Here is a 144,179-nt window from a genome sequence, read left to right as displayed (position 1 = left end):
TTCTGCCGTCTACCTTTCCTGTAAATCGAGCAGCCAACAGTCTGCTGCGGCCTTGACCTGATAAGAGCCAGAACGTCCAGGATGCTTTCTTTGTACAGCTGCTTGGAGCTGAAGAAGCTAATGAAGAAATTCTCGAGGTTCTTCACAAACCGGAAGAGGGAGCCAGATAGGTAGAGCAGACCACCATTGTCTCGCAGTTTGGTGAATGCTGCAATGGGAACATTTCCAGTGCACTCTCTTCGCATGAGCAGCATTTGCTTACAGTCATCACAACCTGTCTTGAGCACTGACTTCCGAGCCACGTAGCCAGCGATGTAGTAAATTAACCTGCTGTCACTTCTTGCAGATGTGTACAACCTGCGCTCTGTAGATGCCGGTACAATAAGCTGCAAAGCACGGTCTGCATTGTCCAGGCCACCACCGGAGATGAGATTGTCAATCAGGAGTTGTTTGTAACTGCAGCATTGACGGTTGTTGGGTGTCTGGCTCAACGAGTGGATTAAGCACTCCTTGTTCTGAATTCCCGTTAGATTTTGACCTAGCGAGATTATAAAACCTCAGGCAGTTGACAGTAACGAGGAACTGGTGGGGTGTTGGGTGATTGTTGCATCCGGATGACTGGCGGGCGATGCCGAAGAAGTGTTCCACTGGGTCCTGGCTCAACCTTGATGTTATAAGGTAGCCAAAGCCCACATGAGTGTTCAAATATTTCAAGAGTGAGAGCACGCTGGCAATGGTGACCCTGAGGCCGGTAGCAGTTGTTGAAAGAAAGCCGCCCTGTACACCGGCGTGCAGCTCCCATTCGGCCAGGTAAGCAAGGAATGGAACGAGCGTATCTTCAGCGTCTGACCCTGACCAAAGCGCTTCACCTTTAAACAGCGACGTCATGATCTCGATCAGGTCGTGTATCATCCTGAAATGTATAAAAAGTATAAATATGCCAAGTTTAAGTATATCTATGACAGGTAGGTTCATCAAACGCGAACAATAATTTTGCATCGCCTAAAATGCATAACCTGTAATGGCATATTAAACATGTCCATATCACTAATTGCCTACTGACTACCGCGTCAAGTGGCGGCATAAGTAATATCGGTGCCATAATGACAAGCGAAAGCCCAGTGACTAAACCGTATCACGATTTACCATCCTGTGTTTAGTTTTGCTTAATGTCAATTTTACTGTACTAAGTTCTAGGGATAATATTTTAAGCTCTCCCAAAAAAAAAAAAAAAAGATCAGCACAGGCTCGAAATTTCCGTAGCGAGCTTCAACCTCACTTCTTTACAACCGCAGTCCGTTCAGGACTGAGCTGTGAAATAGCTGGAAGGCGTATGTTACTCGCATCTTCTCGAAGTTGTTTGGCTGCAGACGACAGTTTGTGATGCCGGGCATTGCTTGAAGCTCCACGTTGCAGCCATCGGCTTTCAGGGACTCCCGCACGACGCGAAGGGAAACCTAGAATCTAACAGTAATCCTTATGTAGCGGTTAACATGCTTGTATTTTGTCATATTTTAACATAGTTGTCTTGTGACAGGGCGATGGGGCAATCTGGATAACCTTCCTCTTCTATGGCTGTTCTGAGCAGCAAATAAGAGCCTCACAACACGCAGGAGGGTTATTTAAGAGTTGCGCTTAATCTCTAGCTGGGGTGCTGTAGCTTCAGGTGAGTAGTCCATTTCGAAGACACTTCAAGAAATGCGGAAAGTCGGAGACGAAGTGCAAGAAGCGTTGGGGATTGACAGGATGTTGGACTTTGCATCTTGTGCTTGTTGCAGTTGCATGGACACCCATCAAGCTCCACATCTTTCGATTCCACGTAGCTCCATCGGAGGTAATGACATCAACGAACAAGCCAGCTTTCTCCGCAAGAGTGACAGCCTCCACCACTACCTTACACAGCAAGTCTTCCTTCAGGTTTGCTCGAGAGCCAAGGGCAGCAAGAAGTTGAGTCCATTTTCCCATGAAGGGCACAAACATTATGACCATACCATGGTCACACAGGAGGTCTTGATCTGCCACAGAATAAGATGGTCCTAGGTCCACAAATCCTTCGATGTGGCCCGAAGATGTTGCGTAGAGGTTTTCCAAGAGCTTCATTTCATCTACAAGCAGTCCGCCGTGCCTTTTCTTAGGGTCCATGGTGGATGTCTTCTGCTTGAGCACATTTAACACTTTAGTGTTAAAGCCAAAGCCGGTTCTGTAACACTGTAAGTATGTTTGCAAAGTCACTTTGCTAGGCAAAACAAAAGAACTTCTTGCTCTCGCATATGCTCATAGAGCTTTGGCCCTTTCATCTTCATAATTAGGCATTCAAGCAGCCATTCTTTCGAGTAAGCCATCCCTCGAGTACTCCTCCGTTTTGCGGCATTAGAAATGTGCTGTGCTGCTCCCCTTTGCTTGGGTGGAAGGCATTCTAGGCGGCGCATGAACTCTTCGTCTTCCATCTTTGCATTCTGTTTCTCCATCGAATCAATTTTTTTTTTCCAGGGTGTAAAGACGAGAATACAAGCGCTTCTGTTTTTGCCACGAAGCCTTCAAGCGCTGAGCATGACACATTCTTGTTGGCCTCTTTGTCTTTAATCGTGATTTTCTCGACAGCAGGGACTTCATCAGATAACTACAGGTGATGCACCTGGTTTCTACAAGAAAAAAAACATGAAGCCAGATTTTTCTAAATAATCATAAAACACATTTCATAGGGGTAACGATAGTGAAAGGGAAGTATACGAACTCGTAAAAATTGCCACACAGGATATTAAGAGAAGTATTTTTTGTACATTTAATGTTGTGTAAATGCAAAGTATGCTGTTCTTGTGTACCTTCTGGACACATTAGCATTCTTTAAATTAAAGAATAAAATATTAAGAATACCACTTACGTTCAGCTGTCATCATCCCCGTACATTTCGCGCTGAATGCGGTGCCTTGAACTTTTCTGAGGGACTTCTCTATCCGGACAGTAAGCTTATGAGAGAGTTCTTTGAACTCCTGGCCACACATAGCTCCATGGCACAAAACTGCACTGTCAGCCTCTTGGAGCACACCTTCTGCTTCTTCCGCTGTGCGCACTTCAGTCTTGCTTGTTTTTCGTCCATGAAAGAAGCACTGAGCAGCAATTAACCCACTGTGGGTTGGTGTAAAGCTCACGATCTCTTCGTCCGAGATCACCGCACTCTCCCTCTTCTAAATACGTGATGTTGCGTAGATGACGTAGAGTAGTTTGGTACGTAAATCCGTGACCACAACTGTGTGCGTAGCTTCAAGTGCTCTACAAATGCAGTGTGTTGAGCACCTATGAAGATCGACTTGTCGGGTCTATCAGGCGAAGAAATTGACCGTTCATGGATGTCTCGGCGCGACTGGCTGGCTATTTCACTGGCTGGGTCACTACTATTGCTGTCCGCTTCCTTGTTGTCCTTTCACGGGGCATCGCATTTGAGTGGACGCCGGGAAATCAGGCAGCAAAGTGGGCACGGCATCTTCCGCGAGCACCGGCCTAGTCTGGGGCATCCTAATCTCTTACCCATTGACGATGTTCACATAGTCCCGAAGGATAAGGTGCGGTTCAAAATGTTTCTGGCACACCACTGATGTCTCGCAGAGGTGTTTATCTTATCGTTGAAGATTTTTTTCCCACTGTAGTCTGCGCGATTCCTCTGTTGGCGGGCGAAACAGCAACGGCTTACGATCGCTGGTACTCAGGGTGTCCTTGTTGTTCGGGTAGCCCGACTTGCATCCCGGCGCGAAGCAGTGTGTGCCCGTCTTTTTTCTTAAGGTCTGTTCACACGATGCATCTTTTAGGCGCGCAACAGTTTCGCGACACTCAAGTTTCGCGAAATGTGCTCATTCACACGTACCGCTTCACGTGCAACAACGATGACGTTTAGACTTGCGAAAATAGTTTGGGTGTTGACCATAAAGTGGCAATTCAGTTGAAAACCAAAATCATCATCACCATTAGCCATCCAGCGTCGTGTTCTCCATCTCCCGACACATTCTGAAAGTCAAAACAAAGGCGAGCTGGTGAACAATCATAATTAAAAAATAAAAAATTAAGACAAGGAAACAAAAAGGGACATACACACCACCGTCTCAAAACCAGCACAGCATACAGCTGTCATTTACTTCCATTTACTTAATTTACTCTTAAATTGTCTTTTACTAATTGTTGAATTGTCATTTACTGCAATTTACTTTATTTACTGTTGAATATGTATAATTTGGATGGAGGTTGACAAAGAAGAAGACTGTTGTGGAAGTAAATGAGAGCTGTATGCTGTGCTAGTTTTGAGACGGTACTGTGTACGTCCCTTTTTGTTTCCTTGTCTCAAGGTTTTATTTCTTAATTATGATTAAATATAAACGTGAATTATCATCATCACCAATTACGTCTTCGTCCATCGCTGGATTTTTTTCCGATATGTTACTCACTTTTCCTTCAGTGGTGCTTGACGTGCTTGCGGAAGCGCCGGCAGTATTCATCGTTTGTGGTTTCGGTTTTTTTCGGATTTGGCTCGGCTACAACACCGGCAGTGAAGTGGTCTTCTCAAACAGCTCGCTCCCCCCTCAAAGGCCACGTGAGATCGTTTCTGAGCGGCCATTGGCGGCGCCCTCAGAGTGATTGACAGGACTCGGCAAAGTTTTCAGCAAAAGCTCGCTCCAGAAACGAGATGTGCGCGCAACTTTTTTTATATGCGCGCGTCCTTTTCGGACTCGTTCAGACGGCACAACCATTTGGCGAAACTACGTTTCGCGACACTAGATGCGCGAGAAAAATGCATCGTGTGAACGGGCCTTCACATTCATAACTGAGACGGCAAAGGAATGGTTAAAACTCTTCACCACTACACCACAAAAAAGTTCTACGGTGCTACATTTTAGAGAAGCGTACCGCGTCACCCTCGTTGTCTTCGTTCATCGCAAACGTGCCATTAATTCTCCTAGGGCACAGAACCAATACCACCTAGAACACAAGGCCTGCGCGTTTCCTCCTCTAAACGTCATCACTAGTAGATCCCCTCAGCGCCCCCTAGCTAGCCCGGATGAGCAACATCGTCTGCTACATCGTCTGCAACATCGTCTGCTTCATTGACTGCTTCAGTGGTTTGTGTAGCAGATAATGAAACAGATGCTCATGTCGAGTGTCTTTTGCTATAGCATACGATGAAGTTAGACTTTCACGTGGAGCGTCAAATGCATGAGTGAAAGTGCCTTACTGCTGTGCGAAGGGCCGCAAAGCCCTCCGCTGGGCGCTGGACGCTGGCACTGAACGCCATTTTTGAGGGCGCTGTTCATACTCCGTTCATTCCTAAGCAGAGAACGCAGCCAATGCCAGAAGCACAAGAGCTCGAGGTGGCTGCTTTGAAGCGTTCTTCGGCAGAACGAGCGTGCGCTCGAGAAATGCTCGTCCCAAAGCCAGGAGCGCGTGCTAGCCGGCGCTTCTGGCCGAGGGATTGTTCGCATGCACGGTACAAATGACCTGCAAGCTCGCTATCAGCTCGCTCTCAGCAGACGCGCACGCAGCTGTGGCCGCAAGTGAATGCGACGTAGTTGGCCGTGTTCCAAAATTTACTCGATCTTACCCCAGGATAAGGTGTTTATACTTCGGCGTTCTAAAACCTACCCGCGTCCAGCGCTTTTCAATATCTGCCTTGTCACGTGACACGACCCGTCGGAGTAACTCGGATCCGTTTGGGTAAGATTTGGAACGCAGCCGTAGTTCTGAAGTGGCCCATATATACTCTCGTCAAGCATCGGGGTGTTTGCCGCTTGGGTCGGGTCGGGGATCTACTAACGAAACGTCATGCGCAGGCCTTGTCTTCTAGATGTTATTGACAGAACTCCAGCGGCACTCGCGGTATCTACGTCGACCGTCTTCACGCGCTTTGTTGTAAGCGGGCGCCGCTCTTGCCACTACACCCTGTAGAACACTGGAGCGGTGGAGCACTCGCTCGTGGCATGTGTCTTGCGTGTTTCCACAACAATGATGGCGGTACTTGTCAAAACTGCCTTTATCAAGGGGCTTTAAAGTGAGGAAAAGAGAAGCGCCCATCGCGAGTTTCTCACCGCGAATAGCACCTGTCCGCGCTTAGCAATAATGGATCACATCTGGACGGATAATGCTTGCACCAGCTAAGATGTTTTTCAGATGATTAGATTTAGTTCGGTACTCAACGTAAGCTCGTTTTAGCTTAATTAAGTTGATTGCTGTAGATACGTGTGGTTTCTGCATTATACTACAGAAATACTCTTCATATTTTGCTGGCGGTTATTCCTTCACTTTTTCTTGCCCAGAGGGACAAATGCCATGGTGCGATATATGTGCTGATGAAGGTACGCGTACAGCAGCAAGTCCGTAAAAAAAGTACATGTGCACGTTCTGTTTGCTCGTGATCCATGGAGCGTGGGCTGATTTGCCGATTACAAATATACGAGCATATCGCCCCAGGCAGAACACAGTATTCCGCCAATATTGGCGTCAGTTCGTAGAAATCGGGCCTAATCATTCTGATATTGCCGATATTGGCGCTGTATCATAAAGACCGGGCCGGTATTACCATGATGTAGCCGATGTCGGCCGAACATCACTTGGGTCGGCGACCGCGACGCTGACATACCAGTATCCAGTGCCGTTTTCGGGTAATTTGTCGGGTCTGAACCGGCTATATCGGCCGGTATTAGGAATTCTTAACCGATTCTGAAACGATACTGAATCGCGGTCAATCGCGCCGGCCAATCGCGGTGGCCGCCGCTGTTGCCACGGGCCGCGCCGGGCAATCAGCTGTTGGAACTGGGTTTTTCCGTACCAACAAACGGAAAAAAAAACTTTTTTGTAGTAACTTTTAATGGAGATTAGTACAAAACGGGGGGGGGGGGGGGGGGATGGTGTGATGTTTCCTAAAATTTTTAGTTTACAAGGTTTGCGGCACAATTAATATTGTCTTTATACAACCATGTCTCAAAGGTTATTTCAGGTAGCACGTCCAGACCTATACTTCGTCTCACCCTAGCATGAACTAATCGCGAAGGCTGTGCTAGCGCGAGCGGCCAGCCTTGACTGCCTCGACTAGAGCACTTGCTGCACGAGCGCTCGTGCAGCCGCCGCTGCTTCATCTAAAGCGACTAGCTCGCGCTTTTAGCACGCGCGGCTAACAATAGTCCATACTAAGGTGAGACGAAGTATTAGCGGTGAGAGGTTTTGGTGGCGCCCTCCTATGGTTCCCCCTTGTTACGTCATTACCTTGCAAACAACAAGTTGGATGGTGTTTGTAAATAGCATGGTGGAAGCTTCAAATCATTGAGCTCTTAAAGCAACACTGCCAACACCGTCAAAATTAAAGTTCTTTCATTCCTCTTATTTCCGTCGATGATAAATCCCCTTTCCTACGTCATAGTCAGCTTTCGGCCAATCGTGGAAGGCCGACCGCAGCGACGCTTTCGGTCGTGCACGGGGCTAATAGGAGCATCCTAACTTTGGCAGTAATTCACGGCGCGTCTGCTCGGGAGTGGGGGGTGGCACCCTTGAAGCCCCTTCCACCGTATCTGCTTCGGAGCCAAAATGGCCGATTCAAGCCAAAATAGAAGTCACGTGCAGTTCCTCCAGTGGCCGGTGCGGGGAGAGAATTGGCGGCGTTGCGATGGCTATTAGCTTGGTTCTCGAGTACGGATCGGTGCCACTTTCTCAGAGCAGGCTCTATGGCAGTTTCCCAACTGATCGGTTAATTCTATAGTAACGTTGGCTTGGCCCAAGTCCACTGACACCGCAGCGGCCGCGGCCGTGTTAACCGATATTCGCCCATCTCTGCCCAGAACTCGAACGATATAGCCGATTCTGGCCCATCTTTAGAACGATCATTAACCGATATTGGCCCAATACTGGGCCGCTGTGCAAACCATGGAACTGAGCCAATATTGTGAGCAATATTCCCCCGACGGTGGCCCAGTGTCGGCGTGCTGCCAGGGACGTTTTGCAGCGGCTGCGTATGGGCGCGGATGCCTTCTAAGCTAAGTTAGAGGAAAGCGTAGCCAACCTTTTCACCGCAACGCGCAATATCTTATACCTGTGACCGCACCACATGGACGCATTCTATCCCGGTCATTACTGGGTCAGTTGCTCCCCGAGACCGTGTGGACGCGAACTTTCACATTTCCGCAAAGTTCATTCACAAAAAAACGTTGTCTAAGTCCCTTGATGGGCGAATACAACACCACCTAGATTTATCAAAGCCCGTGCACTAGAATTTCGACGTCATCACAGTGAGATTGAGAAGACACTGACTGTATACGAGTGCTACGTCAGCCCTCGGCTGGGCCTCGTGTCCAATGAACGCGTCAAAGGACACTCGGCATTTAGCTCAGGATTTATTGCTCAGTCGGCGCCATCCGACTGTGATAAAGTTCCACGAAGGCAGAGGAGGATTCTGACATTACATTGGTTATTCTAGGTGTCGTAGGTGAAACGAAAACTTAATGAACGGGCTTTAGTTAGTGGTACACCTGGTTTGGCCTGTTGTGAGTATTCTTTGTGAACAACTTTCACGGTCCAGTCTCTTGATTCTACAGGAGTTTCTTTCAGCTCGGACCCTTATTGTCACTCCAGAGGCACGTGGTTGGTATCGTTACTAAAACCCTGCGGAGAATAAATGCTTGGTATCAACCCGTTTTAAACGAAACCATTATCAGATTACCTGTTCTGACCCACAGTGGAAGAAGGGAGAGGTCTTTGAACAAAGGTCATCTTCGGGTGGAAATTTAACTTGGGGTTCCCGGATACCCCGGCACGGACACTGACGGGTTTGTGGCTTTCAAATTGAAGCAGTCGCTCTCCCACCCGACTCACATGTGCAGCGTGTGGAGCATTGTAGAGCTATCAACGACTAAGGACGGTACCGTTAAAATAGACCAAATGGCTTTTGCCACTGCGGCTATATATACAGGGTGTCACAAAAGAAAATTTACACTGTCTTTTTTACCGCAAAAATAAACTAGGCATCGCCGAACGCTCATTCTCCGCCCAAAGGTAGAGCTAGAGGTCACAACCAGATGCCAAAGTTTCAGCCCGATCCGATAACTTAATCAAAAGTTATAAATGATTTTCTGAACATTTCAATGGGAAAATGGTGGCCAACGGAGTTCTCGAACACATGGGGCTCTATAGCACCAGAAACCGAAAACGGGCAAAAATGGGCTCCATTTTCCCAGTGAAATTTTCAGAAAATCCGTTATAACTTTTGATTAAGTAATCAGATCGGGCTGAAACTTTGGCATCTGGTTGTGACCTCTAGCTCTACCTTTGGGCGGAGAATGAGCGTTCGGCGAGGCCTAGTTTATTTTTGCGGTAAAAAAGACCGGGTAAATTTTCATTTGTGACACCCTGTATAAACTTATTTTAGAGCCACGTGCATCTCAATCTGTGTCGCAATGTGGTGAACCTTGTTTTTATTAAGTTCCTTAAATTAAGTCGTTTTCAGAAACTGTAAAAACCACTGGTTCAGTCGCGCCTAATTATCGCACATGGGTGCAACATTGGTCCGGAAGGTAGATACCACATTTGAGGACAGAACTTTCCTAATAAATTCTAGCTCTGTATTAGAATTTGACATTGTATTTGGAAGAAACGTCGAACATAGCCTTTCTGGCTAACGGTGGCTGAGATTTTCAACGAGGCTTGGTTGTGTTTCCCGTAGTCCAGTGTTTTCTAAACTGAAGGTCGCGACCTTGACAGATTCAGCAGGGGTCGCGAAAGTGCTTCTTATCTTGAATAAATACGAACTTGTCTCCTCTTCGGTGGCGCCGATGACAAAAAGGAACAGGTCACAGCTCGGCATCGAGCCGAAACTTAGAGATGAGGTGTCCAACCTCTGCTCTTATTTTGTGAAGTTGTTCTCGAACAAAAAAGCCAACTTTAGTCATTACGAACGACGATTCCTACTGGCAAACGTGTTTTATTTTTCAATAGTTCCTAGTCAAGCTGACTCTGTTTGACTATATTAACGGCGAAAGAAAATTTCATCGTCGATTTTGTGTACTGTTGATAATGCGCTAATTTTTTTAATATTTAAATTTCAAATTCTCTAAATAAGGCGTATTACATGAGGCTAGTACCAAGCATAAAAAAAAATAAGTTCTTCGATGAATGCCTTGAAATGGGCGGGGCTCGAATGGAGCACGGCGTCGGTGGGCAGATCGTTAAAATCCTTTGCTGTCTGGGGGAAAAATGAAAAAAAGATGCGGGCAGGGGGGGGGGGGGGGGGGGGGTAGGCAGCTTCTTGATGATTGATGCGGCATGAAACTCGGTGAGCTGGTTCGATAACAGAGCTGCCAAGTGATGAGTGATAAAACTTGTGAAAAAGGCGGAGCCTGGAAATTTTGCGCCGTCATTCGGGGTTAAGGAGATTAGCTTAAATATTTAAGTGTGGTGACACTGCTATGATCAGAGTAGTCTAAGTAGATTAACCTTGCTGCGTGATTTTTCACAGTTTCGAGCGTTTTAGTAAGATAAGCTTGTGGCATCACGGAAAGCCAAAGGGGGTCTTGACGTGTTATCTTTGTATTTTGGGTAGGTTGCGGGGTAGTGGGCTAAGAATCATTTAACATAAACTGTTGATGACAAGTGCAGTGTTGTTTTTATACTTTTTCAAATGCTGTTTGTTTTATCACACGTTCACGCAACCGTTGCCTGAAGAAAATGTTTTGTATTTCAGAATTGTGCGTGATCGGTGAACACACTATGACTGGCTATTTCTTGAAGCCATTAGACTTCCTTCATTTTTATATAAGCACTTCTTACCTCGCCCATTTTGAGTCAATGATATCCCCAAAAGTTTTGTCTGCAGGCATGACAGTAACCGGTTTTTAAACAAGCTTGCCAATAAAAAAAAATCTTTTGTAAATGAGCCATGATTGGTTTGTTGTTGATCATCGGTCTTCTTTACCAGTTGCGTTTATCCAGTCATCATCAAATACTGACGTTGACTGTTCGAAAGAACTACGAGTATCAGCACAGTGTTCACTACTACTACAAAGTACGGCATTTTTATTTCCCGCTGTTGCCGAAAGCGGCCTTTCTGCGGCTCGATCTCTGGTTTTCGGAATTTGCGGTAGATGCGAGAGACAATTAGCAAACTTGGTTAGGCGTTCTTCGCCAAGGATTTGCGTCGTGCAGTGATGTCCAGTACGTTACATTTGTATTCGCCCGTCTTGGTTTCTGATACAAGGTCAGCTTAAAATTATATCTCACAGACGTTGTCCGTCGCCTGAGGTTGGCGATCCTTTGATTGTATTAGGCATCGTCAGATGTTAAGTTTTTTTTGTTTTTTTTTTAGAAACAGAAATTCTCGAGGGCTTCTAGCGGCAGCTATTTGGTCCCTCATGCACAAGGGAATAAAATACTTTCTGCCTCTCGAAACATTCTTTTGTAGCATGTCAAATTGCTCACCAAACAATGCAAAACGTAGAAACGAGTGGGCTTTTAGTGACTCACATTTACCCTCTACGAGCGTATGAAGATATTATTGGGGTGCAACGTTCTAAATCCGGAGTTCATTAAATAGACACGCCCAGAAAATTTAAAGAAAGGAAGTCCCAGACGTGGAGTACGTCGCATCACTGATTCGCCACGCCCCGAGCCCACCGTGCTAGAGCCTCCGTTGTGAGCACAGAGGGCAAGTAACGAAATCTTACGGCGCTTGCCAGAACTGCGACTCAATCTTCGCCACAAAAATAAGAGTTGTGGCGCAGGCTAACTGGTGAACATTCATACTTGAAAAAAACAAAAAAAACAGAAAACGATACAAAGGGAAAGGAAGGGACAAACAAAACGAAGTCTCAAAACGCAGCTGCAAAATTTACTCACAGGACTAGCCTCTTATATAAACTATTATATGGTGGGTGCGAGTTCTGTCTATATAAGCGGCTCTTCCTGTGAATAAATTTTGCAGTTGCTTTTTGGGACTTCGTTGTGTTTGTCCGTTCCCTTTCCCTCGTCTCGGGATTTTTTAAGTATCTTCGCCACAGTTGCGTCACGGCATGGCGGGGCCGTTCAGACACCTCTCTGTTCTTTCGCCGTGTTGTGAGTGGACAGTAGGCTGCAATGAAGTAGAACCAGCGGAAGCCATATCCAGAGCCCTAGTGTTTTAATCTTCGTTGTTTTCTATTCAGGGACACCCGCATCGGGAATGCGATGGTACTATACAGGCTCGTTATGTATAAGCCATCGAAACAATCGTATCTCGAATATCGCGTGACAGGCAATGTCTTTGAAGTGGTAGCCACGCTAAATATGAACAAGTGATAACCGGGTGACTTGTACGTAAGCTATTGTAACGTAACGGAAGTAACATAATGTAGGAAAACGAAGCTGTGTACACCTGCCTTACTACTTAGCGCGCCAGTCTTTCAGCGAGTTGGTGTTGTTACTGACGCCAGGCATTGATGCATCTGACCTCGTGACAGTAAAACAAATAACTCACGCCCTGAATAGAGCTTTGGCCGCTCCCCAGAAGTCGTAGGCCAGACACCGCCGGAATGAGCACAGCAACAGGATCAACAGCCATGTAGTGTCCCAACTGGCGATCATTGGTTCTCTTCTTCATCCACTAGATTGAATTGGATTGGATTGTGTTGGCCATTCCCTTTGTACCGGGTGAACAGACAGAGATAGTAATATATTATTATTATTATTAAGGAACTTGATTTTTCATTTTGATATATAAATGGAGGAAAAAAGGGAAAAAAGCTGTGACAACAGCTTGACGGAGTTCCTTGCTCCCTTCTAATGGCATATGCAGAAGTCAAACAAAACAACCGCGAACAACACTAAAAAAAAGAACGACATAACAAAATAAAACACCAAAAAATCAAACAGGTCTCATAAATCGATTCATTCGCTTTCGCCTCACATTAGTTCAGGTCATAATTCCTGAATTTCAATAGAAAGAATATCAATGTTATTTTTTATTAATGTGTTCAATATAGTAGGAAGTGTGTATTTGAGTGATTGCATTGAATAGTTGTTATGACGCAGTAGCACAGTCCAATGTTCCGTCTACCGAGATGGGTAAGAAGTTGTATGTTCTTTTAGCTCCGCAACGTTTACTAAGCTATCTCCATTTCTTTTATTTTCTAACTTGAAACTGATCGCGAGTCTATACTTGTACATGTTGTAAACAGGAAGTATACTATTTTTTATGAACAGTCAGTCCCTGGGTGCTAGAATCGTAATAAGCATTCTCCGTGAGAATGCTTCTGGTAATAGTAGCAGTGGATTTTAGTTGAAGAGGGCCGCAGCGTCGCAGAACGGCAAAAAAGAAAAAAAAGAAAAAGAGGATGCCAGTTGGGGGGCGTAAAAAGTGTTTTTTGCACCGTCTGAAAAGTAAAAATAAAATTGGGGTGTGTGTACGTTTATACAGCCTAGAACTTAGTTTTCCTCAATAGGCGACTTGCCTCCCAGCTTTAAATGAGCAATTTAGCCAGTGCAGTATAGCCGCTAGCTTGGTGTCTTTAACGTGCACCACGCAGTAGTGATACACGACTGCACGCCGGTACGATGCTCATCCAGATTGAAACGGGCAGGGGTGTGGTTGGAACAACATCGTCAGAGAGCCAACCAGCCCAGTGGCACCCATCATGTCTTCGATCGATAGAGTGCTAAAGCTGCTCGGTTACAAGCTCGACTGCAAGATGGGAGACATCAAGGCCCGCTTTCGCGTAGACAACCGCCTGGACAATACCGGTGCCAACCCTCGGAGCTCCACCACGGGGGTGCTGGACTCTCTGCGTCACCGGATATTCGGCCGGATCGTCTGCATGCTGGGCACTCAAGGAGCACTCGCTAGGCGCTCGAGTCTGTCAAGCTAGATGTCAGCAGCACATGGTGGCCCCACCATGATGGCGGCTAGGTCTGACGCTCTTCTTCACCCTCTTCATTGTCTCGTCCTCATCGTCATCATTCACACGATGCATGAGTACTGTTCCATCTCAAAATCGGATCGGTGGCCGAGTGGACTAGCGCACACCAGCTCGGAGCACGTGGAGCGAAAACTCGCGCTGCAGCGTGCGGCCGTGCATCACTACTGCGTGATGCACGTTAAAGACTCTAGGCTAGCGGTTGTACCGCACTGGCTAGATTTCTTATCTACAGCTGGGAGACTCGACGCGCGTTGAGTCCTAGGCTATGCTGCATAAACATAAACATAACCCAATATTTTTGTACCATCTCATTATCTATAAAAGCGTTGTTGCAAGCCTTCAAGGTATGAGAAATTTGCCTTTCTGCGGCGCTTCGGCTGTCCTGTACTCAAATAAGTAGATCATACAATATATAATATCAATTGGTGTGGATATGTTAATACAGCTGGAAATTAGTCTGCCTTAGCGCGCGCCTGGATTCTCAGCTGTAGTGTGCATTATGTGAAATTAACAGCTCAAATACGGGAGATACGCAAATACAACTATTCCACCAGATGATCGTGATGTAGATGTGCAATTAAGATAGTGCGGTACATCCACTAGCCTGATGTCTTTAACGTGCACCACGCAGTAGCGATGTGCGACGTCACTACTGTATGATGCTCATCCATATTGAAACGGGGATGAGTGGGAATCGAGCATAGGATTCCTGGGTACTGCAGGGCGTGTTTTTCCTCCACTTGCTCCGAGTTGGTGTGCGCAAGCCCCCTCGGCCACCTATCCTCCTCAAGTCCACAGTATCATTACGGTGTACAAGAATATGCGTTAGTATTTGGATCGGCGCGGCTCGGCAATGGGATCTTGTGAGTCGACAGGGCAGCAGAAAGTCGCTGCAGCCCGCACCTGCAGCCGCGCGTGCTCGTGTATCCGGAGCATGGACACAACCCCGACCATACTGACCTTTCGGCCGAGCTTGCTGCCGACGCGCCAATGTCGACACCTATTACAATCTACACCCCACGCCACAAGCCTCAGACGGTCCCAACACTATACTTCTCCTATATTTCTCGCCCAAAGTTGCTGAAGATTGCTTCAGTGACGTTGGTACCAGCGTCCAAGCAAAGAGCTACTAGACGCACTCCCCTATTCCCTTTACCTTTTATCATATTTAATAAAGCGCTTACATCATTATCAACACTATACTTCGTTTCAGCTGAAGTCCAGACGCAGCCGTCACTACAAGCGTAGACATGTAGCCCTGAACAGTGCTTGCACAGCACGAGCGCGCGTGCATGGCTGGAACGCTGAAAGCCCGGAGCTCGCGCTTGTAGCATCGGCTGCGTCTGGACCGTAGCTGAAATCAAGTATACCCCTTAATCTAGTATACAGAAGTAGTATTATTATGGTGCCTGGATCGCGTCTTCGACTGGTGTGTTTAGCGTCCTATCCCGCCCATACATCAAAAGTGGTCCCAATGTGGCAACAAATGACGTCACAGAAGCCGGAATGTCATGGTGTTGCCTGTCGCGATCCTTGCGGTTGGCCATAAAAATGCTGGCGGAAAGCACGAGCGAACGCGATTGTCGCTGTCGTCACGGCGTCCCAACTTCCGGCGACACTAGCTTCCGTGAACTTGTAGTTATATCAGCTTGAACTTTAGAAATATCTAGAACACAAAGACAGAAAGGACAGGATATGACACACAGCTGACTACCAACGATTTTTTAGTTTAAACTTCTTCTTTGCGCGTTTGCTCCTTCCTTTTGAGTCCCAAGTGGAGCACAATAACCTATTATACAAATTACCCTATTCCACTAATAAAGATCACTCCCGATATTTACACTTATACAAAAATATGTACAAATCATTTGCACAGTATTCCCCGCAAATTATTGTTTTTGAACTAACCCGCCACAAGCTCGTGCTGTTGTTGTTTGGGGCGTGACATTCTTTAGGTACTGTCTTTCTTTTTTGTGGACGGTGATTGATGGCGTGCTGACACAGTCCTCCGCGTGCTCCTCGATGGCGAGCGCCTCGAGCATTTCGCGTGCATGAGGATTGTTGTTTCTTCCAAGAATGGTGGTGCTGTTCAAAGCTACACTGCACTGGCATGTCCTCCAATGAGCTGCCAGATGTCCTGCCGCTGTTCCCTTTAGAGACGCTGCATGCTCACGGGCTCTGTCGTTGATACATCGGCCTGTTTGGCCGATGTAGCATTTGCCGCAAGACAGGGGAATGTGGTAAACCACTCCTGTTGAGCATGGGAGATATTGCGTTCTGTGGGCCGTGTTGCAGAATTTTTTCTTTCTTTTTTGGTTCACTTCACTGCACATATAGTATGCTTTGTTGGGCGCGGAGCATACTACTTGTACGTCATTTCTTGCTGCAATCTTTTTCAATTTGTGGGTGATCCCATGGATGTACGGTAGCACCACGATCTTCCTTCGAGTTTTGTCTGCGTCTTCGTTTTCCTGACTTTTATGCTTCAATTTTTTGCAGATGTTTTCACAGACTGGCACCATTAGACTAGTTGGATATCCCGATTCTCGTAGGCGGCACATCTGTTTTTCAAAACTTTGCCCTATTTGGTGCTCACACGATTTGTGTAGGGCAGAGATTAGAGCCGTGCTCGCGACACTCCTCTTTATGGTTCTTGAATGTCGTTTTGTATAAGTGTAAATATCGGGAGTGATCTTTATTAGTGGAATAGGGTAATTTGTATAATAGGTTATTGTGCTCCACTTGGGACTCAAAAGGAAGGAGCAAACGCGCAAAGAAGAAGTTTAAACTAAAAAATCGTTGGTAGTCAGCTGTGTGTCATATCCTGTCCTTTCTGTCTTTGTGTTCTAGATATTTCTAAAGTTCAAGCTGATATAACTACAAGTATGTACCAACAAGCTCAACTCTTAACCGTTACTCAGTTCCTTTCTAGTTATTTGAGCCCTTCCTTCCTATCTATTCATTTACTGGACCCACAAACGCTTAGTTTGTACATTGCCGCCACTACATGCCAGGGAAGACTACTAGCGCGCAGCATCAACAAGAAAATCATCCTGGAAGATGTCAGGCAAATTTTCGGACTTATAACACCGTCACAAGGGCACGCTATGAGAGTGAGCAAGATTCTCAGGTCCGAGACATGGAGGCAACAACGACTCCTCACAGATTTTCTACGAGCCAAATGTCCTCACTATAACTTTTTTATGAATTACCTGACATTGGCAAGATACACAACAGAAACCATGTGGACCAAATATTACCTTCCATATTTGAAACAGCACCTCGCAAGGAAAGCCAAAGAACACCCAGAACGGCGAGCCCTGCAGGTCATTGGAGACGTCACCATCTCAGTTAAGACAAGAAAAGTACTTGAACAAGGACCAAAGTTTGCTTTGCCACCTCGGCTGCAACCCATCGACAAGGTGGCCCTTGTCAGAAATATCGCATCCAAGGCTGATGTTGAAAACGCGGCACAGGTAATCAACGAGGGAATAGAATGCATCGCGAGCCTAAGAAGCTCAGTAACACCAGGTATGAGCTTTCGTCCCACAATACAAGAACTAATTAGCAAAGATCTTAATTTATGCGTTTCCGACAAGGAAGGCGGATTCGTCGTCCTAGATTCAGCCACATACAAAGAGAAAGCCTCTGCCGCCATGGCAAAGAACTTCATTGATGTGGACGCAAAAACACACAAAAAAGCAAAACAAGCGGTTCTGAAGCTCCTTGATAACAACAACATGAACAGTTTATGCACAAAAATAAGACAAACGAAGAAAGGACAGCTGGAAGTTTTTTTCTCAGCGAAAACCCACAAAGAGGGCACACCGTTTAGGGCCATTGTGTCGGAAAAAGACACCTGGCAAATCCATCTCTCGACGTTCCTATCCCTTCGCCTAGCCATGATACAATCGGATGATCCATACAAAATCAAGAATTCGGAACAATTAATTGCATACCTTCAAGAAAAAGGAACTGGTGTCACATCTGGATTTTCAATAGATATTCAAGACATGTATTATTCGATTCCGCACACAAACCTTATGGCGATTCTCCGCTCTACCATTGAGAAGCAAGGCACCACAGCTTTTCAGAACGCCGCAGGAATAAATGTAGACACCTTTTTAGAACTATTATGTGCATATCTAAACGCGACTGTGGTGGTATATCAAGACCAACCAATGGTGCAAAAAAGCGGAGTATGCATTGGATCTCGAGTGGCGCCACAGCTATGTGATATGTACCTGGCGGCATGCAGCAAGATCATCGAAGACAACTTGAAACATACAAGCGTCCAGGCGATTTTCCGTTACGTGGACGATTTCTTAATACTAAGTGCCACGGAAGTCGACGACCAGACAAACGGAACCAGAGACACAGTTCTTAGATGCTTCAAAGAAAGTTGCCCCGACTTGGTTTTCACCTATGAAGCACCTGTCGACAAAAATATAAAATTTCTAGATCTCAATCTGACTTTCAATCAAGGACACGTGTGCTGGAGGTACGAACCCCGGTCAGCGAAAGGATTTCTGCCGTTCACATCCGGACATTCAAGAACCATAAAGAGGAGTGTCGCGAGCACGGCTCTAATCTCTGCCCTACACAAATCGTGTGAGCACCAAATAGGGCAAAGTTTTGAAAAACAGATGTGCCGCCTACGAGAATCGGGATATCCAACTAGTCTAATGGTGCCAGTCTGTGAAAACATCTGCAAAAAATTGAAGCATAAAAGTCAGGAAAACGAAGACGCAGACAAAACTCGAAGGAAGATCGTGGTGCTACCGTACATCCATGGGATCACCCACAAATTGAAAAAGATTGCAGCAAGAAATGACGTACAAGTAGTATGCTCCGCGCCCAACAAAGCATACTATATGTGCAGTGAAGTGAACCAAAAAAGAAAGAAAAAATTCTGCAACACGGCCCACAGAACGCAATATCTCCCATGCTCAACAGGAGTGGTTTACCACATTCCCCTGTCTTGCGGCAAATGCTACATCGGCCAAACAGGCCGATGTATCAACGACAGAGCCCGTGAGCATGCAGCGTCTCTAAAGGGAACAGCGGCAGGACATCTGGCAGCTCATTGGAGGACATGCCAGTGCAGTGTAGCTTTGAACAGCACCACCATTCTTGGAAGAAACAACAATCCTCATGCACGCGAAATGCTCGAGGCGCTCGCCATCGAGGAGCACGCGGAGGACTGTGTCAGCACGCCATCAATCACCGTCCACAAAAAAGAAAGACAGTACCTAAAGAATGTCACGCCCCAAACAACAACAGCACGAGCTTGTGGCGGGTTAGTTCAAAAACAATAATTTGCGGGGAATACTGTGCAAATGATTTGTACATATTTTTGTATAAGTGTAAATATCGGGAGTGATCTTTATTAGTGGAATAGGGTAATTTGTATAATAGGTTATTGTGCTCCACTTGGGACTCAAAAGGAAGGAGCAAACGCGCAAAGAAGAAGTTTAAACTAAAAAATCGTTGGTAGTCAGCTGTGTGTCATATCCTGTCCTTTCTGTCTTTGTGTTCTAGATATTTCTAAAGTTCAAGCTGATATAACTACAAGTATGTACCAACAAGCTCAACTCTTAACCGTTATTCCGTGAACTGTCACAGTGGAGAGCGACCTGCAGCACAACAGGCGTCTGCCATTTATACTACAACTGTTGAGACGCCGCCAGGGTCGCGACCGGCGACAGCATAACACTTTTATTACGTCCTTAGGCGGAAATCGAGCGACCACCTTTTTGGCCGCGGTAAAGACACCAGTCGGAGACGCGTTCCAGGCACCATAGTATTATGAAGGCGCGCGCCGTTGCGTCTAATGATGGTGATTCCAATCGTTATTTTTTTTTCTAAATGCACAATTTGACAAAAGTGCTCTAAATCACGGTAATATTTGATGTCGGTTTACCCAAATTATAAATAACAAAAAAAAAAAACTGATTTCACCTCCATATTCTGCAATATGAATTTTTTTAAAGTAAATGTAATATTGTAGCATGTTTTGTATTTACTCGTTATTGCATGAAAGACGGCTTTAGTTCGATTTTCTGATTTTAATTTCTTTTTTTTTGTTAGGGGTGTTCGAAACAAATATTTTAATAAGTGTGAAGGGCCAAAAACAAAATTGAATTTTGTGTTTTCGCTTTGAGAATTAGTGAAAGACGATCAACTCAGGGGAGAAGATGAGGACAAGGCATCATGGAGCCAAGACCGCAGCCAGTTGCTGATCGTCGTCGCCCTGCCCTGGCCGCCCAGGCGAGACCTCCTTCACTACCCGCACTGAGGTCTCAGTTGAGTGTTTCGGCGAATAAGCGCAACTCAAAACGCACAGTGGAACATCCCCAGTTGTTCGTACTTTTAAATCCTTTGACAGGCCAGACGTGACGACGACGTCACAAGCCAGACGGTGACGTGTTTAAATATAATGCTGGAGAAATTTATTTCGTAGAAAACTTCTTTCTTCGAGTGATACATTTCTAGGATCATTCTTATATGCCAAGGAAAAGAGCTGCGACTCAAGGTACTTGGTATGCACTATCACCGCTCATGTACTACAGAGAACAAGAATGCCCAGTCAGTAGCAAAAGTTACTGGAGCGTTCCGCCACGTGTATTTTTCCGACGCGCTAGCCTAGCGGCAATCGGTACAACTGATTGGGCATGCGACGGCGGGTAGCTTTTCAGATAAGATTCTGCGGAAACATTGGTTTGTTATGTTTAGCCTGTTTTATGCTGCGCTGGGCAGTAAAACTAAAAAGAAAACGCTGAGAAAAAAAGTAAGGCGCCATTTGTTTTTTGTGCGCGTGTTCTTTGACATGTTATCGAACCTCAGAAATTATTGCGCTCGCCCCGCGCACCATTTCGGCCGTCGTCACATGACAAGCGGTAGCGTCAACTCCCGCCAGGCTAGCGCCCTGCCGACAAAAAATGCACAGCAGCGCGCTCCTGTTAATTTTGATTCTCACTCTACACTGATTTTTCGAACCCACGTCAGATGGTCCGCAAGAATCGGTTTCTCAGCGTATCACTGCCTGATTTAATACAGCGGTGCGGCTAGATAAGTGATAAGTGATATTGGCACAAAGCAAATGCGCACACGGCAGCGTGCCAGGAAAAGCAGATAGGTAAAACCTCTTACGCTAGATCACTTGCTGGCCTGCGGCCATGTATGCTATGAATCGGAATAAACCCACACTAAACCAAAAACTGATGTGATGAAGATGGTTATGATTGGGAGAGAGGGAAGGTGAGAGTTAGGATTATGACAACACGCCCGAGGACCCTTAAATTGCAAGTACCCTACAATGTTCCCAGGAATTTTCGTGCAAATTCGGTTGAGGGCCAACGGTAAGGGCTGGAAGCCTCTCGTTGCAGCCGGCAGAAGAGCTTTGCTGGGTCGAGCAGTGCTGCCTCGGAGAAGCTCAGGCTGTCCCGATCTTTTTCTGAGGTGTACAACGGTAGACAGTCGAGTCCCCGGAATATCCGTCAATCAGTTGGCACAGCACACGGATTCGCGCGATTCTTCGCATCTGCTCTATGGACCAAGAGTTTCAACCATTTGAAGTACGATATGGTGTAAATTTAATGGGAAATATCAACGATTGAGCTTTCCTTGTGAAAATAAGAAAAAACTAAAGCCTGTTTTGGGCAATTCCAAAACGTGATCCCTCCATTTCCGCCTGATGATTTCTTACAAGCTTAATATTATCGCCGGCCACATTCTTGGCAGCATCACACTAGCAGTTGTGGGTGTTGCAGACGCCTGCTTTGCTGCTGGTCGCTCTTCAGCTTCATAGTCGACGGAAGCTTAGGCAGCCAGAGAGTTGGGACTACGGGATGACAGTGACACTTGTATTTGCTCGTGCTTGTTTGCGGGACTTGTAGCCTCAAGCAAGGATCGCGACATCCGACAACTTGACACTCCGGCATCCGTGACGCCATTTGTTGCACCCTACACTCTAAAAGAAGCCCGTGCGTCTACTTTCGTGCACAACAGTCGGAGAGCCAATCACCGAATCTTATGGAGGCAGCTCAGCAAATGACGATGCCGTATCATATGTTTAGTTCAAAAGACGCAGTCTGAGTTGTGACATAAATGCAAAACGTCAGGCTTGCATTGCTTAATGCCAGAATTCACACTTCGTTTTTTGTTCTAAACGTACGTTTCGGCTTCGTCATTCGCTGAGCTGCCTTCGTAAGATTCGGTGATTGGCTCTCCGAGTGTTGTGCAGGAAAGTAGATGCACGGGTGTTTTTTAGAGTGTACGCAATCAGCTCCTTCAAATGGCAAATGACAGCTTTGAGAAAATAAATGTCTGACTGCTTTACAACTCTTTACTAAATAATAATAATAAAACAAAGACTACATTTTTGATCAAAGAATGTAATGTGTTAGAACATTTCTGTGCTCCCCCTCGGAGGATGCAATATTGATTTTGTCCATAGTGCAGTGATGTGATTGTCCTAAGCCGTTTCGGAGAACCTTTTCGAGCTGCTTAAACAGTGTTTTGGAGCCGAAAAAGTCTCCTTTGAAGCAGCCGAAACAGTGTTCTGGAGCAGTAAACGTGGCTATTGGAGCAGTCAAAACAGTGTTTCGAAGCAGCAGAAGTGGCTTTTAGAACAGATATTCTTAGAAAATGAAAAATATTCGTTTTAATTGCAGGGAAATGAAGGGCACTTTGCTCGCCGCAATAAACAAATTATGGTCAAGTTGACCAACTTGGAGTTTTTCAACATGTAACTGAAATGCCAATGACATGACACATTTTGCAACGCTTCAGTTAAGTTATTCATACATATGTACCCGCTATAGATAAATAAGAACCAAACTGCACACAATACATTTTTTTTGAAAGTGAGCAGCTTTGTTGTAAATATCACAGCAATAGGTTGCCTAGTTATATAATATAGTAATTACTGAAGCAGGCCTCCGACTAATGAAACACGTAACTACTGCAATGCAATGCGAAATTGTACAAACACACACATACACAAAATGTACATTACAACTAGCGGGTGACTTTTTATTTGCTTTTGGAAACTTACTGCAAGGCTGCTGCAAGCCTCGCTTTGCCTTCGGCAAGTAATGAATGTCCACTTTCAATATCTCCGAAGAGACACTGAGACATACTACGAGTGTACAGTGTCGTAGGCGTTGCCGAGCAATTCCGAAAAACCACTTGCCACCATTTTACTGGTTCGCGACGAGCCAGATTTTCGTCAAAAGTAAGGAAACGTAATTTTTGCAAGCGCCCCGGCTTGTGCCTCTGTAGTGCAATCACGCTCGCGGTCACGTCAGGACAACTTCGGAAGCTTGCATTTTCACGTGGCTCGTCGCACGAGCGGAGACGGCTGTTCGATCGAAAAGGAAACCATGCCACTCGCCCCGTCCAGCATACGACCGAAAAATAAAAAACGTGCGGCGCGTGCTTGCCAGGCTGGCACCTGAGGTTCAAGCTAAACACAAACACACACAAAAAAGAACCTGAGCGCATCGATGCAAGACATCGCGAGTTAGGGTCAAAAAGTTCTTGGAGCGCTTTGTGCAACGACTGAACTCGAGACAAATAAGCGCGGTGTGCGGGTTCAGCGTGCAGAGATTGCCTTCTTTGTTTTAGGTCACTTCCCTTCACCAACTTTCTTTCACGGCAGATTTTTCACGTACCGGGTTCCCTCTCGAAAGAAAGCCCACCGAAAAAAAACCTAGGTAATCAATACTTCGACACAGCAGTCTTTGAGTTAAAAAGGAATTTTTGCAGAAGCGTATGATCTAAACAAGAACAGGAATGTTGATGACCTTGAGGTGGTCCTTACGTTTCAGCTTAAAGCGCCATATCTGCAGCGACGTGAGAACGGCAACACCCGACGTCATGCAACCACGGTGACTGGTATGCAGGGAACAAATATAGTTTTCCCACGTCCGGTGCTTTCAGGAGCGAGTGTTTCAGCTCCCGAAGTAACTCCGCCATGCAAAAACGTGCTTTCGTTTCACAGCATGACGGCATTCCTGGTACCCGGCACGCTATCGTCGGAGCGTCAGCACCCGCTTGCATCTATCGTCGCAAAAATTTTGAAAAGACGCGAGACCAGACCTACGAGAAGACGAGAGCGCGAATCAAGAGACGGCGGGAACTTTGTGTCGTGCGGCCGTAGCTCACGCATGATCAGCTACGGTACTCAGTTTAGTTTCGGTTTTGAAAGGCGACAGAAATTGGTCCTACGGCGCTGTCTTGGCGCAGATTACTCATATTTTGGCAAAATGTAGCAGGGTATACCAATATCACGGTTAGCCCCTTGGCGCAGTTTGGCGCAATTGGCGCAGCAATCACATTACTGCATAGTGTGAAGGTGCTTGTTGTATAGCTAGGAAACCTTCGCAGACTGTAAGGATCATTGATAAATGTCGTCATGTATCACAATGTTAAGTGATAGCCTTTCTGTACAACGTTGTTTTACTCATGCTACAATTACTGCTTTCTTGTTTGGGGAAACAAAACAGCAACAAATTTACAATCCCTACATAAACTTCAGATGCAAGTTAATCGTGTTGTGTAGTGTTGAAGGCTATACTCACATATAATCATTATTCAAAACGTTTACAATAGTAGCAATTACAGAACACTACTCTTATAAACTTCATACATACCAAATGTCTGTTAAATAAAATCAACTTGTTATTTTATCTATTTCTGATATGGAACCGAAGGTCTTTACCTACCTAAGCCGTTGTGTTGACATCTGGCCAACGTCACGCTCAAGGACAATTTATAGCTTTGAAATGATGAATTTTTCTCTTACAAATATTTTGAACAGCATGAAAAGATGTGACATGGATGTCATGAGCACATCAAGAAAGCAAATAACAGGAGGACACTTCAGACTGCTTACTTGTACGAATGCGAAATCATTCTTACACGCAGCACATTCCTACGAGCAGCGCGTCCCGCTTTTCTTCTGCAGAGGCCGGTCGGGCGGCTCGACATGGCTGAAAGCACAGCGTAGAACACGTGATACAGTAGTGCACAGCGAGGGGGAGGGAGAATTCCCTCCCCAGGCACGCCTGACATGTAACCCGAGAAAGGAGAGAGAGCGGCGGCTGGCGCGGGCGCCAGCCTTTTCCTTTTCTTTTTTTGGCTCGCGGGCCGGAGCGCAAGAAAGAGGACTTCTCTGTGGAGTTGCGTTCCTTGGAATATAACGCGTCGCAGCCAGTGGAAATTTCGCTGCCGTTTTTCGCTGCTACAGACGGAATTTCAGTGCCGTTTTTCGCAGTCACAGGCAACGCCGGCTTCGCTCCATCAGTCAGTTAATGATTTCGCCCGAAAAAAAAAAAATTCGGTTTCTGGTTTTCTAGTTCCTAAGTTAAGTTTGCTCAAGATGGTCCTCAATGCAAGTGATACTTTGTGTGCCCTGTGTCGGTTTGTTTATATTATGTTCGCCAGACTGCTACCTTGGCGAGAGCTCTGTGTCGGGATTAATTTGTCATGTCAGGCAGTGCGCTTCCGATTGTTGAGTTTTCTTTGAATTTCCAGTACTCTGTATAATATTTTTCCTGTGGCGGGTGGGAAGAAGAAACTTAGTCAAGCGATAGCAATCTGATTTTTTTTCTTCCTCCTCCTCTCCCCTGGAGTGAGAAAATAAAGGTGAGGTTAAAGTCTTGAGGTTTGGGTGGGACAGGACGCTAATCAAAGCGGTCGAAGACGCGTTCCAGGCACCCTACAAAAGCCCATGCCGTGTTCATTGTCAAATCAATAGTTTCTAGATCGAAACGTTCACGCAATCGGATTAGGTTATTTAAAGTTTCCTCGTGGATTGCAGTGAGTGGCTCTCGAAGTGTACTGCGGAAGATAGAGGCACGGGAGCTTCTAATGCGTACCACCAACGCAATACTGAAAATGTATTTGCGGGTCTCATTCGAGGCTTCTCCCGGCGCCTGCGGGTGGTGGAATGAGACAAGCCGACGTGGTCCTCCGAGTCCAGCCAAGAGCTGATCGACCATCCTCCAACGAATCTGGCTTCGGCATCACTTGGGTGCTGTCTTGCCTGGCCGGGGCCTTCGTCACCGTTTCGATTCTTGTGGGTGTCGTTGGTTTCTTCGTCGTCAACTCAGGTGGGGTTCGAGTCCGCAGAGTTGCCATTATATTACAATACTTGAATCTTTAGCCCAATGTGTTGGCCAAAGAGATAACGTTATGAATACATGTCGGAGAAGCTCATCTACTGAAGGAGGGGTCAGTTAATAAAATTGAGATCAGCGAGTGTACAACGTGAAGTCAGGGTGTTTGCTTTGGAGTAAACACTTACGCTACTCATATGGCGAAACACTGCGGCAGCTGAGGTGTGGCGTCGAAGCCGCTAAGGTGTCCTCTCGGAGCAGATGGACTGAATGGACGGTAAAGGTGCGAGCGCGCACCACAGAGTGCGGAGAGGTGTTTCCTGTTAAACCGAGTAACACACCGAACAAAAATACCATTGCCTTTTCATCATCATCATCATTTATTTTCCTTGACGGCCCGTGAAGCATTATACAAGGGGGTGGCTATAGAACAAAAACAAATAAAACAGTAAACACAGTTATAACACTGTAAGCTAGCTAGGTAGGTTAGATAAAGAGAGGATAATGGCTTCAACAAATATAGTAGTATCATTAATAGAAACGATGTTATGAGGTAGTGAATTTCAATCCTCGATGGCCAATGGTAGTGTGGAAGTCTGGTGAGAAACAGTTGATGGTCGAATTGGACGTAATTTACATAAGTGATCTAGACGCGGGAAAATACGATGGGGAGGTGATAGCAGTGATTCTTTGAGGTGGCTATTCTGATAAAAAATTCGATGGAGGAGAGAAAGGCGTGATACTCGGCGGCGAAGGAAAAGTGAATGAAGGTTAGCTGATTGGCGTAATTCTGATATGCTGGTATATGGTGAGTAGTTGTTATAAATAAAACGAAGGACTCTGTTTTGGACGGATTCTAGATTATTTGCAAGGTAGGACTGCCATGGGGACGATATAGATGAGGAGTATTCTAATTTCGATCTTATAAGAGAAGTATACGGTAGTCGTTTTATGGAGTGTGTAACAAGTTTAAGGTTACGGCGCAAATATCCGAGAGAACGGTTAGTATCAGAAATAACAGAAGTTATGTGAGTAGTCCATGATAGGTTAGAGGTGAGATGAACACCCAGGTACTTATAAGATGAGCATGCTATTACTTGAGTGTTAGAGAGGTAATACGAAAATGGTGTGGCACGCGAACTGCGGGAAATTGATAGGGATCTACATTTATTGAAGTTTAATGTCATCTGCCATTTTTCACACCAATGGATTACAGGCTCTAGGTCTTCCTGGAGAGCATGATGATCATGGTATGAAAGAATGGGTCGGTAAATGACACAATCGTCGGCGAACAGGCGCACAGAAGAAGCGATATTAAGGTGGAGATCATTAACATAGATTAGGAACAGAAGGGGGCCCAGTACGGTTCCTTGGGGGACACCTGACGTTACGGTAGAGGTGGGACATTTTACGTTGTTAACGGAGGAATATTGCTTACGGTTAATTAGGAATTCAGAAATCGACTTAACAACAGAGGAATGAATATTAATATCGTTATAAGCTTTGTTAAACGACATTGGTGGGGTACTTTATCGAATGCTTTGGAGAAGTCAATGAAAATGGCGTCGGTCTGAATATTCGAACCAAAGCTTGAGTAAATATCAGTAAAGAAGGTGGTTAGCTGGGTTTCACAAGAGTAAGGTATACGAAATACGTGCTGATGTTCAAAAAGAAGGTTATGAGAGTCAAGAAAGTTTATTATATTTGAGTAAAGTATATGCTCCATGAGCTTAGATGGAACACTGGTGAGAGAGATGGGACGGTAATTACTTATTAGTTGGCGATCACCAGTTTTGTGAACAGGTATTACGTTAGCTATTTTCCAGTCACGTCGAACTATGGAAAGCGTGAGCGATTGTGAGAATATGTCACAGTGGAAAACAGAGGAAATGTGTTTAGTGTTTATTAATACCTTCGAATTAATTTGGTCGTCTCCAGAGCTCGAGGAAACCTTTAGGTTTTCTTTTGCTTTCAATACACCTGCGCGGTCAATTATGATAGGATTCTTCTGGGGGTGAGTTAATGGGCATGAGTCGGGAACGTTTAGTAAGTCTTCTGTAGTAAAGATTGATGTGAAGGAATTCTTAAGGTAAAGAGCGCTATCTTCGTCTGAAAGTGGGATGCCGTTGTCGTTTATGAACTTCAATGGAAGAGACAGAGCTGGGTTGACCACTTTACAGAACTTTTTGGGTTTATTTGTTAAAATGTTGAAGAGGTCGTGAGTATAAAACTTAATTTTAGCATCAGCAATGGCGGTTTTGTATGTTCTCAGCACACGCATGATATGCATCCTACGAGGCTGAATTGTTGACAGATTTCGCTCGTTTATAAAGTCGCTTTTTCTTCTTAGCATGACTATGCACCGTTTTGTTATACCATGGGTGACAGTTATCTGATATGATGCGGGTCAATGGAATGAAGCACTCAACTAAGTGGGATAGCTTATTTTTATAGAGCGTCCAATTTTCATCGACGGTTCTTTCCTCGAGATTAACAGAGAGTGATTGGTAAAAGTCTTCGAGGCATGAATTGATAGACACATAGTCGGCCCTCGCGTAGTCTCGAATGTATTTGCAATAATGTGATTTCCGAGGAACACTGAGAGAGAGTGTTATGTCGATGACAAGATGGTCGCTGATTCCTGTTAAGTAGGTAACGTTGCTAAAAAGAGAAGCCTCCTGACTTAAGCCCAAGTCGAGTATATTGCTGCAGCAGTCGGTAATTCTAGTAGACTGTGTGATAATATTTGTTAGGTTATAATCTAGGCAAAAATGTATAAATTCTTGAGAGGAAGTGCAAGTGGATGTGAAGGTAGACCAATTAATATTCGGGTAATTAAAATCCCCAAGAAGTACAACAGAAGCGTTAGGATATTGAGTAGCGAGTTCAGAAAGATTATTATTAAGCTCAAAGGTAAATTCCTTATTACTATCAGGTCGCCTATAACATACGCCCAGTACAACAGAGGGCGCCGTAGGGAGATAAACCCATACGGCTTCTAGTGCGGTAGAAAGTGGAATGAGCCGAGACGTGATTTGATTATTAATAGCCAAAAGTACGCCTCCCCCCTTTCTAGTAATTCTGTCGCACCTGTACACACGAAAGTTTGGATAAGAAGGAATGAGGGTATATTAAGGGTATATTGGAACCAATGAGGGTATATTAAGTATAAGCGTTTTGTGAATCTGGTAAACAGTTTTATTGGACACAAACTAGGAGTGCCTTATGGTAATTGAGGAACACTTGAAAACTCGCGCGGCCAACGTTCAAATCCGTGGAACGACAAAATTGCATGTGTATGCATGAACAGTTCCCTGCCGTTGGTGTAGCTGCCCCAATGTACTATGCAATGTTATTGATCATAAACTAACACCCCCTTGTGGTCATTGAAGAACACTTCCAAGATCACGCACTCATGTTTCAAGTTTGTAGCTCGACCTAATTTCACGCCCGTGGTTTCGCCGGCTTAACACACACCTAGCTTCATTCGTTTCATCGCCCGGAAGCATTTCTGGCGCAGTTAGTAAAAACGCTTTCTTTTTATTTTTTCATTAAAGCAGTCTCATATTTATGGTTCTCGTCATGGTGTCACGCGACAAAATATTGTCACGTGGTGCCAATAAAGCACGTGACTCACGGCGTCACCTGACGTCAATTAGATCGCTTGGCTTCACTGTGCAACGTGATTTGACATGAGGCTGTCATGTCATGGTGTCTGCTGACGCAAGGTAGCAGGTGGGGTGATGCGCGTCGTGACGCCAGAGTCGTGTCGAACGGCGTGACGTCATTGTGGAAACTCTCGGTGGAGTGCCGAAAATGGCCCGCGTCGATATGCAGCGCGGTCGACGGCGCAAAATCCGCAAAGTGTCCCATTAACTGCTCGCAACAAAATAACGGAGAAAGGGCACGGCAACAACGTCAAGCGCACAGCTGACATGCTCCTTCTTTTTGTCATCAATCAGGTGTTGCTGTGTAGCGCACTGGCAGCCGCCTCGTCACGTTTGCCGACCGACATCGCAGTGACCAGAAGATTGCTGCACGTGCCACATCAGCTGGAACTACCTCACTTACCTGGAACGGATGCGACGTCACAACGCATGGCGCCACCACTCTCGAACGCCTACAAAAGGGACGCGGCCACTACCGGTTCCTTCAGAGGGTACGGCAACATCGTCAAGCGCACAGCTGACACGCCCCTTCCTTTTGTCATCAATCAGGTGTTGGTGTTGCTGTGTAGCGCACTGGCAGCCGCCTTGTCATGCTCGCCGACCGATATCGCAATGACCTCAAGATTGCTGCACGTGCCGCATCGGCTGGAACTACCTTACTTGCCTGGAACGGATACGACGTCCCAACGCATGGCGCAACCACTCTCGAAAGCCTACAAAAGGGACGCGGCCACTACCGGTTCCTTCAGAGGGCACGGAAACATCGTCAAGCACACAGCTGACATGCCCCTTCTTTTTGTTATCAATCAGGTGTTGCTGTGTAGCGCACTGGCAGCCGCCTCGTCGTGCTCGCCGACCGACATCGCAGTGACCACAAGATAGCTGCACGTGCCGCATCAGCTGGAACTACCTTACTTGCCTGAAACGGATGCCACGTCACAACGCATGGCACCACCGCTCTCGAACGCCTACGAAAGGGACCCGGCCACTACCGGTTCCTTCAGAGGGCACGGCAACATTGTCAAGCGCACAGCTGACATGCCCCTTCTTTTTGTCATCAATCAGGTTGCTGTGTATTGCTGTGACCGTAGCCTAAAAACAAGCTGAATATATTTATTGTTGTTGTGTCGTGCCCTCAAGTTGTTTGCCGTGAGATGTCAGAATGTTCTAAGATCCTCCTATTGCTGCTTTCGGGAGATGTAGAGCAAAACCCCGGACCAACGACTGTTGAAGAATCACTTGAAAAATTGTTGCGAGGACAAGCTGTAATAACTAGAGAGATTAAGGACGTTAAAGAAAATCAGGCTCGACTCGAGGATAAGTTTGAAAAACTTTCTGAAAGAAAACGGTTGAAAGATGACTTCCAGGCTGTGAAAGTCTGCGACGAAGTTGTTTATAGCTTACAAAACACCGTGAAGGAAATTCAAGGAAAGTTAGTTGATCTGGAAGATAGGGGCCGCAAGAATAATCTTCTTGTATTCGGTATCCCTTAAACGATAAACGAGACAGAAAGAAACATAAAAGATAAGGTTATCAAGAACCTGTTTTTCGAACGATTAGGGGTAAGAGTGCAGTCAATTGAACGAATTCATAGGCTGGGGGCTAAACGTGGAAACAACACTAGGCCGGTTATCATGAAACTATATAATTATAACGAAACAATGGAGATCTTACGACACTGTTCCAAGCTCCAAGTTCCAAACATCTCTTTATCGAACGACTATTCGAAAGAAACGCTAGGAATACGAAAACTTCTATGGGCAAGCGCGAAGGCAGATAAAGACAGCGGTTCGAAAGTCAGGCTACTCAATGATAAGATACAAATCGATGATGCATTGTGCCACTGGGATGCTGAAAACAACTGTCGCTTCCAGGTTTTAAGAACGCGAGACAAACGACCTGCATGACAGCCTAGTCGATCTGCCAATCGTGACTTGTTGTGATAAACTTAAACGCTTGTAGTTTAGTAAATAAAGTTGACAATCTTGAACATGTTCTGTTATCATATAGCCCTGATGCTGCTGTCATCACCGAGACTTGGCTACATGATGATATTTATAATAATGAGATCTCTCCATTGAATTATAGGGTACACCGAAAAGACCGAGGATCACGTGGCGGTGGCGTGGCGATCCTAGTCAAGTCTCATGTTGAGTGTAGCCCTCTGCTCAATCAAATTCCAGACCACGAAAGTCTGTTTTGTCAAATTAAATGGCCCAGTTACCTGATCACTTCCGCTGCTGTATATCGTCCACCAGGTGCACATATATCATTCATGGAAAAGTTGTATGTTTACGTGGGAGCTAATATTAAACATAAATCACATGTTGTAATAGCAAGCGACTTCAACCTGCGGGGCATCTGGTGAGAAAAACATGCGCCAGGTACTAGCGATACCAAACATTCTGAAATATTTTATCGACCTCGCTTTTAATTTTGATTTTACACAAGTTGTCAATCAGAGTACCAGGGACGGCAGATCTACTGACACAACTCTGGATTTGGAATTTTTGAGTAGCGACCTGACCTCTCAGATTATGACGTCTCAGTGTACGAAGGGCTATCTGATCATGATTTAGTTTGCGTGACTTGTTATTTCAATTCAGATAGACCATCCAGAGAGCGTACTGGAAGGTTTGTAAGGGACTTTGAGGTGGCAAGTGACGTTGACATTTTAGACTACCTTGAGATGGCTTTGTATGAGTTCGAGCGCCCCAGGCCGGTAGATGAAATGTGGGAGGACTTTAAACGAATAGTTAACTATTGTATTAAACGTTATATTCCCCTAAGGATAATTGAAAAAAAGCAAAACTCATGGATCACCAGGTAAATTTTGCATCTAAAAGGGCAGATAAAGCGAAAGCGTAAAAAGAAGTTAGTTATTAAGCAAGCAATTCCGTGTTTATCTGATAAATTAAAGGATAGCCTGCGTGCATCAAACAAAATATTTTACTGTCACTATGCAAAATTTTAAGAAATCGGACCTCAAGCAATTTTGGCGTTATCTTTCTCCCACAAAAAAGCCCATATCATATCTTGAAGTTGACGGTAAGGTCGCTAATAATCCAGAGTTTATAGCCAATGCATTCAACACTTTCTTTCAGTCCGTGTTCTGAAGTAACGTGTCTAAATTTCCGGGTCACGATGTGAGAGGCGGTGTTGGATACAACGGACCTATAATGACAGATATTTCTATTTCAGAAGAAGGCATTCTTTCTCTTTTGTTGCAACTTAAAGTGCATAAGTCTGGGGGACCCGATAACATTCCAAACGCATTCTTAAAACGGCACGCTGAGTGGGTTTAAAAATATCTAACGCTTATCTTTAAAGCTTCGTTATCGCAAAGTTCCGTTCCCTCCAACTGGCGATGCGCTAAAGTCGTGCCTGTTTTTAAAGCTGGCAACAAATTATCCCCAACCAATTATAGGCCAATATCACTGACGAGTACCAGCTGTAAAATAATGGAACACATTGTCTCAAAGTCATTATACGACCACTTAGAAAACAATAACCTTCTCTATAAAAACCAACACGGCTTTAGACGAAAACTTTCAATGGTTACCCAGTTAAGTGAATGCATTCACGACTTTTTCAAATCTATTGATGCCGGGGGACAAACTGACGCAATATTTCTAGATATGTCGAAAGCTTTAGATCGAGTCCCGCATAAAAACTTGATAAAAAACTTCAATCAATTGGAGTCAGCTCGTAATTGATTAATTAGATAAGTGCATACCTCAAGGTAGGAAGGCAATTTGTTGAAATAAATAGCACGGCATCTAGCGTTTCACCAGTATGATCAGGAGTCCGACAGGGCTCCGTTTTGGGTTCGGTTTTATTTTAAACACATATTATGACATTGCGCAAGCCATTGACGATTCTATTACGGTACGATTATTTGCCGATGACCGTTTTCTTTACACAGATATCAAAACTAGCGAGGATCAAACTAATCTGGACAGCGCTCTACAGAAAAGTGTGTCACGGTGCCGAGAATGGGGGATGGTAATTAATATTCACAAAAGTGTACTTCAAAGGATATCAAATAAGAAAAATATTCTACCTTATGTATACACGGTTAACGGGTCTCCTTTAAGAGAAGTGAATAGCTATAAATATTTGGCTGTAACATTTGAAAATAACTTAAAATGGGGGAGCCACGTTAACAACATCTGCTGTCCTGTTAAGCAAACATTGGGATACTTAAAAAGGAATTTTAGATATGTGACTATGAGTGCCAAGTTGGTGGTCTACGAAACAGTCATACGACCAGTATTAGAGTACGCAAATCTAATATGAGACCCCTATTAGAAAATTTATATTCAGAAATTAGAGAACGTACAAAGACTTTCAGCTCTGTATGTACTCTCCAGATATGGACGAACCGACTCTGTCACTGGCATGTTAAAACAGCTTGACCTCATACCTCTTTCTGAGCGGCGCAGGAATGCTAGACTAAAGTATATCTTTATGATGTATCACGGTTTTTTCAACATTGACTACACCCTGTATTTGAAACCCCGTGTAACTCGCATTTTAAGAAATAGCCATTCTAAAAGGATCCAGCCTTTTTAAAGTAGAGTTAATGTATTTCACTGTTCTCTCTTTCCTAAAACAATACATGAATGGAACCTTCTACCGCAGGAAATTGTAAACTCAAGTATCCCTACAGAGTTTTTAAATAATTTGAAGCGCTTGTAGAACTCGTTTGTTCATTTTTACTATTGAGTGGTGCATGCCGTTTGCTAGTTTAATAATGATGTCGTTGTAATATGATTGCAAATTATACTTGTTGGTGCGGTGTTTCTCGTTTTCCTGCTGCTGTTTATTTCTGTACCTTTTTTAAACTCTCCTGTAATGTACACCGTGTTCTTGTTCTGCTGCTGTTGTTCATTACACACTTTTTTTTCCTCTCCTGTAATGACCTCAAGAGGGGTTAACAGCATCTTGAAATAATAAATAAATAAATAACAAAGTCACTGGCAAAGTAGGAAATGCAGTGGATGATAAAATAAAAAAAGCGCGCAAAAAACAAGGAAGAAACAGAGAGGACACGTATGGCAGACAAGCGCGTTTGTGTTTTTTTTTTTTCGTCGTTATTTCGTGCGCGCTCTCTTTTTTATTATGAGCTGCTGCCAATTAGCCTAACTTTCAGCCCTGGTGCAGTGCATGATTGCTTACGTTCTAGCTTCTTGCCCCGTGATTCGTTCTTGAACTTTCTTATTAGCTAATGTTGCACCCTCATTGTCTGTCTAGCAATAATAAGATGCTCGGAACTAGCCACTTTCTTCGTTTCTCAAATTGTCAGTGACTATAGTATGCGTGTAAGTATTTAACATTTTTTGCTCAAAATAGGACAAAACCATGGCAGAGCTTTCAACCAGCTGCACACCGCGACTTTTGGTGCGACCTCAGACATCAGACAGTAGCCTTCCACGCCGGATAACATAGAGCCAATCACTCAAAATAGCAGGGTGGTCACGTGAGTCCTTCTGTGAACGTACAGTCTGTTATTATTTTGGGTCGCTACTTCGGCGAAGGTGACCAGAAGACGTAAACTTCCTCGCGCAACAAGCGTTCTGTTGTGACACGCTTTTTTATTCACTATCATCACCGGAGAGCCTCAGGAAGCAAAGATGAACATTTCATGTTAGTCCGCCATTATATACTCTTTGTTTCATCAAGACTTAGCAAAGAGCTCCGATTGGTTCCTCAGGCTTGTGGCGTGCGGACTGCATAAATATTTAATACATACATATATGCATCTGAAACGCTTTAAGCGGCCAAGTGGCAAAGCTGGGACGAACTTGGTTTTTAAGCCGTCTTGTGGTGCCTGTTTACTTTCTCTTCTCACACCGGCTGATCACTATAATATCCCCCCCCCCCCCCCTAGCTTGGAGGCGCAGTGGCCAAGCGAATTTTAGAGCGCAGCTCTTAGGGGCCCGTTTCCGGCTTGAGTGGCGTCGCCGTCGCCGTCGGCGTCGCCGTCGCCGTCGGCGTAACCGCGCGGTGCATCATGGGAAATGTCCCATAATGCACCGCGCGAGCCCCCCGCCGGGGTCACGTGACCTCGTGGGGGGCACGTGACCCCCCCGAGCTCACGTGACCCCGGTGCATCATGGGAAATGTCCCATAATGCACCGCGCGAGCCCCCCACCGGGGTCACGTGACCTCGTGGGGGGCACGTGACCCCCCCGAGGTCACGTGACCCCCCGAAGTCACGTGACTCCCCTGAGGTCACGTGACCCCCGTCGATGTCGCGTGACCCCCAATGACGTCATCGTCACTGATGACGTCACCGGCATCCACATCATCGTCATCATCACTGATGACGTCATCATCACTGATGACGTCACCGGCATCCACATCGTCATCGTCATCATCACTGATGACGTCACCGGCATCCACATCGTCATCGTCATCATCACTGATGACGTCACCGGCATCCGCATCGTCATCGTCATCATCACTGATGACGTCACCGGCATCCGCATCGTCATCGTCATCATCACTGATGACGTTACCGACATCCGCATCGTCATCGTCATCATCACTGATGACGTCATCAGTGACGTCACTAATGACGTCATCGGTACCCGCATCGTGATCGTCAATGATGACGTCATCAGTGACCTCAGTGATGACATCATCGGCATTGGGGGTCACGTGACCCCCAAGGTCACGTGACCCCCCAAGGTCACGTGACCACCCCCTGGTTAGTTTAACCCCCCCCCCCCCAGTGCCCTTCCCTCCTCCTCCTCAAGAGCTGCGCTCTAATTCGGCGTTACGGGGAGTTGTAAGCAGCTTTCACTTTTTTAGAGCGCAGCTCTTAGGGGCCCGTTCCCGGCTTGAGCGGCGTCGGCGTCGCCGTTGGCGTCGCCGTCGCCGTCGGCGTAACCAAGGTCATCCCAAGGTCACGTGGCCCCCCAAGGTCATCCCAAGGTCACCCCAAGGTCACGTGACCCCCCTGAAGTCACGTGACCCCCCCCCCCCCGGTCACGTGACACCCCCAGGTCACGTGACCACCCCCAGGGTCACGTGACCCCCGCCGAGGTCACGTGACCTCGCCGATGACGTCATCGTCACTGATGACGTCACCGGCATCCGCATCGTCATCGTCATCAGTGATGATGACGATGACGATGCGGATGGCGGTGAGGTCATCAGTGACGTCACTGATGACGTCATCAGTGATGATGACGATGACGATGCGGATGCCGGTGACATCATCAGTGACGTCACTGGTGACGTCAGCAGTGATGATGACGACGATGCGGATGCCGGTGAGGTCATCAGTGACGTCACTGATGACGTCATCAGTGATGATGACGATGACGATGCAGATGCCGGTGACGTCATCAGTGACGTCACTGGTGACGTCAGCAGTGATGATGACGATGACGATGCGGATGCTGGTGAGGTCATCAGTGACGTCACTGATGACCTCATCAGTGATGATGACGATGACGATGCGGATGCCGGTGACGTCATCAGTGACGATGACGTCATTGGAGAGGTCACGTGACCTCGGCGGGGGTCACGTGACCCTGGGGTTGGTCACGTGACCTGGGGGTGTCACATGACTTCGGGGGTCATCCGCATCGTCATCGTCATCATCCCAGATGACGTCATCAGTGACGTCACTGATGACGTCACCGACATCCGCATCGTCATCGTCATCATCGCTGATGACGTCATCGGAGTCCACATCGTCATCGTCACTGATGACGTCGGCATCGTCACGTGACCCCCCAAGGTCACGTGACCCCCCCCCCCAGGTCACTTCACCCCCCCAGTACTCTTCCCTCCTCCTCCTCAAGAGCTGCGCTCCAATTCGGTGTTAGAGGGAGTTGTAAACGGCTTTCACTTTTTTCTTAACGCTAAGAACAACAGTGTCACGCATAGTTTTCTTGGGGTCCCCTCGTCGAGGTCGGGTAAGAAGGAGGTGGGAAAGGCGGCGTTGCGGTTGAGTCTAGGTGAGCGGGCTTGACTTGGTTGATAGGTACCACTTGTTCTTTGTTCTTAACAAGGATCGTGAACGTCTTTGTATTTCTCTGCATAACGGGGAACGGACCTTCACATGGAGGTTGGAGTGGCGTCTTGACGCCATCGTTTTGAAGAAAAACGTGTTTGCACTTAGCGAGATCAGTACTGTTGAAAGTGCTCCGTGTGGAAGGAACTCGTGAAGGTACAGGCCGTAAGTCGTGCATCAGGAGCCGCACCCGATGAACATATTCTTCCGCGCTGGCAATTGGGGGATTGCCGGCTTTGTGAAATAACTCTCCTGGTATGCGTAGGGACGTCCCATGTACCAAATCCGCTGCTCTACAGTTCAGATCGCTCTTGAACGCTTCCGGATGCTGAGTATAACCAAGGGAAGGGTCTCTGGTACGCTTTCAATTGTCGGTGGAAACGTTGGACCATACTGTTGGACATCGGATGGTAGGAGGTAGTTAGTCTGTGATGTGTACCTAAGAGCTGAGATAGATTGTGGAGCAGTAGCGATTCAAATTGTCGTCCGCTATCTGTGGTAATGGTCTCGGGTACGCCAAACCGGCTTATCCACATTTCGACGAGCGTGCGGGCGGCTGTCTGTGCTGTTATGTCTTTCATTGGGGCCTCTTCTGGCCGTCTAGTAAACCTGTCAACGCAGGTCAACAGGTAACGGCAGTCGTGCGATGGGGGAAGCAGACCGACAATATCGACATAAATGTGGATGAATCGCGCGTCAGGTGGGTTGAAGGCAGTCAACGGGATCACAGTATGACGTTAAACCTTGCTGCGTTGACATTGGATGCATGTTCTTGTCCACTCTCGCACATCTTTGTTCATGCGTGGCCAAACGAACCTAGATCCCACGAGTCGTTGTGTAGCACGAACTCCGGGATGAAACAGTGAGTGGACAGCATCAAAAACATTGCGACGGAATGCTAGGTGTACAAACAGGCGGGGACGGTCAGTGGACATCTCGCAGGTTACAGTGACAGAAGAACTATGCATCTGGATGACCTCGGAGGTGAGCGTTTTAGATGACGTTAGTACGTGTTGAAGTTCCGTGTCTTCTCGCTGGGCTGCCGTAAGTTCCGTGTAGGATATCTCGGTACAGTCGGAGATGTAGGGGTTGACAACCTAGCTGGAAAGTGCATCGGCTGCGGTTTTGTCAGAACCTTTCACCAATTGAATATCAGTAGTAAATTCTGATATGTAGAGAAGGTGTCGTACTTCCCGAGGCGTATGCGCCGCGCTATTCGACGTTAGTGCGTACGTGAGGGGTTTATGATCCGTGAAAACATAAAACTGGCGGCCTTCGATGAAGTGTCGGAAATGTCGTATGGCGAAGTAAATGCCAAGGAGCTCTCGACCAAATGTGCTGTAGCGGGCTTCAGTGGCACTTAAAACCTTCGAACAAAATGTGGGAGAATACCAGGTGTCCCCAACCAGTTGTTGGAGGACAGCCCCGAAAGAGCGCTTGAGGCGTCGACGATGAGAGATGGGCACGCCACTTCTGGGGTGCATCAACATGGTGACATTTGCGATGGCCTCTCTCACTGCCCTAAACGCGTCCTTCGCTTTCTGTGTTCATTGCAGCGATGTTGCCTTCATTTTTGGGTTTTTCAGAAGGTCGTATAGCGGTTGGGACATATGGGCGCAGTAGGGAATAAACTGACGATAAAAGTTGACAAGTCCAAGAAACTCTCGAAGTGTTGTCGCTGTTGTTGGTCGGGGGAAACTGCGAACTACTCCCATCTTGCCAGGAAGCGGTTGGATTCCCCGAGAATCTACGTGATGTCCAAGAAAATTGAGCTCCTTGACATTGAACTCACACTTCGTCGCATCTACAACCAGGCCATACGTTGTTAGTCGTGTGAACAGTTGGCTAAGGTGACCGGCATGCTCTTCGGGCGTGGTGCTGAAAATCAGGATGTCGTCCAGATATGCGAAGAAGAAGGCCTTCCCACGCAGCACCTGGTGTTTGAACCGCTGGACGGTTTGAGCTGCATTGCGAAGGCCGAAAGCCATTCGCACGAACTCGTACAATCCAAACGGAGTTGTGACTGCAGTCTTCAGAATGTTTCGGGTTCGATGGGAATCTGGTGGTATGCTTTACCGAGGTTTACTTTACTAAAGATCGTACCACCCTGAAGTAATCCGCCAAAATATTGAAGATGGGGTATAGGGTGGCGGTCGGGAACCGTAGCTTGGTTGACGGCCCGATAATCCCCACATGGTCACCAGTCGGCCCCCCCCCCCCCTTTTCGACACCATGTGTAGACCTGAGGACCAGGGACTCAAAGATGGACTCACATACCCGAGTTCAAGCACATGCTCAAACTAGTGTTTGGCAATCTGAAGTCCTTCTGGTGGTAGGCGATGCGGGCGTGCAAAGAAAGGGGGGGCCTCTGGTCTTAATGTGGTGAGTAATATTGTGTTGAACCGACTGTTGAACCGTGTTTGGCTCAAACACAGAGGGAAACTCGTCCACGTCACTTTTCCACTTTGAGTCGGTCTCCGCACGTGAAAGAAAAGGACTCAGAGGTGGAGTCTTGGATGCCAACACTTGGACGCGAAGTTGCGTCTCGGTATCAATGAGTTGGTACTGGCGTAAATCGACGGTGAGACTGAATGAACAATTTACTGAGGAATTCGTCCCGATGATGGCCTGGCTCACGTAAGCGATCATGAAGATCCAACGAAATGTTCGCTGGAGACCGATGTTTAAGGTCGGAGACTTTTCTCCGTAGGCTTTTGTAGTGCATCCATTCACCGCTTGCAGCGGGGGAGTTTCTTGTCACTATCGGCGATCCTCTGATGTAGGAGGGACTACACTGACTTCGGCGCCAGTTTCTACTAACTAACGAAATTTGGATGAACTATCGGTCACCTAAAAGAGGCGGCTTGATGACGTAAGGCTGTCGACGTTTGCCGCTTTCAATGAGTGCCCATTCCGTTTTCCGAAAAGGTGCATGGCTGTGGGCACCGGCGAGCAGCGTTCCCATAGCGGAGGTGATACCAGCACTGCTGTTGCTGAGTAGAGGCACTCGACGAGGTGGTGGTTAGGTTATCGACATGTACTCGACGGTTGGCAGTAGTGACTTCGGTACAGCGCGATGATCTTGAGGGTTGTTGTTGATTGTTTGGGAACTGTCTGCTGAGGTCCTGAATCTTCTGTTCCATGCGCAAATAGGATGCCAGGAGATCCGAGGCTTGTGGCTGGGCGTTCTGATCTGACACAGATAGGCGTGACGTCTGGTTGATCGTCAGTGGATTTACGGATGATATTCCAGGTGAGTAGACGTCCATCATTTGGTCTGCCATGCTAGCCAGTGTCGTGACGGACTCCGTGGTGATAGTGGTCAGGACGAGCCTTATTTGCTGCGACAGACGTTGGAGAAAAAGTTCGCACAAGATTGACGTGTCCATAGTCCCTGCCTTAACAGCGAGAAGTTGGTCCATTCGTCGGAGAAGTTCTGTGAGTTTTTTGTCTCCTAACTCTTCGGATGTAAGCAGCTGCTGCATCCGTCCAGGCCCAGAGTCCGTCGTACGCCGCACGAGTTCCGTACGTAACATCTCGCAGGGGTGTTATTCAGGCGGAGAGTGTAAGATGTCACGGATGACACGGACAAAGACTGCGGTCGACTGGGAAAAAGCGGCAACCCCATAGTCAAACTTGGTAAGGGAGTATGTGATGCGATATTTGCGAAATATCGACTCGTCAGTAAGAAACCATAGTTCTGAATCCGAAGACCAAAACACTGGGAACTTGATAGGGGCTGCAGTCGCCTGTACCTCGGTGGGCGTTTCAGAAGAAGCCGCGCCGTTGCGAAACGTCCATTGTGGAAAGTCAATGTGTTGAGTTGCTCACCGAGAACACAGCTGAGACTACGCAGCTTGCAGCAGGTTGATGTCGTTTAGATCGGGTCACTAATATACAGCGTGCGGACTACATAAATATTTTATACATTCATATATATACATTTGAAAAGCTTTAACCAGCAAAGTGGCAAAGCTGGGACGAACGTCGTTTCCAAGCCGTCTCGTGCTGCCAGTTTTCTTCCTCCTCTTCTCGCGCCGGCTGATCGGTACAGGCTAATTTGAGCGACGGAGGCGTAGCACATGACAGCTCATTCCAAAGGTGCCCGGGAGAGAGCGTAACCCAAGTAGTTCGAAAAAATGGGGAGGAATAAATTTAACCTTTCCACTTTGGTGAAGAAGGAGGAGCACCGGAGATGTATTAAATGCCGCCATCTATGGGCGGCGGCGGCAACCGGAGAACTGGCAAGCCGGTTGTCTGGTTGCCACCGTCGCTCATTGATGTCCACAGCGTTGTGTCGAGATATTTGTCCACGGACACAAAACTAGGTAGCCCTTAACATCTCGGCTGTAAAACCCCTTCCTTATCCGACTCTCTTCTGCGCCTCTTAGTCTTTTTTTTTTTTTTTTGTCCTGAAGGAGGATTCTCCCGCGATTTGTTTGTAGCCCTCTCCTCATAGATGGAGCTCATCTTTCCCGGAACAAACGAGTGGCTCCCATTTGCGCATGCAGTTTGGGTGGGTGCTCGAGTTGACTAGGCCAAGGGCGTTCTTGTCGATCTAGGAAAGCTAGGCGTTGTTCGCCCGACCTCCGCAGTTTCGGGCAATTTCTTATTTATTTACTACTTTTTTTACTGGCTTTCAAGTTTGAATTCCGTTCAAACCATTCAAACGCATTTTATGAACACCATCTTTGCTGATGATGTTGTGCGTCGCTAGTGCACTCTAGTTTTCAGCGTTTGTAGAGGCGTCATATGAGTGTTGATGGAGCTCCTTACGTAACTGACGCCTTGACATCATGTACCGGCTGCGCCGGCGTTCATCGCTGGATCGTCGCATAAAGTTCGGTAACAACAAATACTCGGCGGCGTGTTGTAATAGATATTTTCTAAGCCAATTTCGCTGTTTTAACTCAAATCCACTAAATAGACCTATTGCTAAATTACCCAAGCTTCAAGGAGAATGAATGAATTGACGTTCCACGCGCCGCAAGTGCTGGCCTCAGTAGTAGTAACCTTTCTAAAGCAAATGCTTAAAACAAATTGCATCTTGTACGCAAGTTTGTCAACGCGTTATTTTGATTATTTACTTTAATTTTTTTTATACGGGGAAGGCGTGCGCGTGAGGGGCGCGTGGAACACCAGTTCCTGCATTATCCTTGATGCTTGGGTAATTTAGCAATAGCTTTATTCAGCCTTTAAGCCTGGTTCAGACAGTTGCGTTTCACTGCGTTTGACTGCGTTGCGGCAGCGAGAAACCAGGGCATCCCTGCTGCTTATACCGCGTGCCATGATGATTCCTTGAATTGGAGTCCATGCTTCATACGAAGCACAGATGTGCCGGTGACTAGCTTTCCGCACTCGACGCAACGCAGTCAAACGCACTCAAACGCAAGTGTCTGAACCGGCCTTTAGACGCAAGTCTGTATGAGTAGAGTTGGATCATTCACGAGCACGGTGTGTGAATGAAAGTCACGGTTGTAAGTAGAAAAGGGCTTCAGGGCCCGTTCGCTCAAGCCGGTTAACTTTTACCACGGTTAAAAGTTAACCGCCTTTTCCTACTAGGTACCTAGAAGTACCTAGCCAAGTTTGACGAGGGCTGGATGAGCGATAGCTCCGTGTTTTATTATGGGGTGGTAGCTGGTGTCACCTACTGACTGTAGCGAATATAAGTGGCTTCCGTGGGAAGGTTCCCGAAATGGTGGGACCCAAAAAATGCGCGCTGCCTTGTTTTCGCGATGCAGTGCGGTATACATTTGAGCTTAAGAAACAATTTTTATTGCACGTGGTAAAAATAATCGGCAAGGTAAAACTAAATTAACCCTTGTTTGGTAAATTTCTAAATATTTGGCTTTCTGAAGTGAAGAAAAACCTCGTTGAAATTTCCTTCCGAGTTCGAAAGGGGACGACGAAGTTGAGTCCTAGAAACAATGAGAAAGAAGTGAGCAGTGAAAGGCGGGCGGTACACCTGCAGCATGGTTGGCCAGCATGTAAGAGCTGTATGTAACACAATCATGAATTGAAAAAACTGTAACTCGGGTCCACTGACAAATTGACCTATTAGTAAATTACCCGAACATCGAGAAGAACGCTGGAAGTGTAGTTCTACGATCCGCGCGCGCTGGCCTTCCACTTATAAAAGATTTCAAGTAGGTAATCATAATAAATCTTTGACGAACGCGCGTGCACGGCAAAATTTGTTTTAGGCTTTTTGCTTCAGAACAGTTATTACTGCAGACGCCAGCAGGTGCAGCGCGTGTAACTACACTCGTAGTATGCACCTCGGTGCTTTTGAAATTTAGCAAAAGGTCTATGGGAACGCTCTCTGCTTTTGCGTGCTATCAATACCCGGCCGATTGAGTCAAGGCAATCCACTTTCCAAAGACGTTGCCATGCCGACAACTATCGCGTTCATTTAGGCTTAGGAATGGCCAGAGTCGAAAGTGTATCTAAAAAATGCGGCGAGGTCATTGCTCATGCTTTGCGTTTTAAGTGAGGTAAGGCAACGCGAAAACCTCCGGCACCATTCATTGCTGACTAACGCGCCCGCTACTGCAGATACTACGACGTATTAGTTCCAAAGCGAGCGGCGCTCACTCACCGGGGCACCGCCATGTTTCCCAGCCGTCCTTACTCTGCCGGTCACGTGACCCAAAATTCCCCCTCGTAGGGAAATCCGGTTAACCGCGGTTAGTTAACCAGCTTCGAGCAAACAAGCCCTGACCGCGGTGCTATTGGCTCTGCGGCATGGTTTGCTCCAATTCGAAATCAAAGAACGTGCGCGTGATCCGCCGCAAAAATGGCATGCTAAGCTGTGCCACGTTAACACCCCAGTATTTTGTAAACTAAAAGGTTCTGGCCGGTGCAATCTTCACTGTTTGTGTGTATGGCATGTGCTTTGCTCGCTTTCCGAAGCGACGAACAACCCTGTGCTTGCATCTAAAGATAACGCGCTGGATTGTGATTTTGTAAAAATCGAGACGGGTGCATAAATTCTAAGATTATGTGAGCATCTGCGCACCAACGCTTACAAAACATTAAAAAAAAAGAAAACCGTTCTGCTTTTTAATAAAACACTAACATTGATTTCATTTTGGCTTTTACGTATTCGTGTTTTCTTTTACACAGTTATTTTTTGTTTTGAACATGCAGTGCTGAAACTCAAAGCATTTCTGAATTGAAGAGTGCGTGTGTACATCGCTTCAAACGGCGCTCAAGCTGCGCGAGCGTACAGGCGCCGGTAGCTTTGGCTTCATAGCCATGTAAAGCTGTGCCAAGGAAAGGGCTTGCGACACGCGCCACTTCCTTGATATTGGGCGCGGCCGAAATAAGCTGAGTTGTGTGTATGTTCATACAGCCGCAAGTTAGCTTAAGTTGGCGTCTCGTGTCTCAGCTGTAGATATCAAATTTAGCCAGCGCAGTACAACCGCTAGTCTGGTTTCTTTAGCGTGCACCAAGAAGTAGTAATACACGACCGCAAGCCGGTACGACACTCATTTAGATCGAAACTGGCTGTTATGTGGATTTAACTCAGGATAATACTTATCTGCAGCGCGAGCTCTCGCTCCCCGCCCTCCGAGCTGCCGGTGCGCTAACACACTCAACCACCGATTCCCCCCGCGGCCGAGGTCGGTTTCCCGGAGAATTGCAAGTTTTTCTTGGCGTCTAATGAGTGGATTGGGACAACTCCACCTAGAATATTCAAAGCCGGTACATCAAACGTTTGATGCCATCTCATTGATATCGAATGCAGACATAAATTGGACATGAGCGTAGAGTCATCGTTCGGCTGGAAATCGTGTCTAGCGCTAAGCGTTTCGACACGACACGACGCAATAATTGGGCTAGAGCCAGAAGCTCAGCGTCTGGCTTTAGCACAATTACTGAGTTGACGCCATTTGTATGTGATGTACTGTTGGAGAAGAGAACGTTCGTCACAGGATCGTTTAAAATTAAGCATCTAGGACGTAGTAATGCCGTGACAACACGCAAGGCTTCTAGGCCGCACGCCTCTCTTTTCAACCTCAAACACGATGCAATGAGCAACTGCTACGAGCTATCCCAGCAAAATGACCAAACCAATCCAGCATGCTTTCTATAGCATTTTAGAAAAAGTAAAGAGCGCGCGTATGCAGCTTTGAGCGGCGCTCAAGGTACACAGTGCACGAACATCAATAGCTTTGGCCATAGACTCATTTATAGAGAACTATGCTTTGGCTTCATAGCTACGGAAGGTGGTGTCAGGAAAACAACACGCGGCATCCGCCATTTGCTTAACACCAAACCCAGCCGAGACCGATTTTGGCGGAAGGGTCCCTTGTGAGGCCATATATGGCCTCACTAAGGGACCCTTTTTCTTGACTCTTAGAAGTGAAACGATGGTGCGCGCAAGCAAGGTTTTGCGTGTTGTTATAACAACACGCAATACCTTGCTTGCGCGCGCCATCGTTTCACTTCTAGGAGTAGCCTTAACGCGGCCGATGCTACAAGCTATCCCAAAGTAACTGCAGGGTGTTCCCGAGCACTGCCCCAGAGTAAAATAAACCGCATAAGTCAGCCACTAACGTGAGCCCAACGAAAGGCTTCACAAACGTGTCTTTAGGTCGTGCATTTATCATACAAAATATCGGGAATATAAGTGTTTGGAAACAAAAGCGAGAAAGCAAAAATGATCTATCTCTTTGCACGCGTGGTAAGACAACGTTAAAAAACAGTCTGCTTGATGCTGCAACACAGTGGTGGCGCCACCGTCGGCGCGGAACTTTCCGAAGCGCACGTGATCTACCCGTACACTGGTTGGGATCTGCTTTCGGGTGTTAAATACAAAGAAATTTCGAGTTTCCGTTTAAGATAGTAGATCATGATTTAAAATTCACATGTGGCAAGTTCAAGAAGTGACACTGAGACTGAATATTAAGAAAAGGGTTCATTCAGCAACATTCAAAGCAGATGTCGCCGCCGAAAACGGCCTTGTTTTCGCCTGCTTTTTCACTACGGCTCGAATGTTGTGCTCGCCCCCTACTCCTAAAACTTCGTGTTTTCTAAAGTCGCGTTCGTCGGAGCCCTACTTTTGCGATTTTTTAAAGCGCAGCTCTTTGGCGCCCGTATCGAGGCTGAGCGGAGTCGCCGACGCCGTCGGCGTCGGCCTAGGCGTGGCCGCACTTTGCATTATGGGACATTTCCCCGCTTAAATTAGCGGGGACGTTTTCCCGGTAAATGTAGCGGGAAAATTTTTCAGCCTGAAAATTTCCCTGCTAAATCTATAGTCGAATGCAACCTGAGAACAATCTTTTAGCTCCACCCACAAGCGCATTGCGCCCATCTGAAGTGCCTCCGCCGTCGAGAAAGTAGTTCGCTAGCAACGTTGCTTTTTCTTCCTCGAGGGAACGTGTCTTAAACTACTACAATATTTATTTAATTCATTCAGGACATTTAAATAAGTTAGAATACGTTTTTGTCAACGAAATAGATGTTTAGTAAAGAAAGAAAGCCGTGTCCAATGTACCGTCTTCCCAATTCCTTTTCTGTCCAGATTCTGTCTAACATACCGTTTAACATACCTCTCAGCAGTGCTGAGCCTCGCGCCCGCTTCGAAATTTTCGTTGGCGATAGCGTCGCTGGATTCTCCCGTTGTCGCGCAAAAACTGCTGCAAACGCAAGCCGATACCATTAAGATTTCGTGGCGTAACCTCGGGCACGTGAAACACGGTGCAAAAAAGGCAGAATAATTGTCACGAGAAACTAGCGTCGCGTTGCTAAGGAAAGCAGCCATGTTGAGTTTTTTTTTTTTTTTCTTTCAAAAGGATCGCGATTGGTCCACGGAATCGTGACGTCATGAAAACGATTGGCTGGCGTTTCTCGGCGTAGGATTACATTTTCCTCTGATAGGCATTTCCGGTTTTTTCTTGGCTTGCAACCGACTATAGTGGAAAAATTTCCCCTCTAGATTTAGCGGAGAAATTAACGTGACGTGACTTGAACCCCAATTCAATTTCCCCGCTACATTTACGGTGGAAAGAGGCGTCATGACTATTTGTCACGTCACCCATAATCAAATTCAGCGGCCGGAGGAGATGAAGAAAGGAGGAGGACGACGAGCGGAGGATGAGGGGAAAGATGAGGAGGAGGAGGGGAACAGAGGAGACGAGGTGAAGGAGGGTGGAAATAGGAGGAGGAGGGGGATTATACACTCCCCTCTGTACCTTCGCTCGACTTTCTCAAGAGTCTCGCTCTAATTTCGCATTACAGAGTTTTGGAATCGTCTGTTATTTTTGTTTGCGGCTTTATCCAAGCGACAGTGTACACGGGCAGGACAGCATCCATCAAAGAGCTGAAAGCTCGCATTGAAGCCGCCTCCGACACTTTTACAGTCAGTGAACTAAACTAGAAACAGATGCTCGATCAGGCGAACGTCTCCGTTTAAAAAAACTATATATATCAACGTGCCTGCGGCGGCAACGCAACACCGAGAGATCGCGAGGCCGTAGAGGCCCATAGGTCGCCGTTGTATGTGTGTGTGGGCCAGCGTGTAAGATAGACAGGTGGGGAAACGAGAGCCAAATGAGCGACCGCATTGTGTCCCCCTCGGTTTTTCTCTTTTTCTGTGGCGCCATCTATGTGGAGCACCGCGAACTCTCACTCCGGGTGGGCGACCGATGGCGAACGGCTAAACTGACGGAGATGGTTTCTCGTGGATTTCCAATGGAAGACTGTCGTGCTCTCGGCTTATTTTGCGCACTCTTCCATAAAGTTCCACGCAAATCCGAGTCCGATTTTTTTTCCTCTCGCCGCAACGCCATCTGTCGTAAGTCGGGGGTACCCGCAAGCAGACGAGTACACAATCCGGTCACGGCGCTGTGGTAGGCTTCTATGGGCCGTTTCCCCACCTGTCTATCTTATACCGTGGTGTGGGCGTGCGCGTGTGTCTGTTGTGGCGGGATTGGGCTGGGGGGGGGGGGGGGGCCGGCCAGTAAAGATAGAAAGAGCAAATAAGGAGTAAAGATGGCAAGAGATATTCTGTAAAGTTTGTCAAAGACAGCCGAGCTTTGCATGTGTGGCAATATGCGAGCAGATTTTGTACGCGTGCCGACGAGTGTATATATGCGTACCGGTATATGCGCGAGTGCGTGTGTGCGTTCGTGCGTGTGCGTGTCATCGCGTGCTTATGCGTGTGTGTGTGTGTAAAGCGCGAAACACATGTACGACGAAACCGTCCGATCCGACGTCCGATCAGGCAATACGACGGTCGGAGGCGAGGGTTTTCAACGCTCTCCGGTGCTACGAAAACACTCGCCCCCGAAGGTCATTCCGGCGGTTCGCACGTCGGATCGAACGGTTTCGTCGTACATGTGTTTCGCGCTTAAGTGTGTGTGCGTGTACGTAAGTACGCGTGTGCAAACCTGTTTGCTCGTGTGTGTGTGTGCGTGTCTGTGCGTAAAATAGATCGACGCGGGCACCTAAAATTTCAATATTTGGGGGTTTTAGAAAATCATTTTGCAATTTCAGTACGATTAAGCCGAGGTACGGTATAATTGACGAGGGACGGAATAAAACCGTTTCAACGTGAGTCGCTTCAATCACGGCATTTCGAGAGTAATTTCTAGAGTAGAAGTAGAACCTATAGTTACTCTAGGGATTTCGATTCCCCTTGCAGAATAACGACGAAGACGCTGGAACCTATATTGAAATTATTCGCGCCTGAACACATTATGGTTTGTACATGGCTACCGCCGCTGATAAAAGTTATGGAGGTTTTGCTCAGTACAAAATAAAAGACTTGAGTGGGAATCAGCGTATTTTCGTGCAGGCGGCAGGTGCGCGCTCCACTGAATGATAACACGATAATTAAATCAAGTTATAAATTAATTATTGTGTTAGACGACACCCAAGCTGGAAGGCTCGAACCATCCATATTTAGTGTAATGATTTTTTGTTTCTTTTTTATGACATTTCTTAAATAGAATTTTCTAATTTGGAGCTTAGTACGTCATGAAACAAATATTCGATTGATTTTGTGTTTCACTCACTCACCGTGTGATTGCAGCCCTAGAAATACAAGGCAGGCAAGGAAATACTGTTTTTTTTTTTTTTAAATTGGAAAAGCAAAGCGAACTAAAAAAAAAAAAAAAATCTGAGGCAGGAAAACCGCTATTCGCGCGTTTGCCAATATTTTGTTCGATGGACAGTTTTACATAAGATGTAGACTGTGCTTCGTGAAGCAAGGTGTGTAACAGGCACAGGTCAAGAATATTAAAAACGAAACTTGTTAAGCTTGCCATTAGCGACTTGGCGGCCACTATGAAAATTATGCTCGTGCAATCAGGCGTTCGGTTAACATATCGTTTCGTTAACGTTTTGATTAGTAAAATAGGCATATAATTGTTTCAATTAGAAATTTGTTCTGCATAATCACAAACAACGAATTCAGTCAAACTTCTAAATACCTGGAGCGCTAGCATCGCAAAAGTACGCCCGCATACGATGTTTCTCCCGATCGTTATCATCTGCACTTTCGCTCCGCCTGCCTCCAGCTTGTATCACAAGTGGTCATTTCTGCCTATCACAACACATCACATGTGATTCAGATCATTCTACAATTGACTGATTTAATTGCCTTCTGTAATGCTCAGTAATTTTCAAATTGGGACAATATGCTAATTTCACTAATTAATAAGTTAGTTAAAACATGTGTCTTGATTCAACCTGTAATCGCACAATTAATACTGAATTTTAATAGTTTACCTTGCGTCCGAGCCGAGTAAACTCGCGGCAATATCAAAAGTGTCCTAACGCGGTGGCTGAAACCTTTAAACGGCTGGCCAGCATCACGTTCTCAAATATGCAAACACTCCAATTTTTTTACAGCCATTTTATTGAGAGGCTTAAATATCTAAATGAGGCAGCCACAAGAAAGTTAGCGATTATGTTTATTCTTAATTTATGCTCGGCTGACTAACTGCCGAATTTAATTTTACACTCGTTTCCCGACATCCACTGCGGTCGATGACGTTATTCCGAGGGAGTGACGTCATGTTCTAACGCCCGCGCCGAGCGGCGAGCCCGAGCAAAAAGCAAGAAATAAAGGTACCGGCGCATACGCGTCCATCTTGGAGTAAGAAATCGCAAGAAAGAAAATGAAAAGCCACTGGGAACCATAGAGAAGCCATAGCGAACACGTTTGTATCTCAAAATCAAGTGAACGTGAGATGAAACACCAAAACAGCCTCAAGCGCGCTGAAACCGAAGCCAACCGAATTGAAGCCACACAATAGTTGCGAGTACGCCAGCGCCCCCTGTCCGCCGGTCCGGTAACTCATGAGATGAAAAGGACTATTCAAAGTTGTCGACAGGACGCGACTGGGTAGGAAGTTGAAGGAGCGGTTAAAATGGGTATAGAATTTCTATAAACAGCCTTTCCCTTTTTATTTTTTTGTAAGTGTCAGTGATGCCTTTGAGAAGGAACCGTTCGGGTGGAAATGACTCGCTAAAACTCTGTAGTGACGTTTGAAAGAACGACAACGACTTTTCCTGCAACATTACCTGCCAGTTGGGTTGTTTTAGTTTGCTTGTTCGTTACAAGGTATGGAATCCTTTTTACTTTACCCCCTATCAAAAAATCTGCACGTCCATGCGTCCGTCCGTCCGTCCTCTCTCTGCTCACTGTAGCGGGGTAATGGACAATGTCCGAAACTGGAGCACACCTAGTGGCTGAAGTCCTTCTCCAAAAACAACTGTTAAAGGAGAGCTTAGTTTCGGCTTCTTTCATCGTACCGCGGTCAGCCGTGGACACCGCGAAGCACTATTCAATGTTGGCGGTAACACGTTCTAAGTGAGGCGCTAGCAGTAACGCGTCACTTTTTTGGTAACGTACTTACGTACTCGTTATATTAAAAGAAATAACCGGCAGCGTACTTAGGTTACTTATTTTGAAGTAGCGAGTAACGTAGTTATGTTCCTTTTTACATCTTCCCAAGATTTGAAAAACGTACACTTAAATTTGCTTGTCTTTCTATACTTCGTTGCACCTTAAAGGGATACTACAACGAAATTTCGGCGCTCATTTTTTGGTCTATATGTGTTCAAAAGAGCAGTTTCACATGGAACATACCAATATCTTGTTAAAAAAGTCTCGAAAAGGAATTTTAAAACGAATTAAACGATTAGCAAAGAGCACCTGGTGGATGTCGCTAACGCCTCGTTTGTAATGCTCGTCTAGGAACCTTGACAGCTAGTGGCGGAGGTTGTCTCGTCTCCGGCCACGACGAGAGAAGGGGGGAAGGAGGAACTCCCTTCTTCCCGAGAATTCCTTTTGTGTGTCGCAGAAGTCGCTATTGTCCCCCTAGAAGATTATAGAAGATTAACCCGTCACTCAAAATTCGTACAAAAGCAGCCGCTTCGGTGGCTGGAACGACTAGGCCATCTTCTCGACGTCAGCCTCGCCGTAGCTTTGCTCGTCTTGAGACGACCTACGTCACGATTGTGTTGGATGTCACGTGCTCTAAGCTGGGCCTTCTCCGAGCGCTGGCCAGAGTGAGCCGTTTATAACGAAAAATACAGCCACCAGGCTCAAAATAGAAACGTGCGATTTTCTTTTACGGATATTGTGGATCATATTCAACCTATTTTTGAGCACGACGGGAATATTTCAAATTTCGTTGAAGTATCCCTTTAAAGGGATACTTCAAAGAAATTTGAAATATTCCCCTCGTGTTCAAAAAAAGGTTTAATATGATCCACAATATCCGTAAAAGACAATCGCACCTTTGTATTTTGAGCCTGGTGGCTGTATGTTTCGTTATAAACGGCCCACTCTGGCAAGCGCTCGGAGAAGGCCCAGCGGAGACCACTTGACATTCATCGCAATCGTGACGTAGGTCGTCTCAAGACGAGCAAAGCTACGGCGAGGCTGACGTCGAGGGGATGGCCTAGTCGTACCAGCCACCGAAGCGGCTGCTTTTGTACCAATTTTGAGTGACGGTTTAATCTTCTGTAATATTGTAGGGGGACAATAGGCGACTTCTGCGACACACAAAAGGCATTCTCGGGAAGATGGGAGTTCCTCCTGCCCCTCTTCTCTCGTCGTGGCCGGAGGCGAGACAACTTCCGTCACTAGCTGTCAAGGTTCCTAGACGGGCCTTACAAACGAGGCGTTAGCGACATCCACCAGGTGCTCTTTGCTAATCGTTTAATTCGTTTTAAAATTCCTTTTCGATACTTTTTTAACAAGATATTGGTATGTTCGATGTGATACTGCTCCTTTGAACACATATAGACCAAAAAATGAGCGCCGAAATTTCGTTGTAGTATCCCTTTAAGTCCAGTCGCAGCCGACGCTACGAGCGTAGGTGACCAAGTGGGTAGCGTCAAAAGGGCACCATCATGGTGGTCGTCATGTTTCTGTACTTACAGGCTCTATCATTGCTGAATCAATCATGACCAAAGAGGGCCACTGACTTGCGCCTTTCACGCTGCTTGATTGGTCTCGATAGCTCGTAGCGTCGGCTGCACCAAGTCATTTATTATTGCACTCAGTCCACTTACCTTCATAATTTTGCCTGTCGTTTCCCCACGCAAAAAGTTTAACCTAAAAAGATAAACCGACGCCCATGCTCCGTGTCCTAGTGCCCAAAATGGTTGTCTCCAAAGGAACGCTGGTACCGTCAATTTATGAAAAAAGTAAGGCAAAAGTAAAGTGCGTTACTTTTAGGCAATCACAGAAACGGTGACGCGTTTGTCTTATTTTGAGGTAAACGCAGGTTAGTAACGCGTTCATTTGTTTGCAAGTAAAGACTAACGTATTTCGTTACTTTTTTTGCGTTTAACGTCTAAATGACTGCCTGTCACTCGTACCTTGTACCTTGTACAGCGTACCTTGTAGTAGTCTTCGTGGTTTGATTCATCTGTGCTCTGGATTCAGTAAGTACATACTTTATATCCGTGACTTTATGACACTGTGAGAAATTTGATGAGGAAGAAAAGCCCTTCGCGTTAATAGAAATGAAAAGAGATGACTTAAAAAGAAAAAAATATAGAATGCGCACAGTGAATCTTACTCTTTAGACGAGCCAGAACAATCGGCTCCTGCATATAAAAAACTCAAACTTGCGCCCAATGTGCATTGATGTGGTCTGTATTACCTTCTCAAATTTTAAGGCGACGTATTTTTTTTTTTTTTCTGAAAATCAGATTAACAATTTTGGCAAGGTCCACGTGTTTGCAGAGTACCGAATTAGTTATCCATGGCTCTTCCCGATAAGCGAAGCTAACAGAAAACAGTGTGTGTCTTCTGCTCGCTGCTCTTCTCATGAGATCGCGCCTCAAGCTACATTAATCACTAATATGATTGTCTGCGAACCTGTCTGGCTTAGTTTTTGACAAGTTTGTTGGTCTAATTCTTTAGAGGAAAAGAACTAGGCCTTGATATTCACACGGTACAATGCACCACCTCAACACGGATTTTTTAATTTTTTTTATTTATTGCATGTACCCTCAGGGCCTTCTGCAATGAAGAGAGGGGTGGTTACAAAACTAAATATTAATAAAATAAAAGAAAGCAGCTACTAAAAGTACAAACAATAGCGTCTAATTATACAATATTGGATAAGGCGTTCTTGAACAGTTGGAGGTCTTCTGTCGAACCTGTTGCTACGGAAAGGCAATTCTCTGCGCATGCGCCGATTTTTGTGTCTCTTTTAACAGCGTAACATCCAATGAGAGCATCCTGTAGAACGAAAGGATGTAGTGAAAACTTGAGCTAATCTTGATGCTATGCAAAGTCAATTCGAGAAGTAAACAAACACACGCCACGACTTGGTGAGGACTACAAGTTCTCCAATCGACGTTGAGTTTAGTTCCGATATTGAGATACGGTTGGCTTTTGCTTTGAATCACTTAACACCTGATAAACTAACGAGAAGAAAAGTATACTTACTGGGTGACACGCACAGGTGGATCAACTTACGAAGAGTCAATTGGGTACCAGGTCGTAAGGTCACGTGACATGACGTTATGTTACACAAGATCACGTGAGGTCAGGTGTCTGCCAATGGGATGAGATATGTCGCCGTCATGACGTCAAAAAATTTCTCTCCTCCCATGTTCAAAACAAAACTTCGATAGAACCTTGAAAACGTTCACGTTTCGCTTAGTTTTCTCAAGCGGACGGTGTGCTGGAAGCCTATCGCCAGTTTCCCACAGGGTGAGACCGCAAGGACTTAATATTTGCCGCGCCTTGCAGAATTCGAATTCCAAATGTGCATTCCTAAAACTGGGGCACACGAACGTAGCTCGAAATAAGTTCTGCCTATTTTTTTTTTCAGAGCTCTTGTTAGAAATGTTAAAATTTGAAAATAGTGCGAAAATGGCGGCCTCGCATTTTCTATGCCCTATACTGGATGATCGTCATCTGCACACCATTTTGTCAGCTTGCGCCCAGGTGTTTATTGTTCATATATTTCGTTTAAAGTTACAATTATCGCGATTATTTCGCTCATCGCCAGCCTCTGTTATTGGTTTTTAGCGGTTTTGTGTTCAGCAAACTAAACGGAAGCGAGCTGATAAACAAGTATGCATAAGGCAAAAAGGCTAGTATAGGACATAGAAAATAGACGCCATTTGATTTTGATTTATTTTTAATTATTCGCTCCCTCGGGATCAAACTCTATAAAAATAAACAACATTTCTGGCTCAAACTCGTTCGGGCACCCAATTTCAGGAATGTTTGCTTGAAATTTTAAATTTTACACGTAGTAGCAAATGTGTTAGTCCTTACGGCCGCACCCTGTACTTTATATTTCCACGTGTAAATGTTTATTTGGTTGCTTTATTGTGGACGCAAGCATTGGATAAATGAGTTGCAGTACAAAAGTCAGCTGTAATTATTTTTGTCTAATTGTGATGCCTCTTTTCCGTTTTTCGGACAGCCGTCGTTGATCCGCTAGAAACAGCAAGTAAGGAGGTCATATATGTTTGAATGCTAATCACATCCAATGTACAAATCAGCCTCCTATGCTTATTTATCTCTCTAATTCATTTGCAGGTACCGTGCCAACTCCACCAGATGGTGAGTCCATCAAGAGAGTAAAGCGCGAGTCGTGAATCAGGTGATTTTTTTAAAGGTGAAAATTTCAAAAACCAGATCTGTAAACGTAAATATCAATTAGTTTTTAGACTTTTGATGAACTAGTGGCTATTTGTCTAGCTGATACATCAGCGATTGATCTGGGAACAAAAGAAGCGAGCCCCAAAACTGGAGCAAGTCCAAATACGTTGAAATCAACCCGACCAAGGATGATATAAATAAAACAAATAATTACTAACTCAAAATGCGTTTAAATGGAACCCTAACCTGTAATTTGAAGACAGGAAAGCAGAAATTGTTTCTATACATAGTAACCAAAATACTTATTTTTGTTGTGGTGATTTGCTTCTCCAATCTTGCCTGCTATTGGAGGACCATAGTGTGAGTGTTCTTTTTTTTTTTTACCTCTATTTTTTTCATATTCTATTTTCTTAAACTTCTTGCAATAAGTTATATCATTGTTTCCAAAGTTTAAAAAGATGGCTCCATAAATAAAAAAAAAAGTTTAAAAGTATTAAAATCAAATACCATCTATAAAGTAAAAACAAAACAAAAACAGGTTAACACAAAAAAGACTGTTCTAGAAAATGACAGTGCAGAAAGCAGCAACACAGCTTGCGATAGAAATGCAGCGCGATGGCAGCACTCGGCAGAGCAGCCATGACATTAGAAACGCCCATACTCCCTTTCACTTCAAAGGGGCGATGCAACGCTTTTTTTTTTATTTTGCGCAAACACCGCTTTGAAGGAATCCCCGACGTAAATGACTTATGTGACGCTCATTCGTTTTTCACTACATGCAATAAAATTCGCGGGGAAAAACTTAAAAGAACGCGAGTAGCGTTCACCCCCTCCACTCGCAGCCTGAACAAGCGCCCGCGAGATGTGGAGCGCATTATATGCCGCCACTATTGATCGTAGCCACGCGCCGGCGTCGGCAAAGCACAGGACATGCGCTGAGTTCCAGACATTGTAATGTTTTGGCTATTCTCATCACTGCAGCAATTGGACACGTGCCACTACCCAAATACTTGTCGAGCTATTGATTTTCACGAGCCCAAGTATAGTGCTCACGCAGTCCTCGGGTCCAATCTATGAGCAGCATTCAAATTTCGTCACTGAAGGATACTTCCCTCCCCCAGGTACGTCATCAAATTTTGAGAAAGAGAGATTGAAAGAAAACGCTCGCTTTTGTCCTTGAAATTACACCGAGCCAAAGGAGTTCCTTGGTTAGTGGCGTTGCGTGCCAGTATACTTATTAGGTCCAACTAGTGCCAGTAAGCTCGTGTAAAGTCAGAAACATTCCAAGTGAATATTGCTGTTCGGCCCCTTTAAGTGTGAGCGTAGCAGAAGCTACAAGACCGAGCTCCCGGGCTTCCAACATCCCTACCTATTAGCGGCGAGATGTTTTCGTGGCGCCCTCCTATAATTCCCTCTCGTGACGTCATTACATTGCGAATAACAAGTTCGATGGTGTTTGTAATTAGCATGGTGGAAGCTTGAAACCATTGCGCTCTCAAAACAACACTGCCAACACCGTCAAAATTCGAGTTCTTACATTCCTCTTATTTCCGTCGATAAGAAATCCTTTGCTGACGTCGTACTCAGCGTTCGGCCAATCGTGAAAGGCCGACCACAGCGACGCTTTCGATCGCGCACACCGCCAATAAACGCTTCCATTGTTTACAAAAAATCACAGTCCACAGGTGCTAGATCACAGTTCAGCCAGCGCTCGCGCGCAATTGCGGCCAGTCAGAAGGTGCGCGTGCATAACACACAAACACAGCAATGAACGCGCCGTCAAACGTTTTTATGGGAAGTTGCATGCACCGTTCACCCTTAAGTTGAGACTAGATGCTCCGCCTCCAGCGCGACCGTTCTGCCCTCGCTAACAGAAGTGTGAACGCGCAGGCACGCGCAACCAAAGCACCGCGGAAGCCAGCGAGCTCGCACTGAAGGCGGAGGTTATTGTCTTAGGTTAAGGGTGAACAGCAGATAGAGTGCCTTCATGTGCGCTTTGCTTGGGGTGACGACATTTACCGTTTTAATTTAGCGCTTTTTATTTTTTTTTTTTTTCTCAAGTGCGTGAAAAAGGCTGTTTTTGCACGCGCTCTTGGTGCCGACTCTGCTACGGCGACATTTTCCTTTTGATGATTTCTTTGTACTTTTTTTGTGAGCCCGTACTGTCACCATCGGGTAGTACAATGGTTGGCACGACCCTAAACAGAAGGCCATTGAGGCACCCTATTGCTGCCAAGCACGCGCGCTCGTGCAGAGCACGCACTGCTCAGGGCCACATGCTCGCGCTTGTAGGATCGGCTGCATATGAACTTAAGTTGAAACAAGAACTAGACCGATCTCACCAAGCGTTTAGCGCATCCGTGACGCCGCCATAACTTTAGTTCGCAGGAGGCACACAGCAGTGCAGAAGACGGCTCGTGCAGCCTCATGCTCTACACGCGCAGAGCTCCAGCGAGGTTGTTGCACGTGCAGAAAGACTAAAGGCCGGTTCAGACACTTGCGTTTGAGTGCGTTGCGTCGAGTGCGGAAAGCTAGTCACCGGCACATCTGTGCTTCGTATGAAGCGTGGATCCAATCCAAGGAATCATCTTGGCATGCGATATAAGCAGCAAGGATGTCCTGGTTTCTCGCTGCCGCAACGCAGTCAAACGCAGTCAAACGCAACTGTCTGAACCAGGCTTAAGGCTCCCTCGATGCATTTCGGCAGCGGTGGCGTAGTGAAACTGGCTGGTGACATCGGTATATTGCAACAAGGCGGCCGACGACCACAGGGCAGAGTGTCTGGCCTTGCTGTTTTGTCCTGTGACGTTCGGTCTGGGTGCAATCATATACTACTCACTTTAGGAAAAAAAAAAAGAAAAGAAAAAACGAAACTGGAGGTGAGCTGCTGAAATTTCGACATTGTGGAAACTTTTGAACAAAGTATGTGTTATGTAGCTGGCCCCTAACCTTATTCGACTTGCTGCCAGCAACGTAAGTTGGCAGGCCGGTGACGTCCCGAACGCCCGACGCAGCGCTCGTTTCCCCACTGGTAGGACACCGGTGCCACAAAAACACTCCCTCGAGTACCTCCATGTTACTCCCGGCGGCGGCAAAACATCATGCGTTCAGACATATAGCCCCGCTTTGCTCCATGAAACAAGTTTGCTCCGGGCTTCCGTAAAGAAAGAGCGCAAAGAAGTGTGACAGAAAAGCTGAGAAAAGGAAAAATAAAAAATAAACCGCTTTGCCCCAACAGTTTGAGGAAGATCCGAGCAACGTTCCTAGATCTATGAGTTAAACATAAAATAGCGCAAAAAGGAATAACGACAAGGAGTATACATGACAAGCGCTAACTTTCAACTAGTTTTACTCAGAAAGAGCAGGCATATATAGACACGACAGGCAAAGCAGCACCACATAAAAGTTGATAATTTATTTTTATATATTTTATCAGTTACGAAAAAAGATTAATTTAGTACCCGATCCTTCAAAAACTGAAATTTATTACCGTGAAGGACAATAGAAATGTCGCTGACACATGTCGTCCCACATTGTTTTTATAAAGAATGCCTCAAATAGCTCACGAGCGACCGTCTCACGGCTTCTCCCAGTAATCCTTATCTGCTGAAATCGCGGAACACAGCCACACGTCTTGCAATGTATAGGCAAATGAGAGCCATATATACTTTTTACTGATAATGCGTGCTCTCGTGCTCGGCCATTGATGCACCGCCCCGTCTGGCCGATGTATACATTACCCCAACTCAGTGGGATCTCGTAGACAACACCCACTGTGCAGACCACGTAAAGGGTGACGTGGTTCTCATCACATGCCATTTTTGCCTTCTAATCAAAAATATGGGAGCGCAACCCTGCCAACCTCTTGGGGGTAGAGAACACAGCGGGAACATCGTACTTGCTTGCCACTTTCTTCAGATTGTGGGCAACCTTGTGGATGTATGGAATAACGTCTGGTCTTCTGGTTCCAACGAGGCACTAAAACAACGTAAAACCATTAAAAAAGTGCGTGTAGCGTGCTTGAAGAAGAAAGAAGTTCAAGCAGTTTCTTCTGCTAAACAATAGCTGTCTAGCGTTTACAGTGAGAAAACCCCCGGCGATTGTTGTCAGCACTGTGCAGGGTGGTTCAACGCGTTCTGCGAAGAACTCAAGGTATCCACTTCCCATCAGGAGCGTAAGCGATTGTGCACACTTGTGCCACAAAGTATCTCCAAGAAAGAAATACTGCGTCTGGTGCCGGAAGCGACTTTCTACGTGATAGCTTAACAAGGAAACTGAAGCGGAAAGGAGAAATATGGGCCACCACCGATCTCTACATAGGGAAAAAGGCAAATGTCAAAGACGTGAGTTTTGTACTTGAGTACTACACGCCTTGACGACCTCGCATGATCTGTCCGGAGCCCAATAAAAAAATAATGTTATAGCCGTCATCAATGAGAAGACCAAAGTCACGAAAAGGTTTGTGACCCGCTCAATAAAAGAAGCATTCCCGCTTATCAGGAAGGACAATACTCACTGGGAACTTAGCATCTCAAAATGTTATCCCTGACAACCGAAATGGCCCAAAAAGAGTCCTGAGCACAAGGAGTGTGCATGCATTTATTACGTGAATTTTCAGTTGCTTCCAACGGCAATCTCAAATGCCTCAAGGAAGGCATTTATTGAAGACGACCTCAACCGCCTCTGCCTCTCAAGTGTCCTCAAGCCGACTGCTTACTACGCGATTGCGAAACGCACACAAGATGCAGACCACCTTTTTGGAGTCGCTTCATCCTGACGGAAACGATAAGGTTTCTTTCGCATTGGGGAAAACCGGGCAGTGCATTAAGAAGTGATGAACGCTCCCGCCTTTTTGCGGGAATTTAAATTATAGGGCGAGAAGTCTTTCACGCGTTTTTACATTGGTGACGTTCAACAAGGACTGATTCTTGACTTAAGAGCCTCTCTACCACCAAAGGCAGTGAAGTTCCACTTTTATTTCGCCGAAATTAGGACTGTCATTTCTCCAGCCGAAGTGCAAAGTTTTTATTGGAAAAAAAAAAACACTTGTGTCTATCTTCACATGCAAGACACGCATAGCTTTGCCGTTATCAGCGATGACAGAACGTATGACATAGCACATGCAATTTTGGCCACAGAGGCAAGACAGCATTATGTTGACGATCACTAGCCCATTGTTTCTTGATATACTTTTGGTCTCAGACTAAGCTTCGGCATATTTTAAGAATCGCTTCCAATTGCATGAGTTGTCTCGGAAGCCACACTCTTCGGCAAGATGAATCTTTTCGGCCACTGGACGTAAAAAAAGCGACTGTTATGAAGTAGGTGAGGTAACTAAACATCATGCAACGCTGACTAACCTAAGATCTTCGCCCGGAACAGAGATTAATTGTCACTGATAAAGATTTCGCGGAAGTGCTCCGTGAAAAATGCGCAAATGTCTGCATGATCCACATGTGTGGGAATTAGGTTAGGGAGTTGTGTGCAGCAAAGCAAGCAGAATGGACGACGGTGCATCCTGTGAAAGGCATCCAGGAGTTTCATTTATGGAATTCGTCATGTGCTAAGAGGCCGCAATTGTATATGGCAACTTGCAGGATACAAACATTGAAGATAGCTTATGCCTAGAGCATTCTTAGTATGGAACGGTTTTGGTCTAGTGAACCTTAAACAAAATAATAGCTTTTCACCTGAATGTAACTTCTCACGTCAGTTAAACTTGCCGGTTCCCGAAATTTTCTTATTATATTTTAAGATAAATGTTCTAGGTAACGCTCAGAACCTTTTTTGGTGTGCTGCAGAAAGTATAGAGGAGGCTATGGCTCCAGTCAAGGCATTCAAGGCTAGCCGCTCGCGCTTGGTGAGATTTCGCAGTTACTCCGTGCCAAACTGAGGCGAAGTTTTTTCATAGCAGGGTTGCGTTGTACGGACCATTTTCGCATAGCCTCATACCAGCGCACAGCGGACGTACGCCCGACCATTCGGTTTTCGGAAAGCCGCATGACACAGTGTATGCAACAGCCAAGGGTAATGGCGATAAGGTTTAAACGGACGTCGTGCGTGAGTTTGATCCGAGCGCTTCGTTTTACCGTGTTACAATTTTCGAAAATCTTCGGTTGTTAGGCTATCACTGCGTCGTTGTCGGCTGCACAAATAATTTTAATCAGCATAGAACACTCGTAGAAAGTGTGCGATAACACAAGAAGCTGCAGCGCCAGTATGGCTGTTATGTTATTGAGCTTCGCATGCTCCCCAAGGACCATTATTTGTGTTGAACATATATATTCATTGATTAATAAACACTTTCTTAGCTTCGTCAAACACTCGGACAGCCAATCACCAAATCTTACGAAGGCAGCTCAGCGAATGACGATGCAAAAAGATACATTTAGACCAAAGAACGTAGTCTGAGTTATGGCATTAAGCACTGCAAGCGTCACTTTTTGCATTGCTTAATATCACAACTCAGGCTGCGTTTTTTGGTCTAAACATATGTTTCGGCATTGTTATTCGCTGAGCTGCCTCCATAAGATTCGGTTACTGGCTCTCCGAGTATTGTGCGGGAAAGTAGACGCACGGGATTTTTTTAGAGTTTATATACTCCCACGTGCATAAAACAAATTTACATATAAATATAGTTGTTTCAAGATTTTTATTTGAAATGACGCAAAAGTACCGGAGGTTATGAAGTCGGTATACAGTATATAAAATTTACAAAACCAGAAACGTTCTAAAAGTATTTATTTATGATATTACTAAAACTCCTTTCCACGCTTTCTCTTCAACACTAATGTACTCAATTTTAAACTCACACGCTTGCTTTAGTTTGGTAAAGATATCAATTTGAAGAAAATAACCTTGAATCATCTTGATAGACTCCAATTAATCTGGAATCTCATTCTTATGTTCAATGAATTGCCTTTGTAAAAAAAAACAGAAAAAACGTTATATGCAACTGAGTCCATTGGTAATATTTGATGGTTTAATTATTTTTCGTTGTTTAGTTTAAAATATAACATTACTATAATATGTTTCTCTTTCAGACAACAACTTCTACAGCCGCAAGTAGACTTTCTAAGTATTTTCGACGACCGGTATCGCTATTAGACAGCCTGCGAGGAATTATTTCTGACAACCCTTCCTCTGACTGGTTGTTTTTCTCCTGCAGACTCAGGCGGGAGTCAGGAGTCAGAGATAACCAATATCAAGTCCGTGGTGGTATGCTACTGGAACGCGTCGAGCGTGCTGCGCCGTCCACCGAGGGACTACGACCTGAACAAATTGTGCGTGCACTGTTGCACGCATCTCGTCTACCTCGGAGCGTCCATTGACCCTCGCACTCTGGCACCCGTCTTCCAGGAGGACGACAGCGGTGCGTCGGCCGTTCTGATCGTCGAAGAGCAAAGAAATCTGAGCTTTACTGAAGACGCTGGAGGAATCCATTCTTTTCATGTCAGCGAGAACAATAGGCTACCGTCTGTATGTATCTCTTCTATAGTTAGAGAACAGAAGAACGCAAAGTGTTCAAAAGAAAAGAGAGCCGTTTTCTCAGGTCCGCGTAAATAAACTACGCACCACAAAAAATACGGAAACTCTGTGATAATGCGACGCTTGCTGGGGTGATAGAACGCGAACTTGTAAGGACGCGATGTTTCCTGAATCATAAGATGATAGAAAAAAACGGAATTTCTCAATGAGTCAACATCCACATGTGCCTACTTTTTCCAAAGCGATAAATGACACTGCAGGAACCAGTAGCTTTTATTTCAATGAAAAAATGCAAATATTTTGCTGTGAAGGTTTTTTTACTTGTATAAATGTACATGTTTCCACGACGTCATTTTATTCTACTGACTTATCAGGCTGAGGTAGACGTTGATCATAGATAGTTTGGTTTTGCCCTTTACCTTCTAATTCAGCTATGATCACGTTCTCAAACTTTCGCATTTGATCGCCACCTCGGGCGCCATATTTTTACTGAGTTGCAATTTTCTGTGAAGAGTAGTTTATTTAGTTTTCTAGGTTTTTTGAACACAAAGGGACAGCAACAGTCTAACGCATTTTCTGTTTGGTCATTGTTGCCAATTATTCTTCAAGAAACCCAACAAACACACAATGATGCTTCTCATGAAGACCCCAAACGTTAAGGCAGAAAATACACAATATTTTTATAGAATCAAAAAACATCTAATCTCATCTCATAATGCATGTAGCACGACTTCTAAAGCTAGCAATAATAATACAAAAAAGGCACTTGAAGTGAAAACGTGATTCGTTCGGGGTACTAGTGCGGCGTGTTAATTAGCTCCAAGACTATTGGATTTTCTGAAGGTGAGATGTATTCGCCGGGTAAAGTATTTGCGTAGTTTGTCATAATGGGTTTTTTCAGTATCTAGTTGGTGTTAGTTTGAACAGCACCAAATAAACCAAGAACGCCCATGCACTAAAATTCTGACGTCTTCACAGTACGACCATACATTAGCAAATATAACACAAGTGCTGCCACAGCGTTTGGGTAGAGCTCACGTAAAATCAGAGCTTCAGTCAACACTTGACGTCTGACAAACACCACTTAGATGTCAGTATTTAGGCGGTGCTGGGTGTAATCGCACCAAATCGCTGAATCCATCTCGTCGGATTGTGATGAAATCTGAAGAACAATTAGTTGGAAGAGAATCGGTTAATAGTAGCGTAGTTAATGCAGACTTCGAACCCCTCCGGATGGCCTTCCGACATTATACTCAATGGCAGCTTAAACGGATGCGCAACGATTTTCGGATTTCAGCCCAACACATGTGGTGGTGAGATTTTGTCATTTCTAGAGTGAAGAAAAAAATGTCTTTCGTGTGCTGGTGAAGAAGAAAAAAAATAGATTGGACTGTGAAAAAATGTGAATGCATCACTAACATTTTGTTATGCACTCATAATTTAACTGAACGAAAATCTGCATTAATAATATTCAGAAATGCTGTCCAACCGCTTAAAGAAACAACATTTCAAGTTGATAATAAATAATTGAGGAACACAAGAATTCATAACTTACGCAGGCATAGAAGAAATAACACAGTATTATGCATCATGAATATTGAATCAAACAATTTAGTCAAAGAATTCCATCAACCGGATTAAAATACCGGCTGCCGGACAGGAAATCGCCCTTTCTCTGTTTCGCGATGACGCGGTGGAATCGCAATATTCCGTGGTAGAGCGGTTTTTCTTTTTGAGATGATCAAAATAAAAGTTTCATGCTGCAGGTAATTTTAACATAGACCATCGTTGCACTATCTTTTTAACAAAAGCAGGGTAATGAGCTTAATATGTCACCGCTTAGGAATTTGTTCAAAGGGGTCCTCACCAGCCAATTTCTCAATCCCATTGGCTGTGACGTAATATAAATGTGCACTGGAATGGCCACGCCTTGAGTTCCTTAAGCTGGCAGTGACTACATCCGGCCAGTATGTGTACCAAAACAAGTATTCGGCGCATCGGAACACGAGGAGGGGCACGCCCTTTGAAAATTGAGGCAGCCAAGGGAAATGCCGTCAATGGTCAATTTCGTCGGAAACAAAACCACATGGGATCATTTGGTTGGTAAACAAACACACGAGGTGCGCAAAGAGCAGACAAACTTGCACTCCGCATAGGCAGGATAAGTCTGGTGCTATGCGAGACGGCATTGGAGACCGGTGTTCCCAACTTCTCCGCGCTTACGCCCAACACCTTACGGAACGCAGAGATAATTGCCATGTGTCGCCACAGGTCTCAAGTCTGTGCGAGACATGGACGCGCTGAAGACGAGCCACCCGCTGCTGAAACTGGTTTTGTCGCTGCGGCTGAGTGGGTCTCCTGCCGAGCTGAGCAAGATGGTTGACGGAGCCGAAGCAGTCCTTGCGAGAGCTGCACTCGCCAAGAACGTAGCTCGCTGGCTGCCGGAGCACAACTTTGACGGAGTCGAAGTCGACTGGGACAGGCTGCCAGAGGAACTCAAGTCTGTCTATGTGGACCTGGTCAAGGTAAAGTGTCTTGGTAAAACTCGTGCTTCAGTTTTTTGTTTTCTTTGCAACTATTGGCGTTCATTGTCTGTGAAGACTTAAGGCTCTTTTATAGGGAGCTCTGGAGCAACAACATTAAACGTTTTATATCCAAGGGAGTCAGTTTGGTGCTGAGCCGGACAATTTTTTCTATGATCTAGCAAGGTCACATGCCTCGTTTTTTGAGCTGTTGGGGAACGCATCGAGGAACTTTAGGTGAAGGTGCAAGTATAATTTTTATTTTTAGAATGCATTACCCAAATGTTGAGTACAGTAAAAAAATGGATTAAATAGAGAGCATTTAATGCACGCTGAGGCACGAACGCACTTCGTACGCGTGATTTTAAGTACCCCTAATTCTCCTTGAACCCACCCATGGTTAAGCCGGCTTTCTTTTTCGTTAGAAAGGAGGCTTGCTTTTTCAATTTTCTGTTTTTATAAAGAATATTAAGTCATAATTATCGGTAGTTTTGTGTCCCACACCAAACGTCACCCTTCTGGGTGATTTTAACTATCCAAATATTGTGTGGTCGGCGGAAACAGCTTACTCAAGTCCTTTTTCGTCTGACAGTGACAAATTCCTCAATTTATGTTCGGACTACAATTTCTCTCAGCTAGTGTCTCGCCCCACCAGAATTACGCCCTCCTGTGCCTCAGTGCTAGATCTTGTATTGTCAACCTTCGCCGACCTTGTTTCTCCTATTACCTATCTGCCTGGTTTTAGTGATCATTTATTGCTGCATTTCACCTTAAATATAACCACAAGTCATTCCCCGAAAATAGTTAAAACGATTCGTGATTACGGAAAAGCCAATTTTACGGCTATAAATATTGAATTGTGTGAATTTCTGAGTTATTTTGTGGAAAATTTTTTTGAACGGTCTGTAGATGAAAATTGGTGTCTGTTCCGAAACAAAGTGAACTATCTAATAAGCACATATATTCCTGTTCGCACATTATCATCCAAAAGTAATTCCCCTTGGTACAACACCAGACTTAAACGACTTTCAAATAAAAAGAAACGCCTCTTTCGTGTAGCCAAACTTTCAAAACAAGAGAGTCATTTTAACGCCTATCATTACGCCGAGCAGGAATATAAACGTGCAGTATTAGAAGTAAAACGCAATTTTTTTACTAACACGTTGCCCACAATTTTATCTACAAATGTTCGCCACTTTTGGAACTTAATCAAACCTAATGATAACCACGGTGACCTGAAGCTTACAAACACAGATGGGGAACCAGTAGGCCATGATGAGTGTGCATCATTGCTAAACGATATATTTATTCAATCTTTTTCTTGCACCGATGTTTCTGTGTACCCCAACTTTAATTGCCCTGACTTTTTTCCAATGAATCCAATATTAATATCATACGACGGTATAGCTGCAATAATTAATAACCTGAAGCTCTCCTCTTCATCCGGTATTGACAATATTAACTCTAAATTCTTAAAGAACACGAAATCGTATTCATCAGCTATACTATCAATGATCTTTAAGCAATCATTGGAGGAAGGCTGCCTTCCCGAAGACTGGAAAGTTGGAAAGGTGACTCCAATTCATAAAAGTGGCAACCACTCCTCACCGAATAACTTCCGGCCAATTTCTCTAACATCCATTCCTTGTAAGATACTCGAACATATCATATATTCTAACCTCGCATGTTTCCTAGAATCGAATTCTTTTTTTCACCCTACTCAACACGGCTTCCGCAAATCATTTTCCTGCGAAACACAGCTTCTACTTTTCACTAATAAGCTTCATTCTGTCCTTGACCGTGGCTCCCAGATAGACTGCGTTTTCCTTGATTTCTCTAAGGCCTTCGATAAAGTTTCTCACCGGCTACTCCTATTAAAACTTAGCAACCTCAATATTGATCCGAACGTGCTACGCTGGATAGAATCGTTTTTAACCAACCGTTCTCAATTTGTGCATGCCAATGGTACTAACTCTTCACTGACTCCCGTAGGATCTGGAGTTCCCCAGGGTTCTGTTTTAGGACCGCTACTTTTCCTCATCTACATTAATGATCTCTCTGAATGTGTCTCCTCTAATATTAGTTTATTTGCTGACGATTGTGTACTATATAGAGAAATAACAAATAACTCTGACACCTCTGTTCTCCAATCTGATCTTAACTCTGTATCTGACTGGTGCGACAAGTGGTTGATGCAACTCAATCTTAATAAATGTAAATCCATGAGAGTTTCCCGTCATACTAACATATGCTCGAATTACTACATTGACGACACTCCGCTACAGTCTGTGTCCTCTTACAAATACTTAGGTGTTTACATAACTTCTGATCTTTCCTGGGTAACTCACACTAACTACGTAACTAACAACGCCAATCGCATGCTTGGATATCTCAAACGAAATTTTTCACAGTCACCAGTGTCACTAAAACTCCTTTTATATACTACTTTAGTACGTACTAAACTTGAATATGCATGTTCTATCTGGGACCCCGGTCATAATACTATCATTGAAACATTGGAATCGGTTCAAAATCGTGCAGCACGTTTCATACTCTGTAATTACCATCGTACATCCAGTGTTACTTCAATGAAAAATACCCTTGGTTTACCCACACTAATGAACCGTAGACGCATTTTTCGCCTCACTTTATTTCACAAGATTTACCATAATAACCCTTTCATGCGCCATGAACTTCTAACGCCACCTACTTATGTTTCATCCCGCGTAGATCACCAGTACAAAGTCGGTATCCCCAATTACAAAACTAACACTTATTATAACTCCTTCGTTCCTCGTACTAGCTCCGATTGGAATCGCCTTTCCGCTGACATAGCCTCCATAACCAATATTATTGATTTTAAAAATGCCTTGTTTGTTAGTTTTCATTAACCATTTTCTAGTTGTTATTACTGTTATAACATTGTGTAAATATTTTTGAAGTGTCTAAGCAAGCGTGCATTAATTACTGTATCATATTTCATGTATCAACAACTGTACCCTGTCACCTAATCCCCCCCCCCCCACTCCCCTCTGTAATGCCCTTCGGGGCCTTGAGGGTAAATAAATAAATAAATAAATAAATAAATATATCATTTGTTTGCGGCAGATGTCAGGCCCGCACATATGCGACTTGTCACGTGAACAACATTTGATAATACCCTCTAAGAATACAGGGAATGTACGGACCGAGTGCTCGCTCATAAACCGGAAACTCCTGTACTGGAATGTCAGTCGTCGAGAAAGTATGTTTGTCTGTCTGTGAGACCTTGCAAATGTATCTCTTGCAGCTGACTTGTTATTTTATTATTATTATTATTATTGTTGTTGTTTTGAGTATTAATAATACTATGTTATTAATATTATTAATTTTCTTAACTTCACTTTTTTTAGATCTCAGAGAGCACAATAACATTCTAAATGATCAAGGTAGTGCTTTAAATTTATCCTTTTTAAACATGGACGGTTTACGGGTGGCTCGAAGTGAATATTTTATGGTTTCTCAGGATAGATATCTTCCAGCTCTTGATGTAATTCTTTCTGTTTCTGATTCGCCGTTCCTCAGTCCCTCTAGCGGTCTTTCCCCACACACATCGGATAAGTATTCACCGGGGGACTATCCTGAAATGTATCACAACCTGTCGGGTGTTAACTGGGCTTTTATCTCGTTGTCGTCTGATGTCAACGACTAAGTATATCAACTCAGAAGAGTTCTTCAGAAAGTCATGGACATTTATATGGTTGTAAAAACATATAATAAATCTCGCTTTCCTAACCGATTCTCTCGGGAACTAAAAAAGCTTTAAAAGCGGAAAGAATTTTTGCGCAGGATGTTTAAGAAAAGTGGTAGTTCAAAGTGGAAAGTTGAACTTAAATTTTGCAGAAAACAATGTAAGAGACTTTAGGAACAGAACCGTGATCTTAGAGAATAAGGAAGAGAACCGTGATAGCCAAGCGTTCTGTGCCTTGGTAGAATCAGATCTCGTTAAAAATCCCAAGAAATTCTGAAAGCACGCTAAATAGCGCTTGGGGAAGACTATTGAATCCGAAATCGTCTTGAATCAGCATAGCGACCGTGCGAATGGCATGTCTAAGTTGTTGGCGAATCACGTTGCGCCAGTCTACAAAAATAATAACTGATCCTCAACTGCATTTCCTCACTGGGAAGGGTTTGGTGACCCATTTCGTTCTGTAGTTGTCAATGAGGAATGTATTAAGCTCTGTATTAGGAAAATGAGACCCACATTGTCGGCAGGTCATGACGGGATACCCGTTGCAATTGTTAAGGTTTATCATGAATTATATACGCCAATACTGTGCACACTTTTCGATAACTACTTGACGCCAGGAATATTTCCGGACGATTAGAAAGTGGCAGTGGTGTTTGCGTCCTGAAATTTGGAAATAGTGGGGACGTTCTTAATTACAGACCAATTTATTTTCTATCTCCTTTTTCGAAATTCTTTGAAATAGTCATTCATTCATTTTATTCTTCCAAGTTTCGTGCTATAGTCCTTCCTAATCAGCATGGTTTCATGTCCGGATGATCGACATCTACCAATGTCGTATATTTTATGTCTGCATCATCTGAAATATTTTGTAATAGAGATCAGCTTGACGTTTTTTGTTTTTTTTTTCTTTTTGACCCGAGTAAGGCCGTTGACGTAGTCCACCACAACGTCCTCTTATGCAAGCTTTTTTCTTAAGAAGTTCGTTGTTCGGCATATAATTTGTTAAAGATCTATTTGTCCAATAGGCAAGCGTACGCCCGTGTCAACAATACTACCTCGTCTTTGTACAAGCGAAGCTCTGGAGTGCCTCAGGGATCTGTCTTTGGCCCTCTCTTTTTCAATATATATATTTTTTTTTTTAAATTTGTAAATGATGTTGCCCAGGTTATATCAAATTCTTCGTTCCTGCAGTACGCCGATGACATAAAACTTTACAAAAAATATCGACCTTAGGAGATTGTATCAAGCTTCGGAATGACGCATATTTCTTTGGTCATTATTGTTTATACAATAACCTCCGTTTGAATCATTCTAAAACAATACAAAAACAAATCACACATTGTCGCGAGACCCACGAGATATTTTTTCCATATAATTAGCATGGTGAACTGCTGTCACGTGTAAGTGAACTGAGGGACCTTGGTGTCGTTTTTGATTCAACTCTGAGATCTGACACTCACGTTACCAGAGCGGTTCAGTCGGCCCTACACACGTTAAGTGCCGCGTCTCGCAGAATCAAGGAATTCAAAAGCCCGTCCGCTTTTTCACGCTGTACTCTTTCTTAGTTACACCCCAGCTAGAGTACGCTTTGGCCGTTTGGAAAAACTAACAGTTCATCTCACATGGTTGAAAAAAAAACCGAGACTGCGGGTAAACGACACAACCCTAAAAAAACTCTAGAAATAGAGACTTTTTAGTGTTCTGTCGTTTACCCGCAGTCTCGGGGTTTTTTCAACCATGTGCAATGTACACCAGCTCGTTTGCGCCCTTACATTTTGTTCAGTTCATCTGTCGAGCGAGTACGAAACAAGTTTATTTTTATCTTTAATTATAGTTACATTGAGAAAGGTGATCCTGGTCTAAACGTTATGTGTAACTTACAATTTGTTAACTTGTTGAGCCTGCAGCAGCGTCAGGTAAGGCAGATCTGTTGTTTTTGTTTAGGACCCTGCGTGGCGTGATTAACTCTCCCAGCCTTCTGTCCTAAGTGATGCTTGAAGTTCCACGTGAGCCTACACAGCTTCAATCATCTTTTTATATAGCTCTAAAGTTTAGCCACTTGAACCGGATCTAAAGATCGGCTGCGTGTTATAACCATTACCTGATAGAATTGTTATTTTTAACTCATGCGGGATCAAGTTCGGTAGCGCTGTTCAAAACTTCCTCTAGCATGAAAAGGGCTGATCAGTTGAGAGTTGAAGTCTTGTAGGGGTCGCTATTTGTCCAGCTAGTGGCGCCCTCTTAGTGTAGAAGGGCGTGCGTGTTTTTAGAAGGAGTAAAGGGGAGTTCTTCACGAGCAGCCGTCGGTGTCGGATGTCTTTTACTGAGCTCCGTCTCACAGGGTTTGAGAGGTAGGCTCTGAATCCTACATGGTGTCAGAAGTGGTGGGATATGGCAAGCTCTGATAGCACAACCGATTCCACACCCTGGAGGGGCATCGCTTTACGTCAGCCTGACAGCTTCGACTTTTCGAACGCGGAACTGTGGCCCTCCTGGCTATCGCAGTATGAAGACTACGCCTTTGCATCGGGTCTTTCCTCGGCACCTCAAGATGTTCAGGTACGTCTGCTACTCTACTGCATGGGATCGGAGGCCCGACGCTTGCTGCAGCCCTTTTCGCTGTCCGCCGAGGCGCCATACAACGCCGTTGTACGGTGTTTCACCGAGCACTTCGTCCACCCCGTCAACGAAGTATAGGAATCGTCGCGTTTCCATCGGCGGGTCCAACAAGCGGAGGAAACCGTGGATGCGTTCTACGCGGAGCTGATGCGTCTAGTAAAGCGCTGTAACTATGGCACCCCGGAGGTCGAGGAACGTCTTGTCAGGGATCGTTTTGTCGTCGGTCTTCGGGACTCTCAGCTGTCTGACCGTCTTGGCCGTAACCTAAAGCTCACGCTCAAAGACGCGTGGGTACAAGCGCGCCAAGCCGAAGACGCCGACAAAGAAAAGGCAACCAAGGCAAGCACGGGTCAATCTGAAACTCCAGGAGGTCAAGGTGTCAATCTTGACGCGACCAAGCTCGCAGGTCGTCTCAAGCGGCGCGGCACTAAGCCTAACGCCACCAACGCTGCTCACGACCAGTCGTCTCGCGTCTCTACGGGCAGGCCTGGTTCTTGTTTATTCTGCGGACGTTCACCTCATCCTCGTGAGGACTGTCCCGCACGCAAATCGAAGTGTAACTTTAGCCGTAAGCAAGGCCACTTCGCAGAGGTCTGTCTCTCCCGCATAAAAAAGCAAGCCAAAGTAGGCATTCTACAGCTTTCTGTAGTCGACGCCGAAGAGAAGGCTAAGTACAATGACGTCACCGTGAACAACTATACAGCGTCCTTCAAAGTGGACTCGGGAGCCGAGGCGACGGCTATTCCAGATGATTTCCCTCGGATTCCCAAGCGTTTGTCAAAGGTGGAAAACCCCATTCATGGACCGGGCAACCACCCGCTTAAAGTGCTGGGTTCTTTCTCATCGAAGCTGTGGTGGAACGGCAGATCTTCCAAGCAGCAGGTGTATGTCATCCAGTCTCTCGGTACTCCTTTGCTGGGCTTCTCTGCCATACAGGACCTTCAGGTCACCAAGTTCCTCGATTCTGCAGCCAAGCCTGCCGTCAACCCAGGCTTCACTGAGCTCTTCACAGGTCTGGGTACGCTACCCGACGAGTACACGATCCGGCTAGAATCCAAAGCCACTCCTTTCTCTTTGAGTGTACCTCGTCGTATACCCATTCCCTTACGAGAGGTCGTGAGGACGGAACTGGAGAAGCTCGAGCGACAGGGCGTCATTCGTCGGGTTGAAGGCCCCACCCCATGGTGTGCAGGAATAGTCGTCGTTACAAAGGCTTCTGGTGGTCACCGTCTCTGCGTTGACCTTACGAAGCTCAACAAGGTCGTCCTTCGAGAACGGCACATGCTCCCTACGGTGGACCAAGTTCTTGGACTTCTGGGAGAAGCGACTGTTTACTCCAAGTTGGACGCAAATTCCGGATTTCACCAGGTGAAACTTGCCAAGGAAAGTCAGGAGTACACCACTTTCATTACTTCCTTTGGCCGCTTCTGCTTCTGTCGTCTGCCTTTTGGACTTACGTCGGCACCAGAGTACTTTCAGAAGCAGATGGAGCGCATACTGGAAGGACAGGCCGGGTGCGTCAACATGATTGACGACATTCTAGTCTTTGGACGGACGCGCGAAGAACATGACGCGCGGCTCAACCAGGTACTTTCCCGACTATCGAAGGCTGGCATCACTCTCAACAAAGACAAGTGCGTGTTCGGAGTGTCCGAAGTCAGCTTCCTTGGAGTCGTCGTATCAGCAGAAGGTGTGAAGCCGGATCCTAGCAAGATTCAGGCTGTCCAGGCGATGGAAAGGCCTGAGGATGTTGCAGGGGTCCGAAGGCTACTTGGCATGGTAAACCATGTTGCGCGTTTCGTGCCGCACATCTCCGAAGTCACCGCTCCTCTCCGAGCACTTTTGTCGAAGAGCAACGTATGGGCCTGGGGTCCTGAGCAGGCGGCTGCATTCCTCCTGGTGAAGAACCTCTTGAGTTCAGACTGCTATCTCGCCAAGTACAACCCAGTGTACCCCACAACAGTTTCGGCAGATGCCAGCTCCTTTGGTATCGGTGCCGTACTCCTTCAAGACCAACCTTCGGGAGAAAGGAGGGCGGTGGTTTTCGCATCTAGGGCCATGACGCCGACGGAGATGCGCTATAGCCAAACAGAGAAGGAGGCTCTGGCAACGGTGTGGGCTGTACGACGTTTTGACGAGTTCGTACGTGGTTTGCAGCTCAGTGTGGAGACCGACCATATGCCCCTAGTATCTCTCTTCGGCAAGATGGAGTTAGACATGTTGCCTCCTCCCATCCAACGCCTTCGTTTAAAGCTGATGCAGTACCAATTTCGCATGCTGTATGTGCCGGGAAAACTACTGGCAACAGCGGACACACTCTCCAGAGCTCCCCAGAGAATGGGGTCTGAAGACAAGGGCAAGGACTCCCTTGACACATTTGCAATTGCAGCACTGGAAGACACGTCTGTTGACCTTCCACTCCTCCCCGAGGAAGCCCAAGCTGCGCAACAGTCTGACGGAGAGTGCTGTGCACTCAAACGCTATTGCGAGGTTGGATGGCCGACGAAGCACAAGCTGCCCGTCAATTTGTCCAAGTATTGGTCTGTCCGAGGCGAGCTGTCGCTGTGCAAATGAATTCTCCTCAAGGGCCCGAGGCTCCTCATACCGGCCGACTTAAGACAGGCAATACTGAGGCTCATACATGAAGGTCACCAAGGAGTTGTCAAGTGCAAGGCTCGTGCTCGTGACTCTGTCTGGTGGCCAGGCATCAATGCACAGATCACTTCCCTGGTGAGCGGCTGTGAGCAATGTGGCAAGACAAGAGTGCAGCCGGCAGAACCTTTCATATCGTCCAGCTTTCCTACTCGGCCATGGGACGTCGTCGGTGCCGACCTGTTTCATTAGAAGAAGCAGGACTTCATCGTTATTGTGGACTATCACTCGAGGTACCCGGAAGTCTTGACGTTAAGCAGCACTTCGAGTGGAACTACGATCGCGGCAATGAAGTCAGCCTTCGCTCGGCATGGTATCCCGCGATCTGTAAGAACGGATAACGGCCCGCAGTTTGCATCGGGGGATTTTGCGAAGTTTGCAAAAGATTACGGCTTCCAGCACCAAACAAGTAGCCCCAGATTCCCCCAATCTAACGGTGAAGCGGAGCGAGCTGTCCGCACCATCAAGGAACTTTTAACCAAAGCTGAGGATCCATACTTGGCACTGTTGAGCTACCGAGACACCTCCGGTGTTTCTGAAGACAGCCCCGCACAACTTCTGTTCGGGCGTCGGTTGAGGACACGGCTTCCTAGGACTCAAGATGAAAGTCTTCCGCGGCCACCATCGCCCGCTCGCGTGGCAAGGAGGAATGAGTTGTATAAATGGAAACAAGCTCAGGCCTTCAACCAGCGGCATGCTGCCCGCGAGCTGCCTCCTCTTCGTCCTGGAGAAAGAGTGTGGGTACAGTCGGAACAATGTCCGGCCACGGTGCTCAGCCCAGGACAGCGTCCCCGAAACTATCTGGTGGAAGCTGACCACAGCGGAGCGGTCCTTCAGCGCAACCGCAGGGACTGGTTCCTTTTGCAACCCCAAGGCCGCCGGTTGAACCACCCGCAGCTGACGGTGTGCCGCCAAGCCCAATAGCGGCTCAGCAGAACATTAGTAGTGACCAAAGAGGGCCACCTGTGTCGACAAGTCCCTATCGGATTCGCAGCGGACGAGCCGTGACCCGCCCCAGGCGTTTAGACTTGTAACGGCGGACAGTTTGAAAACGTCGCAGTTGATGGGGTTATTGTGAACAATAAGTGGGTGCGTTTCGCCGCAAGAACTATTTAGCGAAAACGCAGCCTCTAAGAAGGGGAGATGTAGTGGTCACTATTTGTCCAGCTAGTGGCGCCTTCTTAGTGTAGAGGGGCGTGCGTGTTCTTTAGAAGAAGTAAAGGGGAGTTCTTCACGAGCAGCCGTCGGTGTCGGATGTCTTTTACTGAGCTCCGCCTCACAGGGTTTGAGAGGTAGGCTCTGAATCCTACAGTCTTGGTGTTCATCAGTACGATATTCAAGTATCTGCGTTTTGCTATCACACCTGGTGATGTGTCTCTTTCGTGCTTTTGATTTCCCTTGTTGATTTAGGTGCCTTTCGTACTTGCTAATATGTTTGGTCTCAGTCTGGTGAACTACGTCCTAGGCAGCACAGACACGTTGAAAAGACGTTGTCATGTCGGTTGTGATTCAGAGGTGTTAAGTAATCACGCGGAGACAATTTGGATGCGTTATATAAGCTTTCACTGGGCAACAAAAGGAGATTGAATCAAGAAAATATCTACAATGCTAATTACGTTAGGGTTATTAGTGCACAAACGTTTTACTTAACGCGCACGTCGTTGATTGGTTGAGGGAGCAGGCAGTCGGGCAGTCAGCAAAGTGGTCGGGTGGTCAGAGTGTCGGAGGGCAGTCGGTCAGTCGTTCGGGTGGAGCAGTCAGTCACTTGGGTAGCCGGGTGGTCAGCGAGTCGCACGGAGTCCGGGGCTTGAAGGTTCCGTTTGTTGTCTCCGGTTGCTTTCCGCGCAGCTGAGTCGACCTCGTACGGGCCGGCGCCTCGAGAGCTTGGAAGCAGCGCAATCGTATCTCTCGGGGTCTGGGCGTCCCGACGGAGGTCGTTGCTGTGTGCTCGAGTCTCGGCCGATGTTTCGCCTCTCGGAGCCTGGGAACCCCGACGGATGTCGATGGTGCTCGTCCTGGATAATCTGCGATTCGACTTCGACTGTCCCGAGCCCTGCGTGCCGCTCTCTCTCACGAGCCCCTCATCCTCTTTTTTCTTCCCTTCCGTCCTCTTTTTCCTCTTCACTCTCTGTCCGGCAACGACCACGGCAACGTCGAAAGAACCTGATGACGTCAGGAACCACATGTTGAAATAACGTCGAAAGTCTGAACGTCAGGTCCCTTCGACGTAATAATGTCACAAATTAAGGCGACGAGAAGGCGAACAGTGAACTGAAAATAAAGGTTGAATGGGCGAACTTGTGCCAACCAAAAATAGGTAACGAAAGAGCGTCGAGGAAGCAGGAAAACAGACGGCGATTCGGCGGTGAAACAGAGAGCGCGAGCGAGACTAACTGGACAAGGTCGCGGGCAGCTGCTTATCTACCGTGCGTCACTATCTCGAAAGTGCCAGTTCAACCTCGCGCGCTCGGGGCGAGGTTGAACTGGCACTTTCGAGAACAAGAAAGCAGGAGGAAAGTTACGTCTGGTGCGAGAATGAACGCGACGCAAATCCTATGCGGAGGGCAAATTCGTCTGCTTCTTGCGCAGGGGGTAGCGGTGACGTCAAGATGCCGAGCCCTGATTGGCTGATCGCGACCCTATCTGGGTGTCGTCTGCTCCTTTGCAACGTCGTCTGCTCGCAACGTCGTCTGCGTCTGTCTACCAGAGGCCAGATTCACGAAACGAACTTACGCCAAAAACGTGCGCAAGAGAAAACTTAAGAACAAATTCGTATTCACGAAACGAAATTTTCGTAAGTTTTGCGCAGGTTACGACGAAATCCTACGGCAACTCCGAAGCCCTCTTACGCACTTCTTACGATCAAATCAGCATGGCCGACGGCGTCGCGGTCGCGACGACCCACGGACATTTATTTTTTTACCTGCGCTTCTGACGCGTCCCGAATCTGACGCGTCCCGTATACGCCTCGCAAGTGGGCTCATTTTCGTCTTCTGCGCACGAGAAAGAAAGTGGCGGTGACGTCAGAACGCCAAGCCCTGATTGGCTGATCGCGACCCCCTATCTGAGCGTCGTCTGCTCCTTTTCAACGTCGTCTGCTCGCAACGTCGTCTGCATCTTTCTTACCTTTCGTGCGACTTCGCCTTTCAGAGAGGGCAGACGAAATAACTCGAGCGGTACGTTGTTTTTGTCTAAAAACTAGCAGACGCGCATCAAGGAGGGAAGTCAAAGGAGTCACTGGCGAGGTGTCCCGAGGCGCCGAGGTTTGTTTGATAAGAACCGAGAGTGCGTGTTAGTGTCCGCAAGTCCCCCCCCCCCCCCCCCCCCCCCCAAATACTTTTTCCCTCCTTTCGTGTGCGGCGAGACCCCTCATTCTTTAACGGCGTCGGCGGGTTGGCGCAGTTAACGTCGTCTGCTTTACGTCTGCTAGTCAAAGCGATGGCTGCTTTACCTTTCCTGCGTCTGTCGGAGATTCACCGCTTTTTCACCGGCGAGAGTCACCGTTGCCTCGGGAAACAAGGAGATAACAAGAGAAAGAAATTGACCTCTTAATCTAAAACTGAGGTCAGCGATCAAAGTATAATACGGGAAGGGCTTACAAGGGTCGCGCGGGCATATTCCATTCAGCACACCAGCCGATCGTGGGCAGACGATCGCTGAGTCGCGGAGTGCCTGCTAGGCCTAACTGCCGTGCTCGCTTGGTCGCGTTCGGTGGAATCGTGGCCGATGGAGCTTTCCCCGGGTGTTCGTATATCCAGCGTTCTTGTTCGTCGTGGTCTGTTTCAAGTACTTTTTACTTTTTTTTCTTGCTGCTTGAAGTCTTGACGCGTGAGAAGCGCACGTAGAAAAATAAACGTCCGTGGGTCGTCGCGACCGCGACGCTGTCGGCCATGCTGATTTGATCGTAAGAAGTGCGTAAGACAGCTTCGGAGCTGTCGTAGGATTTCGTCGTAACCTGCGCAAAACTTACGAAAATTTCGTTTCGTGAATACGAATTTGTTATTAAGTTATGTCTTACGCACATTTTTGGCGTAAGATCGTTTCGTGAATCTGTCCTCTGCACTTCCGAAAGTCACAGGAAAGGCAAGACCGACGCAGACGACGTTGCGAGCAGACGACGATGCAAAGGAGCAGACGACGCTCAGATAGGGGGTCGCGATCAGCCAATCAGGGCTCGGCGTTCTGACGTCACCGGGACCCCCTGCGCAAGAAGCAGACGAACTTGCCCTCCGCGTAGACGTCCGTGACCAAGCGTTTCTTTATCAACCCTGCGGGTGGCAATATGAAAAGGCTAAGTTCCGGAAAAAAAGGTGGAAGTTACGTCGACATAACGTCCCACTTAGCGACCTTAGAACGTCGAGTGCACGTCTGAGTTGGACGGGAAGGGAAGTGGTAAGTCTATATCAACGTCTTCACAATGTCCCATTTAACGACTATAAACGCCAAGTATACGTCTAACCTGAACGGGATGTCAATTGAGAACGTCATATTAATGAAAACCTAATGTTCCATTTAGTGCCAGAAAATCCCGAGCGCACGTATGTGGTAACGTTTGTCAATGTTGAATGAACGCCCATTTAACGATCATAAAACGTCGAGCATACGTCTGCACTTAACGGGATGTCAGTTGATAATGGTCTCGACCTGAGTTGCCGTGGAAAAATGGAGTCAACCGGATCTGGCTTCGTTGCTAGAAGGTATGTTCGCGAAAGCATGTACATCGGGACGGAATAGACCATTTGCTAAATCCCCCAAGCGACCCGGCCCGCAAACCAGGAATCATGGGAACGGTGTTCCTTCAGCTTACTAGCGATCAGTAATTTCGACTACTTCCATGGTTACACACTTTTGGGTGTAATTGGGAGTCTCCCTAAACAAGCGTCCTATAGTGCCCAAGGACCTGTCATATCACCTTTCAAATTTCTCGTCAGTGAGAGCGTTTTCGATATTGTGCATGCTGTCCACCCTTGAACCTGGCTCAGCTGCAGAAATCTCTTACACTATTATCATTCTCTTACAGCTTCAAAGACGCTTATATTAAGTTTGAAACGCTACAAATGCTATAAAGAGCCCCGCTGACTCCGAGATAGATCCTGGTTTTTGTTGTTGTGAATTCTCGGCTTTTTAAGCAATTCCTGGTAAAACAACTTTCACGAGAGTGATAATGTTGTAAGGGGTTTCTGCAGCTCAGTCAGGTTGAAAGGTGGATTGCATGCATAGTATCAAAATGCTGACATTGAAGAACAATTTTAAGGGATTTCACAGCACCTTCGGGGGGGGGGGGGGGGGGGGGGGGGCTCTTCGAGGCGCTTGTTTAGGGTAATCAAGGTGTTCGCTCAGGCATTGTTGTGACGTCTCGCGCTCAACGTTCAAAAAACTTCCCGGAGAAAACGTAGAACTGACGTCTACTTATGCCAATGACATCAAGGTGTTGATCAGACATTGTTGGGACGTCTCGCGCTCAGCGTTCGAAGAACCTCCCCCCAAGAAAAAGGTAGAAATGTCGAATAATCTCGATGACGTCAAAGTGTTGCTCAGGACATTGTTAGAACGTCTCGTCCTCGACGTTCAAATAACTGCCGAGGAAAACGTAGAACTGATGTCGATTAGTGTCGAAGACGTCAAGGTGTTACTCAGGACATCGTTGTGACGTCTCGTGCTCGACGTTTAAAGAACTTCTCATACAAGACTTCGAGCAGACGTCGATTACTGTTGAAGACGTCGAGGTGAAGCTTATGACGTTGTCACTACGTCGCGTGTTTGACGTTGTTGGAACCTCTCGTGTGGACGTACCAGTGACTTCGATAAAAAGTTTGTTAGGACCTCGACGTCGCCGAACGTCTAGGATTTTATTTCGAAGTCATCTCGACGTCTTGTGCTCCTTGGGGTTGCCCATTTCTGCTCGTATATATGTGTGCTTGTATGTGTGTGTTTTTGGTTGTAGTTTTAAGTGGTGCTCGCACTAAGAGCGATTGGTTGTTTCCGGACACTATAATAAACACTGATTGATTGACTATTTCACTCATTCATTGCTTATTATTATTATTATTATTATTATTATTAATATTGTTATTATTATATGAAATAACCTTTATGTCCAGGCTGTGCGTACGGTTACCAAGAAGATGCGGCTGCAGACTGTCGTGAGCGTGCATCCCAAATGGGGCCCCTCATATGATGTGGAAGCGCTGCACGGGTGAGGTTTAAAAATAAATAAAGTGCATCTCCTAAAGGCCGCCCTTTCCAGTTTGAGCGACCTGCTCATCCTGCATCCCTACTCAAAAGAGGACAGCCCCAAGATGGCCCAGCCGCCAGTGCTCTTCAAGGAAGACTTGGTAAGTTAAAATTAGGACGTTCTTGGTGGTGATACGTATGACACAACGAGCGAGGTTACTTTCGTCAATGTGATTGGTAAGTTACTGCTGCAAGTTTTTCGCAAATTGTAATCAGCTTAAAGTTAAGAGGATCAGGTATTCTTCTGGTGCTTTCTTTGAAATATACGATGGATTTTTTTTAAGCCTGTGAGGTATTGTGTTTTCTAAAGTTCTATAAAGATATTTTTTGCTTCAGTTTGTTTACAACTGTATTAACTTTGAGCAACGTCATTCGCTGAATCGTATGCCAGAGAACAATGTAATATTGAGACACAAATAATCACATCCCGCTCCCCCCCCCCTGCAGCATAAAATTTCATTAAAGTGATTTTTGTTTTCCAACACTTGCGTCTGGATGTGTTATGCTACCAATGTTTCAAAGAAGGAACTGAAAATGTATAAAAGAGTGTGCCCAGTATTGCGATGTTCGTCACCATCATCGCAATAGCGCGCGGGTTTAGCATAAAAACTCGCTCACTCCTTTAGATGTGGAAAAACAGTTGTGTAGGCTACATCTGGCATACGATGCTTCCCGCTTATATCAACTATAGATTCGAGCGAGAAAGCACGAGCAAGGAGGGACAGGAAAACCGCCATAATAGGTTGAAACTCTCAACTCTGTGTTCTTTCAAGAACACGCCTGCTTCCGCTAAAACCTCCACGTTATATGCAGAATTGAATTCTACGAGAAGCCCTGCAGACGCTATCTCGAATCGCGACCTTCCAGGCACGCGATGCCGTCTCAAAGTCACCGAATTTTTTTTTTTGTACGGTGTCTGTTTTTTAGAGCGCAGCTCTTTGGCGCCCGTTTCCGGCTTGAGCGGTGTCGTCGTCGGCGTAACCGTAAGCCCCCCCTCCCCCCCCAAGGGCCTCGGGAGGACCTCGGGAAGACCTCGGGTTACTTCGAAAGGACCTTGGGTGGACCTTAGGTTTCTTCGGCAGGAACTCGCGTTCCTTCGGATGGACCTCGGGTACCTTCGGTGACCTCAAGGAGGAGGGTCATGTGACCCCCCCCCGAGGTCACGTGACCCCTTTCCCCCCGAGGTCACATGAGCCCCCCTCAGTACCCTTCCCGCCTCCTCCTGAAGAGCTGCGCTCTAATTCGGCGTTTCAGGCAGTTGTACACGGCTTTCACTTTTTTCTTGTTGTTTCAGAAGATTTAGCAATTAGCAAAGTTTTCTCAGAGCGTCCTGAAGCCCTCCCTCCTTAAAACGACACTGCCATTAAAGAAAAAGTCTTTACCACGAATCCGCGAGAAAAAAAGAAAAAAAGCAAGTCGCGGAATATTTATGCTGTTAGACGCAATTGAAGTGGCGGTAGCGGCCCACTTTAAGCCCTGCCCACAAACCAGTTGCTCCAACTATTACGACTTGCTTGACTGCCTGGCCGAACACCCTAAAAATCCTGGTGTCTCCCTTTCGCGACATTCGGCGCGTCTCTAATCTTGCCTCTGACAACGCCTGCAAGTTGCGCAAGAAGACGGGCGGCAGCCTTTGGCATCCTCTGTCATTTCACCACGCTCTATTGTCGCCTGCACTCTAAGAAAAAAGGTGGCAAAAGGGGAGGATATTTCGAAGTTCCTCCTTTTGATCAGCTAGTATCTCCTTTTCATCGAGTTTACGTGGTGCGCCTTCTATCGGTCATTGGAGAGGGAGGAAATTCTCTCCATAGAGCTCCATCCTGTCAAAGACTCTCCTCCAGCTGTCGCTCGAGCTCCTTGTTCTGGCTCGGTTGGCGGCCACCTTGTTGCTCTGGATCGTCTCCAGCAGGTGGCTGCTCTCCACGTGGTCCTCCTTGATCCGAGCCAGCTGCTGCTCCGTCCTGTAGAAGGTGGCCGCTTTGCATTCTTCCCTGGGCCTCCCCTGACGAACCGTCGTTCTTGGTGGCCGGTCCACCACGAGCCCGGCCGCCATGTCGTTCGGATGGTGGGGGTAATGTCGGTGTTGTCCTCGAGCCATCTTTGTAGAGAAACAAGGAAGCAGACGACATGGGGGCTTAGTTGAGGGTTGAGCCTGACATTATTTTCGGACTCCTTCGAAAAAGTTTGAAATAACGGATGTGAGGTGGGCACACAATCTTCTACACCCTCTCTTGAAAAGGGAGTAGATCCGTGGAAGTAGAAAACTACCCCCAAAATGCGAGAGAGGCGAAGCCGAGGAGACAAAAAAAAAAAAAAGAGGGTTCCTCTCTCTTTGGTGTCACCGACGTCGCAGGTTATACCGCCGTCTTGGTGGAGACAAGGGGGTTTTTGGAACGGGACTGCCCTTAGTGTTGTTCAGGTCCTGGGCGGAATCGTCATCTTCTTCTTGAAAATATTGTTTAAGGTCAGTGACATGAACGGGTCCGGTTTCTTCACTCGACTCGAAGTGAACTAGTTTGTAAGTGAGTGGTGAGCACTTTTCATGCACGCAAAACAGACCTTCCCACCTGGTTGCGAGGGAGGCTACGAAGCTTCGAGCGGCGTCACTCAGTGGTTGAGTGCGCCGGAGTACGAAATCACCCACCTCGAACTGCAGGTCATGTCGCCGCTGGTTTTACTGTTCCGAGTGCTGCACTCGGGCGACGTCGAGATTTTCTCAGGCCTTTCGAAGGTTGTTGGAGAAGCGCTTTCGCAGGTCGTCTACAAACTTTACTTAGGGACGAAGCCTTCCCCCAGCCTCTGTAGAAAGGAGACTGTTAAAAAGCGGAAATGCGAGCTCCTTGTCGAAATTCAGTTGGGCAGGAGGGAGACGCGTTGACCAATTTGCGGTCGTACGGGTTGCTAAAGCCAGCTCCGGCAGTTTCGCGTCCCAGTCCTTGTGGCGCTCGGTGTAAGCCACTTACATTATCTTAAGGTTTTGATTTATCCTTTCCGTAATATTTGCTTGTGGGTTGTATGGGAAAGTTCTTCTGTATCTAGTTTCCAGCACCGCGCATGCGTCCACGAGCACCTTGCTCGTTAGGTAGGAGACATTGTCGCTTACAAGCAGCGCTGGAAAGCTGACCGTAGCGAATGTTTCAAGCAAGTGTTCCTAGATCTTTTTGCGAATCTAGCTTTCGCAAAGGAAATAACTCAACCCACTTCGTAAAGTAGTCGGTTACCACGAACAAGGAACTGATTGCGGCAGGGGGTACGTGGGAAGGGGCCCATGACGTCACAGTAACAAATCTGCCAAGGGCTCTGGCTCACAATTTGTTGCATGAGACGGTGGGGGCTTACCACCACGTGGTTTTGCCTTCTGGCACCACACCGAGCAGCTACGAGCGTATCAAAACATATCCTGCCTCATGCCTGGCCAGGTAGCAATTTCGGATAACTTTTTATAAGTTTTTCTCCCACTGCTGTGTCCTGCCAAGGCAGAGTCTTGCATGTACCACAACCTATACCTGACACGAGATCAAGCAAGTAACATTGAAAGGAACACGGGGCAGCAGGCAAGGAGACCTACATGGCGCAAGCTACAGTCGACAGCGTCTGGAGAGTGATGTGAGGTGTTCGCAATGCTGCAAATGTCGAAGTCGCTCTTTGTTGGTTAGGATGCCTCTAATTCTTTGCTGTGGTATATGCTCAGGGTGAAAATTACTTATACAACCCAGTGCCAAGTCACGCTTAAACCGCATGTTTCATGAGAAATAAAATATTCTTCGTACAATTTTGTTTTCACCATTATTGCGAACCGAAATTTTGGCAAAGACGGACAACACCATACCTTCGGCACCCACGTGATATACAAGGGGCCACAGGATTTGCCACACCGGACACGTGCTGCACAAACATTGTCACGCCGTCTGCACAACACATGTCATTGCTGTATCCGACGGCTTCCGTTGGAAACAGAAGTATACAAACAGGTGTTTTCCCAAAGGCTACTTAGTAGGAATGCATACAAGGTGAAGTGTAGTAAAGTGCATGCAAGTAAGCTGCGAAACTGGTATAGTGAGCAGCAAGTGACACAACACCGAGGATTTTTGCCTTTGGGCATTTTTCCAGGCATCACACCTAAATAGGAACCGAAACACTGGGCTTAGCGCAACAGAGCCTTCCCCCAGCTCACGGTGTTTAAACCAAGCGCAAGGCGCCGCAAACCTTAATGATAGGGAGCATGGTGACGTCCGGCATTAGCTTCGTTCTGCACCGCTCATCTTTTGGCTTCTACGCCTTGTGTATAAACGTATCAAACAGCACGACCAGCCTCCCGATAAGCTAAATTTCACACAGTAGCTACTATTTCGTTGTACGCCGACGACGAAAAGCGCACCGCGTGGTAGTGGAACCAGAGAAGCGCAAAGAGTCTCAATATCGTTTTCTCCGTCGTCTGTGCGGAGAAAATACGGTAGTGATATCAACAGGGGGTCACTTGTTCGACATTCTCTTTCGTGCCCGATGTCCAACAATCCTGCAAATTCCTTGAATAATAGCACTCCATCGATGACAACAACAATGTTTCCGCAATGTGAAAGCTTCCGTCGAAACAACCTCGAAACGTTGCAGTTTCGCCTTGTTTCGGCATGTACTTAGCATGCACGACTTAATCTTTCAGGCAAGCATATGACTACTGGCAGCATCAACTAGGTATTCTTTTTGTGGTCCTCCTTAACAGAAGAAGCCAACGCGCGGACTACTCTGTGCAATGTCATGCCGCTTGAATCATTACAAGCCCAAGGCAATGCTGTCATTGAGACTAACGATGCTTGGATTTGAACTAATTGGTTTGACATTATGACGCATATTGCGCTGCGAAGTTACATCTTAACACATAAACAGGCAATCTCTGAAACAATATGGAAGACTGCGCTTTCAGAAGTATGTCGTGTTCTTATCCGTCTTCCATATCGTCTCATAGATTGCGTGTTTATTTGTTAAAAGGACACTGCCAGGGTATTTATATATGCTCGCTGAGGTTTTTAGTTGTATGTGACATATGAGAGCCCAACTACCGAGAACAGAATTTTCGGTTCGAAATTCGATTTCTTTCCGCCTGAAAACCGCCGATCGAGAATTGGCCGGTTTGAGTCGCGCTCACTCTCTTTCGTGTGGTCACGTTCCATTTTCTAATGTTTCGACGCGACCACCAAATGTAATCATAGTCGTGGGTCATTGAAGGCAAACAGTCAATATTAAAAATAGAAAAAAAAACATGAAACCCATTTTTTTGTGGCTTCCAAAAAGCTGCAAATGCGTTGATTGAAAAAACATAGCACAGAAAACCGGAAGCATTATGTGCATTCAGTGCACAATTCTCAACATGGCGTCGTTTCGCGTGTCGTGGGACTAGCGGATGGCAGCGAACGACGGGCGTTGGACCTCTACTTCGGAACTGTGGTTCACGGTACCGGCCAAGTCTGTCTTCCATCGAAAGAGAAATTTTGGACCGATCAAAATAACTGATATTCATCCCGTACGACACACGCGACCAGCAAGCCGATTACACGAAGACATCGCCGAGCCGTCGTCCCTTCTCGTGGCTGAAGATGTCGCTCGCTCAAACGTCAAGCACGAAGTGCGTACTTTGAGTTGAGTATGAACGCGTACGGTTTCTTTACGAGGTGCGAATGTGGCCTATGCGCGGTGCTGCCCGACTTCAAGCCGGGAGTGCATGTATCGAAGGGAAATCGGCAGTAAACTTCCGACGTACACTCTACCGCCTCCATTACTACGCTTGAAATAGTTTTTCAGTACCTCAGGGAAAAGACGTCCGCTTCACACGCAGCAGGCAGGGTTTGAACCCTGGTGTGGGTGTACCATTTTTTTTTGTGAGCCTTTTGCGATGTTTACATTTCTTTTTTAACAATTATTACGGAAAAAACAATTGTGGACGATGCGTCGCTGAACTAAATGGTATGGGATTACATTTTTGACACCTGCGAGCTCAATGTAGACACTTTCCACAAAAAAACAAGGAGCATATCAATTGGGCAGCGTCTGCTTTCCGAGCTTCGCGTAACTGTTTTACAGGAATCGCAGCCAGCCATTGATGCCGGCCCGTTGATCTTTAGGAAACTTGTGCACTCTGCCGCACAATGCCACTTTCTGATGCAGGACATGTGAGGCAGCTCTTCACGCAACATCTTGGAAGTATTCTTTTCGGAGCCGATCACGGGAATTCACCACGGGTACTCGCTACTAAGTGCCAACACTTAAATGTACAAAACAATTCATCCTGAAGTACAGAACAGCGAGCGGAACAAACATAGCTGCAAAGGAATCGCACGGCGAACAAATCCCGGAACAAATTTCGTCTGCTACGTGCAGAGAAAAAACAAAAAACAAAAACGCGCGGTTGGGTGTAGCCACGTGACTTCCGCCAATTACTCTATCATCTCCACTTCCCCGTGCAGTGCGCGAGTTTCGGTTTCGGTTTCAAGCAGTAGCATTTTTTGGTTTTATTAAAAAAATGCGTGACTCTGTAGCAAAATATTAATTGGGTAGTATTCCGACAACCACAATAAATCGCCTAACAAAAAAAAAAAAAAGAAATTTCCTTAATCCTTACCTTTTCTCCCGCGACCGTTTTTTCCTTCGCGCTCAGCAGCTCGCTGGCGGGGCAAATTGCCCAGTGTGCACATTCCTAGCACTTCTATGACGATTCCTAGCACTTCTAGCAACACAAAAGTTTTCGTTTTTATTTTTATTAACCCTTTAAAGTACCTTAAAGGGTTAAAAAATCTGCGTGCATTTTTAGGATACATTCAATATAAAAAATGAAAGCCGTTTACAGCTCCCTGTAACACCGAATTGGAGCGCAGCTCTTGAGGAGAAGGAGGGAAGGGAATAAAAGAAAAATTTTTTTCCGCTGGATTTAACGGGGAAATTTTTCCGCTAGGTTTAGCGGGTTAATTTTTCCGCTAGATTTAGCGGGGCATTTTTCCCGCTAGATTTAGCTGAAAAACTTTTCCGCTAAATTTAGCGGAGAAATTTTTCAGCTAGATTTAGCGGAGAAATTTTTCCGCTAGATTTAGCGGGAAAATTTTTCCGCTAGATTTAGCGGGGAATTTTTTCCGCTAAATCTAGCGGGGAAAATTTTTCCGCTAGATTTAGCGAGGAAAATTTTCCGCTAAATCTAGCGGGAAATGTTTCCGCTAGATTTAGCGAGGAAATTTTTTCGCTATAGCGGGGAATATTTTCCGCTAGATTTAGCGGGGAAATTTTTCCGCTAGATTAAGCGGGGAATTTTTCCCGCTAGATTTTTCTGCTAGATTTAGCGGAGAAATTTTTCCGCTAGATTTAGCGGGGAAACTTTTCCGCTAGATTTGGCGGGGAATTTTTCCGCTAAATCTAGCGGGGAAAACTTTTTTGCTAGATTTAGCGGGGAATATTTTCCGCTAGATTTAGCGGGGAAATTTTTCCGCTAGATTTAGCGGGGAATTTTTTCCGCTAGATTTTTCCGCTTGATTCTGCGGGGAAATTTTCCCGCTACACTTAGCGGGGAATTTTTCCCGCTAGATTTAGCGGGGAAATTTTTCCGCGAGATTTAGCAGGGAATTTTTCCGCTAAATTTAGCGGGGAAAATTTTTACGCTAGATTTAGCGGAGAATTTTTTCCGATAAATCTAGTGGGAAAAATTTTCCGCTAGATTTAGCGGGGAAATTTACGCGCGACGGCGACGCCGACGCCGCTCAAGCCGGAAACGGGCCCCTAAGAGCTGCGCTCTAAAAGCAAAAAGGAAAAAAAAATTGGGGGTGTCAGTGTCTCTTTAAGTGTAACTTGGCAGCGCAGTATACCTCGTAATGACATCGGGATCAACAACAGCTGCACTACGCAGGATCGCTCCACCCCTCGCAACTCTCCGACCTGCAGGGCTGCAGGCAAAGTCTCTAGGCTGGGGAACTCCCTGTTAGGGTGCAGCCACCGAACGACGACGTTCACCGGCATTACGAGCATGGCGGCTCAAGATAAAAATTAACTAAGCTTTTCACCTCCGCTCGGATTCGGTTGCGCCACCTTTCTCGTCCCATAACATCCTTTGCTTTGCTCACTGACACTTTATTTATGCATTAATTGCCTCATTTCGCTTGTTTCTGCTTCCGTTTCGTTCCCAGCGGCGTGTGTTGTGGCAGCGTTGGGGTCCTTTCTTCTAATGATATGGCCCTTCAGCGTTCTCACTTTCAATATACACGTCACTGCCTGATTCACTCTGTTTTATTAATTTAAGAATGTTGGAACGAGCAGAACGGACAGACAAATGTTAAAGCCATTGGAAGAGAAGGAAATTCGCACAAGTTCTGCGGAAACGTCTGCTGCTCAGCGCTCGAACTACTGTCCTATGTAAACTTCTGCTAAAGTCGGGTGTAAGCACAAGTTGGTCGAACAGATCTGTTTAATTAGAAGATATGCTAATGTCGCGTGTAAACAGCTTTCAGCATTCTAAATCTTGAAAGCATCGATAGAGTTATGCATCGTTTAACTCTAGCTTTTATTGTATGGCGCACAAGTTGAGCGCATGTGCACGGGACATAAATGGCTTTGGTAATAAATGTTTTTGTTGGCTTGCCCACTTGATACACGACTTTTTCTGTCAGTGACGGCTGATATTTCTGCATGGTGGTGGTGCTTCACACATGTAAATTACCGTAGTTGCACGGGTTTGTTTTAAGAATTAAATTGTTTTTCCTGAGACATCTTATATAATAACCACGCAGTTCACTTTAAGAATTAAAAAAGAAGTCTCTTCTCCGCCTCTTGATACTAACAGCTAACACTGAGTGTGCATGTAAAACATATATTTCTAAGAATAATATTAAAAAATAAAAACGAAACCAGTCACTATATACCTTTTTTTGTGTGTGTTTCGAAATATTTGACCAACTTCACTTTCGACCATTTGCTTTTTGTCATCATTGGGCATAAAAAGTACGCCGCGGGTGATTTTGACTACTTTGTAAAACTGCCCTCCATCGCGCGAAGGGACCGCGGCGCCTGTCAATCAATTAATGAATCAATCCATCTTTATTTGCACAAGAAAGCGGAACACAGGAGGAGTGCGCGGCTGGGTGAAGGGTCATGAATCCCGTACGCTGAAGCGCCTGTAAGCTCCCCATGAGCAACTTATTAAGAGGCATGCACAAAGCAACATTTCACCGCAACGCCCAGCGACCTTGCAAGGCAGAGGCATCGTATTCGACCTGCCACACGAAAACAGCCGATCAAAGCTACGTGCGTGCGCACTCTTCTACATCGCCACAGGAAGTTATCTCGGCTTAAAAAAAGCCTTCTCTCCTAACAAATACATGCGGCCCTTTTTTTTCGGTTGTGAATAGTAGAAAAGAAATGTAAAAACCGCCAAACGCCTCGACAAATCAAAATAATCTAGAAAAAAAGAAGAAAAAAAAAAAAGTAAGCCCCATGGGGAACCGAACCCGCGACCGCCGCGTACGAGCCAGACATCTTACCACTGGGTGATTCCACGTCAGTTCATGCAATGATGGTCCGGGTCATAATTTAGATATTTTTGTTAAAAATATATATGAAAGCCATGTTCTTGGGAGGAACATTCAGCTATATATGAACGCCGCAACAATGTTTTTTGCTGAGATATAAAATAGAGAAGCTCGAGGCGTGGAAATTGAGAAGATTTCACAATGCTACTTTGCACAGTCGTCATTTCCTTATCGAACCTTTCACGGCACCATAACGTTTTTAATAGGTTTTAGAAAAGTTATACAGCGCATACACAAACAATTAAAATATCCATAAAATATGTCAATGCAAACAAAAATATCAAACATGGCACAAAAACGCGTTTTAGAGACATATTCACAATTTTCTTGTAAATAAACCACCTTTCATAATAGTTCACAAAACATATCATAATGCGCGTATTTAAATATTCGTTACGAATATATAAAGATTATATGCCCACCCTTAAATATGTTTTTGTTATCAACGCGGAAATGCGGCTGATTTCTCAAAATGTAGCAAGATCGGGCGTCGATATTTAAGAAACTCCATCTTTTATTTTCTTTAAACTCCCCTTGGCACTTTACAGTGACTTGAACTAACCTGTGATGGCAAAAGATTGAGTAACATATGACCTCCAAGCGGGAAAAGCTACGACAAACCTTCACTCGGAGCGAGCCGACGTCTTCGTCATAGCGGCCTTGCCGCACAGCACCAAACGTTTTGAGCGTTAGTTATGGTATGTATTTTATATTATTAAAATTCTTTTTTTTTTTATTAGCGGTGAGTATTAGTGACGTGAAAATGAACTTTGAGCTGGAATACCATTAATTAGCTTACAATTCACAGGAATAAAACGGCCCCACCCTGCAAATTCGCTACCTATGCATCATACATAAGCTTAAAACTCTCAGTTGCGCGAATGGCCATGTATACATCTGGCCTCTCGGCATATGATGACTTTCACAGATGAGTTGCCTGGATTCCTTTGACAGGTTTTACGGTGGTCCACTTTGCTTGCTTCACCGCACGAAACTCTCTAACTCGAAGACAGTTGTGAGCACTGCGCAGAGTGGTTTGACGCGTTTTGCGAAGTGCTGAAGGCATGTAGTTCCCACCAGGAACGCAAGCGATTGTACGTGCTTCTGCCACCAATCATCCTGAAGAAAAAATATTGCGTCTGGTGTCGGAAGCGACTGCCTACATGATTGATCAAACATGAAAACTGAAGCGCAAAGGTGGTGTTTGGGCAACCCCTGATCCCTACATGGGGGAAAAGGCGAATGCCGAAGACGTGCGGGTTGCAATTGAGCACTACACGCGACGACCTCGCATGCTCTGTTCAAAGCCCCAACAAAAAGGACGTCGTCAAAGCCATGATCAACAACATGTTCAAAGTTGTAAAAAGTTTTATGACCCGCTCTATTAAGGAAGCTTTCCAGCTTTTTAGGAAGGACCATCCCCATCCCGAACTAGGCATCTCCAAATTTTATTCCCTACGACCAAAATGGGTAAAAAAAAAAAGTCCCGAGCACGAGGTGTGCGCATGCATATATTGCGACAATTTTCAGTTGCTTTTAACGGCAATAACAAATGCCCCAAAGAAGACATTTACTGAAGACGACCTCAAGCGCATCTACCTCTGCTGCGCTTCACAGAACGATTGCTTTCTGCGCCGTTGCAAAAAGTGCCCAAAAACGCAGAGCATCTCGCTGCAGTCGCTTCATCTCGACGAAGACGAAAAGATCTACCATTAAAAAACGAGCGTGTTGGTAAATACTTAAGCAACCGGAAAGAATAAACACAAATTCGGGACGCAAACAGACGATACGACTCTTTCAACTCACAACGACATTTATTTCGTCTCCGTTCAAACGACGGCCATCGAGCAGGTTCTGGGGAGGGAGCAGAGAAGGAAAAGGGGGGGGGGGGTTGAAAAAGGAGGAGGGGAAAAAACGGGTTATTCGCGGCCTTCCCTCAAGGTCTCTGGTCCCCTCCGCCCAGTTCGGGACGGAGGAATTTCATCTCCCGCTCGGAAAGGGCCAGAGAGGCCGAGGCGACGTTAGTTACCGAGCTCTTGATGGCGTACGATTCGGCGACTTCCCTGCCAAACCTCTGCCGGTGTCCTCCCAATACGCGCGTACCTTCGTATCTGGGCGAACAACCGTCGCGCGTCATGCGGTGTACAACTATTGGGTGCATGGAGTCGTCGGGGGGTTCGTTCACCTCCCGCGAGTGTTGCCTCAGGCGGTCATTTAGGCACCTCCCGGTCTGCCCTATATACTCCCCGCCACACGAAAAAGGGATGGTATAAACCACCTCCTTCCTGCACTTAACAAACTGCTGCCCGTGCTTCTTGTTGCATTGAGTCGCGGAGGGCGGGGCATTCACCATTCTGCACATTTGTTGAAGCTTTTGCTTGCAGCTAAACTCTACCCCTACCTCGAAGCGAGAGGCGAGTCCCTTGAGGCGATGTGCGGTGTTGTGCGAGTAGGGAATAACTGCAAAACGTTTTTTGCGAGGAACAGGAGCGGCTGGCGGTGCCCGGGAGGCGGTGATCAGCGTCTTTAGAGTATTTGCCACTAAGTCTTCAGGGTACCCTGCTCTCTTTAGCCTATCTGTCTGTAGAAGCACGCTGTGCGCGGAGAGATGGGTGCACGATCTGGTTCCAGAGGATTTTAGGAGTGATTTCACGAGGCCCCGTTTAACTGCTTTGGAGTGGGCACTCGTGAAGGGCAGGACCGGCTTTTGTGTGCGCTGTCTAAACTCCCAGCATATCCCATCAGAGCGCATCTTCAGGTGCAGGTCCAAGTATTGAAGACCGTCTTCAGACGGGTCTTCCCTCTTAAAGAAGAGTCCGGCGGGGCTCGGAGTGAAGGCCTCAATGACAGACTCGGGAGAGGTCTGCTTCGGGTGCACGATCAGATAATCATCTACATACCGGGACACATGGCACTCCGGCACGGTCTCCTCCATTCGGCTTCTAATGTCCCGGTCCACATACATCAGGAATATCTCGCTCAGCACAGGGGCCAGACAGGAGCCTATGCATACGCCTGTCCTCTGGGTGTAAACGCTTCCCTCGTACTCCACCAGTGTCGAGCGAAGGTACAACTCAAGGAGAGAAATGAAACCGCTAACAGGTATTTCCCGACGAATTCTGAAATTTGCAGGCTCCATGTTCGTGAATGGCGTTGCTAACGGACTCGAGTAGAAACTTGTTGTCTAGACTGTAGAACATGTCCTCTATGTCCAAAGAAAACATTGCCAGTGGTGTAGGAGAGTCATGCAGGGTCTCAAGTTGGGCTATCAACTCAGTGGAGTTACTAACACGGAAAGGCTGGGAGAGTGTCAGGGACGACAAGTTTCCTAGGAGGAAAGTGGCCAAGTTCTTCTGCCAGCATCCGTTTTCGGAAATAATGCTGCGAAGCGGGACACCTGGTTTTTGTGTCTTGGCCGAGAAGAACGCAGTGAGATACTGTTTAGCTGGAGAGGCGATCGCGTTCCTCAGGGAGGTCAGGTTTAAGCTCATGCAAAGATCTTTTGCTTCGGACCTGAGGGACCCCGAGGGTCTTCTTTTTAACTTTATAAAGTTCTTCCCCAGGGCGGCTTCCACCTTCTCAGCAAAGCATCCCTCGTCCATGGTGACAAACACTCCCGATTTGTCCGACTCCAGTAGTTTCAGCTTAGAGCATCGGAGTTCCTCTACAGCCGCACGCACCAAAGACTTGCCTGGCGGAGGAGGTGGGTGGGCACACACGGCCCTAACTGCAGACCCGACGAAGTCCTGGCGGTCCTGTTCCGGGATGGAGGCGGCGACTTGGTAAACGGAGGCCAGCTGATCCACTCGTGATCCGGGCAGGTCAGGAGCAAACTTGGGTCCGTGCGAAAGGAGACGCACGGTGTCCGGAGAAAGCTGCGTGTCCGAGAGGTTCACAGGAGGAACCAGCCTAACGGGTGAACTTCCCTGATGAAAGGCGCGGTGCTCAGCCAGAATCTTGATCCAAGCAGAGTCCAGGAGACGAACAGCGGACTGCTTGATGAACTGGTACGACGGGTGTGAGCCAAATCGCGTTCCGAAGAGCGCTGTCATGTGGCCGGGAAGGATTCTACTCATCAGCAGCAACTCCTGCGATATCTCCTTCCTGGAGATCTGCATAATCCTGTAGCTTGATGCCCAGTTGTCGCAGTGGAATCCCAGAAGCAAGTCGACCGATGGATCCCCCAGATCTCATGGCTGCTCCCTCACTCGACGCGTGGCTCTCAGTAAAGGCCAGCGACGACCCAGACACTCAAGTCAAGGCCGTCGAATGGGCCTATGCAGTCCGAGACCTACATGGTCTGGACATCTCATACTGACCACATCCTACTTCTCCTTTTAATAAAGTTTTCACTCACTCACTCCCTACTCCTCCTCAAGAGCTGCGCTCTAATTCGGCGTTACAGGGAGTTGTAAACGGCTTTCACTTTTTAATAGGTTTTACACCTATTAAAAAGTGGATTAGTAAATAGGTTTTACACCTATTAAAAAGTATTAAAAAGGAACATCACCGCCTCGGGTGGTAAGGCGGTTCTTGTGTCATGTATCAGGCTTCGTTCAAGGTCAAGGATGTAAGAATGCCTCATATACTTTTCGCTCTCCTATTGCCGCAGGAAGGCAAAAGTGTCCATAACCTTTTTGACGAGTTCGCCAGCGACCCATAACGCGAAACAGATCTTTTCGGCAACCGGAAAGAATAAACACAAATTCGGGAGGCAAACAGACGATACAACTCTTTCAACTCACAACGACATTTATTTCGTCTCCGTTCAAACGACGGCCATCGAGCAGGTTCTGGGGAGGGAGCAGAGAAGGAAAAGGGGGGGGGGGGGTTGAAAAAGGAGGAGGGGAAAAAAACGGGTTTGTGAACCCGTTGAATAGAAATATTTTATTGCTATTTTTAATTTTTTATGTATGTGTTGTATAACCTTTGTAAAACCTATTAAAAAGTGAAAGCCGTTTACAACTCCCTGTAACGCCGAATTAGAGCGCAGCTCTTGAGGAGGAGTAGGGAGTGAGTGAGTGAAAACTTTATTAAAAGGAGAAGTAGGATGTGGTCAGTATGAGATGTCCAGACCATGTAGGTCTCGGACTGCATAGGCCCATTCGACGGCCTTGACTTGAGTGTCTGGGTCGTCGCTGGCCTTTACTGAGAGCCACGCGTCGAGTGAGGGAGCAGCCATGAGATCTGGGGGTGGAGGGTGCGCTTTGCAGTCCCAGATCATATGATCTAAAGTAGCTTTTTCACCGCAGAAGTGGCAGTTCGGGCTAGAGATTTGAGCCAATATGCGCGAGTATACATTTGGGTTGGGGAAGGAGTCCGTCTGAAGTCTTCTCCACGCTACCTGCTGCTCCCTCGAGAGAGAGCGGTGCGGCGGCGGGAATTTTCTTCGTCGGAGTTTGAAATGGGTGGTGTGGTCGTAATAGGAGGTAAGCGGTTCACCGGTTGCCTCCGGAATCGGACTGTCCACTGCTCGGCCGGCTCTAACTCGAGCTTGTGCGTGGGCAGCCTCGTTTCCGGGGTTTCCGGCGTGCGCCGGGACCCATACCAGGTCAATTTCTCGGAGGGGGGATGTCTCGGCAACATTTTCTAGGATATTTCTGGCTGTGAGTGAGGTTCGGCCTTTGGCATAGTTGGTGATGGTGTATTTAGAGTCGCTCACGATGGTTGTAGCTTCTGTAAAGGCAATGGCCGCTGCAATTGCGGCTTCCTCCGCGGTTTCCGCGTTTTTGGTGAATACCGTAGCGGCAATGAGTGGGGTGGCCGCGTCAGAGTCTCGGGGATGGCGTACCCCGCAGATGGCGAACCGGTGGCGGCTGTCTTGATAGTTGGCTGCGTCAACGTATATGACGTCCTGGAGTCTCTGCAAGTGTCGATGCATAGCCCTGGCTCTTGCCTCTCGTCGACCCTGTTGGGTTTGCGGGTTGATGTTCTTTGGTAAAGGTTTTATTCTAATCTTTTTTCGTATATAGCCTGGAACGGGGCCTGGATGGTCCGCCATAGGTTCTCCTTCAGTGCCCAGTCTATCCAAAATCATTCTCCCCGGTGGTGTGCTGGAGAGTCGAGCCGTCTGTGTGGTTAGATGTGCTTCTTTGAGTTCAGAAAAGGTGTTGTGTACTCCCAGGGCGAGCAGTTTCTCGTTGGCCGTAAATTTAGGTAGGCCCAACGCCGTTTTATATGCGTGTCGGATTAGAATGTCAATCTTTTGTTCTTCTGCCTTCTTGAGTCGGAGGTACGGGAAGGCGTATGTGATTTTGGTGATGACGAAAGCTTGAAGGAGCTTGTGTAGGGGTGTACTGGGGGGGATCAAGTGACCTTGGGTGGGGGTCACGTGACCTAGGGGGTCACGTGACAATGACGATGCTGATGACATCATCAGTAACGATGACGATGCGGATACCGATGACGTCATCGGTGATGATGACGATGACGATGCGGATGCCGGTAACGTCATCAGTGACGTCACTGATGACGTCATTAGCGATGATGACGATGACGATGCGGATGCCGGTGACGTCATCAGTGACGTCACTGATGGCGTCATCAGCGATGATGACGATGACGATGCGAATGCCGGTGACGTCATCAGTGACGATGACGATGACGATGCGGATGCCGGTGACGTCACTGATGACGTCATCAGTGATGATGACAATGACGATGCGGATGCCAGTGACGTCATCAGTGATGATGACGATGACGATGCGGATGCCGGTGACGTCATCAGTGACGTCACTGATGACGTCATCAGCGATGATGACGATGACGATGCGGATGCCGGTGACGTCATCAGTGACGTCACTGATGACGTCATCAGCGATGATGACGATGACGATGCGAATGCCGGTGACGTCATCACTGATGACGATGCGGATGCCGGTGACGTCATCAGTGATGATGACGATGCGGATGCCGGTGACGTCATCAGTGACGTAACCGATGACGTCATCAGCGATGATGACGATGACAATGCGAATGCCGGTGACGTCATCAGTGATGATGACGATGACGATGCGGATGCCGGTGACGTCACCGGTGACGTCACTGGTGACGTCATCAGCGATGATGACAATGACGATGCGGATGCCGGTGACGTCATCAGTGATGATGACGATGACGATGCGGATGCCGGTGACGTTATCAGTGACGTCACTGATGACGTCATCGGGGGTCACGTGACCCCGGGGGTCACGTGACTTGGGGAGCCATGTGACTTTGGGTGTCACGTGACCTTGGGGTGACCTTGGGGAGTCACGTGACCCCCGGTGACCCTTGGGGAGGGGTCACGTGACCTTGGGGTGACCTTGGGATGACCTTGGGGGTCAAGTGACCTTGGGATGACCTTGGTTACGCCGACGCCGACGGGGACGCCGACGCCGACGGCGACGGCGACGCCGCTCAAGCCGGGAACGGGCCCCTAAGAGCTGCGCTCTAAAAAGTTATGGTGCCGTGAAAGGTTCGATAAGGAAATGACGACTGTGCAAAGTAGCATTGTGAAATCTTCTCAATTTCCACGCCTCAAGCTTCTCTATTTTATATCTCAGCGAAAAAAATTGTTACGGCGTTCATATCTAGCTGAATGTTCCTTCCAGAAACATGGCTTTCATATATATTTTTAACAAAAATATCTAAATTATGACCCGGACCCTCATTGCATGAATTGACGTGGAATCACCCCACTGCGCTACGAAGGCTTTTTTTTATATTTTACTTGGAAGTTTCGTTGTAACAGGGGCTTATGTTGACAGCGGGTGCGCGCCTGTGAGCTGCTGTGCGGAGGAGCCGAACCCAAGATCTAATACCATTTGGAGAGGCAGTTTTTTTTTTTTTTTTTTCGAATACAGAAAACAATTAGCACATTTAGCTTCACTTTTTAGTGAGGGATGGGTGCCTTAGCGCGCTCAAAATATTTTGCTTGAATATAATTTTGGTGCGTACGAAGCAACATGCTCCTAACATTATTTCTTGATGACATGTGCACATGTAAATTGCGGTTACAAATTCGTTTACTATATATACTCCGAATGGTCGGAGTAGGTTGTCCGTGTGTAGGGCGTGCAAGTCGGGTTTGTTGTGGCTGTTGTTGTACGTGCCTGTGTTTATAGGTGAGTATGTATGTACATGTATGTATATGTGTGGGAGGGTGGCTGTGTGTACGGTGGGCGTACCGGGACGCAGTACTGCTGCCTTGTTAGGCCTAATTTTTCATTTTTCCTCAAATCAATGATGATGATGGATGAATGGATAGATGAATCCGGCTGAGCCCTTTGGATCGGGCGGTAGCTTTCGCCACCTAGCCATTGTGTTTTACCATTTAAACTTAGAACATTCAAATGTTAATCTATATTCCCTCCGCACTGCAAAGAAAGTGAAACCCCTTGCATCAGTTAATAAGAAAATACCTAGTTTTCTCTCGCTTTCTGCCACCATTCACTAAATCTTTGCTTGGTAATCTCTACAGTCTTGAAATTTATTTATTTATTTATTTATTTAGACATACTGCAGGCCTTGAACAGGCCCCTGCAGGTGTGGGGTACATACAAACAACAAAAATATACATATGAGAAACAAGAAACACATGGCAACCTTACCTATTGCTTAGACAACGACTTGGCAGCCGCGACGGCAGTCCACGCATCATTCTAAAACTGCGCTACTTTGCAGACTGTTTCAATCGCCTGTTCCGGTTGATAAGCGCTACCCCTGCAATCGTCGACAGCCTACGATCCTGTGCCTGGCTGGATACGCTCCGTCACTGCTGCTGCCTTCCCCTCAGACGTCTACGATACCAACTGACCGCTGTATGAGGCCGCTGCTGTCGTCTGCACTATAAGAAGAGGATCCTTGCATCGCTCATCACTTGGCAGCCGCGACGGCAGTCCACGCATCATTCTAAAACTGCGCTACTTTGCAGACTGCTTCAATCGCCTGTTCCGGTTGATAAGCGCTACCCCTGCAATCGTCGACAGCCTACTATCCTGTGCCTGGCTGGATACGCTCCGTCACTGCTGCTGCCTTCCCCTCGGACGTCTACGATACCAACTGACCGCTGTATGAGGCCGCTGCTGTCGTCTGCACTATAAGAAGAGGATCCTTGTATCGCTCATCACTTGGCAGCCGCGACGGCAGTCCACGCATCATTCTAAAACTGCGCTACTTTGCAGACTGCTTCAATCGCCTGTTCCGGTTGATAAGCGCTACCCCTGCAATCGTCGACAGCCTACGATCCTGTGCCTGGCTGGATACGCTCCGTCACTGCTGCTGCCTTCCCCTCGGACGTCTACGATACCAACTGACCGCTGTATGAGGCCGCTGCTGTCGTCTGCACTATAAGAAGAGGATCCTTGCATCGCTCATCACTTGGTAGTTTTTTTCTTCGGCGTCCGAAGTGGACGGTTGCCGCTGAGCTGCGTCCGCTGTCGTCTCGAAGCACGCTGTGTTGTTCCTGCTGTCACATCTAACGCCGAAAACCTCGTCAGTACGAGCGTTGAACTTCAGCCTTTTTTTTCTGGGGCCTTCTGGGAGACGCCGAACATCGCCCGGTGGCCCGGTCTACCGCAAGCAAGCGCCGCGGGGGGCTCGTGCAGAGCCAACCTCAGCCCCTTGCCGACGACGGAATGTCTGCTGGCCAACCTTCATCCCAAGTTGACAGGCCCACCTACCACCTGGAGCCGGAGCACGTGCCGTCGGGGACTCGTCCGTCTCCCCGACAAGCTCATGAGGTAGCCGAATCTTCGGAGGACGACTCTACCTTCAAGGAAGGCATCTCCGATATGGACGACTCTGAAGGGTCCCAAGACTGGACCGAATCGCGAGGCAAAAAGCGCCGACGGAAAAGTGGCGGCTCGGGCACGTCCGGGACTACTAGCCACAGGCTACTTGAAGAGGGGTTCACCGTCTTGTTCGCCCCCACCAACTCCGACTCGGTTGCGTCGCTCAGTCCATCCAAGCTTACAGAATACGTCGAATGTGCTGCGCCAGGTGCCGTCAAAGAAGTCCGTGTCAACAAGGCAAGGAACTTAATCGCGGTCGAAGCACGGACACCCAAGCTCAAGGGAGTACTCCTGGACCTCAAGGTACTCTGCACCACTCCTGTCCGAGCATTCCTCCCCAGTCCCCCGAACACCTGCATCGGGCTTATCAGGGACGTGGAACTCGGCCTTTCTGACGCTGACATCCGGAACCAGATACGGGCTCCAGTCAAGATCTGGGACGTGCGGCGACTTGGGGAGAAGTCTAAACTCGTGAAGATTGTCTTCCTCGGGAAGACGCGGCCCGACTCCCTCCTCTACGGACTAGTTCGAACTCCGGTCCTGTCTTTCAAGGTAAAAGCCCTGCAGTGTCGGCGGTGCCTCCGTTACGGCCATATATCCGCGGTCTGCAATCGTCCCCAGGCATGCGCACGATGCGGCGCCTCACACGACGGCGGGTGCGAATCACCCGAACCAAAGTGCATCAACTGTCGTCAGAGCCATGAGGCCACGTCCTCGTCCTGCCCAACCCGACGTCGAGAGGTCGCCATCTCGCGTTACCGCTCAGAAAACAACGCAACGTTCCGGGATGCTCGCGAAGCACTCCGCAACTCCTCGTCAGCCAAGTCAGACAAGAATTCACGCAGTGAGCAGGGTAGCACCCCCTCAGACAAGAATGTACCCCAAGACGCGCGTCCTTCCCCGACTGACACTCATGCACCGGCGGTATCATCCCCTACCTGCCAAGAAACCGATGCCACTCCCGGCACCAGCCTCTCAGCCTCCAGCACCACGGTAAAACAGACCTGGGCAGAAACTGTCAAAAGCTCGAAACCATCCAAAGGCCGCGACACCCGAGCTTCTCGACAAGGCGCACCTGTGCCGCCATCTTCAGGCCACACCGAAGCCGCCGCCCCCTTCTCGCCGCATCCCTTCAAGTCCATTGTAACCATGATCTTTGGCGCCGTGCGTGACCTAATCCACATCCTGCCAACATCCTCGTTCCGTAAGTTCCTGGAAGCCGTCCTAGCGCTCGAGGGCATCATAGGGGCGCTGCTCTGAAGCTCGACTGACAGCGGTACCCTTAGCCCCGCTGATGCCTCCCTCAGTGCATCAGTCCCCTGCTAGAGGGCGACGACAGACCCCTGTGGCTCTACAGTGGAACTGTGCAGGTCTGCTGACCAGACTGGCAGAGTTGTCCCTCTACCTTCAACAATGGAAGATACCCATTTTAGCTCTTTGCGAAGCTGGTCTCCCAGGAAATCGCAGCATCCCTGGGTATTTTGCTTATAAAAACCCGTCCATACCAAGCTTTCCAAACGGTAGCGCTGCAATTTATATCCAAAAAGCTATCCCTCACCATGTCGTGGATGTCTCTGACCTCTGCACTGTTAACCGGGACCTCGTTGCGGTGCGTGCTGAGATCGCCGGGCGGCGCCTCACTATTATCTCAATTTATGTCCGCCCAGGAGGGGGCGCTGTGGAGGTCGCCGGCTTGGTGGATTCCCTGCGCACCAGGATCACCGATCCGGTTGTGATCTGTGGGGACTGGAACGCTCATCATGCTCTATGGGGTGACACCAGAGAAGATGCAAGGGGCAGGATGCTGGCAGAACAGTTTGGAGAACACAACCTTGTTGTGGCCAACGACGGCTCCCCGACATTTTTCCGGCCACCCTGCACTTTCAGTGCCATCGACGTCACAGCCCATTCACCGGAGATCCCTCTGTCTTGGCGGGTTGCAGCCGACACCATGGGCAGTGATCACTTCCCAGTCTTCATCGACATCATAGGCCTACAACGTCCTGGGGTCCACGAGATCTCCGTTATTCACTGGGACCGGTTCCGAGACAACCTAGGGCGATCTACACGACCCCTCCTGGAGGCCATCAGCGACGCGGCGAAAGAAGCCACAATCAAGGCATCCGTACCTACATCCTTCCCTGCTCCCGACCTGACCCTTCTAAACCTGTGTGCAGCAAGACGGAGGGCCCAGAGACTTCTGCAACGTAAGGGTGGCGTGACCTTTAAGACCCTCTTTAACAGGATTGACGCTGCCCTACGACGCTATGCCAAAAAATGCTTCAAGCGGCAGTGGGATTTGATCTGCTCTTCGGTGGATGCAACCACACCAGCCCGGCGTATCTGGAGGCTTATGGACAGTCTGTCCGGGAAAAGAATGTACAGCCTCCCATTCGCTTCTCTGGCCCTATGCACGGGAAAGCTACAAGCGGCCCTGGCCGAAGACTTTGCTACTCTCTATGCCGCGGCCGTTTCCCAGCCAAAGCCGCGCTGCCATGCGGATAAAACACCTTTCTGCATGGATGCCCCTTTTACGGAATCCGAACTGAGATCCGCACTGAGAGCCTCCAAGAGACGAGGGGCACCGGGACCAGACGGGGTCACGACGCAAATGTTACAGAACCTGCCAGATTCACGTTTACAGGAACTTCTTTCGTCGTTCAATGATATCTGGGCCTCATCAGAATCTCCAGCGGTTTGGCGACTGGCATGGGTGGTCCCTGTACTCAAGAGTGGCAAACCAGCAGGAGACTTATCGTCCTACCGGCCGGTGTCCCTCACCTCATGCGTTGCCAAGCTCTTCGAGCGGCTGGTACACGCCCGCTTGATCTGGTGGCTGGAGGAACACAACCTACTCCCGTCAAATATAACTGGGTTCAGGTCCCGTCTCTCCGCACAAGACAGTATCCTGGACATTGTCAGTGCAGTGCAGCATGCAGCAGCTAGCCGTAAGTCTACCGTGGCGGCATCCTTCGATATTCAGGCTGCATTCGACAATGTGGAACCGGCATCAGTCCTGGCCCAACTAACCTCTTGGGGTATCACGGGAAGAGTTCAGGGCTTCCTCGAGGGTTTTCTTTCGGACAGATCAATCCAAGTCAAACTGAGCAACACACTCAGCCAGTCAAGACCGGTGCAACGCGGTCTACCCCAGGGCAGCGTCCTGTCGCCTCTACTCTTTAACATCGCCATTGCGGGCCTCCCAGCCGCTCTTCCCAACTCAAGGATCCCGATTGGCATTTCTATGTACGCGGACGACTTATGCATCTGGGTCTCTGGCTTCCGACACCCAACCTTGAGAGCCATAATGCAATCCGCCATAAACAAGATCCAGGCCTTCCTCGAGAACCAAGGTCTTTCAATTTCCGGTCACAAGGCAGCAGCCATGGTCTTCCCAGGAAGGAACCGCCGGTTGCGGGAGGTCAAGCTCCAACTGGACTCGCAGCCCCTGCGCCTTGTATCAAAGCACCGCTTCCTCGGCATTACTCTTCAGAACCGCTGCAAGTGGCACGACCAGATAAAGGCCGTCACGGCTTCCACCATCTCTTCCCGGAACGCTGTGCGCCGGGTCGGAGGGCAGAACTGGGGCAACTCTCCCCGATCCATGCTGACCCTTCATTCTTCTTTGGTGGTGAGCCGACTCATGTATAGCTTACCATACATGGACCTCCTCCCCAGTCAGGCCGACAAACTCGAACGGCTACACCGTGCGGGCCTGCGAACATCGCTAGGCGTTCCCAGAAGCGCCAAAAACGAGAGGGTGTATGAGGAGGCCCGGTCGCTTCCTTTGCACCTCCAAGCCTCCCAACGCCTTTTGCTGCAAGTCATTCGTCTAGGGGAGACTCATCCTGGCCAGTCCCTGATCAAGAGGCTCAGGAGCCGAACTCAATCCAAACTCAGCCTCGCCACCAAGACCCTTGCCGCACTTGGATGGGAACCCCCCCAGATAATCAACCCGCACGGCAGGACACCCCCTTGGGAGGCAGGCCTGCAGTTAGCCGAACTCCTACCCGGCGTCCGCAAGAAGGCCAACACGCCCCCTCTGGTTCTCAAAGCAGCTGCACAAGAACAGCTAGCAGCAAGGTACCCTCGGCATCTACACATATACACGGACGGTTCGGTGGACAGGTCTCGGCAAAGCAGCACGGCAGCCTACCACATCCCGGACTTACAAAAAGACTGGAGCGCCCGCACTACTCACATGGTGTCGTCCACGACCGCCGAGCTGCTGGCGATCGCAGAAGCCCTGACTGCGACGAAGTCGCTGCCTCCACAACAAATCGTTGTCCTCACGGACTCACGTGGAGGAATTCAGCGCATACGCAAACCTGGTCCATGCCCCACTGCCAACGAGGTGAGACGGGTAGTCCGCCAGCTTGAAGAACATGGACACTCCATCTCGCTCCAGTGGGTCCCATCCCATGTGGGCCTCCGCGGAAACGAGATTGTGGACCGCATAGCCTTACGTGCCCACGACCTCTCTCCTACACTAAGGGCGCCTCCTAATCCCAAGCGCTACCAGCAAGCCATCCAGGCTTTCTTCTCGGATATTTCCCCCTGGAGCAGCTCAAAGCGGCCACCTTGCCTGACCCAGGGGTTAAAACGGTCCGACGCGACGCTGCTCTTCCGACTTAGAACAGGGAGCGCATACACAGGGAAGCTCCTCCACCGGTTTGGACGCAGAGACACTCCGCTCTGTCAGCGGTGTGCGGTCACAGAGGACGAGGTTCACATAGTCTGGGGCTGCCCTCTTCACGAGGAAGCTCGAAGGACGTTTCTCTCCGCCCTATCCTCACAACACATCCGACCGATGACAGCATCAGACGTAGTTTTCCCTGAAGGTCCCAGGCATAGAAGACGGATCATACAGTCCCTCCTACTGGGTTTCCTACGAGAGACCGGTCTAGCAGAGCAACTATGACGCCCTCCTGCTCTTCCGCTAAGTGCCACTAGCCCAGCCCGGACTCGCTAACTGGCTCACTGAGACATGAATGCTGCTGGTTTATTTTGCCTTCCCCCCCCCCTCCCCCCCTACTCACCTAAGTCCCATCTTTTCCCCTCCTCCTATCCCAGGGCGGAACAACGCTTGCACTTTTGGCAAAGCTAACCCTGCCTTCCCCACATCACGACACCCCCCCCCCCCCCCCCCCCCCGCTCATCACTTGGCAGCCGCGACGGCAGTCCACGCATCATTCTAAAACTGCGCTACTTTGCAGGTTGGTGTTTTACTATATAATACTACCCGAACATTTAGAAAACTTGCCGTCGCTGCTGCCAATTGTGTTGTTGTTCACGATAAGGTGTAACCGACCCAATGGCGAAGGACCTTACGCGCCTTTTCGCAGAATTGCGGGATGAGATGAGGACCGAGTGGAAATCTTTGAGGGAAACGATAGAGAGGGACTTTCGCAATGAAATTCGTGACCTCCGTTCAGATATACGGGAAGTGAAGTCTAGTATGGATTTTATAAATGCTGAATTTGAGAACATGAAGAAGAAACTTGCAAGCGAAGTCGAGACAGTTTCTGCGTTAAAAAAAGAAAATGACGAGCTTCGAGCGAGGTATCACGCCCTTGAGGGGGATGTGAAAGCAAACCGGATGAGCATTGTCCAATGCGAACAGCACTCTCGCGCCTACAACCTAGAGATAAAAGGAATGGCAGTTATTGAAAACGAGGATCTTCATGCAACTTTGTGCAAGCTTGGTGAACTAATTGGCGAACCGATTGATAAACAAGATGTTGAAATCTGTCACCGAGTCCGCACACGAGAACTAAACAAGCAAAATATTATCGTGCAGTTCGTGCGAAGAGAGAAACGCGAAAAGGTGCTTGCAAAAGCCAGGAAAAAACGACTCACGAACAAAGACTTCGGATTATCGACTGACACCGCGGTCTTTGTAAACGAGCATTTGTGCCCGACCTTGAAGAAACTACTTGGAAAGGCCACTGCAAAAAAGCGAGACGCGGGATGGAAATACGTGTGGGTGCGAAACAGCAAGATTTGGGCCCGTAGATCTGAAACCGCAGATATCGTATCGACAGAACACGACGGTGATCTCGACAAGATTTGTTAAGCCAAAATTGTAGGATAAGCGTTTTCCTTTTTATTGTTTTTTTCTGCTTGGTAATGGCAGACAACGATCTGTTTCTTCCGCAAGATATTTGTAACGAAACAAATAAAACAAGTAAACTCTTGAAACTTTTTCACCTGAGTGTTAGGTCAGCTAGATCTAAGATAGACGACCTTATGTTTCTTTTTGAGTCATGTAAATGCTCGTTCGATGTCATAATGTTCACGGAAACGTGGTACAGAGATGAAACAGATTTTTTTATTCTCCCCCAGTATAATCATTTTTATCAAAATCGTGTTTCCGGGCGGGGGGGTGGTGTCGCTATGCTTGTCGCGAGTGATAATTTCGAAAATATTCCTGAATACACATCTGTTACGGATGACTATGAAATACTGTGTATAAAACGGGACTTTTATATTTTTGTTGTTATATATCGTCCGCCCAGCGGGAATGTGGCTCGATTTTTGACATTTCTAGATAAACTGCTGTGTCACGTAAACGAAAGCAAATATGTTCTTTTTATTGGTGGCGATCTAAATATTAATTTGTTGGAAACTAGCCCCAACGCGGCCGACTTGTTATTATTGTTAACGGCGAACAATTTTGTTAATGTAATTACTCATCCCACACGCACTACACTTTCTACATCAACATTAATTGATCTTTTTATTACAAACCATGAGAAGGAAAAGATCAAAGCTGGCGTAATAAGCTCGGATATTAGCGACCATCTGCCCATATTTATGCTAGCTGACACAACACGAGAGGTACATAAGCGTGACACAAATTCTATGACTTTCCAAAACATTACACCACTTACACTAGATGCATTTAGGCAGAAATTATTGGCCACTGATTGGACCGATGTACTGAACTCAAAAGACGTGGATAGGGCATACAACGCGTTTTTGGAAAAATTTAAACAGGTTTATTTTTCTTGTTTTCCAAATAAAACTAGTAAACTTGCTCGGAAAGGACGAAAGCCTTGGATGACCACTGCACTCCTTAAGAAGACGCGTATAAAATATAAACTTTATAAAACATTTCTTGTGACACGTGAGGCAGTGGCATTAGTCAATTTCAAAGAATACAGAAACCAATTAACAGCGGAAATTAGAAAATCTAAAAGAATTTATTATTCTAGTCTGTTTGATGCTGAGTGTCTAAAAAAGGCCGATATATTATGGAAACGTATAAATAGTGTTTTCAATTCGTCTTACAAGCCAGAAAGTTTTGAAAATTTTAAACATAATGGAGAGGTCTTAAGTGCTTCAAACCTGGCAAACGTATTTAACAACCATTTTGTGAATATCGGGAACAACTCTTATTATCATGAAGCGTCAGAAAATATTAAGCCTATCTCGGAATCGCTCTTTATGTACCCCACATATGAGACTGAAGTGTGTTCCTCTATTATGTGTCTGAGTAACAGTGGCAGTCGTGATGCGGATGATTTACAAATTAAACCTGTAAAATATGTAGCAGATATTATTGCCCCATATATAACATACATATACAACCTCGCAATATCTTCCGGTATCTTTCCTAAAAAAATGCAAATCGCGAAAGTTGTAGCTTTATTCAAATCAGGAAACAAAAATGAGTTAGGAAATTACCGTCCTATATCCATTCTTCCAGTATTCTCAAAAGGGTTAGAAAAGATTATTCACTCCCGCATTATTAATTTCTGTGATAAGAACTCGCTCATTACTGACTGTCAATTTGGATTCCGAAAACATAGATCAACAGAAACAGCCTTATTAGTTCAAAAAGAACATATACTTAGAAATTTCGAAGACAAAATTTTGACGCTTGGGTTGTTTTTAGATTTCAGCAAAGCATTTGATTGCATAAATCCTTTAATCCTGCTAGATAAATTATTTTCTTATGGCATTCGCGACCTTCCACTCACACTAATTAAGTCCTATTTACAGCATCGCTCCCAATTTGTGCAAATTAAAAATCAGAGATCAACACCTTTAAATATATTATCAGGAGTTCCCCAGGGAAGTATCCTCGGGCCACTTCTTTTTTCGTTATATATAAATGACATAGTGAAACTCGATTCAAGTTGCAAATATATTATCTATGCAGACGACACCAGTGTATTTTTTTCAGAGTCATCCGAGGAGGGTCTTGTAAATAAAGCAAATGCGTTTCTTATAAAATTGAAAACATGGGCTGAAGTGAATTGTTTAACTATTAATGTCTCAAAAACAAAAGCAATAATATTTCGCCCACGTGGTTCGAGCGATAGATTATACAATCCTCTCAAATTTGGATCCTTGCACATTGAATTTGTAAATAGTGTTAAAACAGTTGGAGTTATTTTTTTTTGATAATATGCTCTGGACTAACCATATAAGAAAGCTCTGCTCTAAACTGGGTAAATCTGTAGGAATTATGAACAGACATAGACATGTTCTACCGAAAAGCGTAAAAAGGGTTTTTATAACTCATTATTTTATTCCCATTTATGTTATTGCAATCTCGTCTGGGGAAATACGTCTGATGCAAATTTAAATATGATACATTTATTGCAAAAAAAGGTGATACGAATAATAGCAGATGTTTCTTACATTCATCACACCGAATCATTGTTTCAATTATATAGGATCCTTAACATACAGCAAATTTATAACTACCGTTTAACAATAGCTTACAGAAATGCTACTTACGGCCGTTCCAGTACAATTCTTCAACTATCTGAATTAAAAGAAACAGAGAATCATTACCCGTCTAGACATCACCAACCTTGGAAAATTCCGAAATGCAGGACAAATTATGGAAAACAAACAATACGTTATGCTTTACCTTTTCTGTTGAATGAATATTGTGATCAAAATATAGATGTAGTGAATATGTCAAACAGCAGTATACTCAATTTGTATTTTAATACTTAAGAATGTATTCCTTATGTGCGCACTATATTTGCATTGTTTATTTCTGAACGCATTTTATTTGTTTTTGTGTTCCGTCATAGCTGCTGAGTGGGGGGTCCGGAGCTCGTCAAGCTGCATTTCTGCAGCTTTTTCTCCGGCCTCCCATTCACCACATGTATCTGTGGTGAGAATAAAGTTTGTATTGTATTGTATAAATACTTATGAACGCCATCAGCATAATAAACATTCCATAATCAATGCCTAACATACAATAAAACAATTAAAAAGAAATGCACGTACAAACAGAAGGAAAGGAGAACAATCAAAAGTTGTGACTCTCAAGAGCAACATTGAAGTCGGGGGCAAAAAAGATGTCACGAGGGAGGGCGTTCCAATCCGTAATAGTGCGTGGAAAAAAGGAATACTTAAAAATGTTAGTTCGAGCGAATATTGCTACCAGGGAATACTGATGATGGTGCCTAGTTTCCCTAGATAATGATGGGGATAAATATAGACTTGATTCAATGCGGAGTCTGTTATTATAAAGCAAATACAAAAATTTTAGTCGCGCAATCTTTCGACGATGCTGGAGTGATGATATATTGTTTGCTATCATCAATGAAGATGGGGAATCTAGCCGATTATACTTTCCATAGATGAAGCGAATAGCTCTCCTCTGAACCATCTCAAGCTGTGACGCATCCTTTTTGGTATTCGGGTCCCATACTATGCCAGCATATTCTAACTTCGGTCGGACCAAGGAGTTATATGCTTGTAATTTAACGGAAGGGGCAGCGCTTCTAAGTTTTCGACGTAACAAGCCCAATTTTCGAGAAGCGGAGGAACAGATATTTTGAATGTGTTGAGACCAACGGAGATCGTGGGATATGGTTACGCCGAGATATTTGTATTCAGTCACATCAGATATTACATCATTGTTTAATTGATAAGAGAACTTCAGTGGCTTTGATTTTCTTGTTATACGTAAATTGACTGTTTTCGTAAAATTTAGCTGCATTTGCCATGTGCGGCACCAATTGCAGATAGAGGCAAGGGAAGAATTCAGTGATATTTGGTCGGCAACTGTGGATATCCTTTTGAACAAAATACAATCATCGGCGAATAAACGAATATTTACATCTGGGCGAACAACTGAGATGATATCATTTATATAAGTTAAAAACAACAACGGGCCAAGCACACTGCCCTGAGGAACACCTGAGGAAACACCCAGAATACCGGAAGCATGACCAGCAATGTCGACAAACTGGCTGCGAATCCACTCTCCCTTCGCTGTCGACAAGCTGGCTGCGAAATCCACTCTCCCTTCGCTGTCTCTAAAGCCCAATGACTGTATTAAATCTATGTTGTCTTCGGTAGGCATAGAGTGAAGCTCTTTACAGTAGAGTATCAAGTGCTCAGCCGTCTCGTCCTCCTCTCCACAAGCAGTGCACACCGTATCCATTTCCTGGTACTTCGCTCTGTATGTTCTGGTTCGCAGAACACCCGTCCTCGCCTCAAACAACGATGAGCTTCCCCTAGAATTGTCATAAATGCTTTCTTTGGCAATAACTGTTTTGTTTAATCTATAGCTTTCCAGAGCCGTCTTTGTCTGCATTCCGTCTAGCCACCAATCCATTTCTGTGGCCTTAACTTTCTTCTTAACTGAGACCTGCTCTTCCGTATCTCCACTATAGCCTAAAAACTTTCCTCTTAATTTCCTAGTGCGCAGTCTTCACTTTGTGTATACTCCTCATGTATAAATGGCTGAAAACCTTTCGTGCCCATTGGTCCCCATCCATTTGCCTCAACCGATCCTCAAAGTCTATCTTGCTCACCGCTTCCCTGCTCTCAGAAGACGCCCATCCCATGATGATGCTTGTGGAAGCTCCATCTGGTGTTGGCGCTAGAAAACTCGAAGGGTTTTTACTATTTCATGCTAACTACACTAGGTGGCGCAAGTCACCGCCCCTTTCACAGCGTTCAGTGCTCTGTATTTAATCATTCATTCAAAATGGAAACAGTCATAGAAATTGTACCATCGTCTCAATCGCTTGTTATCGCGTCCTTTTGACTGATAAGCGCCCTCCGTGAGCTAGAAGCCGCTGAATGCATACGAACGAGTGAATATCTCATCGACAAAGGTGAGCAAAAGCGTGATAAGGGCGCGGTTGCATCAGTTCGTCCACCGCATGTCTCCGCGTCTCGTCGCCGCTTACTGGCGACTTACGGCATCCAGTTGGTATGCTCAATAAAGTCTGCATCGCACTGGGTTTGGTGCCGGTGCTTGCAGAGGGATATTTGGGGGCGTCAAATACAAATACGTGCCTGGGGCCTTGATTTCGCAAAGTCGCGTGAGCCGTGCACGTCGTTACAGCTGCCCGTCGCTCGTCTCGTAACCGCCGTCCGCCATATTGGTTTGGGGGAGGAAATTTTCTTCTTTGCCGAAATGCTCGAATTTCCTCCCTGAGCAGAGAAATATATGGAACATTTTGTTTCACCTTTTAAGAAGAAAGTGACACTCCTTTTTTTTTGTTTTTAGTCTGTGCAATACCCGCAAGACGCGTACATGAAAGCTGGCCGTCGGTGTCTGTTTTCGCCTTCGTACATCTGCTATTCCGCCCCCGTCTAAAAAGTTTTACAACGTTCGCAAGACTTAACCATGAAAGCGGCGTTCTAGCGTTACATTATGCGTAAGTGACGATCCAATACAAGTGTCTCTCAACGTCTCTTGATAACAAATAAAAAGAGCTGCTGAGATGAATAAAAAAAAAGGAACAAAATAAATATGCACCCACTTTAACTTTTATGCCGTTTTTTTTTTTTCGCACGGCATCTGCGAGCAAGATGAGAGAACATCATGACGCACAATTAAAACGAGACCAATGGTCATTCGCTTTGCCAGGCAAGGTGCACTGTAGATCTTGAGAGCTATTGCATTTGAAGTGAAATGACGGAAATATATTTGGACTAACTTGATACAATACGAACGCCCGATTGCCACCAGCCAAATAGCTCACAAATTATTATCTCTGTAGGTATCATCTCACTTTTGAATCAATGTTCGCAATCACGACGGTTGCACAATTAGAAAGCACAGAGCTGTGGGGCCGCTTATACAAGAATCAACATTTTCAAGAACATGATAGTGCATTTTCACGCGTAAGGGAGGAGAGAACAGGACAGCATAGTGCGCTAACTTCAACTGTTTATTACGGAGAAAAACAAGAGTATAAACGTTCTGCGCGATCGCTCTACTCAACCAATACACTTCCCTTCCACTGTTCGCAAGAAGTGGGCCTCTTTGTGCCGCCGATCAATAGAAGCCACGCTGACACACCGATCCCCGTAACTTTCTTTCAGTACGCCTTTCTGATTTCTCCTCTATGGTTTTCGGACAAAGACACCAAGTACTTGTGAACCATGCCAGGGCACAGTATTGGATGAGTGATGCGATGGAGCAGGCCATTTTTACCTATGTTTTTCTGCATAATAAACAGTTGAGATTAGCGTACTGCATTGTGCCGTTCTCCCCTCACGTCCGTGTTTAAAAGCGCTACAATGTTCTCAAAATTTCAGCATCAACTCGCCCAACAAGCAGCATTGATCAACAACTTTATTAAGCATCAACACGCGCAAAGAAAGAAACCAAGCCAGATCGATAAAAGTAGTTGATGTGGGACGCTAGGTTATGGTCAGTCCCGCCACGAAACCAAACATCCGCACAGCGCTTCAGAACGCGCGTATTTGCGACAGTTGTTTGCTGCAAACTATGTCAGTTGATGAGATCTTCCTCTAAACACCTCTGTGAACTCAAAACGATCCGTACTCATAAAAATTGACGAGATTTACGAGCTTCGCTTATTCAGCACTTCGCAGGCGCCGGCAGCCATGTTTGTTAATGTTTCAAGCCAAATCGGGAAAAGCAATCCCATAATCATTTAAAAACACTAATGACTCGATCTTGATTAGTGGGCTCTCAAACATAAAAAAAATGAAATAAAATACCAATTTGGCACGGAGGTACAAATTTACAACCAACCTTTTACACGTCAATCATCTCTCCAGGCAATAAGAGATGGAAGCACATTGTAAGCGCGGGACGCGGCTTAGCGGCCTGCGACCTCGACATTCTGCACCTAAATTGCGACTTTCGGCAAAAATCTTGCTAAAAAAAATGTTTTCTGTGGGAAATAGTTTTTACAAGCACCTTTAGAGAAAAAAAATAATTTTTTTCTTTATTGCAGTGTCTCTTTAATATTTTTTTTCTCTCATTTGAACTGTAAAAGGGTTGATAACTGGGCTAGTTGGTAGTTAGACATATTAACGGCATTAGCGCACACGTATGAGGAAGAGAGAAGGGACAGAAAAGAGCGCTACTCACAACTGTATTTACAAAGATGAAGAAAAGAAAGAACATCGTCCAGCTCCCCATAAAGATGAAAAAGGAAGAAGAGGAAGCAGAAATATAAAACAGGAATGTAAAACACAAAGTCGGGTGTTCCCTCGCGCGCACAGGCTTGATACACTGGTTCTTTGATTAAACCCTAAAACCTTTGTTGGCTGTGCCTTCGTTGTCGTGGTGCAGGGTGTTTTTGCTTCAGTCTTCGCTCGCGCCTGGTCACCCGTGTCAGAGGGGAAGACGAACACATCATCCATGGTCGGCTGCCGCTGGGTCGTCGTGTCTGATGTCTCGCGACACCCGTGACTCATGCGAGTTCTGCATTGTCAGTGTTAAAAAGTCTGTCTCCTTGCGTGTTAAGGCCGCCGATGCAACACTAATGCATTTAGTAGCTGCGGATATGATGTAGAAGGCTTCTACCACTTCGCGGGTCATTTTATCCTTGTGCCTCTCTAGGGTTATTGTTACCACTACTGGCTAATGTAGCGGACACCTTGTTGAAAAGGGCAAAAGGCCTCCAAGCCAACAAACAAGATGTAGGAAAGACAAGACCAGTGGTAATCCCGTACCTTCACAAGACGTCACACAATTTGAAGAACGTGGCAAGTCGGTATGGGGTCCGAGTGGTATTTTCAGCCCCGCAAAGAATGAGCAAAATTTGCTCCATAGTCAACTCGCAAGCCGAAGGTGCCACAAGACACAGGTGCACAAAAAAACATGCAAAACCTTTTGTTCCGTGCACTTCAGGCGTGGTATACAAGATTCCACTCTCGTGCGGCAAGATCTACGTAGGGCAAACAGGCAGGTGTCTTAATGACCGACTTCGCGAGCATGATTATTCTTTGAGAGCCACAGTGGGAGGCCATCTTGCAACACATTGCAAGGAGTGCAATTGTAATCCGCTGTTCGGGGAAACAATAACCCTAGAGAGGCACAAGGATAAAATGACCCGCGAAGTGGTAGAAGCCTTCTACATCATATCCGCAGCTACTAAATGCATTAGTGTTGCATCGGCGGCCTTAACACGCAAGGAGACAGACTTTTTAACACGGACAATGCAGAACTCGCATGAGTCACGGGTGTCGCGAGACATCAGACACGACGACCCAGCGGCAGCCGACCATGGATGATGTGTTCGTCTTCCCCTCTGACACGGGTGACCAGGCGCGAGCGAAGACTGAAGCAAAAACACCCTGCACCACGACAACAAAGGCACAGCCAACAAAGGTTTTAGGGTTTAATCAAAGAACCAGTGTATCAAGCCTGTGCGCGCGAGGGAACACCCGACTTTGTGTTTTACATTCCTGTTTTATATTTCTGCTTCCTCTTCTTCCTTTTTCATCTTTATGGGGAGCTGGACGATGTTCTTTCTTTTCTTCATCTTCGTAAATACAGTTGTGAGTAGCGCTCTTTTCTGTCCCTTCTCTCTTCCTCATACGTGTGCGCTAATGCCGTTAATATGTCTCTCATTTGATTTTGTTTCTCCCTGAATAGCCGGCGGAGATTGCTACACAAAGGTTCGGTTGCCGGTCACGCTTCACTAAATTTCTTGAAGCTCAGATCGGAGTTAGCTTGAGTAACATTGCTATTCTGCATTAACACGCTTTGGCGTTTTCTTGTTTTTGCAGGGAACATTTGTGTTTTATGTGACAGAGATTTGACCAGGGCGCTAGCGCAGGTTCATTTTCTCTTGTAGGTGGAGACCTGCGAAGTTGTTCTTAGCCAGCTGCGGTCTCGCAAGCGAGTGGTGCTCGCGCTGCCCCTGTTCGGCTTCGCATACCGACTGCGGAACAGTGGCCACTACGAGCTCCGCGCTTCAGTCAGAGGACCCGCTCCCCCTGGACCCTTCACGGATTTCCGCGGTCTTCTCGCCTACTTCGAGGTGCTCTCCAACTTCTCCATTTAAACATGTGCAAGGGTCGTGTACGTGTTACGTTGGAGCTTGGTGTTTTCAAGGCTGTATATGCACCAGACACGGAAATGTAACCACGATTTATGATATACTCAAGTAACACAACTCTTAATTTGGTCCAACATTTTTTTTCCTGAGAATTAAGTGCAATAAAAGCTGAAAAAAACTTTTAAGGTATAAACGAAACTTGAAATTTTTTGGGAAAGGTGTAAGTATTTTGGTCCTAATCATCGCCAGACAAGTGCCTGAGCTAGACTTCACTGTCTGGCGCTAAAGCTGTAACCTGCGTTTTCTTTTGGCCTTAGTTTCCGTGAAAATCACATAATGAGGTTCTACAACTGGTTGGCCGGTTCTCACTTGGCTACTCTGGGCTCATATTGACAAAAAAGTGCCAGATTTAGACTTAACTGCGGATTGTTCAGTTCATACGTGACATATTTGGCAAATATCTTGCAATCTAGCAATTATGTGCGAACTAACGAAACAAAAAGCTTTATAAAAATGTATTTCGGCTTTATATGCCGTGGGGATAAACCTTAATAGTCAGACTTTTTTGGAGTGTTGCCTGGCGTAATACAATGTTAGAGAGACTTACAACTGTCCTCTAGGTTTTAATTTGAACCTGCGTATCCTTGGCGGTCAAAACAAGTTACGAAACGTCCACATATTTTTCATTATTAAACATTTTTTGGTGTACTTAGATGGTGCGTTTGCTCACACATTTACTTTTGAAGCAAAACGCCAGTGAACACGTATATAGATCCCTTTCTGAAATTCAGTCTGTCCATTTTTATCACTGTCATAATCAAAGGAATAGCCTCCGTGCCTACTAAAGGCGGCCTTCTAGTGATGTAAAAAGTACGTTGAAGAGGGTCTTAGTCAGATGACATGAGGCTTATGCATTGAAGGTGTTAGTACGATGCGACGCAGGAGTCAAACACAAACGTTTCGAAAGTGTTTATTGGGTGATTTCAGATAAGATCGACCAAAGGATGGCTAGTCGACATTTTCAAATCAACTGATGTTTTTATATGTTATTGTCTAGTGTCTGGTATGAACGAATCCAAACTTAGTTTTGACTAGAAAAAAATACTTGGGGACAGGAAAAATCGTAAGGCATGAGGTGGTGGACAGTTGCATTAACGCGCACTGATGGAGGGGGCCCGTTTGAGAGTGAATAACTAAAGCGATACCATTAGGAGAACTCTAATACGTTTTAGGCGCAAACTATGGGAATAGCTTGCTTGTAATATAAAGTAATCATATTTATTTAAATTTTATTTATTTTTCTAAAAATTGACAAACATGCCTCCTCGAACGACAAATGGCAAAATTTGGAGGTCTGTATCTCATGAAATAATTTAATCATTATGATATAATTTTCAGATATTATTCTACTAATATATAGCTAATATTTAAAAAATAACTAAGGTATCTGTGTGATACAATAGTTAGGATATATTTAGTCAAACATGGAAAAAAATCAAACAAAGAAAAATTCCGATGCGAATAAAAAAAAAAACACCACCTCGAGTTTTTTTTAAATTTAGGTAACCTGTTATACTCTATTTCGGCATTCATTTCCATTAAAAACATGTTGCATCATTTTATTGAGAAAGAAGATACAACTCCCCAAAGTAGGGTCCTTTTTCAAAGCCTACACTTAGCAGTGTTTTATACAAGAACTGACTCTGAGTTCCAGTTTCATAAAACCAACACACATCTTTTATATATTTTTATTCAGATGAGGCCAATGATAACTAAAGAAATCGTTCACACACTTAAATTAAGGAGAAACTACTGTGTACAAAGAGGTATCATATTACGGACTAGTGATCCGAGAAAAGATCATGCAGCCATCGGCCACTAGGAACTTTGTTTACTTTATTCTCCTGCGACACTATAAGCTATTCCCTCTTCCGCTCTACCTTCATCTCTCTCTCTCTCTCTCTCATATATATCCCTGATATATATCCAGAACAAAAACATGTTCAAGCATTCCCTTTCTGCGTGGTAGTGTTCTGTGGCTAGCAAAAATCATTTCCTCGCTAAGCTCACGATTATGGCAAATAGACGACACTCGTCGCTAGTTCTAGCAAAACGGCCGATACAATCTTTTTTTCGCATTTCCCCGCTCGCTGTCAAGGACAAGGGGGTTCGCTTCAACCAGCAAAACATGGCCGCCGACGCCTGTTTACTGAGCAGTCATGCCTGTCGCCATCCCACTCGCTGGCGTCACGGGCGATAATATCAGGCACAAAGGGGCACACCAACCGGCAGCATTATCCCCAAATACTCGAGCCTCGCGTAAATACATAGAGTGTAAACGCTGTCGCCATGTTATCGTAGTAAGACCGCCCCCCCCCCCCCTCCCTTAACGGGGGACTGCAGTACGCGACGGCGTACTAACACAACGGCGACGATATCGACATCGCGGGCTCCGAATTTTCCCATAGTACTACTCCACGGGCATTTCTCGAAACGCTTGATATTGTGTACGCCCGCCTGGAAGGATTTCAGGCGCGTAGTTAAGATAAGGCGGTTCTCCGCGGCAAAAGAAAGCAATTTCACAAAAGCTTAAAAGCGGCGGCGACGCGTGTGTGGTGAACGCTTGTAGTTTTGGTGTAGACAGGGTGTGTGTATTCTCGTTGTTGACACCAGCCGGCGATAAGGCACTGCAGGCGGTAGCTCAGTACAGCAAGGGCTAATCCGAGTGACCATCAACGTAACCCCACCGCCAACCCCTCGCGAACCGGTCGCCGACATGGCTCAGGCTGTGTTATGAACCACGTGGTAGAAGCTCGGGTGCTTTCATATCAGCGCGTGGAGGGACGACAGTGCGATTCCGGAAAGTCTTTTTCGAAGGCCGCTGACCACAATTTTTTGTCTGGAGACTTTCCCTCTTTCTTCCTTTGACGTGCATCAAGCTTTGCCGACAGCCTCAGTTGTGACCTCTCTTTTCAAATGTACGTTTGCAGTGAGTGAGCTCCTCAGCCTCGGACTTGTCACTTGTGCACCCAGTAGTTCTTTCACTTGGCAATTATATGCCATCAGTTGGGGTTTAATTTCTATTATTTATGTATACATTATGAAGACGTCCTGGAGCTCCGAACGAGTGTTTTGTGCAGATTACTTTTGCAAACACAAAAAGACTATACCAAAGCAGCGGAATTTTCGAAGTGTTGGCGAGTTGGACCTAAACTCGTTGAAGCAAATTCTTCCGCCTGACTGTTCCACCAAAGTGAGTGCGACGGACTACCTGTGCTACCATTGCTTCATGCACATCACTAAGGAGATCTCGATGCGAAGCTCAGAGCAGTGCCCTGACATATTTGTGCCAGCTGAAGAAGCAATTGAAGATCTAAATCGCAGCATACTACCTACAGATGTGTCGCCGCTGAGACAACCAAGCGTCGTAAGAAGTCGGGACAGGCCTGCCTATGTCAAGAGAAAGCAGACAGAACTGGAGCAGGTTGCTGTCAAAAATATACGCTCAAGGCTACGTATTGCGTACGACAGGGACGCACCATCGGGGTCATCCGAACCAACATGCTCCACATGCACTGAGTGGGTGGACAACTTTCGGCAGGCCTTTGAAACCGCCACCTCTCTCCGGGAACGCTGTCAACTGCTTACGCTCCTGCCGTCAACACTGACGAAGAATTAGGTTCAAAAGATGATTCCACAGGCCTCAATGTACCTCATCAGTAAATCCCGAAAACTCAAGGAAAAGCATGGCGTGTGGTATGAGCCGGATCCTTACACGAGGTGCAAGGTGAGCCCTGAGAACCTGTCTGCTGCCCTAGAGTACTTCACGAAAGACGAGCTACAATATTCGCGCCAAAGTCCCAACCAGAAGGACGTCATCTCTGTCATGCTCAACGGAGAGAAAACGTTCGTGCCAAAGCGCTTCATGACACGCTCAATACGAGAGGCCTTCCGTATATACAAAGACAAGCATCCCGATTCCGGCGTTGGGCTAACGAAATTTTATTCGTTGCGCCCTAGATGGGTCCAATGTATTCCACACCAGTAAGTGTGCGTTTGTGTGCGCTGCGCCAATTATTATCTTTGTATTGCCGCTCTAGAGAACGTTACAGGCTCAACATTCAACACTGGTGAAATGAACTCGGCATTTCTGTGCGACCCAGCAACAGAACTGTGCCTTCAAGGAGACTGTGATCACTGCCCAAAAGGCCAGTTTCTTACACTCCAGGAACTTGATATCCCGGAGGATGAAGAGATTGTGCTTACAACATGGGAGTCCGGCGACCTTGTGAAAAAAAACTTTGGAACCTGAGACTTTCCTAAAAGTCATCCAAGTGACGGTTGGAAGTTGGGTACTTCACAACCATATCCGGCAAACGCAAGGTAAAGCGATCTACGATGAAAAACAGTGCATGCAACGCGGGAGCATTGTCTTTCATTTTGACTTTGCTGAAAACTGGACCATCCTGCTTCCTGACGAAGTGCAAGCATATCACTGGAAAAAAAAAAACAAGTTTCGATATTTACATGTGTAGTGACGACAAGAAAATTTACAAACAGCTTTGCCATCATCAGTGAGGACCTGTGTCACGACGCCGCTCACGCTTGCTTGGCTCTAGAAAAAGTGAAGGAGTGGGTTGAAGACAACGTTGCGGTATACTCGTACGTGACGTACGTAAGTGACGGCGCCGCCAGTCATTTCAAGAATCGCTACCAGCTTCACCAATTTGCAAAGGACGATTGCCCACAAGCCCAGTGGTTATTTTCTGCATCTGGACATGGGAAAAATGCATGTGACGGAGTTGGCGGACTCGTGAAGCACCAGGCCACGCTGAACAACCTGAGAGAACGTTCAGTAAGCGCAATGCAGACGGCCAGGACAATGGTGAGCGTTCTATCAAAGAAACTGAAAGGCGTGCATCTTGTATATCTGGACGAAAATGAGGTTGTTCGGTATCGTGAACAAAAAAAAAGAAGAGTGGCTGACGGTGCGCGCCTTCCCTGGCATTCAGTCTTGGCACGCGTGGCGGCTCAGCAAGTCATCAACAGAAGGGACCTGTGACGTATATGTAGCACGGACAGTCGGATCTGCTTGGAAGCAACTTTATTAAATGGGTACAGCGAGGAAAACCTTAGCGTAAAGTGCCGAATTTGATTTCCCAAGGACTGCTTATTTTGAATGCAGGGACATCTTATTTATCACATTTTTCTTCATGGGGTATTTAACCTACTGTTTTTGTTGGTGGTTACTAATAATTTTTATCTGATCACTATAAAAAAAAATCCCAAAATGTTATCCTCGAGCAGGATAAAATACATCGGCTTGCCACGATCCATTCATACACCGAGAGCATCGAAGCTGCTCCAGTTAGGCACTATGGCATCCGTCACCTGAAATTGTTTGTAATCGTAAATACACAGCCAACCTAAATATCTTACTATTATATCTTTGTTTTTGTGTGTGGAAGTAAAGTTATTTATTTTACTCTAGATGTAAAATATACCGGAAGGTACAACTTCACACTGCATCATCTTTTCCCAAATCATTCGTCTCTAATATGATACCACTTTGTACGCTTATGTAAAATGCTGTATATAGTTTCTCCTGCCTTTTACTGTGTGACCGATCGCTCTTTTTATCAATGACCTCATCTGAATAAATCTATGTAAAAGATTTGTGCAAGTTTCATGAAACTGGAACTCAGAGTCACTTCTTGTATAGGACACTGCGAAGTGTAGGCTTTGAAAAAGGACCCTACTTTGGGGAGTTGTTTCTTCTTTCACAGTCCAATGATGCAACATGTTTTAATAGAAATGAATGCCGAAATAGAGTATAACAGGGTACCCAAATTTTAAAAAAAATCGAAGGTGGTGTTTCTTTTTTTATTCGCATTGGAATTTTTCTTTGTTTGATTTTTTTCCCATGTTTGCCTAAATATATTGTAACTATTGTGTCACTCAGATACCTTATTTATTTTTTCAATAATAGCCATATATTAGTAAAATAATTTCTGCAAGTTATGTAATAATGATTAAATTATTTCATGAGATACAGATTTCCAAAGTTTGCCATTTGTCGTTCGAGCAGGCATGTTTGGCAATTTTTAGAAAACTAAATAAATTCTTAATAAATATTATTACTTTATATTACAAGCACGTTGTACCCATAGTTTGTTTGTAAAAAGTTTTGAAATTCTCCTAATTTTATTGTTTTAATTATTCACTTTCAAACTTGCCCCCTCCATCAGTGCGCGTTATTGCAACTGTCCACCTCTCCCTGCCTTACGATTTTTCTTGTCTCCAATTTTTTTTTTCTGGTCAAAACTAAGTGTGGATTCGTTTATACCAGACACTAGACAATGTCATATAAAAACATCAGTTGATTTAAAAATGTCGACCAGCCACCCTTTGGTCGATCTTATCTGAAATCACCCTATTTCTAACTGAGATTCAGTCAATCCATGGTCGGCACACAGTCGTAAAAAACGCCATTTGGTGTGTAGAATTTTATTGAGGCGTTTATGTTGGTTTGAGCTCCGTTTTGATTGGTTGTATGTTTCTTACCATCGAAGCTGAAAGTGATCGAGAAAAAATTGCACGAACACCTCCTCGCCTGCGTCGGTGCCCAAAAAACGCAAGTTTAAGACCGCCAAATGTATGACAAAAAGTTAACTGGTATATGAGCCACCAGATGGCACTGCATTTCGGAGAGGATCTATTGGAGTGTTACTGTACCGGGAAAGGGCGTTGTACTTCGTTTTAGCTTAAGTCGAGACGCAGTCGATGCTACCAGAGTGAGCATGTGGCCCTGAACAGTGCTTGTACTGCAGAGCGCGAACGCTTGGCAGGGACGCTGAAAGCCTAGAGCTTGACCTTGTAGCTTCTGCTACGCTCGCACTTCAAGTGAAGCGGAGTATAGTTGGCGGGGTCATCCGTTTTGACCAATGATGCATTAAAATGTGAAGCTGGTGGGAAATGAAGTTTGTTTTAAATAGTCAGTATGTGCAACAAACAAAAACAATAACTGCTGAACAAATAGGGCACACGAAGGCCTTTCTTGACTTATGTTATATTAAAAAGAACAACTGTTTCCCGTGCTCTAAACTTGGGTCACTATGTTCAGTCAAAATTTAAAAAAAATAGTAGTTAAATAAATAGAGTTCACGAGGCTTGAAAGCAGGAACAGATTTTAAGGAAGGAGTGTTTGTGAATTCTGAATTGTGAACTGGGATCTTTTGGAATGATAATGACCGTGTTCCTTGCGTGCCAAAGAACAAAGACAAAAGTTATGAATAGCTGAATTTTTTTTTTATGGGCTTTCCTTGAAATATGTTTGAAAGATCACCTTTACAACTTGTTTATTTCTTCACAGATCACGCTAATAAGCAATCACTGCGATCTGGAAAGGTGCTCGACGAGACCGAAACAACGTTTTACTCGAAAAAGAAAACCCGCAAGATGATAGATACCCAGCGTCACTTCACATTCTCAAGTGATGCCAAATGTCATATCGCAGCTATGCTTTTTAGCTCTGTAATAATTCTTAGTAGTCGTAGTTTTGCGATTTGTTTTCCGTAAACTACATCAGTGGTTTTTAATAATGATCAGCAGTGAAGTGAACATGAGGAAAGGGGGATATTTTGTTGGAGTGAGTTACATCGCGACCTCCGTCTAGAATGCGTGGGGCTTCTGAAAGTGGTACCAGGAGCAGTTGAGCTCATTATGACTAATTTTGGCTTCCGCAGATCTGTCTGGAGTTCAGCTCAGACCTCTGGGTGTCACTATACGATAAGGAAGCAGAGTGCAAAATCGCTGTGAACCGGGACAAGAGTCAGTGGATCGGATACGACAACAAGGCCACCATCCTCAACAAGGTTTGAAGAACTAGAAACCCGAGCTCTTTACTAAAATTAATTAAAACGCCATAGCGTACTCATCCTAGTCACCGAAAGCCTAAAAACGTCGGGCGTGGCGAGTTCCAAGAATTTTAAAATCGCTTCGCATCCAACGAGGCTATGGTAGATCACATTCCAAAGCCAGAAGCGCGAACATATTAAGCCGTGTCCGGTATTTTGTGAAGCTGTCAGTGTTTTCAACTACCTCGCTCCAGCATAAATTATCAAAACTCGCTTAGGCTTTCCTTTTTTTTTTTTTTGCAAATTGCGGTTTTTGGAGATGTGAAACTTCTGTAGTGAAGTAGTTATTTCAGCTAGTTGGTACTTCAACTTGACAAAACAGCGCACGGAACACAGGGAAAGAAGAAAGACTGGTAGAGCGAAAAAGCGCTGACTCCCAACTGATTTATTTTGAAGGAGGAGAAGAAAAGAAGCCATAGAAATGGGCCCCACGTCATAGTTATTACGAAAGATAAAAACCATAAAAAAGTAAAGATAAGGTAGAGCCAAAGAGCAGAAGCTCTTTAACTCTACCTGTCCTTTTTTTTTCTCCGTGTTCTGTGCGCTAATGCTTGTAAATTTCTTATAAAAAAAACCTGTCCAGTCGATGGCCGTCGTCAAAAAAAGATACCGGCTTAGCAATTTTAGAACGCCTTGTCACATAGTGAAATAAACGCCATTTGAAGCATGAATCGCTTTAAACGTTTTTTTCTTTTTGCCACATGGGTGGATTATTTAGGATTCACCTAAAATAAATTCAGCTATTAAACTTGGTTTGGGCGAACTCAGTCGAAGTTGATTCCCGACATTCCGGACAAACTGAATATTCTGAACGGCAAGAATTCTGTAGAGAGAATATTTTTTGATAAGAAAGACTCAAACAAACTTCTGTTGAATTTACTGTTACTATGTTTACTGCCAGAGTGAGAACTGTATTGGGGACGAGATCGAACAGTTACGCCTGTAGCGGTGCGTGAGCTATGAGGACAACCAACGGTATTTTCTTGTTTGTTTTTGATCCGAGAAATTGAAGATGACGATTCGAAGGCCGCTCCTCGAGCGACAAAAGCGCAGGTGAGAGAGAAGCGCTCGTGCCCAGACCGCGCTCTGCGAGGTTGTTGTTGTTGTTGAAAACATATTTTATGTTATGAAAAGAAGGGGATAGGGGAGGGGGGACTAGAAAGAGGTAGGAGATCTTCATCGAGGAATCAATTCTGCCTGGGTGACCCTAGTCCGGGGCTCCAATCGCGGCCTGCACCACTGTCCCCCTCCGTACTAACCAGTGTTGGCTTCCCGCGTCGCTCCAGCGGAGTGCCGCGTTCCATTGTCCCTCGTCGGTTTCGGAATCGGATCCAAACCTTTAATGTGGTAGCACACCCACATCAAGTGGTAGAGGTGACCCCATTTCCACCCGCAAAAGGAGCAAGTTGATGAAGGATGGAGTTGGGGGTACCAGCGATGGAGCTTCATTGGCCTCTCCATGCTTATTGTCTGCAGTCTTCTCCGGAGGTGCTGCTCCCCCTTGGTGACGTTTAAAGGTGATGCCACAAGAGCCGTCCTGGCTTTCCTGATGGTCTTCAAGTAATCGTTGCACTTCATGTTCGAGTCAGGGGAGTGTGGTTGAGATGCGGACGAGACCCGGTATGAATGAAAAGCTCGGGCTCCAGCGTTTCCCGCCTCGTTTTCCTCGACACCCGCGTGACCTGGTACCCAGACGATCTCCATGCTCGAAAACGGCTCCTTGAAGAGAATTCGCGCCTCCTGTTCGCCTATTTCACCCCTGGCAAAGTATCGGCACGCCCGTTGCGAGTCTGTGATGACGGTGATGTGGTCTTGTTTGGTACCTGTGACAGCCAGAGCAATTGCGACTTCTTCTGCTTGTTTTGTGAGGTTCGTGTCGACCGACGCTGTCCTGGCCACGTTGCAACGAGGATCGACCACAGCCAGGGTAGCGGTGTTACCTCTCGGTAGGATGGCCCCGTCGGCGTACAGGTTTACATACATACAGGACGAGGTTCAGTTTCTTTGTTATGATGTGTATAGTAAGCACCTCTCTGTGGGGACAATAAGCTAAAAAAAGCGCCCCTTAAAGTTCAATCGCCTGCCCAATAAGTCGTATGTTTCGAAAGCCCCGACTCCTGCCCATGCTTTCCGGTGTGCTCTGGCAGCGCGCACGCGGCCGAGGTGTACGGGACGCCGAATCATTCGTGAGGGTTGGTAGATCCTGCTGTAAGATGGACAGCAGAAGCTCGATCATTCTTGTGATTCTCACCTTGTCAGTAAATATAAATACGCATCTCTTGTTTTTATTTCATTCTGAGCTATTACACTATAGAATTTTAACAAGCTAGTTCCCTAACTTCATATACGTATAGGAAAGAGCCAAAGGGGTTTCTATCAGGTTCCCGTCCGAATTCAGTAGTTGGTACCCGACGTTTTGACAACCCTTTTAATTCCGCAGGCGCTATTTCTGCACCGAAACTGACGCTAACTGACGCGAAACGTGAAGGAGAAGGCAGTGATCAGATAAGAGAGTAAGGCCATCTACATATCAGTCTGAGTTATATTAAAGATGTTCTCAACCTTTCCTTTATTAACAAAGTAAAAGTAGTTTATAAGTTGCACGATCAAGTACATTTTTAACATTCAAAAAGAAAACAAATACAATTTATGAGTTGCACTTAACGAATTTTGAAAAAGTGTCAGGAATGCCTTAGGCAACGTCGATTATATTTTAATCCGAACCGATGATTGCGTTCCGCGAACATCTGTTGACAGCCCCGGTAAAATTATTGCCAGCGGCGAGGCCGACGAGGTCCCGAGCCCGGCCGGAAAAGCAATATATATATTTTTTATATATACAAGCGTGACGTGATCTGAGGCTTGTCAGGCATTGGTGGAAGAAAACGAGGTGCTTTCGTTTGGTTTCTTGGTCGTGTGTGTAGCAGCTTGTCACGACGGCATTCCAACGAACAAGAACATAGGCTTTACTGGAGGCACGTCTTATATAGCGATAGCAGAGCTGCGATGCAACTCTTAGGGAATGGCTTCTCTTGGCGGCGCGCGAGATACATGTGCGCAGCATCTTCTGTGTCACTCATAACAGCGTGATTTTACGAAATTGCATTTTAAAGTTGAATATCAATAATAAGCTTGTACTTTGGGCGAGTAATTGTTTTATTAATTGGGTATCAATGAGAATAACGAAAAGCGATCTCTGCGCATGAATTTACTTGGAAAGAGCCAATATTTTCTCACTATGGTATGTCTTAAAGGAACTAGTGCACAAAAGAGAGCAAAAGAGTGTCGAGTTCCGTTTTCATTATTTGAATTTTGTCCTGTGCTCACTTCGCGGTAGGGCATCGCAGAGCCTCATATTGGAAGAGTTTGGCCAATGGGCGGACCAAAGACCGCCACCGGCGCCGAATGTTCCTCTCGCGGTTAGAGCATAAACTAAAAGTGCTACACAGCTTCGACCAATCAGCAGACCTCGATGTCAAAATATTGGAAACGATATTTAAAGCGTGAAATAGAAGCGTTCAATCTCGCAGCTGCATTGTTCGCAACTACGCAGTTTGTTCTGGTTTGGAACGCGCTTTTGTTTATTATGCCGCTGAATATGGATGTGACATAAACCTCTCATTCGGCAAACTTTTACTCACCAAGAGTTACACCTTTTCTCTCTAGCAACGCTAAAACGGCTTAAATTATTCGAGTCGCAATTTTAGAGCTCTCGACGACCGTTAGGGGCTGTTTCGCGGCCTGTGGTTGACCACCGAGTTGCTAGCGTATTCAACCCAATGAATAGCCAAAGTCTTCCAATATACGGCTCCGGGGCATCGTGCGTTGGTATGAGACCTCGTCCGACTTGCTAGAACAGCCCCATACAAACAACTGTGATGCTTTTCTGCTAAAAGGCTGTTGAAAAAAGTCATCAGAGGATATAAAATGTCAATAGCTTTCCATCTGACTTTCTCTAGCTTTTCTGTTGAGTTTCTTTTGAATATTAGCCCACTTTGTAGTAAGAAAGTCAACAGTCTTTCTGTCGCCTCAGAGATGCTTTTTCTGCTGCTTTTCAATTCAAATGCTGCAGCTTTTCAAGTAAAAAGGTACAGAAGATTTAAACATTTTTTTTACAGGTTACCTATTTATTCAAAGAAGTTTTGGAAGCTTGGTATGGCTTTCCACTCTCCTCCAAATGGGCTAAATAACATTAAAAAACGATTTTCTTTTTTAAATTTGTTAGTATATGTGTTTTTGTGGTATGTGAAGTCATTGCTACACACATACCAGAACTACATGTTAGAAGCGAACACAAACACAAACAACATAAAGTACTGAACTCCTGAATCACTGTACCATTGACTGGTCCAGAGCCTTATATAGCCTACATAATGAAGGAATTCATTTGGCCGGCGACCACCTCAACACTTATTAAGGTTCAAGTATTCGATCTTCTCCTCTGGAGTCTGTCAAAGGGAAAACAGTGTTTTCAAAATCGTGGACGATATGTCTTATTAAAACGGGTTGGCAACACATTGGTAGAACTAATAATAATTCGGCACAGTCACTAAAACACCATCCACAAAAACGACTCCTAGAAGAAATATTATCGCTTCTCTGCATATCACATCTCAGGACAATGCCAGTCAAGGCAGTTTCTCCACTTTAAAATAGTTACTTTGCTTTTTCTTACTAGTTGACTATTTAATATGATCATTAAAGGCACTACAGTCACTTACAAAGTCAGAACGGCAAGGCATGCCTCTCGAACGCTTGGCCTCCAGGACGCGCCCAATGCCTTCCGTCGTGCCTTGACTGCACTTGCGCGGTCGACGTGCACGAACGCCGAAGCGTTTTCGAGGGTATCCTCGCGCTGGAGCCGGGACAACTGAAGCTGCTTTACGTTCTCACCTTGTCAGAGACTATTGAAAAATTGGCGACTTTTGACATCTAGTCGAGGAGTACAATTTTCTATAAAAAGTCTGTAGCTTTTTTTGACACTGGCTACAGAGAGTCAACTGAAAATTTCCAACACGAAGTAAACAGAACGTCTGCAGTCATGCTGATGACACTGTCGAAAGAAAGTCAGCAGAAAAAAAAATCATCATAAAGTTAATCGAAAGTCAACAGCTTTTCTTTTGACTCAGGCTGAAAAAAATCACCAGAAAAGTTTCAACACAAAGTAAACAAACTTTCTGTTCACCATGTCAACAGAAAGTCAAAGTCAAACGAAAGTTATCAGAGTCAACAAGAAGTCAAAACTTTTCAATAAAAATCAAAAATCGTTTTTATAGAGGGCGTCTCATCTGAGACAAGGCGAACGAAAGCACTGCAAATGCTGGAGAGAGGTGCGTGAACGTCTTGAGACGCGGTTTGAGTCCCGCTCAGCTCTTGCACTGGCTTTTGGAGTGTTTTTTTTTTTTTTTTGTTTCCGCAGTCTCAGCTGGGACGCTGTGTCTAGCAAGCCGACTCTGAAACACTTCCGTAGGCTTCGGTTCGCTAAACAAAAACTCAAACTCGTTCGCGCGTGCGCGGCGTTGCTGTTCCTCTCTTTTTGCGTGTTGACACCGATAACTAATACTCTAAATCTTGTTTCACATATGTTCCAGTTAAATTAACGTACGTTGCACGCATTCTTTGTGTGATAAGAGTACTCTTTATGTGAATCCGAAATTATATATCAAACGCCAGTTCTCTTCGGATCGTTTTTTTTTTATTTTTAGCTGAAGCACGTAGGTGCAAAGTGAATTGTGCAACCACTGACATGCCGTTCTACTTGCCCTGTCAACTAAGCGCTAATATTCTCCCAAATAAAGTTCGAAAAAGTGAATCTTTTTTACATAAAGGTTTTTAGAATGATCAATTATATTATCTGAAGTACTGTTCTGTATAAAATACGAAGTGCTTTCAATTATCCGAAACACCATCCTCCATAAACTACGAAGCATGTAGGACACATTCTCTCCTAGTCAAGCGGAACGTTTTTGCAAAATGAAAGTTCCGGTTATAACTAAAACATAAGTGGATCGAGGCTGAGAGTGTATGACTGCACTCACAAAGCACCGTACCGTTATAGCTCACAGAATAGTTCAGTGATTGCTAATGTTTACCGAGTTGAAAGAATGCTCTCTCTACATCGCTTCCATCTTCTTAGAGGCAGAGAACGAGATAGCAGGCAGAAAGTTAGTTTCGGTTTCGGCAACCTGTCTGCAGTTGCAGTGATCTGCGTCACATGATTTTGTAAAGGAGGTGGCTATTTGAAAACCTACCGTAAAAATATTTTACCATTTTAACGCCTGTAATGTCACTTCCATAAAATGCCAAAATAGTGGCATCATTATTTCGACGTTTCCCGTGAGTACAGTGCAGCCCTGCAGCCGTCGCATTCACTGTGATAGTCGTAATGTTCTGAGCTCTCGCACGTCATTTCGGCACGCATTTCACATAAAATATTAAATCCACAACAGAGGCCAGCTGTGCATTCCTTTATTTCTTGCCTGAAAGTAATGAATGTAAGTGCGTAGTCTACGTAACTCAGAGTTTGGCACACGTTTTGTTTCTCTAAGCCTTTACTACCGCGCGAGGACGTCCCCGTGTTGACGCAATCTCACTTTGAATTTGATTCCCGCCCGTTTTTAACCGGTTTTTTTTTAGTTCGTTGTTTAGTTTATTTTATATTTCACCCTTGTAAAAATAGTGAGTTCACTACAACAAGATTGGGACGTTAATTAAATGTCGTGGATGCAGACATTACCTCCTTGATGTTTCTTGACCGGGGCGAACGAACAACGAAGATTCTGACGCACCGAACAAAACATTATCGTATTGCAGTCTGTCACAGACGTTCGAGATATAGGCATTTTTCAAGACAAAATGTCGTAAAATCAACTGCAAAGTTTATAAGACCAGATTCAGTTTCTTTTTTGGCTATATAAAACACTTAAAATAAGTATTTAAAATCAACAGTGTCGTATTCTGAAATGTTTAGTGTAGCCAAGCAAACGTTAGGTGAAGCCTGGGAGCTGATGAACTTTGAGAAGTGTTGTTTTGCAATCCCCGTCACTTAAAAGGTCATAACTCCAGTCGACTGCACAACATTCATTTTCGAAAAATGCGTGTTCAACCACAACACCTGTTGCCAACTAGATTTTCTTTTTTTTAGCGCCACTTTTGATTATTTTTTAGTCCGGACAGACTCCGAGAGAGAGAAACAGAAGCTGTCGAAAAAATCCAAATTTTTAAACTAAAGATGTTAACACAAGAGAAAAAATATGTTTTGCACGGGAACGTTATAATAAATATTTTAACTACTTACACGTCTTCAGGAAGTAGCCTCACAAATGTAAAAATAATACTTTCGTTTCTTGTAATGCAATACCATTTTTAGCAACCCCCTCCACCCCCCCCCCTCTCTCTCTCTCTCTCCCCGATTTCGTGGATCTTTCTGGCCTCCTGTGCTAAGTCTCCGCTCAATTTAGCATAAAAACGAACGCCACGTGACTTGTGTCTCAATTCATTGTCCCTGCTAAATTTGGCGGGAAACTCGTCATATGATCTGACGATCATGTGACGAGTTTCCCGCGATCAAATTCAGTTTCTCCGCTAACTTTTGCGGAAAAATCGACGCCGATTGACCTACACATCACCTCAGTTTGTCCGCTAAATTTAGCGGAAAAATTGACGTCACAGGACCTATGTACCAATCCAGTTTCCCCGCTAAATCTGGCGGGAAAACACATCATGACATTAAAATAATATACTCATCAAGTACGTATCCATGCTAAATCAACGCAACGTCATTTCAATATCAAATCCCCGTATGACGCACGATCGGTCCAATGTCATTCGGTCGTCATCATCAGATCGTCGAATAAGTGCATAAGGATTAAGTTGATCTAAAGTCATCCCAGACGTTGTCTTTGACGTAGTCCTCTAGGACGGCGTCCTCGACGTCGCCCTCGACTTCGTCCTAGGTGAACTTGTAGTTAGGCTAGTTGGTGAACGTTATGGAGCATGGTGTAAGACGCAAAAAATAAAGGACACAAGGAAGAAGACACACACACAGGGGATTATGTTTGTCCTAGTGTCCGTTGTTTTCTTCGCCTTATATTATGCGTCCTCTAGTCATAGGCACCGTTCCTGACGTCGTCTATGGCCTCGTAACAAAAGGAGGTAAACATGGCAAATGCTATAATAATTTATAGAAAACCAACATTGCTAATTTTGCAGCCATTTTTAACACGGACCTCGAAAGAGTCACTACCTTTATAAAAACTTCTACGACGCTTGAAGCGGTACTGACACGAACTGTTTTGCACGTATTTCTTGTCTACATCCGGTCTCTGTTCGGCCGGCAGCCAAGAAGCACTAAAATAGACTAGTGTTCCTTAGCTGGAGGCAGGAAAGTAAACAAGACTCATTTAAAAAGCAATGAACAGATTTCAAAATGGCGTCTGGTGGCGGTCCCTAAAGGTTCTTTGGAACGCCGCTACGTCATGAGTTCCTAAGAAGCAGCGCCAGTTCGCGGCAGTATAGGGAGTATTCACTGGCGGCCATACGGCAGTCCTTTTGGAGCGTGCATTTAGCACCACCAAAGTTGCCGGTCTTAGCAGGCTATTAATGTGAGCTCGTTCTGAGCATGCGCTCTAAACATCGCCCACAAATATGGCGTCCAGCGAATATCTCCTATAGCTCGCTTCTGAAGTTACGGAGTCCGGAATTTGGATTGACGGAGAACGTTAACGGGTTCGTAGTCCGTTTTCCCGTAAGCTGACACTGCAGCTAAAGCAAGAGGGGCGAGCTAGCCCGCGCGCCTGGCTTTCAGACGTGCATTTCTTGCGCGAGCGCCCGTTCTGCGGAAGAACGCTTCAAAGCAGTGACATCGAGCTCTCGCCTTCGGAGATTACGACTAGGCGAGATCGTCACGCGTTGACGCCACCAAGCAGCAAGGCTCGCAACTACAGTGCCCTTGACGGTGCATGAACAATTGACGTCGTGAGCGCGATACGCAATGCGCTTCTCGCTGGCCGACTTTGACGCGAGGGGCAGAGAGCTCGCGCTCACGTCATTTCTTTTCCGTACCCCTTTAGAAAGGTTTAAATAAAAGGAACTGTATCTTTTTTAGAATAAAAGTTCAAAATGGGCCCTTCTTGCCTCTTTAAGTAAAGTTTTCCTTTTTCAGATATGGTACCATAACAGCCTGCGAGAATGAATTAGCGTGATCATCATCATGGCTTTTAAGAAATTAAGAGAATGCGTGCGACACAATTTTCAAGAGTAATGTCTTTCCCAAACGAAGGGTTCAATGGCGAGGACATTAACTTTTTCGCGTGAAAGGGGTACAAGTTATTTGATGTTTGGCTGGCACCAATCAGAAATAACTGAAAAATTTCCCTCTGACTACGGTAATCCTGTCAGTTTATCTGGCGCTTTTTCTTTCGCCCTCAGTTCACATCGCACTATAAAATGGTTCATACGAAATATAAAGTTGAGCTAATCAGCATTCAGAGTTCGCCAAAATAACCAAGCTTAACAAACATTCACCATTAGAAAGAAAAATGCTTTTAGCCTAATTAACAATCTCTTTACACGTAACTCATTATTATCAAATACGTATGCTGATGCCGTTTTTATGGAAGCATAAAAAAGTAAAGGAAAGTTAAGGAAAAAGTCAGAAACATAATAATGGATCAATTTGTTTTTGTGTTCCACGCCTCAAGCCAGACGTGGAGGAATTACAATTTTATAAATGGCAAGCCTCCTAATTAAAAGTACACAATTTATAAAGGGTTTATCACTGGCACTTAATTTTCATTACTGACCTGCGACCGAATGTAGGACCGAAAACTTGGCCCATCAAAACAAAAGAAATTGCGCGTCCGATATATATATATATATATATACAGGGTGTCACAAAAGCAAATTTACACCGTCTTTTTTACCGCAAAAATAAACTAGGCATCGCCGAACGCTCATTCTCCGCCCAAAGTAAGAGCTAGAGGTCACAACCAGATGCCAAAGTTTAAACCCGACCCGATAACTTCATCAAAAGTTATAAGTGATTTTCTGAAAATTGCAATGAGAAAATGGAGCCCATTTTTGCCCGTTTTCGGTTTCTGGTGCCATAGAGCCCCATATGTTTGAAAACTCCGTCGGCCGCCATTTTCCCAATGAAATTTTCAGAAAATCGCTTATAACTTTTGATTAAGTTACCGGACCGGGCTGAAACTTGGGCATCTGGTTGTGACCTCTAGCTCTAACTTTGGGCGGAGAATGAGCGTCCGGCGATGCCTAGATCATTTTTGCGGTAAAAAAGACCGTGTTAATTTTCTTTTGAGACACCCTGTATATACGCCGCTTGCAAACATTTTTTTGTTTCTCAGCAAGATAAAAATGGCTGCACTTTTTCTTTATAGAGCAGCGCGCTGTTTAGAATCAAGTCCCCCGCCACCGAAACTTGGTTTGGCAGTGCTTGTGCGCAGAAAAAAAAATTGCTCCCAATGAAGTGTGTCTTTCTTGGAAGCAGCGTTAAATGCGAAAAATTGCGGTGTGTGTATGTTTATACAGCCTAGAACCCTGGTCTCCCTCGACGGGCGACGAGTCTCCCAGCTGTAGATGAGCAATTTAGCCAGTGCAGTACAACCGTTAGCCTTCGGTCTTTAACGTGCATCACGTAGTAGTAGTGATACACGACCGTAAGCCGGTACGATGATCATCCACATCGAAACGAGCAGGGGTGGGGATTAAACCCACGTAAAATGCGCCAGTGCACATACAAGACCGGTGCCTCGTGCTGACCTTAGAAGCAAGTGGCGGCGCAATACTGGAAGGATTGACCTTTGGAAGCGAGGAGCCGCGGAGAAAATGCTCGTCGCACGTGTTTCGCGCGTTCGCGCATCCATGGTTGTCGGCACTTCTAAACAACGCGAAGCGTATAGATTTGGTTTCATCAAATAGATTCTAGGGTTGATTTTATCGTTGAATTTTACTTGTGGGTTTAACCGGTGGTCTCGCGTCTACGGCAGCGCCACTTTAGAGGCGTGACGTCAGGGCCGTGTGTTGGTGTCGAAAACATTTATAATAATAATAATAATAATCTTTATTTCCATTTAAAGAAATGGTGGAGCGAAAGGGAAAAAGCTTCAACAAGAAGCTTGACTGGCCCTCAGCCCCATCCCCCATTGAGTGATAGATTCCGAACGCTTGACCTTCCTTACCCCACCTCATAAATCTTTCTCCAGAAAGGCCGTTGTTATATTGAACCCACACACACACACACACACACATACACACACACTCTCTCTCTCTGGAGAGAGAGAGAGTGAGAGATAGAAAGAAAGAGATAAAAAAGAAATGGACGTTTAATCAGGCATGTTCAAGTTACTCAAAAAAGTAATAAAGTTAATTTACTGAGTATTGACGTCTAAAGTAATTTGAGTAGAGTAGAAATTACTCAAATAGAAAGTAATTGAGAAAACTACTAATTACCCTAAAAAGTAGATAATTATCTTTGAAGTTACCTTTGAAGTTACTTTTAAATGTTTTTGATGGTAAAAAGAAAGTACAGAAGTTTTGGTCCATTAGCAAAATTGTGCTACCCAAATATGAATCGGCGTGTTTTTTTTTTTGTTTTTTTTCACAGAAACGCTTTAATAGCTGGTGCTACTACTGCGTGCCTAATCGTTTTGCACTTGTTTGTTTGGTCAACGATGTACTGCGAATGTATCTATTCTACTTTGAGGTTTAGCACTGCCTGAGCTTGATTTTGCAGACAGTGTTTGCTTGTTTACAGTGTTGCGTAAAGTATATCTAAAAAGTACTTGAAGTAAAGTATAAAGTAAATGAGAGGTTATGGACTTCAAGTAAAGTAGTAGGTACACCGGGTGCAATGTACTTGAAGTAACGTACATAAAACAATATATTTCAAGGTAAAGTGCAAGCACATTTAACACAGTCTTTCATGATTTCCTTTGCATTGCTCCAGGGGTAATCGGAGGTGCATCAGTTTTCTATGGAAAGGGCAGCAAATATTGTATAATGTAAAGTCGCCGCAGAGTAGTTGTTTTACTCGCGCTGACGAACTATTTAACACAATCACCTTATAAGGCACGTATTTGTGTCGGTCTTATAGCCGCAATTGCCTCATTCATTGAAATGACCAGATGACGTCTCAAGAGAGCGCGTTTTCACATGACGATACCGCCATTTTTTTTTCAAATTCGGGGAATGTACATTGAAGTCGGGAGTTTCACTTTCCTCGGAAAATACAAATACATGTTTAAAGAATTACTTCAAGTAAATTTTGTCTAAACAGTAGTACTTTAAGTATCATGCACATAGAGTACTTCCCAACACTGCTCGTTTATTCATTTTAATAAATAAAAAAATAAAAAAAAACGTGGGGGAATTACTACAGGTTTATCGAACGATCTTTGAATCTTCGAAGATCTGCATATTCTGAGTTTTGGGAGGAAAGGCAACAAAAAAGGTTGTCTTTGCGTTGCCCTTTAGCACACGATTCTTCGAGTACAGTACAAACTACGGGAGCACCGGATGAGTTTCAGAGCAGGTGCTGCATTTTGTTGCTTCTTTTGAGTGAGGATGCAGTGTGTGCACCTCCTGCAGTGACCGAGAGTTTGTACGTTGGAGAGAAGCGGGGATCCGCCCTTTCTTCAAATGGGTCAAGTCTCCTTGAGCTTCGGGACACAGAGAAACGTGTCTTCGGCGCTAATCCCGCGGTTAGTCGGCCTCTCTTGCGACGTGTCTTTTCGCTCTCCGCGCCTCGTAGCAGTGTTGTTGCAGGGGGGGGGGGGGGGGGGGGGGGGGGGGGGGGTGTTCCGGACTCTTTAAATCATTTGCACCCCCCCCCTTTCTACGCCACATGCTTCCCCCTCTTTGCAGATATCAGCTGATCTTCCAACATCTTATCTCCTCTATGCAGGAATGTTTGTTGATAGGCGAAACAACCCCTAAAATTGGAAGGTAATTTGTAACTTGAGTAGAAGTTACTCAAAAAAGTAATTAAAGTAAACTAGTAATTACCGAAATAAAAATGTAAGTGAAAGTTACTAAACTACTCAAAAAAGTGGTTAAACGACAGTAACTTGAGTAGAGTAGTTGAACTACCTACAAGTCTGCATTTAATAAGCGATGAAGTCAACCTGCGCAAAATGCTGATTTTACTCGAAGGTTTTCTAATATTTCTGCTCATATTTCTGAGTCCGAATTAATAAGTAACTTTCGTGGATAGACACACAAGATCTGTTTGTTCATACTCTGTTGTAATCAGTGTTAACTTGTAGATATTTTCTACTGTATATGGTAGACAACAGATGCTTTGCAATCTGGAACAGCTAATATTTTAGCTAATATTTTAGCTAATTTTAAATATGTTTTATCCCAGGCTGAGTGCGATGGCGTGTCGTATCTGCGCAGGTTCTGCACGCCAAGCGCGCTCGACTCGGTGGCGTGGCCGTCGTTACCGTGGACATGGACGATTACAGCGGCGACTGCGGCCAGCGGAACGTGCTCCTTGGCCAGATTCACAACGCTCTTAACGAGCTGGACCGGCCTCCCAAGACCCCAGCAAAGCACAGCCGAGACCCCGCGATCTGATCGATGCAACTGTAAAAACGAACCTCTAGGCGTACAAAATATGTAAACACTAGCCTATTTTTCATTTTTTTTTACCTTAAAAGGTCATACATCGTAGGGTTCTGTATTAAGACCAAAACACTGTAATTTTTGCTCTTGAAGATTTTATACACGTAGATGGCTGTAATTGCACTTAGCTTCAATTATATAATCCGTTATCGTGATTCATAAAACTAAAACAATCAGAAAATTTAATTCTTGCTTTCATTATTTTGTGCCAGGTACACTGCACAATCCGGTCTTATACGAAGCAGACCGATGTGCAAATGAAATATTTTATGTGGGCTAATGTTGATAGCAGAGAATCTAAGCGCACCTTATTCTATTGTTTCCTTCCTTTTTAAGATATTCTAAGAAATAATGTGGCATAAGAGCCAAGAGCCCTTATACATTTTTCGTATGTCCTTCATATGTTGTTATCGGTGCTCACTCTTTATGATGAGCTAGAAGAGCACACGTAGTTTTCTAATCGCTAAAGATTCGAACTCTTAGCAGAAGCGTAATGAATGTAATTTTAATACATTTTGAAACCTGTTGTGTATCTATAAGCGGAAATTAAGCCATGCGCTACCTACAATCGGAATTGTAGGTAGCGCATAAAGTAAAGTCTCAATTTCAGACTTGTTGTTTAAGGGTGCACTATAAAACTGGAAAAATAAGAAAACTCCAAATAAAAAATGCATAGGTGCTGATTTGTGATTTTTTCTTAATGTATGGCAATGGTAGCAACATTTCAGTATACATTGATTGTTTTTGTTTTTTTTTGTGCTCCTGAACGGCTGATGCCTCGCTTATGATTCACAAACAGTGAGAGTGCATTTTAGTCAAAAACAAGTTAAGTGCTATACAATATGAATTAAAAATGTTTCGTTTCACCGATTCTCGTTTGCGTGTGACGCTAATTTATACGATTTGGTTAACAAAGGCTTAAAAGGTTAAAAGTGCAAAACAACAAGGACAAAGAAGAAAACTCACGACATAGACAGGCGCTGTCTGTGTCGTGTATGCAGCGCATGTGTGTCGTACTTTTTCTTTCGTCGTCCTTGTTGTTTTGCGCTTTTAATCTTTTAAATCATCATGAAACAACTATACTCTATTTCACCTCATGATGTACCGCAAGCAAAGCTACTGGCGCGAGCTCCTTGCTTTAGGGCACGTCTCGGCGGCACAAGCTCTCGTGCATTAAGGGCAGCTGCCAACGTTATGAGCTCGCGCTTCTAGGCTTCGCTGCAGTACAGTATAGACGCTTTTCAGCAGCTGTTCATGGGCGCCGCCATAAGTGACCTTCAGTTTTTGTTTCCTATTATTTTGATCACTTCCCTCCATCATTGCCCCAGCCGGACAGGTTATTGCCATTTTAGATCCGACTGTGTCCTTCTCCCCAGCAATGGCCTTTGTGGAGGCTCCTCAAAGCGCGCTTCAGTGGCTTGGTATCTAGGTAAGACAAGAGAAGGTCAGTAATGGCGGCTGCAATATAGCTCGTGTGCAAAGCGTCTATAAAGTAAAACGAAGTATAGCTTAAACCAATGTCTAATTTAACAGAGACAGTAGAAGAAACTCGCGAAACGCGTCTTGGAACATGAACATGAATGGTGACGATGACATAATGGCAATAATGATGATGATGATGGGAAAAGACGGGATCAGAATGCTCCCGTCTTTGGCCCTTATCATGAGCTTGGTCACGAAAAAAAGAACCAGAAAGAGAGCGACAGAAGAGGAGCGAAAGAGAGCAGTCGAAAGCGTAAGCGTGTTCGTTTTGCCGCGACGAGTGTAATTTGTTCGAGCTGTCGTCCACTTTATTAATATTTATGCAATACGCAATGTCGCTGTTTCCCTGCAATGCAAGCTAGAAAATACCTAGATAAAATGCTTACATGTGATGTTTTGCTGCTTGTTTGCGTAAATTTAGGCGTCGTCAGCAATATGGTCCAATCGGGACCACCAACTGGGACCCCCAACTGGGACTATCAACTGGGACAACTAACTAAAGCCCCTCTATTCTGGGAAAAGGGGCGCCATTCATTGTTATGGAAATGCTCGAGACACGTGCCGCGCGCAACTTCTGGGAAGAACACGGCGTCTAAAATCTAGCTCAGTGCTGCGCTGTGCCACCATGTTTTTCTCAAGGGCTGCACACTGCACGTGCCTCGTGCATCGACGCACCCTGCGCTACTTTTGAAACATGAAGGGGCTTTACAAATAACTGAAGGGGCTTTAAAATAACGTTCATCTTTGTAGCGCCGTCTTTCCTGCAGGGCATGTTGATCCCGCTCGTCACGTGACTGAATTCAACGAATAGCGGCGCCGCCCGTTTGAGGCGCGCGGCGCGCTCAAAAGCTGGGGAACGTACGCCGGGGCGGGTGCAACGTGTACTTTCCTCCACGACACTTGATACGGCTCCTCACGTGATCGGATCTCGGCGAACAGTGGCGCGGCGGCACGTGGATTCTGCGAAACGAGCGACCCCTATCAGCCAGAAATTTCTGCCACCCGCCTGAGCTGTGGAAACCCGGCCAGCGTGACTCCCCACCTGCATTGTGCATTCGGAGTTCGCCGGCTTTTCTTGGAAGTGTTTACTTTATTTGCCTGTTTAGGATGCTTACTCTTTCTATGTTATCTTCCACTGTGAGAACCAGGGAATACCAGGGCTCGAGCCTGCTCGGCCTTCGCAGGAAACGAACCAAGAGAGCGAACGTCAAGCAGCCCGCGACGCAGGCAGTGCGACGCGTTCTTGGAAGATTATTTCCGTTGAGATAATCTCCGAAAAGCCTTCTCGGTTATGTTCCGGGTCTTCGCGAAAAATAGCTGATAGGGTCGGGTCCGGGCTGTGGAGACGGAATAGATACGTTCGTTCATTTGCTTTGAAGCTCTTTAAAAAAGCAGCTCTCTTCTACGTGTGCCCCAAAACACGTCGGATTCCGTCCGATCGTCGTGAAGTGACTATCGTCGACACTGTATATTGGATATGCTGTGTTATTTGAGACCGTTCTCAAATCCTCTTCGGATAACGCGGCACCGTGGGGTACGTACAATATATGTTGTTCGATTGATGAGACTCGTTGAATTTCATGTCGTGGGCGGGGAATATCCATGCAGTTCGGCTATCCTGTGGTGTGGTCAAATACTTTCGACGGTTAAAACCTTTGTAGTGTGACACGGCAGAGTGTATGGTGCCGTAAAAATATCAACATAGTATAAAACAAACATCCCAGTTGCATTTGTTCTGTCGCGAACGGACTCACCAAAACAGCATTCATTTATTTGTTTTTGTTCCCAAAAATAGTAGAATGCATTCTTAAAAACCCAGAAAAATTCCATTCGCCACAGAACACAAAATAAAAAAATAGAACACGGCACTTCAGCCTCCATCAGCGTTCAGAAGTGCACCTACGCAGGCTGCCACAGCCCACACAGGAGAAAACCCACACCTCAGCGCAGTCGGGCAACACTGACGTACCCTCTCAAAACCAGGGACACGCGCTGTCAATCGCTTCGTTCGAGACTGCCGCTGGAAAGGTCTATACAGGAACTCTAGAACTAATCAGGAAACAGCGCCACTCGCGGCAGTCTACACTTCTGGCTTCACACGGCCGATGGGGCGCCGCCGACGCTTTTTCCACTGCCCCTATATTCTAGTTCACTACACCTCGAGACGCTGGCTTACACTGGCGCACCGACCGCCGGCGTAGCGTGAGACGTAGTCGAAAGAAGTCTGCGACTAATGATGATAATAAGTTATAGATAACACCGCCGCGGCCGCCGCTAACGTCCTGATGCGCATGCGCGTCGACTGACGCGGACCTCCCCTACGTCAGGGCTGGATTCGGCGCTAAGAAGCCTTTTGCACAATGCAAATGAGCGGAGTGGATTGTATTCCTCCAAGTAAAGTATTCTAAATGCCTATCAGTCAGAGCCACAAAATGGCGGAAGGAGGTAGCCCTCCACCAGTTGTCAGAATACGCAGCTGTGGTTGCCCGACTGTCAAAATCTACTTAAGAAGGCCAAACACTCTTAGTTCAGACGGCTCTGGCTCACTATGGGTAGTGCACGCGCTACCCACGCGGTTGTGTTTTAATTTTCATAGTGCACGTAAGCTTGGCATTACAGGTGCTTGAACCAGCAGAGGAAGTTCAAGTATTCTGAATTGGGGTTGTGAAAAAATAACACCGGGCGGCGATATCCAAATTTCCCGCCGCGAATACAAATGCGGTCAAAGCAGGAGAGCTATATACGTCCATGGGGACATGTATTCAATAAGGTTTGAATATCACGAACTTGCTGAGCCTCCTTAAAAACCAACTAAGTTAGTAAATACTAGTAACACCATGTGGAAATTGAGGTTCTGCGCTAACAATAGCGCTCGTGCAACAGGCGCACAAATAATGTTGCGAAGCGCGGATGATAAAAAAAGATGCAGCCGCTTTCCACATGCGCAGTTTTGATGATGTAGCAGAAAATATTTGACGCCGAGTATTAGCGACGTCTTTACGACGTGACGTGACGTGAGTGATCGAAAGCGTCGCTGTGGTCGGCCTTCTACGATTGGCCGAATGCTGACTGTGACGTCCGCAAAGAATTTTTGATTAAACACGTCTTTAATGAAACCGCCCTCTGGCTGATAAGGCCTCGAGGTGGGCGGGGGTAAGGGAAGAGGGAAATGGGGTGATTATGTCAAATGAAAGTCCTGACCCCGGAGGATCGGAGGAATGTTATGATGGATGAGTATATAAGCTTGAGTTCCACCTCCTCAGTCGTGGCCGGCTGGGTCCATTCCTCAAAGGAGGTAGGGCGTAAGTGGCTTGGGAGGTCTGCGATGACGGCAGTCCGCTCCCGGGAGGTCCCCCTACAATCCCACATTAAGTGTTGGCACGTTGCAGGGACTTTGCAGCACACGCAGTTCGGGTTTGGTCCGATACCTTGGGTGTCGGCTGGACGGTGTATCCTGGCTCTCCACACGGGTGTCATCATCGTCAGCGTTTGTATACGGTGGAGAGCCACCTTTTCCCAGCGCGGAAATCCGCGAGGGATCGGATGGGGATTATGTGGCAGCAGGGCGGCGAGTCTTGCCTTTCTTGCAATTCTTTCTTCTCGTTTGACTTCGAAGATGTCGAAGTCGTCTTCCTCTTGCTCGTCCCGTTGAACGGGCGAGAAGACGAGACCTTTTGAGGGCAATTATTCTGCTTGTAGCTGCGCCCTCGCGGCCCCGTCCGCCCGCTCGTTCCCCGGGATGCTCGCGTGGCCCGGAATCCACGAGACCGTGATTGTCTGTTGTGGTTTCGCTTGGCGGACCAGCGTTCGAATTTTTGTGACTGTGGTGTTGCAAGCGTCTGAGCGTCTAAGTTCGCGTAATGCTTCTTGCGAGTCCGTGTAGATTCGAGATTCAGTAATTCCTGCCTGGCGTGTTGTCGTCGATGCATGGACTGCCATCTGTATTGCGAGTAGCTCTGCGGCGCAAGCGCTTCGCGTGCGTGCGGCTAGTTGTTGCTGGGTTTCTTTCCTGGTGGTGGAATGCCAGGCGATGGCTGTGCGGCCACTCTCGTCGCGAGCCGCATCGGTGTAAACCACCTCAACGTTCGCTTTGAGGGAGCCAATTTCTTCGAGATGCATTTTGACCTGTGTGCCGCGACGTCCCGAGTTGTCGATTCCTTGGTGCTTGGGAGTAGGTTTGATTGAGGTGACCAGCTCTGTGTCCCACGGGGGAGGTGTGATGGGCATTAGTGAGCCTTTCGCTAGATGACTTCTCCCGCTCTTTTCGAGAATGACTCGTCCATGGGGTGTGCGCGCCAGTCGGCGCTCCTGGCTGATGGCCATCTCTTGTGCGATTTCTCGGATGGTATTCATTTGCGCTGCACGTTCGAGCTGTTCCACGGTGGTGAAGCGGGGCAGGCCAGTGACAATTCGCATCACTGCTCGGTTCATTGTAACTAAGGTCGCTTCCTGTGCACGCGTTAATCGAAGATAATTGATACCATAAACCACTTTGGATACGAGCAGGGCTCGGACTAGGCGGCGTAGTAGTTCTGCTTGTGCCCCCCAAGACTTGCTGGAGATGGCTTTGAGGAGTTCAAGACCTTTCTTCCATTGTCCTTTGACTTGCTCAATCCATGTAGTGGCGCCCCCGTTCTGGTCAAAGGGGACACCCAGGATTTTCACGTTGTTAGATGGTGTGATAGGATCTCCGTCGAGATGAAGTTTGATGTTGACGCTAGATTTCCTGCGCCTGCTTGGGATGACCATGTAGGTAGTTTTATATTTAGATATTTCCATTCCAGTGGTGCAGGCAAAGGTGGTGACAATATTCAATACTCGCTGCATGTAGTGCTGCTGTTGTTCAGCTCCCCCGGCCGTAGTCCATAGGGTGATATCGTCGGCGTAGATGGTGTGCAGAACTTGTGGGACATTATCGAGGGCTCGAGCGAGATCCGTCATTACAATATTGAAGAGTAGCGGCGACAGGACCGCACACTGTGGTACTCCAACGTTGTTGGGCTTCCATTTTCCTTTTGTGTTGCCGATCATTATTTGGTAGGTACGATCCTGCAGGAACGTCTTAATGAAGTTCAGAAGGCGTCCTTGGATCCCGAGCTTCTTAGCAGCATCTACCACGGTATGATGGGGGACAGAGTCAAACGCCTTCCGTAGGTCGAAGGCGACAAGTGTGCGGGGTTGACTCTTGAATAGCCGTCGCTTATACATGTGGTAGTGTATCATGAGGAAGCTATCTTGTGTTGACATGTGTGGTCTGAAGCCAGTTTGCGTGGGGTGGAATACTTTGGAGGTCTCGAGGATCCATGAAAGGCGAGTGGTGACCATACGTTCCATGACCTTGCACAGATTAGAGGTGAGGGAGATAGGCCTAAGGTTAGCGACCGTGTGTGGTGTTTTGCCGGCCTTCGGGATGGGAATCACGGTCGATCGCTTCCGATCAGCGGGAATTTCCCCTTCGGACCATATCTTGTTA

At 46.1% G+C, this 144,179-nt stretch overlaps 2 protein-coding genes and 1 pseudogene across 2 annotated transcripts; 2 read left to right on the top strand and 1 right to left on the bottom strand.

The window, feature by feature from the left end:
* The first annotated feature begins 30,648 nt into the window (after window positions 1–30,648).
* LOC8037532 (chitinase-3-like protein 2) lies at window positions 30,649–123,544 on the top strand. The gene is made up of 9 exons (XM_042293676.1): window positions 30,649–30,790; window positions 30,901–31,135; window positions 62,876–62,910; window positions 63,001–63,204; window positions 65,592–65,845; window positions 80,945–81,039; window positions 81,091–81,178; window positions 115,461–115,646; window positions 123,410–123,544. The coding sequence occupies exons 1-9, from the start codon at window positions 30,649–30,651 to the stop codon at window positions 123,542–123,544; spliced, it is 1,374 nt and encodes a 457-aa protein (XP_042149610.1).
* LOC115317294 lies at window positions 100,154–101,916 on the top strand. Its single transcript, XM_040223097.2, has one exon. It carries the CDS (start codon window positions 100,252–100,254, stop codon window positions 101,665–101,667), a length of 1,416 nt encoding a protein of 471 aa, XP_040079031.1. The 5' UTR covers window positions 100,154–100,251; the 3' UTR covers window positions 101,668–101,916.
* A 1,243-nt stretch (window positions 123,545–124,787) lies between the features above and the next one.
* Window positions 124,788–125,563, bottom strand: LOC115312137 (annotated as a pseudogene).
* Between the last annotated feature and the right edge of the window lie 18,616 nt (window positions 125,564–144,179).

The sequence above is a fragment of the Ixodes scapularis genome, unplaced genomic scaffold (genome assembly GCF_016920785.2).
Source record: "Ixodes scapularis isolate PalLabHiFi unplaced genomic scaffold, ASM1692078v2 PGA_scaffold0__279_contigs__length_252992795, whole genome shotgun sequence".
Taxonomy (NCBI): domain Eukaryota; kingdom Metazoa; phylum Arthropoda; class Arachnida; order Ixodida; family Ixodidae; genus Ixodes; species Ixodes scapularis.
This window is presented reverse-complemented; position numbering and strand designations above follow the sequence as displayed.

Coding starts and splice junctions, on each gene's coding strand:
- LOC8037532 (XM_042293676.1), top strand. CDS start 30,649: ATGGCACCACCGCTCTCGAACGCCTACGAAAGGGACCCGGCCACTACC. Junction 30,791..30,900: donor TGCTGTGTATTGCTGTGACC/GTAGCCTAAAAA, acceptor TGCTTTCGGGAG/ATGTAGAGCAAAACCCCGGA. Junction 81,179..115,460: donor TGCTCTTCAAGGAAGACTTG/GTAAGTTAAAAT, acceptor TTTCTCTTGTAG/GTGGAGACCTGCGAAGTTGT.
- LOC115317294 (XM_040223097.2), top strand. CDS start 100,252: ATGTCTGCTGGCCAACCTTCATCCCAAGTTGACAGGCCCACCTACCAC.